The sequence below is a fragment of the Lepus europaeus genome, chromosome 3 (genome assembly GCF_033115175.1).
Source record: "Lepus europaeus isolate LE1 chromosome 3, mLepTim1.pri, whole genome shotgun sequence".
Taxonomy (NCBI): domain Eukaryota; kingdom Metazoa; phylum Chordata; class Mammalia; order Lagomorpha; family Leporidae; genus Lepus; species Lepus europaeus.
In genome coordinates, this window is record NC_084829.1 from 92,164,579 (window position 1) to 92,308,757 (window position 144,179).

General features: G+C 36.3%; 2 pseudogenes; one reads left to right on the plus strand and one right to left on the minus strand.

Moving 5' to 3' along the window:
* The first annotated feature begins 1,282 nt into the window (after positions 1 to 1,282).
* Positions 1,283 to 45,300, plus strand: LOC133756602 (ubiquilin-1-like; annotated as a pseudogene).
* A 333-nt stretch (positions 45,301 to 45,633) lies between these two features.
* On the minus strand, positions 45,634 to 59,843 carry LOC133756603 (probable ATP-dependent RNA helicase DDX43; annotated as a pseudogene).
* Positions 59,844 to 144,179: the final 84,336 nt, after the last annotated feature.

Sequence of the window (144,179 nt, forward strand, 5' to 3'; positions counted from 1 at the left end):
ACATAGTAGGGAGTATGCATATTAGTAATATCTAAATTTGTGACTCAGAATTATGCTTTGTAGAGAGGTAAGATTCAGTTTTTAATTTGAAACATAGTATAAAATTATCCTATTTTAAATCTGTTTCAGCACTTTATGTGTCATTCAATAATGACATTTTTTATTTAATTAGTGCCTAAATGCAGACAATGAAAAAAGGTTTGCATGCATTATTTATTAATCCTCAAAATGCCCATGAAATCAAGTATATTATCATTGCTTTTTAAATTGAGATGCTTGACAAAATTTAAAAGCTGATGCAAAGTTAAATAATGAGTCAATTACGGACTTTTGTAACTTGACTCAATAAAGTGTATAATTCAGCGTTTCTGAACTTCTTTTGTATGAAATTTACTTGATTCTTATGCTAGGTAAACATAAAAAGTTTATAATCAATATACAGTTTATTAATGCATCTATAATTCTGCAGCATAAATCTCTGACATATATTACTAATATAACAAAACTAATAAAATGTATTATTAATATGTATATATTTGATTATTTACATTACAATTAAATATTTTAACAGATATTCAACAAAGAATTATTATCCATGTACTCTGTGTGGTTTTAATGAAAAGGTCAGCAACATCTGACTTTATGTAAAGCTTATAGCTTTCAAGTTATTGGCTGAAAATATTCCTATGTTAATCAATATGAAGATGCTAAAGTGACATATTTGTGGATTTGCTCTTGAATTAAAGTTTACGGCCTCACTTATGATTTTAAGAAGCCAATCTGTTCAGCTTCATGGTTCCTAATCATAATAACAATTGTATAAAAATCAAATAGTTTGAATGCCTTGAATGTATTCTTGTGTGTACTTAAGGTGACTACAGAAAATTGAGATTAATTTTGATGTAACAATATTTTGTGAACTCAGCCAAGTAACTCCTGATAAAAATCTTGAGATGGAGTGGGGGAAAGGTGCTACCTAAGTAACTTCAGAAATGGGAGGAGTCTTTTAGACTAAAGCAAAAGGAACCATATATAAGCACTGAATCAGATATGTTAAAGTTGATTCTCAGAAATACAGGTTAACAATTCTTAAACCACTATACTCACATATTTGCTGAAAACAATTAAGGCATGAATGGTGAGTGGTTTGAACAAGCTCTCTTACTGTGAGAGTGGGAGATCGAGACACAAGCAGGGAAGGCAACTAGAATGATCCATGTAGTAACTGATTAATGTTGGAGACATAAGTACAAACTCATGTTCATCTGATTAAGATACATATATGCTCTCTGTGAAGATCCCAAAGCAGAAGGAGGAATTGGCTGTGCAAGAGAACAGCTCCCTACAGCAGTTCAAAGAAAGCACCAAACATTTCAAATATCTTGCTGACCAACTTATATTGGTATTTGCCAGAAAAATGTTAAAAGATCAAGGTGCTTCGAGGCAATGTGGAATTCATGATGGATTTACTCTTCACCTTGTCATCAGAACTCAAAACACATTTCAAGATTATTCAGCTCAGCAAACAGACACCATAATTGGCTTCTAATACTAACTGCACCTCTAGTTCTGTTGTTAGCAACACTTTTGGTTAAGGTAGCATCTGAGGCTGGCGCCGCGGCTCAATAGGCTACTCCTCCACCCTGCGGCATCAGCACACCGGGTTCTAGTCCCGGTCAGGGCACTGGATTCTGTCCCGGTTGCCCCTCTTCCAGGCCAGCTCTCTGCTGTGGCCAGGGAGTGCAGTGGAGGATGGCCCAAGTGCTTGGGCCCTGCACCCCATGGGAGACCAGGATAAGCACCTGGCTTCTGCCTTTGGATCAGCGCGGTGTGCTGTCCGCAGCGGCCATTGGAGGGTGAACCAAAGGCAAAGGAAGACCGTTATCTCTGTCTCTCTCACTGTCCACTCTGCCTGTCAAAAAGAAAAGAAAGAAAAAGGTAGCATCTGAAGATTTGCAAGTTTGAGTAGTTTAGGTCTGCATATTACCAGCTTCTCTGAACTACAGCATCAGATGCAAGGACAACTTTTGTGTAACCCAGAAATGATCATCTAGATCATGGAAAAATCCCTTCTTTCTGAGCATGCTTTCAAATCCTGACCTGAGTAGGCAATTAATTATGGCCAATCCACAAATGCAGCAACTGGTACAGAGAAATCCAGAAATTACTCATTTGCTGAGTAATCCAGATGCAGAGACAAAACTGCCAGGAATCCAGCAACAATGCAGAAAATGACGAGAAGCCAGGATCATGGCTTGAGTAACTTACAAAGCACCCCATAGGTGTATAGCTTTATATCACATGTACACAGATGTTCAAGAATTGATGCTGAGTACTGTATAAGAGCAGTTTGGTGGTAAATCCATTTGTGTTCTTACTGAGGAAACCATTCTCAGGTGAAGGCAGTAGCCTTCTTGCAAAATTACCCAATTCAGAGGCTCCACAAGCTTCCCAGATTTCATCACCTTCAAGTGGTACCACCAACACCATGGGCAACGCTGAGAGTAGTGCTGCAAGGGGCCCTGATGGGCACAGTGCTATTGTGTCAAAATTGGCACGAGGAACAGGAGGTATGTTTGTAACAACTCACTATTTTCTTTGTTATATGAATACAGAAATCATTTGTGATACTACTTGTTTGTGTCTGGTGAAGACTTTCTATGTAATTACCTTTTCATACTGAAAGTTTTGTTTTTCATTTTTTATTGCCTTGTCTCCATGAAATGATTTTTCAAAATTGTATATACAAATGGGGTACAGCGTTATAATCGGAACATGTGCATACTTGGAATGATTAAATCAAGCTCATTTACATATCCGTCACCTCACACACTTAATCATTTTTTTGTGTGATGAGAAAATTGAAATCTTCTCTTTTAGCGGTTTTCAAATATATAGCACATAATTATCCAGAACTTCTTCATGGAGGGTATTCTTCTGTTTAATTTGTGAGGTACAGGAACCAAGAGCTGTCGTGTGGTGGTTCAATCACCACATGCCTGCATTGGCTTGGGCTGGACTGGACGGAAGCCAGAATCTGGGGAATAAATCCAGGTCTCCCATGTGAGTGGCAGGGACATAGCTACTGGAAATTCTTCTGCTGCCTCCCAGAGTTCTGAGTTGGCAGCAAGCTGGAATTGGGAGCCAGAGCTGGAAACTGAACCCAGGCACTCCAGTATGGGATGAGAGCATCTTAACTGACAACTTAATGCCTAGGTCAAAGGTCTGCTTCCATGAAAGAATTTTAAGCAGAGGAATGATGCAAAAATTTTAAAGTAATAATGTGATTATTGTGTTTACTATTTGAAGGACATATTGGTGAAAGCAAAATGAATAAATGCAACATGATTATTAGGTCATTCAAATAACCTAAGACATATAAAATGATAGCTGAGGATATTACCAAAAAACAAGAAGTAGAAAAGATGCCAATCATCCATTTATGGACAAAGAAGTAAAACAGAAAAAGGATAATTGTCCTCACTGGATCCACTATATATTTATTTTTATATTAGATAAAATTTACGTGAAAATGAAGCTTTAAATGTAAAAAAAAAATACACCTATTCAGTAGGTGGGCATGCAGGTATATACACGTTAATATTATACTTATCTCTTCACATAGAGCTGTGCTTAGCAAACTTCAGTGAGCATCAGAGGACTAGTGAACACACAAATCATCCCAGCACAAGACCCAGAGTTTCTGATTCAGTAAATCTGGAATGAGGCCTAAGTATTTGCATTTATCAGAACTTCCCCAGAGATGCTGCTACTGTTACTACTTGGAATGCCATACTTTGAGAACCACTGACCCAGAGAATAAAAGATACAGTGGTTTCAACTCATTGCAAATTACAATGCAAACAGACCCTTAAGTTTACTGGATTTAGAAAATTATAAAATGCAAGGATCTCAACTAAATTTGAATCTTAAACAACACGGAATTTCTTAATGTGTTTATATTGTGTTCAATATATGAATGTAATTATGCTAAAATGCATTTCTGTTTTTGTTTATTCAACATTTGAATTTAACTGTGAGTACTGACTTATCTAGCAACCCTACAATCCTAATGGACCTATGATGGAATCTTCCGGAAAGTGTACTCAGAAGTGCATTTCACTAACAACTTCCAGACTGCTTTCCAGAATGGCTGAATGGGCTTATTCCCTTCAGATCAATATGCAAGAATTCTCTCTGAGTCACCTCACTGATTCCTGATATCGCCAAGCTAGTATTCCAACTGTTCTGAACTTTTGCCAGTCTTTTACCTTTTTCTATATCCAACATTTCCAACATTTAAATCTAAAACTTATAAGCAGACATCACTTCAATACTTTTTGGTAAAGCAAAGGCTCTTTAATTATTAATTTTTAGTGTGTTAAAAGTGTCATATTTTAGGGACCGGCACTGTGGTGCAGTGGGTTAACACCCTGGCCTGAAGTGCCAGCATCTTGGTGCCGGTTTGAGACCCGGCTCCTCCACTTCTGATCCAGCTCTCTGTTGTGGCCTGGGGAATCACTAGAAGATGGTCCAAGTCCTTGGGCCCCTGCACCAGTGTGCGAGACCTGAAAGAAGCTCCTGGCTCCTGGCTTTGGATCGGCATAGCTCCGGCCATTGCAGCCGTCTGGGGAGTGAACCATTGGATGGAAGTCCTCTCTCTCTCTCTCTACCTCTCCTTCTCTCTCTGTGTAACTCTGACTTTCAAATAAATAACTAAATCTTTTAAAAAGTGTCATATTTAATCCTATAATATATAGTAAGAATTGTAACAAGCCCTCAATTGCTCATGATAGAAATTAGAAAAGAAAGTTTTAAATATGATGACGTGCTTTGTGTATTTTTCTTACTGTTTTATTAGCTGATTCGCCCTTACACCAAGAGATAACCTCTGTTTTAAAATCACAATAGATTTCAATTTATGGGTATTTTTCCTTGTGTGACTAAGTCTGAAATGTAGTGCTCTATGTATCTATTCTTCTTCATCTTTTATTAATATTCTATTTGAGACAGATCTCTATTAATGTGTGTAGCTATCCATTATTCATTTTCAAAGCTATATTATATTCCCTTATATGTATTATTGGTTGTTTGGTCAACTCAGAGGCACTTAGATGTTACATATTGCTTATTGTGGTAAACAACATTATGAGAAAAGTTTGTGTAAAAGTCACCGTGTGAGTATATGGAAACTTTTTTCTAGAAGAATTGATATTGCTTGTTAATAGGGCATGTCATTTTAGTGTATCCAATTGCTCTCAGGTTGACACAGGATTGAAACAGGGCTCACTAAACCAAGCCCCTTCAAACCTAACGATTATTCATCAATCGGAAGCAAGGAGCATCCAGATTCTATAGTAAAAGACTGTCTACTGTCCTGCTAGGGACCTCCCCAACCTACAGACATGCCCAGAATAGCCCAATGTAATGTATATATGATCTTCCAAAGGTGAGGTTCCAAAGGTGCCACCATTTTGAGTGTGTCTTTCTCTGAAGGGAGGAGAGAACTTCCACTTTGACTATGACACAGTCGGAATAAGATCGAAGTCGGCAAACCCTAAAGGCTTCCAAAGCCTTGGCAACGCATGACTAGAGCCTAGGGAGATTACTGACACCATAAGCAAGAGTGTCAATTTGGTAAGTCAACAACAGAAGTCACTGTACACTTACTCCTCATGTAGGCTCTCTGTCCTTAATGTGCTATACATTGTGATTTAATGCTATAACTAGTACTCAAACAGTATTTTTCACTTTGTGTTTCTGTGTGGGTGCAAACCATTGAAAGCTTTACTTAATATATGCTAAATTGATCTTCTGTATATAAAGATAATTGAAAATGAATCTTGATGTGAATGGAAGGGGAGAGGGAGCGGGAGAGGTGAGGGTTGCAGGTGGGAGGGAGGTTATGAGGGAGAAAGCTATTGTAATCCATAAGCTGTACTTTGGAAATTTATATTCATTAAATAAAAGTTAAAAAAATATAAAAAAGAAAATAATAATAGTAGCTGCACAAGTGGGGCACCAGCCCAAGTGTCATATGCTGATGGTAAGGAGTGGGTGCAGACTGAAGTGTTGTGTGCCAAGGAGGACCCACTCCACCCCATTCGCAACCTGTAGAATTATATCTTCTGCTGTCTTTGAGGAGCCAGTCAACAGACCCTCTTCCTGCATGCTGTCTCCCTCTTGTTCTAGCATAAGCCAATAAACTATGCAAGTTACACATTGGACTCTATTCAATATTTGCATGTAAACCAAAGAATGTAGGTTTGGTACACAATGAAAAGTAAATATTCATTCTATTATTGATTTCTATTACATTCTATTATTACAGTAGCACTTGGGCCCCTGTAACCCACATTTGAGACCTGGAAGGAATTCCAGGCTCATGGCTTTGGCCTGGTCCAGCTTTGGCAGTTGCAGTCATTTGGGAATGACTAGTGGATGAAGGAACACTTTTCCCATCTCTCCCTCTTTCTCTGCTACTGTGACTTCAAATAAACAAAATAAATCTTTAGCAATGAAAAAAATAAATAAATGCTTAACAAATCAAAAGATATTGCCTAGTTTCTCAAATTTGTTGGCATATATAACTGCATTTCATTTAAACAGAATTCGTATCAGAAGTATAACATGATAAATAATTTAATTCTCATTTATTGTGTCCCCGGTCTATGAAACAGTCTAGGTTGTGGAGATGTAAAATTCCAATAAAATAAACCTAGTCCATCCTTTCAAAAAATTTCCATTTGATTTAGGTGTGACAGGTTATGATTAAAGTAGACCATCAAATATGTTGAGTGGTTTTGAAAGCAATAAATGGCAATGTAATTGATTTAAGACAAATCCATAGAAGGGCACCTGATGTTATTGTTATTTAATAAAGGATACTTAAAAAGTTACTTTTTTTAAAGATTTATTTTTATTTATTCGAAAGTCAGTGTTACACAAAGAGAGAAGGAGAGAGAGAGAGGTCTTTCATCTGCTTGTTCACTCCCCAACTGGACGCAACAGCCGGAGCTGCGCTGACCTGAAGCCAGGAGCCAGGAGCCAGGAGCTTCTTCCAGGTCTCCCATGTGGATGCAGGGGCCAAGGACTTGGGGCAACTTCTAGTGCTTTCCCAGGCCATAACAGAGAGCTGGATCGGAAGTGGAGCATCCAGGACTCAAACTGGTGCCCATATGGGATGCTGGCACTGCAGGCTTTATCTGCTACACCACAGTGCTGGCCCCTAAAAAGTTCCTTTTAACAAGATCTCACTCGACAGAAGGCTTCTAGAAGGGATAGAACGAGCCAGTCAATTATCTGGACAGGTCCATTTGGCCAAGCAGCCCTAAGTGGCCAGGAGTGAGGATGAGAAAAGTTTGGTGAATTCAAGGAGAAGCAGAGAGGACTATGCAGCTGAAGTAGTAGTGGAGCAAAGATGTCTTCAGGGACACAAGCTTGGATGAGATTCTGAGGGCTGCTAAAGGTATCAGATGGCCTTTACTCCAAAAAAAGTTCTGATTCAGATGCCAACATATACTCTGGCTGTATTAGTTTCTTGGGATTGCTGTTTTCTCACAATTCAGGAGGTCAGAATTCTGAATCAAAGTGTCAGCAGGTTGGTTCCTCTAGAGGCTCTGAAGGAGAGACCATCTCCTGGCTGCTAGAAATCCTTAATGTTCCTTGCTTCTTCCGATCTCTGGAAGCCCCAGGCATTCCTCACTTTGTAGCACACAGCTACGATCTCTGCTTCCATGTTCATATGGCCTTCTGTGTTTTAATGTCCTTTCTTATGAGAAGTTAACATTGGATTTGCAATGAACTGTAATCCAGTATGATTTCAGTATGAACTCTAACCTAGTATGATTTCATTGTAACCTAAATAATTACTATAGCAAAGACAGTATTCCTTGTTTGAAAGTAATTTCACATTTTGATATAAATTGGGGAAGGGGGTGGATATATTAAATCCACTATAATAGCCGAATATACATGCCAATTTCTTTTCCAGTGTCCACCTGGTCCACTCTGATCCTCAGGTAACATCCGTCCTTGTGCATTGTCATGGGTGCCTCAAACTATAACAGGCGCAATACTCTCTGCCTACCTGCCTTCAGGAAATTCAGTCATGCTCTTTCCTGGAATGTCAAACACAAATTCGGTCTCCACAAACTGCAGCAGACACTGGTCAGACTTGTCACTGTTTGATGGGGAGTCATTGACACTAAGAATTTTATGCATCTCAGCCAGTCTTCTTCCAGGCCAGCGAAGAAGAACTTTCTGTGGTAGAGGGAGGGGGCAGACTGTCATATTAATTAATTAATTATTTTAATTATTAATTATTTTAATGTTTGCCTTCAAAATGGTTTCAATTTAATAAAAATATTCATTATACAAATATTTTCCCTTTTCTTTACTTCCGCATCGCACTATAGTGCAAACTGATAATGATTTGAGCTATACTGTTCTGGAATGAAAAGATTGAAAAAGTGAAATAACGACTCCCAATCTAAGGAAAAAATTAAAATGTCAACAGTCCCTTGGTGACAGTTTTAAATGAATCTTTAAAAGAAGCTTATTCTGGAAAGCCTTCTGGTCACCCCCAATTACTATGGTTGCCTTGGTTGTGACAGCTGGTATATAATCTTTGATTACACTGTCATTAAAATGTCTTTTATACCTTTTTTAATGCCATCAACACACCATTTGCTTTTCAAATCACACCCTAAAGTGGGTGGATCACGGGCACTGAGGTAGCTATGAAGTTTCTAAGCCTTTTTCACACTTTTAGGAGCTGGTAAATGCAGACACAATATGGGAATCTGATGCTGCTCCAGCTCTGATATACTAAATTTATCCTAGATATTTTTTAACATTGAGTCACATTCTTGATCTTTTTTTTTTTTTCCACATTAGAGTTCATCAGTGTACCTCCTTGACAATCGTGATAATGAAGCAAGGACAGAGGTGCAGCCTCCAAGCACATCAACATAGCTTCACAAGAGGAAAAGAATGATAATTGTTTTATAACTTTAGACCACTTCTTTATCCCAGTCTGCCAGTCTGAAATTTGCACCACAAGGTAGAGCAGTATGCAGATTCATTTCTGTGGACAAGAAGCATAATGAGGAATCAGAAGTCTTTTTTTTCTTTTATTTTTTTTTTTTCTTTTACTGACCCTGTGATTTTGAAAAATAAATTCAGGGAATTTCACTGAGCCCCAGGTTTTCGAATATTAAATAAGAACAATCACCACTCTTTTGAAGTTGCTTAATGATTTTAAAATGTGGTGTTTGATAGCCATTGTTCCAACATAAAACAATCATATCATCTTTCTGGTGGTAGTAGTATTTCTACAGGTAAGTCAGAAAAAATACACAACCTGCTAGGGGACAGTGGTGTAAGTGCCACAAGAGAAGTGGCCAGATCAGTTGGAACCTATTCCTTCCTGTCTTTTCCTATACCTTAATCACACAGCAAATCAAGAATCAAAGTCTAAATATTTCATTAAAAATTAAAAAAGAAAAACAAGAGCTCTTAAAACACATTTTAGAAAGCAAAATCTGAATGAATGATGTTTGCTATCATTACTCATTTTTTACTAGATATATTTTTAAATATTTTGTTAGATTATAATAAAATTTAAAAACTTAAGTGTGCTAGCACATAGTTCTCAGTAAGAGATCCCTCTGATATATTAAAAGATCCTTACATGTTAATAACAGTGGAAAAGTGGTAATTCCTTCAAAAGTCAAGAAGCCTGAAAGAAATATATTTAATACAACACAGCGTAAAGTATATTTCAGTTTAATGTTTTAAATGATTTATGCTTTGTCTGATGCTGTGTAAACACTGGGTTTCTAATGCTGATTAAAATCTTTGATTGGCCATGTCGTAGAATAATGCAAATCAAACAATTGTAAAAGTAATTTAAAACATCCAATTAGGAGATACATAGATTTAAGTCATGTGGGTCACAGGATAAATACTATATGAATTTCTAAATCATGGGAAATCAACAAAAAATTCACTTTCAAGCCTTAAAACAATTATCCATTTCTATGAACTTTCTGTTTATTATATTATTTACTTCACTTTTCAAACCACTTAGCTGAATTTTTCGACTCCTTTTTGAGTACAGGAAACTTTCCAATTACAAGTGCTTATTGCTTCTAAAGTATATTCGTGTCAATATCTCTGCTATTTCACACTGTATTTCCTCCACGTCTCTTCATAGAGCACTCATCCAGTTCCAGTGATTTATTGCTGGTGAATTTCAAAGTTGTGGTATGAATTCCCTCACAGGGACCTCGCTCTCAGCTAAATCCACACTGATTTTCCATGAAAGGTTCATTTGGAATTGGAATTTTCCCACTATTATATGGAATAAAGTCTCCTATAAATCGCTGAAATTCTGTACTAGTTTTCTTCCTACACTTTGGGTATTTAGGGGACCTGTGATTATAATTAAAGCCTTTGCTTAGGAATAAAGTGGTTCTGAGACAAGTTCTCTTTTTTTCAACCATGTTCTGAATAATGAAACAGAAACAAATCATTCATAATAAAAACACATGGATATTACTGTGTTAAAAAAATCTAGAAAAATCAAGCTCTGGAAGTCTTGCCATCTATAATTAATTTAATCAAATTTGTAAGAGACTACAAAGAGATACCAGAAAGGAAGAGTTACAGACAGAGAGGAAAGCAGGGAGGGAGGGAGGGCAGCAGGGAGAGAGAGAGCATTTTCTATCTATGGACACTGCCACCAAATGCCTACAATATCTGGCTTGGATCAGTCTGAAGCCAGGAGCTAGGACCTCCATCCTGGTCTCCCACATGGGTAGCAGGAATGCAAATATTTTGGAGCATCATTTGCTGCCTCCAGGCTCGTTAGTTGGAAGCTGGATCAGAAGCAAACCAAAAACTAAATCCCCGGCGGGTATCTTTCTGTACCCCCATGCCCATTGTGACACCATAGTACTTTTCAGAAATGAAAAATGCAGGAGGGAGGGTAGGTGGGAAGTACTACTATGTTCTTAAATCTGTATACATGAAATGTCAGAAATTTGTATTCTTTTTTTTTTCTTTTGACAGGCAGAGTTAGAGAGAGAGAGAGAGAGAGAGAGAGAGAGAGAAAGGTCTTCCTTCCATTGGTTCACCCCCCAAATGGCCACAATGGCCGGCGAGCTATGCTGATCTGAAGCCTGGAGCCAGGTGCTTCCTCCTGGTCTCCCATGCGGGTGCAGGGCCCAAGTACTTGGGCCATCCTCCACTGCCCTCCCAGGCCACAGCAGAGAGCTGGACTGGAAGAAGAGCAACCGGGACAGAACCCGGCGCCACAAACGGGACTGGAACCCAGGGTGCCAGTGCCACAGGCGGAGGATTAGCCTAGTGAGCCACGACACAAGCTTTTTTTTTTTTTTTTTTTTTTGAAATTTGTATTCCTTAAATAAAATTTTTAAAATTCCAAACCATAAAAAAAATGAGAACTTACTTTCAAAGAGCTTGCTCTTTTTTTTTTTCTTTTTTTTTTTTAACTTTTATTTAATGAATATAAACTTCCAATGTACAGCTTATGGATTACAATGGCTTCCCCCTCCCATAACTTCCCTCCCACCCGCAACCCTCCCCTCTCCTGCTCCCTCTCCCCTTCCACTTGCATCAAGATTCATTTTCAATTCTCTTTATATACAGAAGATCAATTTAGTATAAAGATTTCAACAGTTTGCACCCACATAGAAACACAAAGTGAAACATACTGTTTGAGTATTAGTTATAGCATTAAATCACAATGGACAGTACATTAAGGACAGAGATCCCACATGAGGAGCAAGTGCACAGTGGCTCCTGTTGTTGACCCAACAAATTGACACTCTAGTTTATGGCGCCAGTAACCATCCTAGGCTGTCGTCATGAGTTGCCAAGGCTATGGAAGCATTCCAAGTTTGCCGACTCTGATCATATTTAGACAAGGTCATAAAAGACAGGGTGAGGATAGTAACCAATGATCCTAAGAGTGGCATTTACCAGGTCTGAACAATTATACAGCATTAAGTGGGGAAGAGGACCATCAGTACACACAGGTTGGGAGTAGAGCCATTGGTGGTAGAGTAGAGGTTATGATTACAAAGGAATGAGGCCCAAGTACACTAGACAGGGTCTAGAATGAAGGATATTTATTTATTTTGAAAGTCAGAGTTACACGGGGCAGCGTGGGAGAGAGGTCTTCCATCCCATGGTTCACTCCCCAATTGGCCGTGATGCCAGTGCTGTGCCGATCTGAAGCCAAGAGCCAGGAGCTTCTTCTGGTTCTCCTACCGAGTGCAGGGGCCCAAAGATGTAGGTCATCTTCTGCTGCTTTCCCAGGCCATAGCAGAGAGCTGGATCAGAAGTGGAGCATCTGGGTCTTGAACTGAAGCCCATATGGATGCCGGCGCTTCAGGTCAGGGCATTAACCCACTGTGCCACAGCTCCAGTCCTGGAGCTTGTTCTTGAGAGTGAATATATAATACTAATTGAAGTCAGAGAAAAGTCTCTGTAAGGCTAAACGGAACACAGTGAGCATCCCAGTATATATTTGGAACTTCAGCACACCACTGACACTTTCTAGGAGAACAATTTCCTTAATGTTTTGGTATTTATGCTAAGAAATATGTGTTGTTGACACGGCCAATTCTTAGCTCATTTTATTACTGCTTTGAACGGGACTCTCTTATATGACTCTGTAATTGACTGGGACTGAGCTTATTCTCACAAGCAGTGTATTAGTATAGCATTACAAAGGCATTTAAAAAAACACACACAAATTTTATTTTGTGGGAGTGTGATTAACTTCGAACTGATCGAAGCATTGTTTAGAAAATCCCAGGAGATTCTGAGGACCCATTTGCCATGTGTTTGTCTAAAGAGCTGAGGAAAATGATCATTCACGCAAGCCAAGTCACAATGACTCTTTTCTTTGAATAGGTGAAGCCTTGGCCATTGCAGCAATAAAAACATTAGCAGATTATCTGTATGGTGGCATGGATTGAATCAACACATGCTCAGAGTATTGTGAGAAATAATGAGATAATGACATAAATCATATTAAACTGTATGAGGAAGAATGAGGGGACATATGTGAAGCTGAATCTCCAGGAACAGCACAGTCTCCATCTCTTTCAAGTAATTATCCATCCAAGACCACAGGTGACGGATTGCCATAACTGAGTTATGAATGATCATCTCCAATAGTTGAATGTGTGTGTGCATTTTCTCTTGGAATCAACAGATATAAAATATTATCATTCTGCCATTCATTATTTCTTTTATTTCATTGCATTTATCTTAAAATTATCACAATCATTTAATCCAGAAGCTATATTGTTAAGTGTCTTTCTTATGTGTTACTAATACATATTCAAATACAACACTTAGCATTTTTATTGATTAATACTGATAGGCTTAATATTTCAGTGGTGAATGTGAACAAATATGTTTAACATAGCCGGCAGTTATATTTTTGCAAGCTCACTGGTTGCTTCCAAATGCCCTTTCCTGGGGCCAACATTGTAGCATAGTGGCAAAGCCACCACCTGAGACACCAGCATCCCATATAGGTGGCAGTTCATGTCCTGGCTACTCTGTTTCTGATCCAGTTCCCTAACAGTTATCTGGAAAAAGCAGCAGAATATGACCCAGATGTTTGGGTTTCTGTCACCACGTGGGAGACTCTGAAGAATCTCCTGGCTCCTCGCTTCGGCCATCTGCCTGATCACACCCAAAAGAGGTCTCAATAACCTGGTCTGGCCCAGGCAGAATTCAGGAACCAGAAACTCCATCCTGGTCTCCCACATAGGTAAAAGGGACCCAAGCACTTTAGTCATCATCTGCTCCCTTTCCAGGCACATTAGTTGCAACGCTGTGTCAAAAGCAGAGTAGCCCGTTCTTGAAGAAGCATGCTGATATGGGATGCTAGTCTCACAAGAGTTGGCTTAACCTATCGTGGAACAACACTGGCCACAGGATCTCCAAAATTTAAACTCCACCCCAGTTACAGGTTGAAATGTGAAAGAGCTGATGGATACATTGTAGGTTTTGATGCATCTCAGATAAAACTATGTCAATAAAAATATTTCTCATTTCCCCCACACATAATCTCTGCCATCCATAACTGGAATAGTTTGGTTTTGAAAACACATTTTCCCAGAACCATTTCAGCACTTCTCTTAACCATCACCTGTATTCCTGAAAGTATATCAAGTGACATGTAACCACAAAGATATCTATTTACAGTAACAATGACATATTTTGCTCAATAATTCCATTCATATTACCCAAAGCTGCTGAACCACTTTCTTGGTGTAAACCATCTAATGTATAGATAAGAAATCAAGGAATTGAGCTGAGCATATGGGAAATAATGAGGCTTAGGACTAACAATGGAGTTATTATTTTAGCATCTAAGTATATTCTATAAAGCCTTTGATTGATTATTATATAATTCTTTAAAAAGCTCCCAAGTCTTCAAATATCATAACAGCATCTCTCTGCTTTGGTCTCTGCATGTTTCACTTCCCTCTTATTTTTAACACATTCATATGTAGCATGTTTCAACATTACTTATTGAAATTATATTTATTTTATTTCACCAAGTTAAAAATCACTCTCTAGTTTTGTTTCAACATAATCTATAGCCTTGTGTTTTTTTCTGGATATCTTTAAGCTACCTTCTCCACTCTAAGTACTAGAAAGCTCTTCTCTCTGTTTCTGTGATAACTGATAGTGTCACAGTCACAGACACGCACATTTAGGATTTTCTGCAAGCTCCATTTCTCTATAATTCCTTTAAATGTCAATGTGCCTCCATTTTATTTCTCTGCCCTTTTATCATTTTAGGGACACTCTTTTAGTTATTTGGTTCCTGTGTGAGCCTGCCCTGTTTGTCTGTGACATCTACTGCAATACTTCCTGTGAAGTCAGACCCTTAGAGTTGACTGCACAAGTCACCACCCAGGTACACATGGACACCCCAAACCTAAAAGGACAAAATTAGAACTCATCAATTTTGCACTACTGCATTAGTCTCCCAGCCAACTAATTATCTTTTAAGTCATATATATTGTGGTGATTTAATGTTATTTCTTATATTAAGAACCATGTACAGAAAAAATACATTTCATGAAAGATACAGTGGGGCAGCACTGTGGCAGGGTGGGTTAAATTTCCAAATTTTCCAAGTGCAGGCATCCCATTTGGGCACTGGTACATGTCCCAGCTGCCACTCTTCCCACCCAGCTCTCTACTTGTGGCCTGGGAAAGCAGTAGAGGATGACCCAAGTTTTTGGGCCCCTGCACCCATATGGGAGACCAGCAAGAAGCTCCTGACTCTTGGCTTAAGATCTGCCCAGCTCCGGCTATTGTCATCATTTGGAGAATGAACCAGCTGACGGAAGACTGTTTTCTCTGTGTCTCCCTCTCTCTGTTTGTAACTATGCCTCTCAAATAAGTGAATTTAAAAAAGTGGGATACATCATCCATCAATATTTTTATATTAATTTCTATGTCTTCTGCCCCTTCCTTCAGGCCAAAGGTGACCTCTTGTGACATACATTTCATAATAAAGTACAAATGTGTGTGTGTTGACATATACATCAGTTATTGAATAATTTTGGGATTAGTTACTAAAATTTTTACTTTGTGTTCTAAGCTTAAAGAAGCCAAACAATTACATTCTTGACGTTACCTTCAGGAGATCTTCAGATAGAGAAAGTGACAGTTGAGAGAGCATCACTTGGGCATCTAAATATAAAGTTTTTTTTTTTTGAGAATGTTTTATGTCAACACTGGTCCATGTTGTACAAGAACCTATTCTTGATACTAGTCTGGAGATATTTAAAACTAGCATAGCCCATTGTTTTAAGGTTTAAATGGACCAAAGTTTAATGTGCTTAGGAATGAGAAGACAGCGTTTCCTGAAAATAGTCTCCAACAGTTTTAATTCCTCTGTATTGCATAACATGAAAATTAGTGGAGTGATTGGTGACACATTTGAGCTGAAGGAGCACATCAATCAAGCAATACCATGGACAATCCACATGGGAAGCTCATGTGGCTAAAGGGATGTGACATAGCCTAGAGAGGTCTTCCATCAGGAAGGACCCATCTGAAGCATCATGGGACCATGAGAATTACCTACATTCCATTTTGGTTCCATCTCAAAATCTACTCAATGTATTCATATTCTATGCTTTCATGAGTTAATTAGCTAATAAATAATTCAAAAGAAGATACTACAATATGATTCCCATAATTGAAAATCCCTGTTATCTAAGACATATACAATTTGAAACTAAATGAAAAGTATTTTTGTTTTTTCTTTATTGAGTTTTTAGCATTGATAACATGACACACAATTTGCTCAATACAAGTAATACATTGTTTACTCTTACCAGCATCTTATGAATTTATTACCATTATAATTTATTTATTTATTTATTTTTGACAGGCAGAGTGGATAGTGAGAGAGAGAGAGAGAGAGAGAGAGAAAGGTCTTCCTTTTTGCCGTTGGTTCACCCTCCAATGGCCGCTGCGGCTGGCGCATCTCGCTGATCTGAAGCCAGGAGCCAGGTGCTTCTCCTGGTCTCCCATGCGGGTGCAGGGCCCAAGGATTTGGGCCATCCTCCACTGCCTTCCTGGGCCACAGCAGAGAGCTGGCCTGGAAGAGGGGCAACCGGGATAGAATCCGGTGCCCCAACCGGGACTAGAACCCGGTGTGCCGGCACCGCAAGGCGGAGGATTAGCCTGTTAAGTCACGGCACCGGCCTACCATTATAATTTATTAAGTGAGTGAAGTGGATTTCAAATAGGTGAACTATTGACTACAATCTCATAAAGAGATACTTAGAGAATAGAAATGAACTCAGGTCTGACCTCCTTAGGGGTTGAAATGATTTGTTATGTAATGTTTCCACAAGGAGAATGTTCACATCTGTGGATTTTTGTATGTAAGAAATTCCACATGTTCACAATCCATATGTGAAATGACACTTCATTTTAATATCTATTGTCATTACATCTGAGTATCCTGAATTAGAAATGCATATTCAAATGCTCCCTGGAATTCAGGTTGTATATTACTTTAACAAGTTTTTGTTATATGCATCCCCAAATATGTGATACATTTACTTATAAATTATATGTTACAATGTTTTAGTAATAAACTTGCCATATGCTGTTCAACATATACATATTAACTCATTTATTTTTAACATCATCCATGAGATATCTACTATACTCATACCTACTTTAAAGATGAGTCACACAGAAATAATTTTGCCAAGATACCCTTTTCAGTATAGAATTAAAGGAGAGTTTGGGCCATGAGGTCATGATCCAGAGATACACCCTCTACTACCTATTTTTTTCTCTTTCACCTATGTTCTTCTATGATAATTTTGTATTAATGTTCAAAAATGTACACAAAATAGAAATTTAAACATGAAATATAAATACGAAACTATCTTTTGTGCATATTTCTAAACAACATTTTTCTAAACATTTTTCTTTAGTAACATTAGTGTTATCTTCTGATGTATTTTGAGAAAAGGGTTTTATTCCTTTAGGAAACAAGCAAGAGAAGAATAGGCTATAGGTGTTTAATTCCCTAAAAAGGTTTTGTTGAATAGACCTCAAAGAACAACTTTGGAATAAAAAAGAAAAGAACATATGGAAATTCACTGCAAACTATTAAATGAGAGATTCGTAGAAGCAGTAAGCAGAATTAAAAAACCATCTGTGTATTTATCAGACATCTCTATACAATAAACATGTTTTGCATGAGATCAGTTGGCTTTGCAAGAATGGTTTTATCTTCATTGCTTGACTGATTAGAAATAATATTCTCAACTCCTGAAGAAGTGCTTTACTGTAAGAGACAGAAACTTAAAAATGAAAAAGCACTACTTAAGTATTTTTCTGTGTTAAATGCTATAAGCTTTAGCATCATAGATTCAGAAAGTTTGATTCATGTTGTTTAATGAAATTCATACTCAAATAGGAAATTTTCTATAAAAAACGACTAGATCCCTGTTATTTGTCCAAATTTTTGCTTTTGGCAAAAAACATGAGTTAGTTTCATTACATATTTCCCTCTGAGCTTTACCAGTCATAAGAAGACAGGTAATTCATTTGTCTCAGTGGGAAGGTTTTGGGGCATTTCATGTGCTATTTCAGAGAGAGAGGTAAATGAGATAACCAGGAGAGATCTCAGGATCCAATTCTTTCTAGGCAGAAGCTCTATTCAAAAAGTATAAATTATAATAAAATTAGACATGCAATAAGTGTAGGAGACAACATTACAGTTATGGAAAAAGAAGCATAATTTAATCAAACTTTAGGTAAGAATTCTATTATTTATTGTAGACTGTCATGATAAGGATTCATTTTGTTGGTAGAATTTAGCTAGTAGGTAAATGTCAACATAGAATTGCCAATTTAATTCATCAATCTTAGTTTCAATATCCTTCATCCTGAAAATAGTTTCAGCTAAAGTAACTAGTAAACAAAAGGGAAATTATTCAATTCCAAGTACTTTGACTCAGTGTTTCAAAAATATCTAAAATCTGCGGCCGGCGTCGCGGCTCAATAGGCTAATCCTCTGCCTGCGGCGCCAGTCCCTGGGTTCTAGTCCCAGTTGGGGCACCGGTTTTGACCTGGTTGCTCCTCTTCCAGGCCAGCTCTCTGCTGTGGCCCAGGAAGGCAGTGGAGGATGGCCCAAGCACTTGGGCCCTGCACCCGCATGGGAGACCAGGAGGAAGCACCTGGCTCCTGGCTTCAGATCAGCATAGTGTCCGGCCGTGGTGGCCATTTGGGGGGTGAACCAACGGAAGGAAGACCTTTCTGTCTGTCCTTCTCTCTCACTGTCTAACTCTGCCTGTCAAAAAATAATATCTAAAATTCCAGCTCTAATATGTGAAAACACATCATATTTGTCTATGCTTAGCAAAATAACTTTAATGTAGCCAGGTTTATTTATAAGATAATCTCAAGTTCTTAAGGGAGGAGTGATTCTGAGGAAAGACTGTCCTGAATAATTTGTGTATTTTTCAGTTTTTATTTTTGAATGAACTTGGGATTTAAGTAAGGCCCTCAGAATACCGCAGGTCTTAAAACAAAGATTATATTTTTTTCTTAACAAGATTCAGAGGTTGTTATCTTCAATAAAAGAGATTAAAGTAAGGTAAAAGTAATTATTATTTTTTTATTTAGTAAATATAAATTTCCAAAGTACAGTTTATGGATTACAATGGCTTCCCCCCCCCCATAACTTCCCTCCCACTCACACCACCCCATGAACACTCCCTCTCCCATTCCATTTACATCAAGATTCATTTTCAATTACCTTTATATACAGAAGATCGATTTAGTATATATTCAGTAAAGATTTCATCAGTTTGCACCCACACAGAAACACAAAGTGAAAAATACTGTTTCAGTACTAGTTATAGCCTTAATTCACATTGGACAACACATCAAGGACAGATCCCACACGAAGAGTAAGTACACAGTGACTCCTGTTGTTGATTTAACAATTCGACACTCTTGTTTATGGCGTCAGTCATCTCCCTAGGCTCTAGTCATGAGTTGCCAAGGCTATGGAAGCCTTTTGAGTTCACCGACTTTGATCTTATTCCGAGAAGGTCATAGTCAAAGTGGAAGTTGTCTCCTCCCTTCAGAGAAAGGTACCTCCTTCTTTGATGGCCCTGTTCTTTCCAGTGGGATCTCACTCGCAGAGATCTTTCATTTAGTTGTTTTTTTTTTTCCAGAGTGTCTTGGCTTTCCATGCCTACAATACTCTCGTGGGCCCTTCAGCCAGATCCGAATGCCTTAAGGGCTGATTCTGAGGCCAGAGTGCTATTTAGGACATCTACCATTCTATGAGTCTGCTGTGTATCCTGCTTCCCATGATGGATCGTTCTCTCCCTTTTTGATTCTATCAGTCAGTATTAGCAGACACTAGTCTTGTTTGTGTGATCCCTTTGACTCTTAGACCTATCAGTGTGATCAATTGTGAACTGAAGTTGATCACTTGGACTAGTGAGATGGCATTGGTACCTGCCACCTTGGTGGGATTGTATTGGAATCCCCTGGCACGTTTCTAACTCCATCTTTTGGGGCAAGTCCAATTGAGCATATACCCAATTGTACATCTTCTCCCTCTCTTATTCCCACTCTATATTTAACAGGGATCACTCTTTAGCTAAAATTTAAACACCTATGAATAATTGTGTGTTAATTACAGAGTTCAACCAATAGTACTAGAATAAAAAAATACTAAAGTAGATAAAGTATTACATTGTACATCAACAGTCAGGACAAGAGGTGATCAAGTCACTGTCTCTCATAGTATCCATTTCACTTCAACAGGTTTCCCCTTTGGTGCTCAGTTAGTTGTCACTGATCAGGGAGAACATATGATATTTGTCCCTTTGGGACTGGCTTAATTCACTCAGCATAATGTTTTCCAGATTCCTCCCTCTTGTTGCAAATGACCGGGTTTCATTGTTTTTGACTGCTGTATAGAATTCTATAGAGTACATGTCCCATAATTTCTTTATATAGTCTTCTGTTGATGGGCATTAGGGTTGGTTCCAGGTCTTAGCTATTGTGAATTGAGCTGCAATAAACATTAAGGTGCAGAGACAGCTCTTTTATTTGCCAATTTAATTTCCTTTGGGTAAATTCCAAGGAGTGGGAATGCTGGTTGTATGGTAGGGTTATATTCAGGTTTCTGAGGAATCTCCAGACTGACTTCCTTAGTGGCTTAACCAGTTTGCATTCCGATCAACAGTGGATTAGTGTCCCTTTTTCACCACATCTTTTCCAGCATCTATTGTTGGTGAATTTCTGAGTGTGAGCCATTCTAACCGGGTGAGGTGAAGCCTCATTGTGGTTTTGATTTGCATTTCCCTGATTGCTAGTGAACTTGAACATTTTTTCATGTGTCTGTTTGCCATTTGGATTTCCTCTCTTGAAAAATGTAAATTGAGTTCCTTGGCCCATCTCTTTATTTTTTTATTTTTTATTTTTTATTTTTTATTTTTATTTTTTTTTTATTTTTTTTTGACAGGCAGAGTGGACAGTGAGAGACAGAGACAGAGAGAAAGGTCTTCCTTTTGCCGTTGGTTCACCCTCCAATGGCCGCCGCGGTAGCGCGCTGCGGCCGGCGCACCGCGCTGATCCGATGGCAGGAGCCAGGTGTTTATCCTGGTCTCCCATGGGGTGCAGGGCCCAAGGGCTTGGGCCATCCTCCACTGCACTCCCTGGCCACAGCAGAGAGCTGGCCTGGAAGAGGGGCAACCGGGACAGGATCGGTGCCCCGACCGGGACTAGAACCCGGTGTGCCGGCGCCGCTAGGCGGAGGATTAGCCTATTGAGCCGCGGCGCCGGCCTGTCCCCATCTCTTAAGTGGGTTGTTTGTTTTGATGTTGTGGAGTTTCTTGATTTCTTTGCAGATTCTGGTTATCAACCCTTTATATGATGCATAGTTTGCAAATATTTTTTCCCATTCTGTCGGTTGCCTCTTCACTTTCCTGACTGTTTCTTTTGAAGTACAGAAACTTCTCAATTTGATGCAATCCCAAATGTTAATTTTGGCTTTGACTGCCTGTGCTTCTGGGGTCTTTTCCAAGAAGTCTTTGCCGGTACCTATATCTTGCAGGGTTTCTCCAATGTTCCCTAATAATTTGATGGTGTTAGTTCATAAATTTAGATCTTTAATCCATGTTGAGTGAATTTTTGTGTAAGGTGAAAGGTAGGCGTCTTGCTTTATGCTTATGCATGTGGAAATCCAGTTTTCCCAGCACCATTTATTGAATAGACTCTCCTTACTCCAGGGATTGGTTTAGAAGCCTTGATCAAATATAAGTTGGCTGTAGATGTTTGGATTAATTCCTGGTGTTTCTGTTCTGTTCCATTGGTCTATCCATCTGTTTCTGTACCAGTACCATACTGTTTTGATTGTAATTGCCCTGTAGTATGTCCTGAAATCTGGTATTGTGATGCCTCCGGCTTTGTTTTGTTGTATAAGTTTGCTTATACAATACAATCCCACCAAGGTGGCATGTACCAATGCCATCTCACTAGTCCAAGTGATCAACTTCAGTTCATAATTGATCATAATACTAGGATTAAGAGCCAAGGGGATCACAGAAACAAGACTAGTGTCTGCTAATACTAACTGATAGAACCAAAAAGGGAGAGAACGATCCATCATGGGAAGCAGGATACACAGCAGACTCATAGAATGGCTGATGTCCTAAATAGCACTCTGGCCTCAGAATCAGCCCTTAAGGCATTCGGATCTGGCTGAAGGGCCCACGAGAGTACTGTAGGCATGGAAAGCCAAGACACTCTGGAAAAAAAAAAAAAAAGACCTAAATGAAAGATCTCTGCGAGTGAGATCCCAGTGGAAAGAACAGGGCCATCAAAGAAGGAGGTACCTTTCTCTGAATGGAGGAGAGAACTTCCACTTTGACTGTGACCTTGTCTAACTAAGATCAGAGTCAGGGAACTCAAAAGGCTTCCATAGCCTTGGCAACTCATGACAAGAACCTAGGGTGATTAATGACACCATAAATCAAAGTGTCAATTGTTAAATAAACAACAGGAGTCACTGTGTACTTACTCCTCATGTGGCATCTCTGTCCTTAATGTGTTGTATAATGTGAATTAATGCTATAACTAATACTCAAACAGCACTTTACACTTTGTGTTTCTGTGTGGGTGCAAACTGATGAAATCTTTACTTAATATATACTAAATTGATTTTCTATATACAAAGATAATTGAAAATGAATCTTGATGTGAATGGTATGAGAGAGGGAGTGGGAGATGGGAGGGTTGCAGTGGGAGGGAAGTTATGGGGGGGAAGCTACTGTAATCCAAAAAGCTGTACTTTTGAAATTTATATTTATTTAATAAAAGTTTAAAAATGTAGTTTTAGAGAAATGGTAATAATAATTTTTTTTCTTATATATTTGTAGAAATCACCAGTGAAATAACCTTGGGAATTCTGTTTTGAAAAATTATTGATTATTGATTCAACCTTTTTTCCTAGAAATTGAAATTTTCAGATTTTCCATTTGTTGTGTGAGTTTTGGCATATTTTTCAAGGAATTGATGCATGTAATTTATGCTTTAATTTTTGGACAGTTTTTGTGTTCATAGCAATTTATGCTTTTAATCTTTATAGGTGCTTTGGTGATAGTATTTTTTTCATTTCTCATATAAATTTGTTGAATTCTGTATCTTATTTAGTTATTCTTATTGCAGGTTTATTACTTATATTTATATAATGGATTTCTCATACAAAACATAAAATTATTCTGGCTTTTTTACTCAATTTGACAATCTATTTTTTTTAAACTTTTATTTAATGAATATGAATTTCCAATGTACAGCTTATGGATTACAATGGCTTCCCCCTCCCATAACTTCCCTCCCACCCACAACCCTCCCCTCTCCCACTCCCTCTCACCTTCCATTCACATCAAGATTCATTTTCAATTCTATTTATATACAGAAGATCAATTTAGTATAAAGATTTCAACAGTTTGCACCCACATAGACACACAAAGTGAAACATACTGTTTGAGTATTAGTTATAGCATTAAATCACAATGTACAGCACATTAAGGACAGCGATCTCACATGAGGAGCAAGTGCACAGTGACTCCTGTTATTGGCCCAACAAATTGACACTCTAGTTTATGGCGCCAGTAACCACCCTAGGCTGTCGTCATGAGTTGCCAAGGCTATGGAAGCATTCCAAGTTTGCCGACTCTGATCATATTTAGACAAGGTCATAAAAGACAGGGTGAGGATAGTAACCAATGATCCTAAGAGTGGCATTTACCAGGTTTGAAAAATTATACAGCATTAAGTGGGGAAGAGGACCATCAGTACACACAGGTTGGGAGTAGAGCCATTGGTGGTAGAGTAGAGGTGATGATTATGAAGGAATGAGGCCCAAGTGCGCTAGACAGGGTCTAGAACAAAGGACAGAGTCATTATTAGAGGAGCTAAGAAAGGTGCTGTCTAAGCTACAATTAAGTTTTCTGAGAGGAAAATAGAACCTGATAGAAGGGGCTTGATAATAACCTGGTGGGCTTTAGGCCTTGTAAGTTAAGAGGCCCAGACCTATCTATCTCTTCACATGGGGTACATCCTAAGGGAGGTGTGAACCTCCTAGGGGAAGGCACTCTGTGGACTTTCATTACTTGGCTGGCCTCGGGGGAGAGCTGGCCAGGTAAAGGCAGGTGGCATCTCTAACAAGAAATTTACAGTTCTGCCTGCAATGTTGCTGACCCAACTTGGCCATCCCCTCAGCTGCAGTGGTCACTTTGGAAGTTGGGCTGAGTGAAGGGCTTTTCAGCTTAGAGCCAATAAGATCTGTGGCTCTGACCTGGGCATCCTTCGACTCCAGGGCATGTCCATTTCCAGTGATCCAACTCTTGGCAGAGCTGCCAGGGCTCTTCACAAGCTGACTTCTGCTGAAGCCCAGGCTTACCACATTGAAAGCCACTGCAGTGGACTGGCTTGTTGGGTCTCCTTGAGGGCAGATCACTGTACAGATCAGCCATTAATAGGCCTGCTACCCATTGTTTCTGATAAATACTGAATTTGGTGACAAATTATTTCAATTTGTGTTGTTTTTGGAAGGTCCTTATTGAATTTTCATTTACAAATGAGAACTTTGCTGGGTACAGTGTTATGGGTTGACAATTTTTTTTTTCTTTTAGAACTTGAACTATCTCTCTCCATTCTCTCCTAAACTGTAGAACACTGTAGGATTTCTGATGAGAAATCAGCTGTCAGTCTAATTGGAAATAATCTGCTGATAATTTGATATAACTTTATGTGTTTTTTAAATTTTTTTTGTGTTTAACTGTTGAACATTTGATTATAATGTTTCAGGTCAATATCTTTTAGAGATGATGTTTATGGATGTGTAACAAACAGAAACAGAAGAAGATAATCATAATCATGAAATAATGTGAAGGCAGAAGATCTACTAGTAAAGTAGCCAAAATAAGAACTTAACTAATAATCTCATAGCTAGATTCACATCGCCATCAGCGAAGTATACAGTAAGTAGAAAAAAAAAACCTCCCTTTCATACCAAAGGGAAAGAAAGTTTTAAAGTGAGAATATAATTTTCCTCATGGGCATTGTCTACCTTAGAAAAACTACTACAGAACATGCCTGTGACTATAGACTTGTAGTTCAGGCCACCAAAGATTAGAGATGGGACACGGGCACTCCCTTGACTTGCATCGTCTGGTCTGCTTTAACACAAACCAGGAGGAAAAGAAAGCTAGGCATCAGAAGCAATGGGTGGCAGGCCTATTAATGGCTGATCTGTACAGTCATCTGCCCTCAAGGAGACCCAACAGGCCAGTCCACTGCAGTGGCTTTCAATGTGGTAAGCCTGGGCTTCAGCAGAAGTCAGCTTGTGAAGAGCCCTGGCAGCTCTGCCAAGAGTTGGATCACTGGAAATGGACCTGCCCTGGAATCGAAGGATGCCCAGGTCAGAGCCACAGATCTTATTGGCTCCAAGCTGAAAAGCCCTTCACTCAGCCCAACTTCCAAAGTGACCACTGCAGTTGAGGGGACAGCCAAGTAGGGTCAGCAACATTGCAGGCAGAACTGTAAATTTCTTGTTAGAGATGCCACCTGCCTTTACCTGGCCAGCTCTCCTCCCAGGCCAGCCAAGTAATGAAAGTCCACAGAGTGCCTTCCCCTAGGAGGTTCACACCTCCCTTAGGATATACCCCATGTGAAGAGATAGATAGGTCTGGGCCTCTTAACTTACAAGGCCTAAAGCCCACCAGGTTATTATCAAGCCCCTTCTATCAGGTTCTATTTTCCTCTCAATCAGAAAACTTAATTGTAGCTTAGACAGCACCTTTCTTAGCTCCTCTAATAATGACTCTGTCCTTTGTTCTAGACCCTGTCTAGTGCACTTGGGCCTCATTCCTTTGTAATCATAACCTCTACTCTACCACCAATGGCTCTACTCCCAACCTGTGTGTACTGATGGTCCTCTTCCCCACTTAATGCTGTATAATTGTTCAGACCTGGTTAAGGCCACTCTTAGGATCATTGGTTACTATCCTCACCCTGTCTTTTATGACCTTGTCTAAATATGATCAGAGTCGGGGAACTTGGAAGGCTTCCATAGCCTTGGCAACTCATGACGACAGCCTAGGGTGGTTACTGGCGCCATAAACTAGAGTGTCAATTTGTTGGGTCAACAACAGGAGCCACTGTGCGCTTGCTCCTGATGTGGGATCTCTGTCCTTAATGTACTGTACATTGTGATTTAATGCTATAACTAATACTCAAACAGTATGTTTCACTTTGTGTGTCTATGTGGATGCAAACTGTTGAAGTATTTATACTAAATTGATCTTCTGTATATAAATAGAATTGAAAATGAATCTTGATGTGAATGGAAAGGGAGAGGGGGGCGGGAGAGGGGAGGGTTGCGGGTGGGAGGGAAATTATGGGAAGGGGAAGCCATTGTAATCCATAAGCTGTACATTGGAAATTTATATTCATTAAATAAAAGTTTAAAAAAAATAAATTCAAAATAAACAATAGGAGTATTTATGGGAAAATGGCAGGGCCAAGCAGTTACTTATCAATAAAAACATTGGATGTAAGTTGCCTAATTCTCCAATTAAAATATACAGACTGGCTGAGTGGATTAAAAAAACAAGACCTAACTATTTGTTGCCTACGTGAAACACACTTTCCAACAAAGATACATAAAGCCTGAAAGTAAGAGAATGGATAAGGATATTCTGTGCTAACAGAAAGCAAATGTGAGAAGGAGCAGGTATTCTAATATCAGAGAAAATAAACTTTAACACAAAAAGTATTAAAAGAGAAAAAGAAGGGCGTTATGCAATGATTAAGGAAACAATTCAACAGGAAGACTTGACTATAGTAAATGTATGTGCACCCAATGCCAGGGTATCCTGATAGCTAAAACAGATGTTAAATAATCTAAAGGGAGACATAAGTCTCAATAAATTAATAGTGAGAGACTTCAGTTTCTCACTTTCATCAATGGATATAACAACTAGAAAAAAATCAACAACAACAACAAAGAAAACAGAGCTGATCTATACCATGGATCAAATGGACCTCAGTGATTACAGAATGTTTCTTCCCACAGTTGAAGACTACGCATTCATTCCATGAGTGCATGGACCTTTTGTCTATGATAGTCCTTACGGTAGGCCATAAATCGAACGTTAAAAATTAAAAAAATTAAAATCATGCCCTGTATCTTTTCTGACCATAATGGAATGAATCTGGTATTCACATATTAAGAAACTGTGGAAAATATGATGCAAACATGGGAAGACTGAACAACATGCTCAGGAAAGAACACTGAGGCATGGACAACATCAGAAGTGAAAAATTACTAAACAGATGAAGATGACAACATACCATATAAGCACTTATGGGATACAGCAAAATCAGCATTCCCAGTGAAGTTTATAGCAATTAGTGCCTATATAAAGAAATTGGAAAAGCATCAAATAAGTGGCCTGACAATACAACTCAAGGACATGAAAAAAACAAGAACAAAAATCCCAAAAAATTAGGAGGAAAGAAGTAATTAAATTAGAGAAAAAAATAGCGAAATTGAAAAAATATTAAAAAATTAGTGAAATTAACAGCTGGTTTTTAAAAAGATAAACAAAATTGACATACCATTCACAACTAAACAAAAAAAGGGAGAATACTCTCAATAAAATCAGACATGAAAATGAAAAATAACAACACATACAACAAAAAATAAAAATAATTATCAGGAATTACTACAAAGAGGTTTTTATCAACAAATTAGAATCTATAGATTCCTAGACACATGATCTACAAAAATTTAATCATGAAGACAGAGAAAAACTAAACAGACAAATAACCAAGACAGAAATTGTTTCAGCAGTAAAGATCCTTCCAATAAAGAAAAACCAAGATCCTGATGGCTTCATTGCAGAATTCTACCAGATATTTAAAGAACTAATTCCAATTCTTCTCAAGCTATTCAAAACAATTGAATGGGAGAGAATACTCCCATACTTCTGTGAAGCCTCCATCACTTAATTCCCAAGCCAGAAAAAAATACAACAGGCAAAGAGAACTATAGGTCATTATCCCTGATGTATTCTCAACAAAATACTAGCTAATTGAATCCAACCACACTTGAGAAACATTTCTCACAGGACCAAGTAGGATTTATCCCTGATATGAAAGGTTACTTCAAAATATGCAGATCAATAAATGTGATACATCACACTAACAAACTGCAGAAGACAAATATATGAATATTTCAATACATATAGAGAAAACATTTGATGAAATGCAGCATCTTTTATGATATAAATCTTTTTTTTTTTTTTTTTTGGACAGGCAGAGTGGAGAGAGAGAGAGAAGAGAGAAAGGTCTACCTTTTGCCCTTGGTTCACCCTCCAATGGCCACCATGGCTGGCGCACTGCGGCCGGCGCACCGCGCTGATCCGAAACCAGGAGCCAGGTGCTTCTCTTGGTATCCCATATCCCATGGAGTGCAGAGCCCAAGCACTTGGGCCATCCTCCACTGTACTCCCGGGCCACAGCAGAGAGCTGGCCTGGAAAAGGGGCAACCGGGACAGAATCCGGTGCCCCAACTGGGACTAGAACCCGGTGTGCCGGCGCTGCAGGTGGAGAATTAGCCTATGAGCCACGGCACTGGCCTATGATATAAATCTTAAAGTAATTCTATGTAGAAGGAACACACCTCAATACAATCAAGGCAATATACCTCAAAGCTACAACAAGCATCTTAATGAATGGGAAAAAGTTGGAAGCATTTCCACTAAGACCTGGAATCAGACAAGGATGCCACTCTCATCATTGCTCTTCAATGTAGTTTTGGCTAATTATTGTTTAAAGTGATATACCTGGATTAATATCTAACATATGTTTTACCATTTTCTATTAATTACAATTGTATTATTTCTTCTTTTGTTTTCCATTCTTTTCCTGCCATTTGTAATTTTGAGTCATAATTTATTTATTTATTAGAAACACATTTTTATTTTTTAAATTTATTTTTCTTATTTTATTTAAGGTGTGTAAATTTAATGTATATCATATATACAAAATTAGGAAGATAGTGATACTTCCCATCCACCCTACTCCACCTCACACCCATGCTCCCTCCCTTTCTTCCCCTTGCTATCTTATTCCCTCTTTTCATTTTTACAGTGATCTACTTTTAGTTTATTTTATGCTCATAAAAATAGCCTTGCACTAAGTAAAGTGTTCAACAAACAGTAAGAAGAAGGAAAAAAACAAAAAAAACAAAAAAAAACACTGGTCCTTAACAGTAGAAATAAAGCCTGTATACAGTCATTTAACCTAAAAATGTTAGTTTCACTCCTGTAAATTACATTTTTGGTACTCTATGCATTACCACAGATCATGGAAAATATATGGTATTTGTCTTTAGGTGACTGGCTTATTTTGCAAAATCTAATGGTTTCCAGGGGCATCCACTTTGTTGCAAAAGACAATATTTCATTGTTTTTATAGCTGAGTAGTATTCCATAATGCATACATACCATAATTTCTTTATCTAGTCATCAGTTGATGGACATATGGATTGATTCCATATCTTGGTTATTGTGAATTGAACTGCAATGAAAAGTGGAGGGTGGGGGGAGAGAGAAAGAGAGAGAGATACAATGTTTCACTCCCCAAATGAAATCAGGAGCCAGAAGCTTCATCCAGATCTCCTGTATGGATCCAGGGTCCCAAAGACTTGAGGCTCTTCTGCTGCTTTCCTAAGCACACTAGCAGATTGGAAATGAAGCACCCGGTACTTTGGAACTGGCGCCCATAAGGGATTCTGGCGATGTAGGTGGCATCTTAACTCATTACGCCACAATGCTGGCCCATATAACTGAGACTTTATTTGACTACCTTTTCTGTTCTGTGTTATCAGATGAACTATATTTTTACAGCATTTCTTAATTTTTCCTTAACACTTTTCTGTATATATTTACAAATAATTCAGGTCCACTTTCAAATAGTGCACGGCAGCTTCACATGTAGTATGAGTACCTTAAAGTAACAAAATATCCCTAATGCCTCCTTCCCTATTTCTATCATTGCTTTCATTCATCTAGTATATATATATATATATATATATATATATATATTTATTTATTTATTTATATCTATACTTATATATATATAAGTATATGAAAGCAGCACATTTTGTAGAAAAATGGGATGGAATAATTTTATTGTGGTGCAAAATTTTGAAATGCATGAATATGGGGAATCATGAGAGTTCATGAGCAATGCATATTATGAAAAAAATCACCCAAGCATTTGAAAAATATTTGCACAAAATATATTTTTAATTCTTTAATATTTTTTACATTTTGTCAAATTCTCTTCAATGTTCACATTACATATATATAAATATTTATACATACATACATATACAAATACGCTATTTTCTTGATCACAGGTGTTAATATCATGGAGTGATGGATTCACAATAATGATATTAAACAGCGAAAAGAGAGTATATCTTCACTTACATGGTAGGATTTAGTAAAAACATGTTTATAGCTAAATACCAAATATGACATCCCCCACACAATTTTTACAATCTCTCCATATGTTAACTTCCAAAAATAAGAGAGAACATGATATTTATGTTTTTGGGTTTGGCTTATTTCAGTTAGCATAATGATCTCCAGTTGCAATCTTTTTGTTCCAAATGTCAGTATTTCATTTTGTTTTATGGCTGAGTAATATTTCATTAGGCATATTTATATTTTTTATCCTATCATCATTTTATGGACACCTAAGTGTATTCTATACCTTTGATATTGTGAACTGAGCTGCTATATAAACACTATAGTATAGGTATCTCTTTCATATGTTTATTTAATTACCTTTTCATATATTTTTGGAAATGGATAGCTGGGTCATACAGTAGATCTATTTTTAGTTTTCCATTAAATCCTCATAGTTGTCACCAAAGGGTTGTACCAATTTGCTTACAACCAATAGTGTATTACGGTATCTTTTTCTGCTCCACAATGCCAGCTCTTGTTATTTTTTGATTTTTGGATAACAACCATCTGACTGGAATATGCTGGTAATCTCATTGTAGTTTTTATTGCATTTCCTGATATTTAGTTATCCTGATCACTTCATCTTGTGTCTGCTAGCCATTTGTACTTCATCCTTTAAAAAATGTCTGCTCATATCATTTCCCCATTTCTTAAAAGGTTATTTGTTTTTTAGTTATTGAGTTTCTTGAGCTCTTCATGTATTAATCTTTTATAGAATGTATACTTTGTAAATATTTTCTCACATTCTCTAGGTTGTCTCTTAATTTTATTGTTTCTTTTACTGTGCAGAAGCATCTTTGATGTAATCATATTTGTTTATTTTTGTTTTTGTAGCATGTCTTTCTGAGGTTTTATATAAGAAATCTTTCCTTATGCCAATGTCTTGGCATGGTGCCCCTATGTTTTCTTTTAGTCATTTGATGGTTTCAGTTCTTAGGATTAGAGCTATTCTTTTATAGCGTGTAAGTTAGGGGTTTTGATTCATACTTCTGTATGTGGAGATCCAATTTTACCAACATCATTTGTTGAAAGCACTGTCCACTCTCCATGGAGTTATTATTCCAGCTCATTTGTCAAAGATTAGATGATGATAGATGTGTAGAGTTTTATTTTGTTCCATTGGTCTGAATGACCATTTCTGTGCCAGTGTCAGTCTGCTTTGTACGTGATAGCCCTGTGATGCTGAAATCTGGTGGTGTGATACCTCTGGCTTTGTTTCTATTGTTTAAGATTGCTTTGGAAATTTGGAATCCTTCATGTTTTCATATAATTTTAGAATTGCATTTTCTAGTTTTGTGAAGAATGTCCTTGGAGTTTTAATTGGTATTATATTGATCATGCAAATTATTTAAATTAAATTAATATTTGATGATATTAATTCTTCCAACCCATGAACATGCAATACTTTCCATTTTTATAACTCATATTTCTTTCATTAATGTTGCAAATTTTATTATAGAGATCTTTCACTTCTTGGTTAAATCTATCCTAATGTATTTACATTTTTGTAGCTGTTGTGAATTGACTGATCTTACTAGATCTTGTTCAGCCAGAACATTGTTGGTGTATAGAAATACTAACAATTTTTAGTGTTGATTTTATATTCTGCAAATTTTCCAAATTCATTTATGAGTAGACTTTTACTGGAATCATTTGGTTATTCTATTTAAAGGATCATGTCATCAACAATTTGACTTTCTCTTCCTGAGATCAAATCAGAGTCCTTTTTGATTTCTTGTTCTTGCCTGATATCTTTTTTTTTTTTAAACTCGAAAACCTTTCATTTAAGGAATGCAAACATCATGAGTTTCAAAAATACAAATTTATGGACATAGTGATTCTTCCACCCTACCTTCCCTCTTACTCACACTCCACTCTTCTTCCTCCTTTATCTTCTATCCCCATTCTTATTTTTTACTGAGATCCATTTTCAATGAATTTATAAATGTAAGATTAACCCTATACTAAGTATTCAATAAATAGTATAAAAAATTTCCTCACCAGTCCAGACAATTGCTGTTTACAGTCATCACAACTCAAAGTGTCAATTTCATTTCTACAGATTACCTTTTAGGTACTCTATTAGTTACCACAGATCAGGGAGAATATATGGTACTTTTCCTTTTGGGACTGGTTTATTTTACTAAGTATAATGTTTTTCCAATTGAATCCATTTTGTAGTAAATGATAGAATTCCACTTTTTAAAAATGCTGTCTAGTGTTCCATGTTTTGCACACCCCATGATTTTTTTTATCCAATCTTCAGTTGATTGACACTTGAGTTAATTCCATGCCTTAGCTATTGTAAACTGAACTGCAATAAACATGGAGGTACAAATAACTTTTACATTTCCCATGGGAAAATTCCCAGGAATGGTCATATGCCTGGGTCATATGGTAAGATTATATTCAGATTTCTGAGATATCTCCATACTATCTTACAGAGTGGCTGTACAAGTTTACATTCCCACCAACAGTGGGTTAGGGTACCTTTTTCACCATGTCATTGACAGGCGTTTGTTGTTTGTTGATTTCTGTATGAAAGCCATTCAAATGGAGGACAGGTGAAACTTCATTATAGTTTTGATTTGCAGTTCCCTGGAGGCTAGGGATTCTGACCATCTTTTCATGTGTCTGTTGACCACTTACTTGGATTTCATTCTTTGAAAAATGCCTGTTGTTTCCCATTTCTTAAACAGGTTGTTTGTTTTGTTGTTGTTGGGTTTCTTGGTCTCTTTTTAGATTCTGGATATTAATCCTTTAGAATTGCACATTCTGTCTGTTGCCTCTTCACCTTGCTGAGTGCTTCTTTTGCAGTTCAGAAGCTTTTCAGCTTGATATAATCCAATTTGGTAAATTTGTCAATGATCGTGCATGCCTCTCGGGTCTTTTCCAAGAACTCTTTGACTATTCCAGTGTCTTATAGGGTTTCTACAATGTACTCTAATAATTTGATGGTATCAGGTCATCCATTTTAAGTGGATTTCAGTGTAAGAGATAAGGTTGGGGTCTTGCTTCATACTTCTGCATGAAGAGATCAAATTTTTCCATCACTATTTGTTGAATACACTGTCCTTTATCCAAGGATTGATTTTGGATCCTTTGCCAAAAATAACTTGGTTCTAGATGCTTGGATTGATTTTTGGCATTTCTATTCTGATCCATTGTTCTATCCATAAGTTATTGTGCCAGTATCAAGATGTTTTGATTATAACTGCCCTGTAGTATGTTTTGAAATATGGTATTGTGATGCCTTGGGTTTTGTCTTTGTTATATAAGATTGCTTTAGCTGTTTGGAATCTCCTGAATGGGATTGCATTGAATCTGTAAATTGCTTGCGGTAATATAAACATTTTGATGATATTGATTCTACCAATCCATGAACATGCAAGAATTTTTTTTTCATTTTTGTGTCTTTTTTATTTCTTTCTTTAATGATTTATAATTCTCATTATAGAGATCTTTAATGCCCTTGGTTAAATTTATTCCAAGTATTTAATTTTCTCTAAAAATTGTGAATGGGATTGATCTTAGAAGTTCTTTCTCAGTATGGTATTGTCTTTGTATACTAAGGCTACTGATTTTTGTGTGTTGATTTTATATCCTGCCACTTTACCAAACTCTTGTATGAGTTCTAATAGTCTATTAGTGGAGTCTTTTTGGTCCTCTATATACAAGATCATGTCATCTGCAAATAGGAATAGTTTGACTTCCATATTCCTAATTTGGTATCTGTTGTTATATTTCCTTTTTCTCTTCTAATTTTATTTTACTAGGTCCAAGAGCTCTTCAACTAAGCCAATGTCTCATAGGGTTTCTCCAATGTACTCTAATAATTTGATGGTGCCTTTAAATTTCTTCATGCAGGCACCAATTGCCATAAACTTTCCTCTTAACACTGCTTTTGCTATATTACACAACTTTTGATGTTGTATTGTCATCTACATTTATTTCCATATTTTTGATTTCACTTTTTACTTCTTCTGCGACCCAGTCTTCATTCAGCAGTATATTGTTCACTCTCGATCTGTTTGCATATATCCTAGAGATTATTTTTAAAGATCTATTTATCTGAAAGAGTTACACATAGAGAGAAAGAGGCAGAGAGAGAGAGAGAGAGAGAGAGAGAGAGAGAGAGAGAGAAAATCTTCCATCCACTGGTTCACTCCCAAATTGGCCACAATGGCTGGAGATCTGCCGATCTGAAGCCAGGAGCCAGGAGATTTTTCCATGTCTCCCATGAGGGTGTAGATGCCCAAGGAACTTGACCATTCCCCACTGCTTTCCCAGGCCACAGCAGAGAGCTAGATCAGAAGCAGAGCAGCTGGGACTTGAGCAGGCATCCATATGGGATGCTGGCACTACAGGCCATGGCTTTGCCTGCTACACCACAGCACAGGCCCCATGAGAATCCTGAATTGTTAATTCCCAGCCTAATTTCATTGTGGTCAGATAAGATGCATAGTATGATTTCATTTTTTTGAATTTGCTGAGCCTTGCTTTATAGTCTAGTATCTGGTCTATCCTAGAGAAAGTTCCATGCACTCGTGAGAATATATGAATTCTGCAACTGTATGATGAAAAGTTCTGTAGATATCTGTTAGATTCATTTAGTCTGTACTAACTCTGTTTCCTTGCTGATTTTCTGTTTGGTTGAACTGTTCATTGCTGAAAGTAAGGTATGAAGTCTCCCATCACTCTTGTATTGGAGTGTCTGCCTCCATTTAGCTCCATCAACATTTCTTTTAAATAAACAGGAACTCTGGCATTGAGTGCATATACATTTATTGTAGTCATGTATTCCTGTTGAATTGATCCCTTAATCATGACATAGTGCCCTCTTAGTCTCTTTTAACAGTTCTTGTGTTGAAATCTAATTTTTCTGATATTAGGGCGGCTACACCATCTCTTTTTTTGGTTTTTGTTCACATGAAATATTTTTTCCATTCTTTCACTTTCAGTTTGCCTGTATCTTTGTTGGTGAGGTGTGTTTTTTGCAGACAGCAAATAGATGGATCTTATTTCTATTCCATTATGCCAGTCTTTATCTTTTAACTGGAGAGCTGAGGTCATTTACATTCAAGGTTATTATTGGTGGATATTGACTTGACCATGCCATTTTCCATGAGTATTCCTATTGTTTTCTTTGGACATCCTTTGTAGTCTTACTGGGAGATTTCTGTCTTCAACTTCATTCATAATGATGACCATGTTTCTGTGTTTCTGCATGTAGCATATCCTTAAATATCTTTTATAAGGCTGGACAAGTGATGACAAATTCTTCAATTTTTGTTTGTTATAAAAGCCTTTATTTTACCTTCTTTCATAGATGAGAGCTTTGCAGGAATAGTATTCTGAGTTGACAGTTTTCTCTTAAATCTTGAAATATATCTCACCATTCTCTCCTATCCTATAGAGTCTCTGAGAATATGTCAGGTGTGAGTCTAATTAGAGATCCTCTGCAAGTAATATGACATTTCTCTTGTGCACATTTAAGAATCTTTTCTTTATGTTTCACAGTGGAAAGTTTAATTAAAATGTGTCATGGTGAATAATTTTTCTGGTCATGTCTAGTAGGAGTTCTATATGATTCCTGTTCTTGGACATCTCTTTCTCTCTTCAAATTGAGGAAGTTTTCTGTAATTATCTCACTAAATAGCCTTCTAATCCATTCTCTCTTTCCACACATTCAGGAACTCCTAAGACCCATATGTTGGATCATTTCATATTATCCCATAAATCTCCAACATGGTTTTTTAAGTTTTCTTATTTTTTCTTCTTCTTTTTTTTTTTTTGGTCTGACTGTAAAATTTCTAGAGATTTATCTTCCAATTTGGATATTCTTTCTTCTGCCTCACTGAGTCTGTCTTTAAAGCTAACCACCACATTTTTTATTTGACCTATTTAATTATTCATTTCTAATATTTGATTTTAAATTCTCTTTAAAATCTCAATTTCATAGGAAATAAATTCACTCATGTCATGTATGGATTTCTTTAATTTGTGGATTTCCTTCTGATTACTTCTAAGTAATACTAAAATATTTTTTTTTGAATTCTGTTTCCAACATTTCTTCAATCTCTTCATTTTCATATTCTAGTTTTGAAGTGTTGTGTTCCTTTGGGGGCATTATTTTTTGTTTGTTTGTTTCTTGAATTTCTGCATTTATTTTTAGGTATTTGATGAGATAATTGTCAGTTTTTTTTCTTCTGATGGCTTTTAACTTTTGATGATGTCTCTTTGTCTTAGTGGAGGGTCTACTCTTTCAGTGAATACCCAGAGGCATATGCTGGATGTGGCCAAGGAGCTCTGTTCAGTGCTCCAAGGTAAGGGGAGTGTCAAGGCTACATCCAATTTGGGCATGGATTTGGATTTGATTTGCTTGTATTTTGTTAAGAATTTTTGCATGGATGTTTACAAAGGATATTGGTCTATAATTGTTTTGTTGTTGTATTTTTGCTGGTTTTTGAAATAAACTAATGAAGGCCTCAAAGATAGAATTTGGAAGAGTCCACTCCCTATCATTTGTTCTGAATAGCTCAAGAATTGATAATAGCTTTCTCTCAACAATTTGGTATGGGAGCTAGCACTGTGGCGTAGCAGGCAAGCCGTTGCCTGAAGTGTCAGCATCCCATATGGATGCTGGTTCAAGTCCTGGCTGTTCCACTTCCACTCCATTTCTCTAGTGTGGCTTGATAAAACAATGGAAGATGGTCGTAGTCCTTGGGCCCCTGCACCTGCGTGGGAAACCCAGAAGAAGCTCCTGGCTCCTGACTTTGGATTGGCCCAGCTTTGGACATTGTGGCCATTTGGGGAGTGAATCAGTGGATGGAATGCCTCTTTCTCTCTACTTCTGCATCTCTGTGTCTCTGCCTTTCAAATGAATAAATAAATCTTTAAAAAAATTTGGTATGATTCAGCTGTGAAGTCATTTTGTTTCTGTTCTTTTTTGTGAGCGGGCAGTTTACTGATTTAATCTTAACCTTAGCTATTGATATATTCAGGTTTTGTATGTCTTTGTGCTTCAATTTTTGGTAAATACATATGTCCATAAATCTGTCCATTTCTTCTAGAATTTCCAATGTGCTGCAGTCTAGTTATTTGTGGTAATTCCTAATGATTCTTTATATATTTTTGGAATCAATACAAATATCTCCTTTTTCAGCTATGGTTTTATTAGAGTGAGTATTTTCCACTATTTCTTGTTTAGTTAGACCAATGAATTATCAATTTTGTTTATTTTTTTCTAAAACTTCCTCCTTATTTCACTTACTTTTTAAAGATTTTTATTTCTGTTTGCTTTTTTTCTTCTTTAATTCATTTTATTTTCCTTCTACTAACTTTGGTTTGGTTTATTCTTGTTTTTCTAGGTCATCGAGATGCATTGTTCTATCATTTATTTTATTATATTCCAAATTTTTGACATAAAACTTATGGCTATGAATTTTCCTCTTAACATGACTTTTGCTTCATCCCATAAGATTTTTTAAAATACTTATTTATTTTTATTTGAAAGTCACAGAGTTACAGAGAGGCAGAAGCAGTTGACCGCAACAGATGGATATATGCTGAGCCAAAGCCAGGGGCTTCTTCCAGGTCTCCATTGTGGGTGCAGGGGCCCTAGGACATGAGCCATCTTCTACTGCTTTCCCAGGCCATAGCTGAGAGCAGGATTAGAAGTGGAGCAGTCAAGACTTGAACTGGCACCCATAACTGTTGTGCCACAGCACCAGAGCTTCTATCTCATACATTTTTATGTTGTATTTCATTTTCATTCATTTCAAGAAATTTTATTGTTCTTCTTTTGATTTATTCAATGACTTAGTGTTCATTCATTACCATGTTGTTCAATCCCCATGTGTTTGCATATTTTCTAGTGTTTTTTGGTGGTGTTGCTTCCCAGCTTCATTCCATCACGATCAGAAAAGATATACGATATGACTTCAATTTTTTTAATTGGTTGAAACTTGTTTTATGGTCTAGCATATGATCTATCCTAGAGAAAGTTTCGTGCAATGATGAAAAATTTGTGTATTCCAAAACTATGGATTGGTGATTGTAGCTAACTATTTGGTCCATTTGTTTTACAGTGCAGATAAGCTACAGAGCTTATCTATATTTCTTTATTGATTTCTCATCTAGGAGATTTCCTCATTGATTAAGGTGTTATGTTGAAATGTCCATTATTATTTTATCTCTCTCCTTTGATACATTAACAATTGTTTTCTAAAATTAGATGCCCTAGAATTGCTGCAGATATATTCACTATGTGATACTCTCTTATTTAGTTGATCTCATAATCATTACTTAATGACCTCCTTTGTCTTTTTTTAAAGTTCTTGTACTAAAATCCGTGTTACATGACAAGAATGTAGTAACTCCTACTCACATTTGATATCCATTTGCATGGGATATCTTTTTCCATACATTCATTTTCAACCTGTATCTTTATTGGTAATGTGTGGTTTTTGTAGGCAGCATAAAGATAGTTCTAGTTTTTTTTTTTTATTTTAACATATTCATGCACTCTCCATCTTTTAATTGAGGAATTTAGTCCATTTAACAGTGAAGGTTATTATTCATAAGTAATGAGTTGGTCTGGCCATTTTTCCACAAATATTCTTGTTTGTTTTGAATCTCCTTTGTCCTTTTACTAGAAAGCTTTCTAACTTCACATTGTTTCAGTATTCTGATTGTCTTTCCCTGCTTCTGTATGTAGCACAACCTTAAGTATCATTTGTAAGACTGGTGTTGTGGCAACAAACTCAATTTTGATTGCCTTGGACAGTTTTTATTTCAACTTTATTTATGAATGAGAACCTCACTTAGTAAAGTATCCTGATTGAGAAGTTTGTTATTGGTATTTCTTGGAACTTCTAGTATATATTTCCATTATGTCCTGGTTTGTAGGCTTACTGTTGAGAAATCTATTGTCATTCTGATGGGACTTCTTTTAAAAGTGACCTGCTACTTCTCTCTTGTAATTTTAAGATATGATTTTTTTCTGTTTCACCTTTGAATTTTTGACTCTAATGATTGCTGCTGATCATACCAATTTGGACTCTATGCACTTCCTGAATTTGGATGTCCATATCTTTTTTTCAAATTGGGTAAATTTTCTACTAAAATTACATTAAATAGATTAGCTAGGTCATTCCTTTTTTCAATTTCCTTTGGAAATCCAGAGATTCACATATTTGACTGATGGCATCCCATAAATCCCAAACATTGTTTTCATTCTGTCTAGTTTTTATTACTTTTTGGTGTGACTGAGAATTTCAAAACCAATCTTCTTGATTGAATATTATTTATTCTTCTCATCAAGTCTGTTTTAAGACTTCCCACTGTTGGGGCCGGCACTGTGGTGTAGTGGTTAAAGCTGCAGGCTTCTGTACATGCACCCCACATGGGCACCTGTTCAAGAACCAGTTGGTCCACTTCCAATCCAGTTCTCTGCTATGGCCTGGGAAAGCAGTGGAAAATGGCCCAAGTATTTGGGCCCCTGCACCCACATGGGAAGACCCATAGGAGGCTTCTGACTCCTGGCTTCGGATTGGCACAGTTCCGGCCTTTGCAACCAACTGAGGAGTGAACCAGTGGAGGAAAGACCTCTCTCTCTGCCTCTCCTTCTCTCTGTGTGTAACACTGACTTCAAATAAATAAATAAATCTTCAAAAAAAAGACTTTTCATTTTATTTTTATTGAACTTATTGAATGCTTCATTTTTAATATTCCTGTTTGATACTTTTTCAATATCACTATCTCTTCTCTGCTTTTCTCATCCTTGTCATGTACTGATGCCCTAAATTCATTTCACTGTTTCTTGCTATTTTTGAGTAACCTTAGAACCATTCTTTTTGATGTAGGCAGGCAGCTAGGATAAATTGATTAGATTACTGAGCTGGAAGACAGGACTTCACCTCATCCCTGTGTGATCCTATCTCCCTACATGACCTCACCTATATGCCCACCTACAAATCGGGCTACGTGACCACTCACTTTTCAGGGTGGATAAAAGGCTTGGAACATGGTGAGTCCAGCCCTTCTTTTGCCACTATTACCTTGTTACTCCATGGCTTTTGGGTGTGTGGCCTTCAGGCCACCCATGTTCTCCACCTTTGCTTCGTTGGTTGTGCTAAGCTGCTTGTGGTTACCCATCACCAAACACTCAATGCACGTGGCTCTTAGCCTGCTCTCTGTTCTGTATGGGCCCCAACTTAATCTCTAGACTTTTCTTTCTCCCTTAGATTAAAGCCCTCACTCCCCTATGCATTTCTTTCACTAAATAAATAGCTTAAAAAAAACTTACCATGCTGCCTGATCTATTTGAGCCAGTATTCAGAATTCTTTGATTTCCTGTCAAGAACCCACATAGCTTATTAATTTTGGAAATTTTGATATGCACAATGATTTCATTTTGAGTTGTTTTTCAGCAATTTTTTCAGTCTCCTATCCTTCATAGTCCAATACTAATGCATTATTGTATTCCTTTTGGGGAGTCCTACAGCCTTCCTTGCTCAGATTTCTTTTGTTTCTATGTTGATTTATGTGCAACTGTGATCCTATGTCTTTAATTTCTGGAGAATATTTGTCATATTTTTTATCAATGGCTTTATTCTTGGACCTTCACATATGAAGTTCAGTTGGGTGTCTAAGTCTTAAGCATGAGTTCCAGGCATGTGTGTTGGTTGGGATGTGGATCTTGGCCACTGTTTCTGAGTGAGGCAAGGGAACATGGCCACTGTTTCTGGGATGGGCAAGGGTCCAGAGTGACATCTAAGATATTGTTGGTGGAGTGCCCCTGGCTATAGTCAGTTACAGGGAGGGGTTGTTGGAGTGAACTGCTGTTTTTAAATTTTCAGCTTTTCTGTGTCATGGTAAGCAAGCTGATGCACAACATAGAGTTCATGGTATCAGTGCACTGCACCTACCTAAGTACGTATACAATCCAAGGCCCCAATTTATTCTCTATTGTGCATTGCAAAATCTTTGTGAACCCAACTCCAGTGTGGGGTGAGCACTGAGTCCCCGAAGTCAGGCTGGGCAGGTACACTAAAACCCAACAACAAACTGTGATTTGTTTCAGGTGGTCAGCAGAAGGGAGACCATAGGAAAGATTTTTGGCTCTCATTTCTGATAGAACATGCCGTCTTTTTTTTTTTTTTTTTTGTGGGAGGTAAAATAGCAAGGTTTATTAGGGAAGGGACATCCGTAAGAACAGATGGGCACCTCTCCAGACAGGATCTGGGAGTGCAGTTGCCTGGACGGGGCGGGGGGAGAAGGAGCAAGGTTACATGTTGAGTGGAGAGAGTATACCTGGCCAGGCAGGCTGGCGGCTCAGTAGAGAGGCAGAGGGCTGAGTGCGCAGTCCAGTTGAGGCCAGGGTTTTTTTTTTTTTTTTTTTATTTTATTGACAGGCAGAGTGGACAGTGAGAGAGAGACAGAGAGAAAGGTCTTCCTTTTGCCGTTGGTTCACCCTCCAATGGCCGCCGCGGTAGCGCGCTGCGGCCGGCGCACCGCGCTGTTCCGATGGTAGGAGCCAGGTGCTTCTCCTGGTCTCCCATGGGGTGCAGAGCCCAAACACTTGGGCCATCCTCCACTGCACTCCCTGGCCACAGCAGAGAGCTGGCCTGGAAGAGGGGCAACCGGGACAGGATCGGTGCCCCGACCGGGACTAGAACCCGGTGTGCCGGCGCCGCAAGGCGGAGGATTAGCCTGTTGAGCCACGGCGCCGGCCAAGGCCAGGGGTTTTTAAGGAGATGGGTCTTAGTCTTCACACACTTCCTCCTGAAACAAAGGACTTTATGGCTGAAACAAAGGACTTTATGGATGCAAATGTTATCAGACAGGAGGAAGGGAGCAGGGTGTTTGAGATACAGATACTGGGCTGCACCTGGGAGATTGTGGAAGATTGTCAGGCAGAAGGGGTGGGGACCTCCACTTGGCAGGTTATCGGGTAGAAGGGGGCAAGGCAGGGCAGGATGTGAATACTGAGCTGCCCCTGAAACAGCATCAGGATGACCTTGAGATGCAGCATATGCTGGACATAGATGTCTTCTCTTTAGGCCTGTTACACACACATAAGCTCATAACTGACTTCCTACCTAACATTCCCCCCTCAAGAGGTAATACCCAAAATTTTTCTTTGGGATTATGGATGGAGTTTCGTTTTCTGTAACTTCTTCAAAGCTGAAAACATGCCTTCATTTTTTTACAGTACTATGGGCTACTCAATCTGCCCTGCCCCAGTTACCTTCACAGTAGCACCATGTGGGCTTGGGCCTCAGGGTTGCTGCTGTCATGCTGGGCCCAGCTAGATCCATGATACTGTGTCTGCCCTGATAATGTGCAGAAATATTTCTGGGGAACCTCGACAGAAGATAGGCAAGAGCCTCTTGAGAGCAGGTCCCCTCTCATGAGCATCCCTCACTGCTGCAGTCCCTATGCTAAACACTGGAGGAGGAATCCATTTAGATTCCTCTTTTGTAGCCTGGAAGCCTTCAGTCTCCAAGTGAACACTTGTCACTGAGGTGTTGCTAAGTGACAACAGGATTCCTCTCCTAGGAGGATGACCAGGTGAGAGATCTCTGCAGATGCATACCAATTACACTCTACTCTGCACCCTAACCCCTGAAACAGGGAATCCCCTGGCCCCGAGCCTCAGACATTGCCTTGTTCTCCTACTGCTCTCTCTAAGCCATGACACCTATTATGGATGTTACACTGTGTTCCCAATTTTTCCTCCTGCCTCTGGTACACTGAGAAAAGCACTGACCTGTAGAAATTGCTATCTTGGAGTACCTAAGTGGAGGGGGAGTCAGACACTAGACTTTTTTATATAGCCACCATGAGTCCTCCAAAATGAATTCATTTTAATATCATTTTTCATAATATTTTAAATATAATTTATTTTATTTTGAGAGGCAGAGAGACAAAGAAACAAATGAAAACAAAGAGAAAGACACTGATCCACTCCACCAATTCCCACAATGTTCTGAGCTGAGATGTTGTCAATGGTAGTATTTATTTTTTGCCACTATTATTTCAAGTATTTCATAATTTAACCACTATAGATTTTCCATCCTATGTGGAAACAAGCTATGTACTCATATGGTATTAATAAGTAAAAAGGAAGTTGCCAGCGCCGTGGCTTAACAGGCTAATCCTCCACCTTGCGGCGCCGGCACACCGGGTTCTAGTCCCGGTTGGGGTGCCGGATTCTATCCTGGTTGCCCCTCTTCCAGGCCAGCTCTCTGCTATGGCCCGGGAAGGCAGTGGAGGATGGCCCAAGTCCTTGGGCCCTGCACCCGCATGGGAGACCAGGAGAAGCACCTGGCTCCTGGCTTTGGATCAGCGAGATGCGCTGGCCGCAGCGGCCATTGGAGGGTGAACCAACGGCAAAAAGGAAGACCTTTCTCTCTGTCTCTCTCACTATCCACTCTGCCTGTCAAAAAATAAATAAATAAATAAGTAAAAAGGAAGAACAAAATGGAAGTTTATTGTTGTAACAAAACAAATAGGACTTGGCCATAGACTGTGTAAAAGTGTGTGACAAGCTTCAATACTTGATACAATGTAAATTACAAGTGTAAAATCAACACCCTAGAATTAGTACAAGAAAAATTGTAAAAAAGCTAGAGAGAGAGATTTAATAAGCTAATATTGGTAATACAATATAACACTGAATATTCTCAGTCAAAAAGAAATAGAGACTGGCATCATAGCAAGTTGTTGCCTGCAATTTCACTATCCCATTTCAGAGTGCTTGTCAGAAGTGAGTGAATAGAGGTGTTATGATCTGAATAATATTTGTCTCCTAGAATTCTGCAGATATTTAAAATTTAGTGTCATAAGCTAATGGTATGAAAAAAGTGGAGACTTAATCCACTATAGTGTTTAAGAGGTGTACTTAGTGGGAAGTCCTTAGGTCACCCTTGGAAGACAGTTTTCACAAGAGGGTTTGGCCTTGCCATGCTGTGATGCTCCCTGGTTCACCATGTGCTCCTTCTTCCACCTGTGTCACCTTGATAGTGACATACACAGACACTCACACTCCTTGTCTCTTGCCACATGCTGCCCTGGGACTTCGCCAGCAAGAATTCCATCACCTGGTGCAAAACCAACTGGCTGACCAATCTTGGACTATGAACCTTCAGAACTGTGAACCTAAATAAATCTCTTCCTCTCATGAGTAGTTTGTCTGAGGCCTTTTGCTATAGTCATGAAAAGTTGACTGATATCATCAAGAAATGATGATATCACCAAAAATTGGTCTGTGAAAATCTTTTTTTATGAAATTTGGTTTTATTATGAAAATGTTTCACAACATACAAAATTCAACCCTCATCCATCATCCAGCATTGGGAACATATCAAGAAAATATTACATCTAGCATTTCTAGTTTGAAGTAGACAAGTTTCTTATGTTAGCTCAATCCACCATTCTAGTGCATTTTGCTTTTCTGCTTTTAACAGATGTCCTTAGAGATGTTCCACATGATCTTCAGAGGAACAGCATACCCAATATACCTGCAGTTTGCTCTTCTAGCTCCCCTGCCAGACATGTTACGTTCTTCTGCCAGTGTAAACATTGCTTTAAATCTCCTAAACAAGCATATTTATAAAATACATTCCTAGAACTGCTGTATCAGAGGTATATGTATTTACCACTGATACATTCTATGTTTCTTAGAAGCTATTTTACCAATTTTTACCTCTACCAACTTTTGTGATATAATGACCTTTCTGTATAACTTAATACTTTCAACTTTGAAATTAGTACTTCTAATTCTGAATATACATTAGATTTTAGGCAACTTGTTAACACTTAATAATTAAAAACTTAGATAATACTGATTATAATAAACAAAAAGCCTAGTTTATATAGGCAGGCATTTGAAAGCCTAGTAGGTAAAATTTCACCTGTTAGGCTAATGCCACCTTTCAATAAGACATCATTAATAAAACTTTTTGGGTTTTGCTTGAGGTCATCCCATTTTTTTTCCATTTCTCTTTTCAACTTGCTTGCATTGTACCTCTCAGCCACTGCAACAAGCTCCTCTTGGATATTCTGATTTGCTCTTTCCAGGATATGGATCAGTTCACCGGCAATCCTCCAATCATTTCTCTTGATGAGGGTGATTGACATCCCTGTGTTTCCTGTTCTTCCAGTGCATCCTACTCTGTGTACATATTCTTCAATATTCCTCAGAATGTCGTAATTACAGACATGAGTGATATCATGGACATCCAATCCATGTGATGCTAAATCAGTAGCAATTAATATCCTCACTTTACCTGTTTTAAAGTTCTTTAATGCTTTCTCCCAATCACTTTGTTCTCTATTGCCATGCAGCGACTCTACTGATATGAGCTGGAAGACTAGGTCACTTGACAAATGATCAGCCACAACTTTTCTACTAACAAATACTATGACTTTGTCCTTCGGTGACATATTTTCCAGGAAGTTTTGTATATGTATTCGTTTCTCTTCTTCCGTGGTAATGATTATATTTTGTTTTACTGTACTTACAGCCACTAGATCCAAAGTTCCAACATACACAAGCATTGCTTCTTTCAAGTATGACTGTGCAAGTCTACGCACACCATAGGGCCAGGTTGCACTTGTCATAATCGTTTGGCTATCTAGTCAAACGTCTAATAAAATCTTCATTATCTGGGGTTCAAATCCCATATCCAACATTTTATCAGCTTCGTCTAAAACCAAGTAGGTGACACTCTTGAGTCTAATTAAGTATTCATCTGTACATCATTTAACCTTCCAGGGGTTGTGATTACAATATCGACACCTTTTGAAACATCTTGTATTTGTGCTTCTCGATCTCCACCACCATATACACAAACACTACTAAGATTTTAGTATGAATACTTAGAACATTTGGCCTGCACCTGTAGAGCCAACTCCCGAATGGGTGAAAATTTTTTCAATTGTGTCTCTCTGTATGGATGAGATTTTATTGATTGTTACTGTGTGAGAATAAAGGGAAATTCCTACTTATTTTAGGGCTATTTCATTATCATGGAAGGTCTACCTTTTCAGATTTATTCAGGAAATATCCACACAGGAAAATCTGAGTAAATGCATGGCATGACTTTTTTCTTTTCTGTCAAAGTCACAGCAGTGTGTTTCTTTTTCTTTTTTTTTTTTAAAAAAAAAACCTTTTATTTAATGAATATAAATTTCCAAAGTACAGCTTATGGATTACAATGGTTTTTCCCCCCCTAAACTTCCCTCCCACCCTCAACCCTCCCCTTTCCCACTCCCTCTCCCCTTCCATTCACATCAAGATTCATTTTCAATTCTCTTTATATCAGTTTACTATATATTAAGTAAATATTTCAACAGTTTGCACCCACATAGCAACACAAAGTGAAAAATACTGTCGGAGTACTAGTTATAGCATTAAATCACAATGTACAGCACATTAAGGACAGAGATCCTACATGATATTTTTTAAAAATTGATTAATGTTCTATGCAATGTCAAATTTAAAGCCAAGGTTTTTATTTTTTTTTTCATTTTCAATTATCTTTATATACCAAAGATCAATTTAGTATATACTAAGTAAAGATTTCATCAGTTTGTACCCACACAGAAACACAAGGTGTAAAAATACTGTTGCAGTACTAGTTATAGCCTTAATTCACATTGGACAACACATTAAGGACAGATCCTACATGAGACATAAGTACACAGTGACTCCTGTTGTTGACTTAACAATTTGACACTCTTGTTTATGGTGTCAGTAATCTCCCTAGGCTCTAGTCATGAGTTGCCAAGGCTATGGAAGCCTTTAGGGTTCGCACTTTGATCTTATTCTGACAGGGTCATAATCAAAGTGGAAGTTGTCTCCTCCCTTCAGAGAAATGTACCTCCATCTTTGATGGCCCTGTTCTTTCCACTGGGATCTCACTTGCAGAGATCTTTCATTTAGGTCTTTTTCTTTTTTTTTTCCCAGAGTGTCTTGGCTTTCCATGCCTACAATACTCTCATGGGCTCTTTAGCCAGATCGAATGCCTTAAGGGCTGATTCTGAGGCCAGAGTGCTATTTAGGATATCTGCCATTCTATGAGTCTGCTGTGTCTCCCACTTCCCATGTTGGATCTTTCTCTCCATTTTTGATTCTATCAATCAGTATTAGCAGACACTAGTCTTGTTTGTGTGATCCCTTTGACTCTTAGACCTATCAGTGTGATCAATTGTGAACTGAAGTTGATCACTTGGACTAGTGAGATGACATTGGAACATGCCACCTTGATGGAATTGTATTGGAATCCACTGGCACGTTTCTAACTCCATCATTTGGGGCAAGTCCAATTGAGGATGTCCCAAATTGTACATCTCCTCCCTCTCTTTTTCCACTCTGAAATTTAATAGGGATCACTTTTCAGTTAAAATTTAAACACCTAAGAATAATTGTGTGTTAATTACAGAGTTCAAACAATAGTACTAGAACAAAAAAATACTATAATGGATGAAGTATTGTATTGTACATCAACAGTCCGGACAAGAGGTGATCAAGTAACTGTTTCTCATAGTGTCCAATTCACTTCAACAAGTTTCCCCTTTGGTGCTCAGTTAGTTGTCACTGATCAGGGAGAACATATGATATTTGTTTCTTTGGGACTGGCTTAATTCACTCAGCATGATGTTTTCCAGATTCCTCCCTCTTGTTGCAAATGACCGTGTTTCATTGTTTTTGACTGCTGTATAGTATTCTTTAGAGTACATGTCCCATAATTTCTTTATCCAGTCTACTGTTGATGGGCATTTGGGTTGGTTCCAGGTCTTAGTATTGCGAATTGAGCTGCAATAAACATTAATGTGCAGACAGCTTTTTTGTTTGCTAATTTAATTTTTTTGGGTAAATTCCAAGGAGTGGTATGGCTGGGTTGTATGGTAGGGTTATATTCAGGTTTCTGAGGAATATCCAGACTGTCTTCCATAGTGGCTTAAGTTTATGGTAGGAGTGCGATAGTTTTCCTTTATGATAGGAGTTAGAAATTCCTTCTCTTTGTTCGTTTTTATGATGATGATGGTGATGGTGATGATGATGATATTAACTATTTTATGTCTATGATATGTCCTATTTGCAAGGTGGAATATTCATCTTTTTCCAAGGGAATAAATCTGCACTAATTAAAAAAAACTAGAGTCAGGAACCCAATTTTGAACTATATTTTATAGTAGTTCTTATTAAAAATATTTTATTCCATTATCAATAGATTTTATCTTCACACATTCACAAAAAAATTATACTTCCTTCAAAAGTATTTTGCTAAAATAGAGTTTCAAGACTGTCACCATATTGGGTGATAATATTCAGATATTTCCTTAGGAGTCAGAATGTGGTCACTTGCAAACAATTTGCAATGACCCATAAGAGGGTTTGTAACTTATCATTGATATTGCAAATTTACAGCTTTGCAGTACTGTGTAGAAAAAAGCTTTCATCTCTCCACTGCTACTTTAATATAATGTACTTCTCTACCCCAGAAAGCACCAGAGGTAATGACCTGAATTATACTTCTTCAGCACTATATCATAAAGAATAAAAAAAATGCTCTAGGGCCTGTATACATAGGACACACTTCACCCATTGCTAAAATGATAATTCCTTTGAATCGAAGTACCACAGACATTTTAAAACATGTAGTCATCCTGCAACACAATGCCCAAGAAGCTGATTTGAAAAGCAAATATAGACTCATTTATTGATGAAGTTCACCCAAGCACAATTCAACTGAAAAAAATGTTAATGGCAGAAACATAATAAATTATATATCTTTGATATATGAGATATACACTGTTTGAAGGAGAGGTTTAGAAAAAGTGGCATTTCAGACAATTTGGGAACCTTGGAACTTTTAGCTCTATGCTAGATACACATAAAATGCTCCAAAAAGTCATGGAACCAATTTTAGGGCTGTTACTAACTCATGATGGCATTTTTTTTCCCCTGAAATTGTTTTAAATGAATAGAATAATCCATACCCTTTTTAGAGGAAGATCAAAGATGAACTATGGTCCCTAAGCAGCTACAGTTTTGAATTTTTCAAGTTAGATAAGGCCGTTTCATTTTCTATAATCAATCATTCCTAATCTCCTGATTTTAATAACACAAGGCATACCCTGTTCTTGAAACATTATACTTTGTTTTTTACACACTACATTACACAAATTTCAGCATAAGTGAGTAGAAAATATGCAGAATAGTCTTACTTTTTTTTTTGCTTGCATATTATTGGGGTCAATAATAGTAGATTAAATTGGGAGAAAAGTGAGTGGAGGCATTCCCAGAATGCAAAGTGTTTCCCTCACTTGACAAACACCAAATCTTCATCTCTTTATTATTTGCCTTCTGGGTCTACAACTATAGTGCAACAGGTTAAATCACTCCCTGTGGCATCCCATATGAATGTTTGTTCATGTCCTATCTGCTTCACTTCTGATCCAGCTCCCCAAACATGTGCCTTGGAAAGAAGAAGATGTCCCAAGTACTTGTCCCCTGCACCCATGTGAAATCCAGATAGAGTTCCAGGATCCTGGCTTTGTCCTGGATTAGCACTGACTTTTTCAACTCTTTGAGTGGTGAACAAGTGTATAGAAGACTCTGTAACTCTGTCTTTCAAGTAAATGAATCTTTAAAAAAATTTGCCAGTCTATCTGTGCCTAGATTTTCACAAATTTGAGTTGAGAAATGGATTTTAACTTCAACTGGAAATATGAATAAAGCAACAAAATAGTTTGTAACACAGAAAGGGTAAAGAAAAGTTAAGCTGAAAATGATTTCTACATTTTTCTTAATTTCTTAAATTGGTTCAAAGCTACACTGAATGCCATCTTCTTTTATTATAGCAGATATTCAAGCTTTTTATGCAATTTGACAGTTTGCATATAAAAAGAAACCAGTGTTGACTTTCATTTTCTTTGACTTTTCACATTACAGTGGAGTACATTAATTCTGCATTTCACAAACTAAAGTAGACCCAATTGCTTCCCACGATTGATCTTCTATCTTGCTGGAAGACTATTGCATGAGTTTTGTAGATTAACTGATTTCAACATTATGGAAAAGGAATGGAAGGGGAAAGGGAGCGGGAAAGGGGAGGGTTGCGGGCGGGAGGGAAGTTATGGGAGGGGGGAAGCCATTGTAACCCATAAGCTATACTTTGGAAATTTATATTCATTAAATAAAAGTTTAATAAAAAAAAAAGGAAAAGGCAATTTATACTTACAGCTGATGTAACCAGAAGTGTATAGAAACACTAGACAAAGGAGCCTTTTATACCCTTACTATGTGCCTTGATAACATTCAGATGTTTACATCCATTTGCAGTTCTATTGCTGGAAAACCTAAGCTGAATGGTCTGCAAAATTCTGAATTCAGCTCATCAATAAGGCATTTGCTGTAATGTAATCCATTGAATCAAGTGGTCCTTCTTTTCTGATTCTTTCCACTTCATTTCAATCTTAAAAATAATGGTACTCCTGGAAAGAATACAATACTCACTAAAATTGAGTACTGTATAGAGGATAGGAATAGTAAGCCAAAGACAAGCTTTCATTTGTACCTACCCTTGCCATATGTACCCTCATGTTTCCCTTTGTATGTTGAAATGTGTTTGATATGTGCAATTGGGATTATCATAGGAAAAATCATACACCAATTAGAAAATAAATTTCTCTGTATCAGACTATTTTCCTTCTGCTTCTACATAAAAAAGGCTAATGATCCTTCCTCCTTTTTCTCATTTTTTTAAAAACAAACCTGAAAGCATCATTTAAAAATAATTTATATGACATTCATTCTCAACATGTTACTTTGAAAAAAAGGTGGAATCCACCTTATTGGTTATAATCAGTGAAAAGTTGATTGGGAACAAAGATTTGTATGTCTCCTGAATTGTATCAATTTACTTTAAACTTGAATTGGAGAATAAACTATTTTACTACCCAAAAGTATTCTACTTTGATTGCTTTTTAAAAAATATTCAGAACTTGTAGAGAACAATGTTTATATCCATTTTTACCTTCGTTCCTAAAGATCATAAGGATTCTGTCAAGTACCTCTTTAAGTATCATCTGTTTTTAAATGAATCTTTCAGTGATCTGTATTTTAAAATGTCCAAGTCACATCTTTCATATGTCAGCTTGATTTTGGGAAGAGTATTTGAAGGGTGAATGGTGTTTAAAAAAAAAAGACATATATATATATATATATATACAAATATATATATATATATATATATATATATGTGTGTGTGTGTGTGTATAACTACTTGAATTTTGTATATCTTGTATTTTCCACATACTTTTGGTTACTCACTGAAGGAACCCAAAATAATTTCAAAGAAATAATATCCATACACATATGTGAGTAAATAAAGGTAGGCCCAAAATAGTCCAGAAACACTACCCTACATATTATTCTCTGCCCGGCTTTGCAATGAGATTACTAAGGATTATCCTCCTTCCAAATACATATATTGATCTCATTCTGATTTCCATGCTTACTTTTACTACCAGAACAAGTTTATTGAAACCAATTTCTATTGTTATTCCTACAATATCATTTTCTACTTCTACATAGTAGGGAATAAATTGTTTTTAGTTAAAGAGAAAAATAGTAAATCAATTCCCTATTCTGCCATCCAGAGTTCTAGGTAGCCTCTGTGGCATTCTGGGATCATTGGATTCTAATATATGGCAGTAATAGATTAAAAGGAGGAATCTATGTTCTCGTCATCCCTCAAATCAGAGTTTCTCTCGTCTGGAGATGCATAAAGAGGATCTAGTGCTCTCTAGATCATGAAAAACTAAAGTTCCTATTAAAGCACCTAATTTGTATGTTATATTATCGATCTTCTGTATATAAAGATAATTGAAAATGAATCTTGATGTGAATGGAATGGGAGAGGGAGCGGGAGATGGGAGGGGTTGCGGGTGGGAGGGAAGTTATGGGGGGGGGGGAGCCATTGTAATCCATAAACTGTACTTTGGAAATTTATATTTACTAAATAAAAAAAGAATCCTCAGTAAAATAATCAATTTGACTTGATTTAAAGCTGTATTCTAGGTCTTCTATTTACTTAAAACCATCAAGGTGATTATCACCTGATATGATGAACGAAATAGAAGTCAAAATCTCAAAATAGCTCAGTAACTGTATACTCTGCTAGAATTTTTAAAGACATGTTTCAGAAAAAGTACTCCCATGTTCAATTAAGATTGGAAATACACATTTCCTACACTGACTCTCTACTGTTGTTGAGTCTTGGAAGTCATAAAAAAAACAAAGCAAGGAAATCTTTATGTCTGAATGATTAATTATTTCATTGTAATAGTATTATAGAACACTACTAAAAGGATAGTAAGTGTTGAATACAATTAGACCAAAAAAAAAAAAAAAAAGATTATGAATAGAAATACCTTGAGCATGGGTACACCCACAGAGGAGCAAATGGCAGCATGAGAGCTTGAGATAATATTGAAGAAAGCACTAGATGAAATGTGTTGTTGAAAAAAACTGAGTAGCTGTTTCTCAGGAACTCTGACACTGATCAACCCCTTTTTTCCACCTATGATTCCATTCATTCTCTTGCCTGCTCCTTTCACTGTGTAAATTCTCAACATCTGTACTCAGAATTATCTCATCCACTACATTATACATTCCTATGTACAGTGACCATGGCTTAGTCCCTTTGTGACTTCTGTGTGCTTGCAAGATATAGATTACATAGTAGTTGCACTATAAGTGCTAATTATGTAATTTTAAAAGATGGCACCTCTTTTAATGTTTAGACTTATTTAAGTAATTCCAAGAACAGGAAGACAAAACATATCTATCCCACTAAGACCTTTCTATCTGTGAAGGATTAGGGTTTTATGTGTCTTTACTTCTGCTTCTCGTGGTTACTGGCAACTTCTTGACTAATGATCACATCGTGTTCACACTGTTCTTAACTATATTTTTTTAAACTTTGATGATTCAGTCTTGAGAAACATTTTCATGGCATGTATGTACTATAAATTTGGCTACTTCCCCAATTTAAACAATGAAGTAGATGAAAGCATCTTGGATATAGTACTGGAAATATTGTACCATTGGAATGCAAATGCAGACACAGCCTAAGTCTGTTTGATTCTCACCAACATAATTATATTTAAACAATGGAAGGAAATCAATCCCTTTAGGGAAGATCTATTCCTGTTCAGAAATAAGTTGTGTCCTCCTGTGTAAAGCATGCTAATATGGCATCACTCTGAGAAGCCTGCACAGTTTCCAGGAAGGTTATTTGGCTAAAATACAAATAGACTTAAGTTTGTTTTCCACCTTAAAAGTAAGTTTTCAGATTCACTGTTCTTTCACAGCAATAATCAACTTTTTTTTTTTTTTTTGACAGGCAGAGTGGACAGTGAGAGAGAGACGGAAAGGTCTTCCTTTGCTGTTGGTTCACCCTCCAATGGCCGCCGCGGCTCTGCAGCCGGCACACCGTGCTGATCTGACAGCAGGAGCCAGATGCCTATCCTGGTCTCCTATGGGGTGCAGGGCCCAAGCACTTGGGCCATCCTCCACTGCACTCCCTGGCCACAGCAGAGAGCCGGCCTGGTTTACTTGGGGCTGGATTTCATTCTCTGGTAAGACTTCAAAGTAGCAGAAACTGTAGTCTAAAAGACAGTGGCCATAAAAAGTCACTTATTTCCATCAGTTAATGAGCTGAACCAAATCAATTGTTCAATGTTATCATCAATAACATTAAAAACAAACAAAAAAAATCCAATTCTGCAATTTTAATGAGGAATCTTGTTTGATAATAAAGATAATATGAATCAGCTTTTCTGTCACTTTGGTTGCATCAGGGTATTAAAGCAATGGTTTTTACAAGTCCAGGAAAATCTGAGTCTGCCTGGCCAGGATGCCTATAATGTTCAAGAAAATAAGTAGGTCTTACAATAGAGAAATCATCTGATGACTAATACAGAGGGGTTGCATAAATTAAAAAATGCAGAGTAATCATACATGTTAATATGCTCAGACTTATAAATATATTTACATGTAACTCCATGGATATGTGTTTTCTACCTATCAAATCTCACCAATTTCCACAGAGATCCAACAGAAATCACACTAAATTCAACCCAAGATAAATTAATAGTCATGAATAATTTTGTATACATTTGTGCATAAAAACATACCACATTAAAAATTAATATTTGAAAATTAGAATGAAGCTGAATTTTCTTATCATTTTCAAGAAATCACATATTTACTAAGTTACCATAACTTGGAATTTTTTAGAATTTAAAAAATAATTTAAAGTAATATGAAGTGTGATAATGTTAACTTAAGCATACACTTAGCTTATTAAGGTCTTCCTTATCATTAATTATTATTATTCCTTACTGTTTCAAAATCACCATTGTGAACAAAAACATAGCCTTTTTGTATGTTCTTATATAGAGAGAGGAAAAAATTACCTTTCTATATTGTGACATATCTTTTCATCAACAATGTTGACTTATTTGTCATTTGTTCCTGCTTGTAGAAATGAGATAATAGGGTCTCTTGTGTCCTTTAACTTTATAGATATGAACATGTCAAATTTAAATTTTATGTCTAGTTTATTACAAATGCATTGCTAATGTATGGAGTAAATCTGATGTCCTGATAGTTGTTCTCATATGCATCACTGTATAATAGTCTACTTCTGTAGATGCACCTGTTTTAGATAAACATGTTAATTAAAGCCATCTTTTAGACTCATTTTAAAAAATACTGTTAACTGTGCTTGGAGAATAAAATTCTTGAATAAGACAGCTATTTAAAAATTGTATGCATATGACCATATGAATAAAACCTCATCCATTTGTGAAGATCCAGTTTAAAGAGTCAACAAACTCTTGGGAACATATTATGGATAAAGCAACTTAGTAAATCTTCATGGGGTTTCAAAGCTGCAGCAGCTGCTTAACCCCATATACCCAGATCTGTGCACTCCAGGTGGAGAAACATGATGCAATCATCATCCTTTGGAAGTTTCCAGCCAAGGTATGAAAAGCAACGTGCACCAACAATTTGAGACTTATGAAAGAAAACACATATATGCAGGAGAATAGTGAACATGGGGAGTGTTCTAATGAAGTAGATTTTTTTCTTTTTTCTGTTTTATGCTGAAACAACATCATTGCCAATGCAAACGAAAGAAAGGAAAGCTGGCAATATAAGCACCCATTTACATGAGAAATTGCCCAAGTGCCCCCACACATACTGCTTTCTGTGCACAATACAAAGTGGTTCCGTTTTCAGTGGAACATATGCTAAATGTTTAAGCTCAAAGATGATTTAGACAAAATGGAAAAGATTTTTTAAACATTTATTTTACACTTTGCAGGATTCATTTAGATTGGCAGATGTTCCAAAATTCAAAGCAAAGTAAGTTAACTAGCTAGTGGAAATGACAGTGTTTGAAAAGGCAAGTGGGAGGAAAAAAATCACCTTGTGGTATTCAATATCAGAAAACATACAAATAAATTAATGAATAATAAATAAATAAAATTCTGCAGAAATCTCCTAGTTAAAATACTGAAGGACTTCCAAATTCTTTCAGGTACCTGCAGCAAATGATGTATCGATTTTGCTGTTAAACTGTACAGCTGTAACCAACACATTAGACATGGAAGATAAAAGCAAAGACTAAAAGCACCTTATTTCATCTGTCACACCTGAGGCTCTGCCTTCTTCAGACCTGCAGCATATTAGCTCAGAAAATCAATTAGGTAAAGAGCTAAACAAATGAAGGGAGAATAAAAAGGGCCTCATTCACAAAGTGCCAGGGAAGTCGACAAGCCCAGGAGACTTCAGTAAACTATATGATAGCAGCAAATAAACCATAGCAAGTTTGTCTGAACTTTTAAAAGTCAGCAATTAGGTGTCACAGATTCTACTAAGCCTATTTTAGAAGGTCCTCAGCTAATAAACAACACATGATGACATTAGATTACTCATGGCCTACAATCAGCCATCAATAAAATTCACATTAAAGAATTGTGTTATCGCTTAAATTTAGCACACATCCCTTAAGTCATAAATATTGTGTATCAAAAACAAACAGAAAAACCCAATATAGCTATTGTTCTAGTATATTCTTAAAGTGATTGCTCACATGAGTCATCAGATAAAAGCCATTACTACTTAAAATATGTAGTCCTGTCCGGTACATCTTCCAAATAATCACTGCAATTTAGCTGAATAATCTCTCCAGTCATTAAAATAGTCAATATCAATCACAACAGTTAAGTGGCTCCTTTCTAATTAGACAATGCACTGAGCATAAGCTAAAACTCTGGGACTTTGTTAGAGTTCTGTGATATTAATCTTTCTTTAAGTAAGAATATTTTCTACTGAGAAAACCAAACTGCTTGTTGAAGGAAGTCTCATCAATATCAGCAGAACACATGAAAGTTGCATTTGAAGACTGAGGTTAATGTTTATGGCCAATGCTTACTCTGTTTTCTTCAACTTTATCAAATTATAAAACAGTTTTTTCATAATATCTCTGTTACCTATACCAGTAAACACATCACCTACTGTCAAGTCACTGCCTCTTCATTTAATTTTCTCAAACTGATGATCTAAAACCTTATTATTGTCCTAACTTCTTTACTCATATCCACTTTTTCTCATAAAACACTTTAGAATTTAATATACAAAGCTGCACAAATTCCTACTCTAATCAAATCCTCATAAATCCTTAATAAATCCTTGCTTTGACTTCACCCTTTGTCTTCTCCTATTAAGCATTGATATCCAAATTTCTTTTTTTAAAGATTTATTTATTTACTTGAAAGAGTTACAAAGAGAGAAGGAGAGCCAAGCGAGAGAGAGAGAGAGAGAGAGAGAGAGAGAGGTCTTCCATCCACTGGATCTGCTGATTCATTCCCCAAATGGCTGCAATGGCTGGAGCTGCACCAATCCAAAGCCAGGAGTCAGGAGCTTCTTCGCGGTGTCCCACATATGTGCAGCTGTCCAAGGACTGGGGCAATATATGCTGCTTTCCCAGGAGATAGCAGAGAGCTGGTTCTGAAGTGGAACAGCCAGGTCTCTAGCAGTCACCCATATAGGATGCTGGCACTACAGGCAGCAACTTTACCTGCTATGCCACAGCGCCAGCCCCAATATCCAGATTTCAAGACCTCTCACATAAGGACCTGATTTACTTACTTTTTTTACTATTGGTGTGTTTCTTGAATCCCCGGGGTCAATACCATCTGCTAACTCTACACATCTTGCTTCCTCATCTGAAATTCAAATCAACAGAAACCCACTTATTGTCTACTATATTTCAGACACAGTGCTCCCACTTTTGTGTGTATAATAGCACACATAATTTGGTCATTGGCATCTCCTAACCACTTTGTCACTCATTGGTTTAATTTCATGGATGAGGAGAAAAACTTAGGGAAAATAAGGCACTTATAAAATTTAGTCACTCCACCTAGTCCTACTAATACCAACACATCCTGCTCTTTATTAACTCCTTCTAGTAAACAACTCTAGCTTACCTCTTTGTACATGATAGTCTATCAGATGAACTCTTTACTAAAATTTTACAAGCATTTGAAAATATTTAATTATTACATAAAATTGTATATACTTATGTGATATGGTGTGAATTTTGATGCATGTGTATAAAGTAATATGAGAAAATCAGAGTAATAATCATTTCCGTCTCCTTAATATCTTGGAGTTTTATAAAGCCCCAAGAGGAAATAGAATCTTCTTTACAAAATCCCCATAGCCATCAAAAAGAGTTAACAAATGGAGGGAATGTCAAAGGATTTTTCCTAACTTTTGGAGAACACGTGTCTGTGTGTTTGTGTGTTTGTGTGTCTGTGTGTGTGTGTATGTGTGTGTAGTGGGCATGGAGAGAGAGAGAGAATGGAAATAAGAGAAAAAAGCAGGAAAGGATGAAAGTATGTGGCATATTTTACCAGTCATCCTAGGTTGGTGTTTAGGAAACCAGTACAAAAGGCTAGGATAGTAACAGAACATATGGGTAAACAAAAAAGTCTCATTTACTTGACAATTTCTTCTGCACACAATGTATTTTATAACAAATTTTATACATGGAAATGCTGCTTTCAATTCAGAAAACCACTGTACCAGAGGTCAATCCTTTGTCAATGATTATGAAATGAATTTAAGTATATTGTATAAATTCAAGCTTTCTAAAATCAAAATAAACATTGGGAAATACCTGCTTTTAGTAATACTGATTAAGAAATTCTGAGGGTTATTTCAATAAAAATTTAATATAATTCATTTTTAATAAAAAATTACTTTTTAAAATGTAGCAAATGAATATTTTATTTGGTAGGTGCCCAATAAATACTCACTGACGTAATAAAGCAGTTTTTAAATATTTGTATAAATCATAAAATATTTCACATACATACCTACAAGCTTCTATGACTCAGTGTCTGTATTACATTACTATCAATTGTCTGATTCAAAAATATGTCATGTACTCAATGGTTTATTATATACAGTCAGAGGTTTTAAAAATTGTACAACTGGGAACCAGTCCAACCACCCTACTTCCAACTTAGTTCCCTTCTAATGCATCTAGGAAGGTAGTGGATGATGGCCCAACTGCTTGGCCCCTGACATCTACATGGGAGACCTGGTTGGAGTTCTGAGCTCTTAGTTCATCCCAGTCCAGCCAAGGTTGCTGTGGTCATTTAGAGAGTGAACCAGCAGATAAAGAATCTCTCTCTCTCGCTAGCTCTTTCTCTCTCTGGGAACCCCCTTCTCAAGTAAATAAATCTTTAAAAATTGTAAAATAAATTGTGTATTCCATATTATCAAAATAGGATATGAGGGCATTTTATTTGTAAATGGTAGTATGCGCATAGCTCTGAGCCTTAGCAACTCAAAACCTTCTAAGGCTTCTGAATATTTTGCAGGAAACTAAGTATTCTATACTTCTTTTGCAGTTTCTCATTCCAATGTTACTTAAGGTTGTATAGCTGAGTACATTCAAAAAATGTAATTGTGGTGTCACTTCTGCATTTGCTCATAGAAGAAAGATCCGTGTCAGTTTCAGATTTACCAGGTTTCCACTGATAAATACAGGCAAACATCTTGGTTTATCCTCTAAAGGTGAATATTTCTGTTGAAACTGACATGCTCAGATCTCTATGAGCAGCTTGTAGTTTGACAAGGCAATTTAGAACAGCGCTAGGGGGCCCAGATGTTTGAAATCCAGGTTTTACCGGGAGGACTTGAATGCCATGGCTAAGTCTTTCATAGGCAGAATACAACAGAATGACTTTGTGAGAGTGACTTCTGAGATTAAGAAAGAGGACTGCTTGATGCTTGAGAGTCTCAATAAACTTCAGGTATTTTCCATAGGTTAACATCACAAATCACTGTCTCCAAAATGACTCTTTTGAAATGCAGCTCTATGCTGAGGTGTAGCACACTATTCCATTAGCCTATGAGAGGAATTACTTAGCAAGGTCTTCAGGGAAGGAACACTAATAAATACATTTTGATAAAGGAGGAAAATGAATGTAAAAAAGTCTGAGCATGGATCTCTGCCCAGTTGAACAAGACTAGGTAGGTCAATGCAAAAAGTTCAAATAAATAAATAAGGAAGTTTTTGAGGATGCAGAGGCAAAGAAGTCATGACAAAGAGTTTTTCTCCAGCCTGTAATTCTAACGTAAGGACATTCTTTTTTTTTATTAAACTTTTATTTAATGACTATAAATTTCCAAAGTACAGCTTATGGATTACAATGGCTTCCCCCTCCCAAAACTTCCCTCCCACCCACAACCCTCCCCTTTCCCGCTCCCTCTCCCCTTCCAATCACATCATGTTTCATTTTCAATTCTCTTTATATACAGAAGATCAGTTTAGTATATATTAGGTAACGATTTCAACAGTTTGCCTCCATATAGCAACACAAAGTGAAAAAAATACTGTTGGAGTACTAGTTATAGCATTAAATAAGAGTGTACAGCACATTGAAGACAGAGATCCTACATAATATTTTTTTAAAAAATTAATTTTCTATGCCATTTCTAATTTAACACCAGTTTTTTTTTTCATTTCCAATTATCTTTATATACAGAAGATCAATTCAGTATATAATTAGTAAAGATCTCATCAGTTTATACCCACGCAGAAAAAGGGACACTAACCCACTGTTGGTGGGAATGCAAACTGGTTAAGCCACTATGGAAGTCAGTCTGGAGATTCCTCAGAAACCTGAACGTAACCCTACCATACAACCCAGCCATCCCAATCCTTGGAATTTACCCAAAGGAAATTAATTTGGCTAATAAAAAAGCCATCTGCACATTAATGTTTATTGCAGCTCAATTCACAAGAGCTAAGATCTGGAACCAACCCAAATGCCCATCAACAGTAGACTGGATAAAGAAGTTATGGGACATGTACTCCATAGAATACTATACAGCAGTAAGAAACAATGAAACCCAGTCATTTGCAACAAGATGGAGGAATCTGGAAAACATCATGCTGAGTGAATTAAGCCAGTCCCAAAGAGAAAAATATCATTTGTTTTCCCTGATCGGCGACAACTGAGCACCAAAGGGGAAACCTGTTGAAGTGAAATGGACACTATAAGAAACAATGACCTGATCAGCTCTTGTCCTGACTCTAGATGTACAATGTAATACTTTATCCTTTTTAGTATTTGTTGTTGTTGTTCTAGTACTAGTGGTTGAACTCTGTAATTAACACACAATTATTCTTAGGTTTTAACTGTAAGGACATTCTTTATGAATCCTCAATTGATGGAGACGTTCTCCTTTACCTAAACTAAACTTTTCCCATTTTAATATTGGGATGGTATGGGAAGCTACATCACAAGTATAATATCATTATTGAGATCATGCATGTGAAGCATTTAGAATGTTTTAAGTCTGGCACCATGGCTCACTAGGCTAATCCTCTGCCTGCTGCGCCAGCACACCAGGTTCTAGTCCTGGTCGGGGCGCCGGAATCTGTCCCGGTTGCCCCTGTTCCAGTCCAGCTCTCTCTGCTGTGGCCCAGGAGTGCAGTGGAGGATGGCCCAAGTCCTTGGGCCCTGCAGCCGCATGGGAGACGAGGAGAAGCACCTGGCTCCTGGCTTCGGATCCGCGCAGTATGTCGGCCACAGCAAGCTGGCCGCAGCGGCCCTTGGAGGGTGAACCAATGGTAAAGGAAGACCTTTCTCCCTGTCTCTTTCTCTCACTGTCCACTCTGCCTGTCAAGAAAAAAAAAAGGAATGTTTTAAATTTCATTTTTTGAAAGTGGAGATCCATTGTTACAATATAATGTCTTAGCACTTTCCCTATCATTTACTCAAACACACACACACACACACATGTACAATTCCTCATTGATGTCTTCATATTCAAAAATCCGACACTGCACAAAAGAGCAAGAATATTTATTTGGCACAGCTTGATTTTCTGCAGCATGATCAACAGGACTCAACTGTGTTTTCCTTGACCTACTGAAGTGTCTTGAAGCATTTCTTTCTTGTGCTAGAAATGAATCCCAAGCCAATTACTAGCAACTGCCCTCAATTTTTGTTCCTAGCAAATGAACATACCTTTAAGTGATATGACAAAGCATTTTCAAACTTCTCCTGAATGATAGATAAATTCTTAAGGCACTTCTTATTGCCAGAAATTGGGAGCTCTTGTTACAATTCCAATAAAATGAGCATGCATAAGGGTCTCTAGGAAACTGATAACCTCACACACAATTTCATTTGTCAGCTCCCTGTGGTCCAAGGGCTTGTCTTTGAGGAGATTTCATATGCATAAGGATTTCTGGTTTGGGTTTTTCACTGTAATTTCATTTTATAATAATGGGATTCTGTGGATTTTTTTTACACGTATTTGTGATTTCTCAGAGTCAGCCTACAGAGGTAAATGTAGAGATACACATACTTAATTTCCTGGGTATCAAGATGAAAATACCCACTTTTATTCTTACTTCCTATTTGTAATATTTTTGTACAGCTGGAGTTTTCTCCAATTTGAAGATAAATGTAATAGTTTAATTCTTTTTTTATATCTTTCTGTTATGCTCTCTCTCTCCTATCCTGCCTCTTTCACTCCTTTCTTCCTTTCCTTCTCTGCATTCCTTCTTTCTAGTATTCAGGAAACAGAATCAAAATTTCATATACTTTCCTTTTCCTTTTTTTGAAACACTCCTAGCTACTTATGTATTAAAGCTCCCTCAGTTTACATGGGTACACAGAAAATCAAAGAGTAACATAACCCTTTATAAAATAAAGTGACTATTTAATTAAGTCTGATAAAATTAGATCATTAAGCATCTTAATATAAGTTTTAATGATCATCTTAATACCATGCCACATTTATTTGCTCTCCAGTGCTTTGAATACTATCATCCCAATTCAACTTTCACTACACTCATCATCAAATTGGATACTTACATATTTGAAACCAATCATTCTGTAATCTATCACATGGTCTCCTAACAACATAATAAATTCTAACCTGTCATTAAAATTTCTATTATATCATTTTCTTTCCATTGCCTCACTCCCAAAGAAATGTGAAAACTTCTTATAATTAAATGGGCCTGCCATTTAGAGTTCTTCTAACTTTAAGTTGTATTATTGTGTATAATTATGTAAGTATTATTATGTGCAAAACACAACAATTCCAGTTATATCATAAATACTAAAGATATTATCTACAAAATATATAGCACAGTTCTTAGGATCTAATAAATCATTTTCAAGAAAATAGAAAATCAACAATCTTATTGTTGATTACATTAAGTTGATAATATTGCCGTGCGTATGTAACCAATTAAATATACGTAGTATGTGAGATAGACATTCACCACAGAGCTTAAGACTCCACTTGGAACACCAATACACCAAGTTGGAGTCCAAGATTTCAGCCTTGACTGCTCTTTTGATTCCAGCTTTTTGCTGTGCATATTCTGCAGGTAACAGATAATGATTCAAGTAATTGTATTGCTGCCACCTATTTGAGACACCCGAATTGATTCTGGGTTTCTCACATTATTCTGGTCTGGCCTTGGCTATTCTAAAGCATTTCAGGCCTTTAGGGAGTGAACCAGTGGTTGCATTACATTTTTTTTTTTTTTTAAGATTTAGTTTATTTGAAAGACAGAGTTACAGAGAGGGGTAGAGTCAGAGACAGAGAAAGAGGTCTTCCATCTGCTAGTTCTCTCCCCAAATGGTCACAATGGCCGGAACTGAGCTGATATGAAGCAAGGAACCAGTAGTTTCCTCTGGGTTTCCCAAATGGGTGCAGGGGCCTAGCACTTGGACCATCTTCCACTGCTTTCTCAGGCCATTACAGAGAGACGGATCAGAAGTGGAGCAGTCGGGACTTGAACCAGTGCACATATGGGTTGCTGGCACTGCAGGTTGGGGTGTACCATAGTGCTGGCCCCTGCAATATATCTTTTTATCTTTCTCTCTCTCTCTCTCTCTCTCTCTCTCACACACACACACACACACACAAATAAATGAATAAATAAATACCTAAATAAACATTTGTTCTAGAAAGCAAAAAACACACACACATATATAATATATACATGTATACATTAAGGTCATATATGAGTATTTCTGCAGTCTCACCTATCTGTATTTACTTTGTCAACAATTCCCCTTTGTAGTGATTACATTAATTTGTAATATAAACAATTGCAATCATGATGAGTCCATTGAATCTGTTCTATTCAAGAAAAAATTGTTCTGGTTATTTTAGTTAATTTACTCCCTATGTAAAAGTTCTTATTATTTTTTCAACATATTTTGTAGTCAAGAGAGAGAGAGACAGAGAGACAGAGACAGAGAGAGACAATCCATTTTACTGGTTTATTCCCCGAATGGATGGGGCTTCCAAAGCCAGGATAACAGAACTCAATCAAAGTCTCCCATGTACGTGACAGAAACCCAGTATGAACCATCACTGCTGCCTCCCAGGGTCTGCATTAGTTGGAAGCTGGAGTCAGGGACCAGAGTTTGGTATTGAAAGCATATTCTCCAGTATAAGATTCAGTTTTATCTTCTTTCATTGCTAGACTTACTGTCCACCTCATTGATATAAATATTAGAAAGAGTTTGTTGATATGCACAAAATTCATGCTGAGATTTGTTGGAGGAATATATTGACTATGTAGAACAATTTGAAAACTTGACATATTAAAGATATATTGTCTTCTAATCCAAATATATATACATGTATATATATGTATATATATATATATATATATATACATATATATACATATATATATATTTAGAAATATGCCATTAAGGAGATTGTTTGTTATTTCTTCCATTGATGTTTTGTAATTTTTAGGACAAAAATCTTGCATGCAAATTGTTTGATTTAAACTAATGTTCTTCATTTTTCACTGCTGTTATGTAAAACTTTTTATGAAATTTTAATTTCCAATTATACATTGTTAATAATGTAAAATAGAGATCATTTTAATATTCGTTTGCAAATGTTTTACCTTTAATTTTTTTTCTTACTTGGGTGGACTAGTATTTAATAAAATATTACATACATAACAGTGACGAATGCAAGCATATCTGTAAGTGGTTTATTTTTTGATAGATTGCCTTAACAAGCAGATTCTTCCATTTCTAGTGAGTCCCTCTCATACACATGCACATAAACACACATCCATACAACCTTTTGATATGATGATTCAGGTTGTTTTGATTTTCTAAATGCTGGTCCAATCTTGCATTACCAGGATGTGGCAATGATGTATTACCATTGTCAGTGATGGATTTCATTTTCTGATATATTGTTGAGGATTTTTGTTGTGTAATTCTGATAAATATTAAACTTTACTTTTTCTTTCAGTTTAACAAAATCTTGTAGGATTTTTTGAGAAATAAAGAGTCATCTTCAAATTTCTGGAAGAAATATTTGAGAATTGGTATAGTTCCTACCTTATTTGTTTGACAGAATTCACCATGAAGGTCTCTGCCAAAAGCTCTGTGTTAGAAAGGTTTTAAGTATGAATTCAATTTATTCAAAGATAATATGATTTAGGCTATCCATTTCATGATTAAACTTTGGTGGTTTAATAGTTAGACACTTGTCTGTTTGATCTACATAGTGAAACTATTAATATAACACTCATAATATTCCTTTAATAACTTTTAAATATCAACAGAATCAGTAAGGATGTCCTACAGAAAAGGATGCTCTACTGATAGTTAAAATTTGGCATTTTGTATTTTAAAGATTTATTTATTTATTTGAAAGGCAGAGTCACAGAACTACAGAAGCAGAGAGAGAGAGAAAGGTTCACTCCCTAGATGGCCTCAAGGGCTGGAGCTGCGCTGATCTGAAGCCAGGAGCCAGGGGATTCTCCTAGGTCTCCCATGTGGGTGCAGGGGCACAAGGACTTGGGCCACCTTCTACTGTTTTCCCAGGCCATAGCAGAGAGCTACATCAGAAGTGGAGCAGCTGGAACTTGAACCAGCACCTATATGGGATGCTGGCACTGCAAGCAGCAGCTTCAACCACTGTGCCACAGCACCAGGCCCTGCCCCTCAAATTTTGATGTTTTTATTTTCATTTAATCTAAAAAATTTCCTTTTCAATCCTTTAGATGTCCCATCAATGACCTAAAGTGTTTCATGTATTTTTTAATATATATTTTTTAAATTATTCTCTTTTATGGTCCTTTTTTATTTTCATTGTTGTTAAGAAACAATTCTTGTTTGGTTTTCCATCTTTAAACTTAGTAAGGTTTATCTGTGTGTCCACATATGGTTCTGTATTTGTGATAGTTTGTTTTCCCTTGGGAAAAATTTTGAAGCTCATCATTCTTTATTGTGTGTTCTGTAACTGTCAAGAAGATCAAGATGGTGGTAGGTGTGATTTAGTTCTAATTTTCTCTATCTTGTCAAACGATTATTTAAACGGTAAAGGAAGAGCTTTCCCTCTGTCTCTCTCACTGTCCACGCTGCTTGTCAAAAAAAAAAAGTTTAAGTTTCCAATTATAACCAACTCATCTCTTTTTGAAACAACTGTATTTAGAGGCACTACATTTTCTGATCTGGATTGTCTTATGTCTCCTAGCTGTTCTCTCCTATTTGCCTTTCTTACTAAAGTCTGATTTCAATACATCAGTCAAAATGTTTTTATTTTTTTAATACTCAGGTTAAGTCAAGTCATTTCTCTGCTGCGGATTTGCCATCATACACAAAGCAAAACTTATATCTTTGTCATTCAAGATAGGGTCAACCCTTGGTGTGACGTTTAGAATTTCATGCACTTACCCATGTTTTCACATGATGTCACATTGTTAGATAACCTCGAGGTTTCCCCTATTTTTTTATTCAATACAATACATGGTCCCTTCCTAGATTTCATTTACTTTGTAGGAAAATGGAGTTTCTGCGCTTATCACATTGGTTCTACATGGAATTTTCCCCTAGAAACTTTACCTGAGTAAATAACATCTCAAACACAGAATTATAATTTTCCCAATTTTAATTTCTTTCTTCTACATATGTTTTAAATATCTTCCACATTTGATGTTAGGTTAAAAAAATCAACAGTTGGGAAAAATAATTAGAATGCCTAGTGTATAATGGAAAATAAGCCAAATACAGCTTAAAATGCTCAGAAATAGATCTTTTATTTCAGACAAATGAGTCTCTTTCTTTACTATAATCTAACTATCAATTACCTCTTTCAGACACAACATGTTTTGAATCTTGGTTTAGAGGAATCATTCCAAGTGGTTAACCATCCTCAACTTAAGGTCGCCATTGAGCATTTTATGACTCTCTGCCTCTTGTGCATTCTGAAAAGTAAACAAAAGTTAGACAAAATAAATGGTAGAATCAGAGGTTAAAGCAATGTGGTTTGATCTGTTTTCAAATGTTCCCAGATAATTTATGACTTGTTTTGTTTTATTTAAATAAATACCTGTATGCCTTATCCTGAGAAACAGTTTGTGCCAAAATACAGTTTACGTTCAAGTAGCAAACAGTATGGTAAAAGAGTAAGGATTAATGAAGTCTTACTGAGCAGCGTATCTAATTATGAATTTGGTATTTAAAAGCTGTACTTGAATTTACATGCTGCATAATGCATGTTGGCTTCCTTTTAGGAGTAAAGTATATCATCCAGTAAATAGACAATTTTCAGATTTAAGTATCCACCAAAATAAAAAAAGCAGTATGATATTACAACTAAGTATATATTATGACATTTCAATGCAATACTAGTCTTAGTTTATTATCATCCCTATCATAAAACTGTCTCTACACTTATGAACACCAATCTACATATGAAAAATAATAATATGCATTTAGCTGTTCCACATACTAGCGTTTAAAAATAGTCTACATTATTCTATAATTAATATCAAATACCAAAACAAACAAAAGTCTATTGAATAAGTCTCAAATGTGCAACATTATTATCAGAAAAAAATAAAACAACTTCTTTTTCTTCAATTGTATGCCTAAAATTCAAAGCAAATTCCAATCCAGAGGACGGTATATAGGGAGACCCATGACTATCATTAATATTCCAAAATTTTTGTTAATATGGTTAATAAATTTCCATGAATAACTAAAAATTAATTCCCTGATCATTTGGGTCAACTGTCATTATCTTTAAATCTTTCTAAAATGCATTAATTTTTTTTTTAACTTTTATTTAATGAATATAAATTTCCAGTGTACAGCTTATGGATTACAATGGCTTCCCCCCCCCCAATAACTTCCCTCCCACCCACAACCCTCCCCCCTCCCGCTCCCTCTCCCCTTCCATTTGCATCAAGATTCATTTTCAATTCTCTTTATATACAGAAGATCAATTTAGTATAAAGATTTCAACAGTTTGCACCCACATAGAAACACAAAGTGAAACATACTGTTTGAGTACTAGTTATAGCATTAAATCACAATGTACAGCACATTAAGGACAGAGATCCCACATGAGGAGCAAGTGCACAGTGGCTCCTGTTGTTGACCCAACAAATTGACACTCTAGTTTATGGCGCCAGTAACCATCCTAGGCTGTCGTCATGAGTTGCCAAGGCTATGGAAGCCTTCCAAGTTCACCGACTCTGATCATATTTAGACAAGGTCATAAAAGACAGAGTGAGGATAGTAACCAATGATCCTAAGAGTGGCATTTACCAGGTTTGAACAATTCTACAGCATTAAGTGGGGAAGAGGACCATCAGTACACACATGTTGGGAGTAGAGCCATTGGTGGTAGAGTAGAGGTTATGATTACAAAGGAATGAGGCCCAAGTGCACTAGACAGGGCCTAGAACAAAGGACAGAGTCATTATTAGAGGAGCTAAGAAAGGTGCTGTCTAAGCTACAATTAAGTTTTCTGATTGAGAGGCAAATAGAACCTGATAGAAGGGGCTTGATAATAATCTGGTGGGCTTTAGGCCTTGTAAATTCAGAGGCCCAGACCTATCTATCTCTTCACATGGGGTATATCCTAAGGGAGGTGTGAACCTCCTAGGGGAAGGCACTCTGTTGACTTTCATTACTTGGCTGGCCTGGGAGGAGAGCTGGCCAGGTAAAGGCAGGTGGCATCTCTAACAAGAAATTTACAGTTCTGCCTGCAATGTTGCTGACCCTACTTGACCATCCCCTCAGTTGCAGTGGTCACTTTGGAAGTTGGGCTGAGTGAAGGGCTTTTCAGCTTAGAGCCAATAAGATCTGTGGCTCTGACCTGGGCATCCTTCGACTCCAGGGCAGGTCCATTTCCAGTGATCCAACTCTTGGCAGAGCTGCCAGGGCTCTTCACAAGCTGACTTCTGCTGAAGCCCAGGCTTACCACATTGAAAGCCACTGCAGTGGACTGGCCTGTTGGGTCTCCTTGAGGGCAGATCACTGTACAGATCAGCCATTAATAGGCCTGCCACCCATTGCTTCTGATGCCGAGCTTTCTTTTCCTCCTGGTTTGTGTTAAAGCAGACCAGAGGATGCAAGTCAAGGGAGTGCCCGTGTCCCATCTCTCATCTTCGGTGGCCTGAACTACAAGTCTATAGTCACAGGCATGTTCTGTAGTAGTTTTTCTAAGGTAGACAATGCCCATGAGGAAAATTATATTCTCACTTTAAAACTTTCTTTCCCTTTGGTCTGAAAGGGAGGTTTTTTCTACTTACTGTATACTTCGCTGATGGTGAAGTGAATCAAGCTATGAGATTTTTATTTGAGTTCTTATTTTGGCTATGCTATTGCAGAAAAATGTTAGCCATCTCTTTTATAAGGTCTAAAGATTAAATTGTGCATCCTACAGATTCCTTCATAATAGAATTAGTTTCCTACCTTGAAGAGAATAGAGAAATGAAAGAACAAGTTGGGCTTAGAATAGAGAAATGAGGGAGCAAGTCCTAGATCGCTTGCTGACAATAGCAATATCACATGAATACTTAGCAAACCGTTTCAACCATTAGATAACAACTTAAGAAAACATTTACCAGAAGGTCCAATGCCTTCTATAAATTTTAAGAATCATGTATTTGAAAACACCTCTTAAATATCTAACATGGTGTAGTTTGTTTAGCCAGTAAACTTAAGCACAACCATCTAAAATGTTTTTAGTTTCTTTCTACCAACAAGTCTAAAACATATGATACACAGATTCAGGTCCCACAAATTAAAATGTATCTTTGATTGATTTTAGCAGCTTAAATTTATGGACAATCTTATCTATAAGCCATTTAAAATAAAACTCTTAATAAAATTTCCCCATGTGGACATACAATATGTACACACATATAATATAGCATAATAGACCAATACATCAATTTTAATAATAGCTTTTAAAATCTTTAACTCTTTTTGTAGATTGCCAATTGATTTGAATTGCTTTTTCTTTTTAGTAACCTCAGTTAACCATACTTTCTCTCAGTTGGTACTGTTAATACATTATTGGCTTCATCTGTTTACAGAGCCATCCCAAAGTACTGAATACAATAAAAGTGGCTGGAAAAAGTCCATAGGAACCTATAGGAGGACAGCTAAACACAGAACCAACAACGCTTTAGTTTTATGAGCAGCAGATATTCAAATTTTTGAAAAAAGCACATATTTAAATAACCCATAGCTCTTAATAAAAATTCAGCTGTTTTTGAACAATTAGAATTTAACAGACATCAAGAGAACATAATAGATTACTTTAACACATTGCTTTAACAGAGCATCAGAGTTTAATTCTATGTCAAAGAGAAATTGAGCTTCCTGTGATCTTTTGCTGTGAGGTTTCCTTCCTTTACCTTCTTTCATATTGGTGACCATGTTTCTGTGTTTCTGTGTGTAACACATCTTTAAGCATCTTTTGCAGGGCAGGATGAGTGGCAACAAATTCTTTCAGTTTCTGTTTGCTGTGAAAAGTCTTAATTTCACCTTCATTCACAAATGAGAGCTTTGCAGGATATAGTATTCTGGGCTGGCAGTTTTTCTCTCTTAGTACCTGGGCTATGTCTCGCCATTCCCTTCTAGCTTGTAGGGTTTCTGATGAGAAGTCTGCTGTGAGTCTAATTGGAGATCCTCTAAGAGTGATCCGACGTTTCTCTCTTGCACCTTTTAGGATCTTTTCTTTATGTTTCACTGTGGTGAGTTTGATTACAACATGTCGTGGTGAGGATCTCTTTTGGTCATGTTTATTAGGGGTTCTATAAGCTCCCTGTACTAAGATGCCTCTGTCCTTCTCCAAACCTGGGAAATTTTCTGCTAGTATCTCACTGAAAATGCCTTCTAATCCTTTCTCCCTCTCCATGCCTTCAGGAACTCCTAGAACCCGAATGTTGGGTTTTTTAATAGTATCCTGTAAATTCCTGACAATATTTTTTAGATTTCTAATTTCTTCTTCTTTTCTTTGGTTTGCCTGTTTCCTTTCCTGTTCTCTGTCTTCTAAGTCTGATATTCTCTCTTCTGCTTCGCCCATTCTGTTTTTAAGGCTCTCTAATGTGTTTGTCATTTGATCTATTGAACTCTTCATTTCATTATGATTTCTAGTCACTATCAGAGTTTCTTGTTCCACTAGTTGTTTCATTTCATTTTGATTCCTCCTTAATATTTCACTTTCACGAGAGAGATTTTCTATCTTGTCCATGAAGGATTTCTGTAGTTCAAGAATTTGTTTTTGAGAACTTCTTAATGTTCTTATCAATTTTTTGAGATCCGCTTCTTGCATTTCTTTGATCTCATCATCTTCATAATCTTGAATTGGGGTGTCTTTTTCATTTGGGGGCGTCATAGTTTCTTCCTTGTTTTTGTTAGCTTGGTTTTTGCGTTTGTTGTTTGGCATGTTGGAGATATCTGGTTTCTTCACTGTGGTGTTTTTTCTTGTTACACTATGGCTCTATATTAAGTGGACTGTCTGCTTTCAGTGGAGCCTTAGAGGCTTGAGATGAGTGTGGACTGAGAGCTGTGTTTGGTTCCTCAGGGTTGAGGGTGTGTCAAGGATGACACTCCCAGGTTAGGTGTGGTAAATCTCTCTTTCTTTTTTTGATTCAAAAGGGAAGTAATTCCGCACAGCTGAACGTAATTGGAGGTAGTTAGCAGGCAAATGATATACCCACAGGAGCCAGAGATCGGAAGCTCTTTCCCAAGGACCACACAGGGAATCTCTGCTGCCCTCAGTGTGGGCTCCAATTCTCCTGCAGTCTCCCACTGGGTTGCCAAGTTAGATGCTAATCTCCTGTTATTTCACCCCTCCCCACAGAGTCAGGTTTTTCTGCTAGGCTCAGGGCTGGTGCAGACCTGAGGTCGCCCTGCTTATGACGTATGTCCAAAATGGCGCCTGCTCTGTCTTGCTCGCCTGTGAGAGGTGAGCGGAGAGAGAGAAACTTGTGTCTGTATCAGTCACTTTTTTTATTTTTTTTCTCTCTCTTCTAGTTAGCCTGGTGAACTTTTCCCCACGGAGTTTCAAGCCTCGTTCCCTCTAGCCTCCTCTTTCCACTTGCCTGCTGGTATCTCGGGCTATGGAGGTTCGGCTCACCTCGCGTTCCAGCGCTGGTGCGTTGAGTCTGCCGCTGGTGTCCCGAACTTGGGCTCCCACGCTCTCCACGCAGGTCCACTGTGAATCACTAGTTCCGGAAGAGTTTCCTCTGCTGTTTCATCCCCTACTCTTCCTTGACACTGCAGTATCTCCACTTATATTAAACTTTCTCTCCCCCCGGACTAAGTGTGCTTCCTGCCTATTCCGCCATCTTGCCGCCTCTCCTAATTTTTTTTTTTTTTTTGCTCACTTCAGTAAGCTCATAAATCTGAAGATAATTGAATCTGTGGTAATTCAGTATCTGCAATGCCTCAGGCTCGTCTTTCCAAGCATCAGTTCTCACTGTACATTGATGGAACTGAAATTATAGAGGGGGTACAAAAAATTACTGGCCTTAGTTCCTACTGACTTAAAGATAAGATGTGGAATGTTTTGTGTTGAATAGAGCTACAGACACAATTATTATATTTTCATCCAAATTCCAAGTGTATAAAAGGAGTCACACCTAATTGGAATATTTGAAATTTCTGGTTAACCATGTTTAAAGTTTCCTTTACTATATTTCCTATTTTCTTTGAAGATTTGGCACGACATCTATCCAAAACAATGTTTGTTATATATTAATCTTATACATAATCTTAGACATAAAATAAAGCAATCATTTTGTCTTCCGAATGTATAGTCAAAACATGAAACTATTATCAGGTGTTTCCCAAAGATAAATTTACTAATAAGTTATACATTAGTCAATGATAACAATATCGACTCGATAAGTGTTTTTAGTTAACTGCTTCAAAAATTTATTCCAATAGATTGTAAAAACGTATTCAAATAACAAGTACAACATCATTATCCAAGAAAAATCACAAAGAAGGAAACTATTTTGATATCAATTACATGTTAACCAGGAATTCTGTTCAAAAACTCTTCTCTCTCCCACTTAATGCAGCTATAAATACTGGGCAGAGTGAATAAAACAGCCTTCTGATATTTTGAAACATAAATGGTAGCAGGTTGATTGAAGGAGAGACTGAATTCAAAGAATCTATCAAATGGGTGCACAACTTATCACTTTTCCTCCACCATTGCTTGCCAAGACTGAGAAGCAGGTTCCAGGCATGGACAAAAATAGAGCTAAAATAAGTCCTCTATATTTATCAAGGAGAATGAAAGGCAAATTCTATGAGTCAAATAAGTGATGGGAATATCTTAATTTGTATTTTTCTTCTACCCTTCATTTTGACACAAGCTCCAGGCAGTACTGCAGCAATAGAGGCAATGAGGGAGACAGAAGCAGCTGCTGGCACATCTAAAACTCATGTATGTAACCAGCAGATCCATGCTCTCCAGTCAGTAAGGAAAATAACCAACCCCTGCCTTCTCTGTCATTTCACATCTTGGGAAATTACTACTAAAGGAACTGTGGGACACAGTGTAGAAAGCAACACCCTAAAATTCTAACTGGATATCAAGATATAGAGGGAACTAGAGAAATAGGAAGGGTTAGGGAAAATATGAATAGAAAATTTGAGGCCCACACACTGAACTTCTAAGCTCACATACAAAGTGTACATCCATGAATCGTACTCTGAAGGACTTATTTAGAGTCTTTAGTATGGGATAGGTCACTGCCTAAGTGTTGGACTTGTGGCTAAGAATATGTGTGTACTTAAGATATATATAAATAACATGTGAAAGTTTTGGGAATCAAACTGGCATTGGAATCACAACCCAGAAAAGTGGATTGAAATTTGTGAAAATAGAAAACCTGTTTTAATAAGTTTATCTTAGTGAATTCCCTTTTTGAACAAAATGAGATGAAAATCATCATTCTCATTAATATAGATTCAGAACACAAAATAAAAATGTCTAGGATGCCATTAGAATTACAACAAGAATCTGGAAATTCTCAACATCCAAAGAAAGATAAAAAAAACACAAACTTGAACCCTGAACTGATAAAGGTATTGGGATTAGAATGGAAGGGGAGAGGGAGCCGGAAAGGGGAGGGTTGCGGGTGGGAGGGAAGTTATGGCGGGGGGGGGGGGGAAGCCATTGTAATCCATAAGCTGTACTTTGGGAATTTATATTCATTAAATAAAAGTTTTAAAAAAATCTTGAACATATTTCTTATAATAAATTAAGTTATAGAAAATATTATCCAGTAAAAAGATGATAAAAATAAAATGGAAATGTCTTAATTTAAAAAGCAAAATATTCAAAATGAGCTGAATACAAAATGATTATGATGGAAAGAAGTATTTGAATTTAAATGTCAATCAATAAAAATGTCAAATATTAAAACAGGAAAAAAATAAACAAAGGCTTAGAGACTTTAGAGCTGCTTTAAAAGATCAAATGCAGATTTTTATGCAGATACAAGATTTCAACTCACTTGAGTAAGTACCAAGGAATATGATAGTTGGATTACATAGTAAGAACATGTTTAGTGTGTAATTAATTTTTTAAAAAATTTATATATGTATCTGAAAGAAGTTACACACAGAGAGAAGGAGAGGCAGAGAGAGAGAGGTCCTCCAACCGCTGTTTCATGTCTCAATTGGCCCCAGCAGCAGGAGCTGTGCAGATTCAGAGCAAGGAGCCAGGAGCTTCGTCCAGGCCCCCTTAACACGCAGGTGCAGGGGCCCAAAGACTTGGACCATCCTCCACTGCTTCCCCCGACCAGAGCAGAGAGCTGGTTCAGAAGTGTAGCAGACAGGACTAGAACCGGCACCCACATAGAATGCTGGGACTGCAGGTGGCGTCCTAACCCACTATACCACAGTACTGGCCCCATGAATTGTTAAACTCTTATAACATTTGCTATTCCATTTTACATTCCTATTAGCATAAGTAGGTGAGAACTCCTGTTTCTATACAACTTCATGACCATTGTGCATAGCCCATATCTGGATTTTGGGTGTTGTGATCATTGTAAAACAATATCCTCTTGTTTGGCTGTTCACCATCTGAAAACCCTTTTTTGGCGAAGTCCCTGTTCAGAACTTTTGCTTGTTTTGTACTTTCTTGGTGAATAAATAAATCGTGGTATATCCACAAGGTGGTATAATACTTGACACAATGAAGAAATTAGCTTTCAAGTCACAAAAATACATGAAAAAAATAATGCCTATTCTGAGTGAAAATAAGCCAACACGAAAAGTATACACACATCATCATTCCAACTATATGACATTTTGAAAAAAGTGAGACAATGGAGCATGTAAAAAAGATCGGTGGTTACTAGGGATTATAGAGGTGTAAGGAATAGTCAGAGCAGATGTTTAGGGCAGTGAAACTATTCTGCAGGTTGATATAATGGCAGATACATATATACATATATATACATATACATATATATACATATACATTCCTGCTAATACAGAGCATAGGAGACAGCAGTGACAGCTCAAGTGATTGTGTTCAGACCGCCCATGTGGGAGGCCTGGGTTGACTTCATAGCTACCAGTATGGGCCTTGTGCGCAGCCCCAGCCATTGCAGGCTTTGGGGAAGTATGTCAGTGGCTAAGAAGATGCTCGCTCTCTTTCGCTCACTCTCTCTTGCTCTCTCTCTCTTTTTCTTTCTCCCTTTCTTTCTCTCTCCCCCTCAACAATAAATAAAGAAATAATTTGATTTAAAAAATCCACAGAATATAAAGATACAATGGCCAAGGTGAACTTTAATATAAGCAAGGTGCTTCAGTGAGGAATTAACCAATTAACTTCAACTAGGTATCATTATGTTGCTGGACATTGAGAGTAGAGGAGGCTGTGCATTTGTTCAGTCAAAGTGTTGAGGGAACTCTACATCCTGCTCAAAGCTGGTATGAACCTAAATCTACTTTAAAATTATAAAGTCTGTTTAATAGTGAAACATAATATATGGGTATTAAGAACTCTTGGAACAGCACAAAATAAAAATTTCTGTGTTAAATATTAGTGGAGATAACAGTAATTAAATAAATGTAAGAGATTGACTACCTCAACTATTTTCATTAGATAAAACAAATTGCTTAATTTAACTTTAATATTTTTAATATTTCTATTTATTAGTTTATATTTATCCATATGTAGTTAAGAGAAAGAGAGTGCATTTCTGTGCACTGGTTCACTCCCCAAATCCCTTATACATCCAGGACTGGCCCAGGTGGAAACCAGGAGCCAGTAACTTCATCAGAGATTCCCAAGGGGGTGGCAGGGACTTGAGCACTTGAGCCATCATCTGCTGCTTTTCAGTATGTGCATTACAGGTGGTTGGATCAGAAGTTGAGTGGCCAGGACTCTGGTATGGAATGCGGGTATTCCAAGTGGGAATGCAACACTCATCCTCAACTTTAATCAGTAACATAAAGTCATTAAATAGGTAGGAAACAGACTATTCAGTTAATTGCAGATACATAAATACAAATATCAATCCAGTATGTATATAAATTATATTAATAATAATTACACATATTTATAGGCCACATTATCATTCAAATCATATAAATCATGTGTACTAATGAAATCAGGGTAATCACCATTTCTCGTTCCTTGACATTATTTGTCTTGCCGTGATGTGCTCCTTCTCTGTTTCCTCACAAAATACATAATAGGTTATTGTGATCCAGTCAGTCAACTAGGACAGATCCTTAGTGCTTCTAATTGTTTTGATATTCATTATCCAAGCCCTCCCTTACTCTTCCACCTCTCCCAACCTATAGTAACTAGGAATTGAATATTTTAACTTCCATGTATAAAGGAGAACATGCAGTGTTTGCCTTTCAGTGTCCATTTTTTTCATTTTTAAACATTTTAAATAATATTTTGATATCATATGAGCAAAAAGCTAGTGCATATGTATACATATATAGTTTGAAAACATTTCTGTTTTTTGGTTAAAATATTAATACTTCCTTAATTATTGGGTGAGTTAAGAACAGATTTTTATGTCTAGGAGACATTCAGTACACATTAATAATATGTTGTGATATATTTATGGAAATATAATGTTAATAAGATTAAAGTTAGAAAACTAGTCAACTTTAGTTTTAGGAAAATCTTATGATTACGGACTTTATATTCCCAGAAATTTCACCAAGTACATGAAAAGCTCAATAAGCTCAATACCTGTGCTGAATGAAAATGTGGAATAGCTAACTTAGATACTCAGTAAACAAAAAAAGTAAAATTTACTGTGCTAAAACAATTTCACTATATCTCTCACGAAGCAAAGAGCAATTAAAGAAGGTATAATGATCACCTTGTTTCAAAATGATTTCATAAACAGAATCAATGTCTAAATGCACTTGATCACAGGTACGTTTTGACCTTTGCGTAAGGTCAGTTTGAAAAGTTCATCCAAGGGAAAAAAAAAGTCTAAGGAGACATGTCAGGTATTTATTCACTCATTCACTCAGCATAGGTTCTTTTGGTGTCTCATGTCTCAGATGCTGTTTAGGGAACTTCAGAAAAAGAGATGGATACAGAAATTAGAATGTAACTGTTTTCTTGAAGTGTATATTGTATGACCAGGACAGATGAAGAGGAGTTAAAGGAAATGAAAAGTAATTGGTTGCTTTATGTACAGGGAAAAAAATTACAGAGAAAACGGGTGGAAAGACCAAAGGCAATGAGATGAGGGGTTGCTTGGCATTCTAAGCAGTGGTGAGACTAGGAAGACTTGAACTCACAGATGGAACAGAAGTGGGAATTAGGGCATAGTATAAAGAGAGTTTTAGGACAGGCTGGCTCATAGGAGTAAAGCATTGGTATAATTACATTTTTGATTGGAATTGTGCCTAAAATGTAAAATAGGTTTCCCATGGAATATTTGGTATCTCCATACTCAAAAAGATCATTTGAAAACAATGCTATCCTTTCTTTCCCAGATGCTTGCATATTGAAAGAATCTTCTGGATGGCAGGAGCTACCAGCTCTGGAATTCTTTATCTCATTACTTTCCTTCTGGAAAATATAGTGAAATATAAAATTAAGAAAAATAATCTTGGGGCCGGCACAGGAGGTTAATCCTCTACCTGCAGCGCCAGCATCCCATATGGATGCCAGTTCTAGCCCTGGCTTGCCCCTCTTCCAGTCCAGCTCTCTGCTGTGGCCTGGGACAGCAGTGGAGGATGGCCCGGGTCCTTGGGCCCCTGCACCCACATGGGAGACCTGAAAGAAGCTCCTGGCTCCTGGCCTTGGATCATCGCAGTTCCGACCCTTGAGGCCATTTGGGGAGTGACATTTCTCTCTGTCTCCCTCTCACTGTCTGTAACCTATCAAATAAATAAAATAAAATCTTTAAAAAAAATAAAAATAATCCATGAGACCCTTAACCCTTAAATGGAAGAAGAGAAGTTGATAACCTCCATGATTTGTTATAGCATATATTTTATTTATATGAAATTGTTTATATATTTATTTTATTTATAAATAAAATTCATTTTGTCATATATTTTAAATAAATACATTAATATTTATTTAATACAGGTATATAAATTTCAGATACATAATGTAAATGTTGATAATATAAATATTAATAAAGACACATACATATAAATATGAATAGATATGTAAAGATAGCTACATATATAAATGTGTAAATAGAAAATGTGAAATAAGTAACATATAACATGGTACAGTGTATGCTATACACTTGTAATTTCAATATAAGTAATTAAAGTTGGAAATTGAGCATTACTTGTGTTTGCTTTCCCTTTTAATCATCTTACTTCTGCAATGAGATCATCTTTTCCTTGACTAGTTTCTGTTCTGATGCTTTTCGGATTTCTTTATTTACTTGAATAGCAGTTATAAAGAGAAATGGGGAGAGATCTTATATCTTTTGGTTCACTCTCAAAATGGCTGCAATGGCCAGGAATGGGCCAGGCCAAAGCCAGGAGCCAGGAGTTTTATCTGGGTCTCCCATATGGGTGCAAGGGCCCAAGTATTTGGGCCATCTTCTGAAGCATTTCTATAGGCATTAGTAGTTGGATTGGGAGTGGAGCAGCCAGGACATAAATCAGTACACATATAGGGAATGCCAGCATTGCAGGCTGTGGTTCGACATGCTATGCCACAACACTGGGCCCTTGTACTGCTTTTTAAGCCTTTTACTTGGGATCTTTGTCTCCACTTCATTTTCTTCCTCCCTCTATTCCTCTTCTTGCCCATGTAACTTGCCTTTCATCAAGTTAACTATTTTCTATAAAACTTACTAAAGGATTTATTCTTTAATCTTCTACTTCTACCTTCTTGCTTGCAAATCTAAATCTCTGGTCTTGATGGTCATCCCATAAATGTTAGAAAACCCCACAAATCCATCCCTTATGCTTTTATTTTTTGTACCAGATTTCCCTGGCTTTCTTGTAATCTGATTTTGAGATAATTTTGATGGTATCAGATAATTTTGACCAATGGAAGGATCTTCTGGTAGGAGATTACGGCCTTGGGTTGGGAAGTATTTATAATGTAGTTCACTTAACATAAACCATGTTAAAAGTGTCTAAATGACCTGTTATATATTTATAAAAATTTCATTCTGTTTAAAACTAAATAAGCTTGAAGAGACTAAATAATCATACCAAGGGCAAGCAGTGAGTAGGTGAAAAAGCAGGAATTTAAAATATTCTATCTCATATTGTCTTTTACAACATATATATTTTGATATATGAGATATACCCTGTTTGAAGGAAAGGTTTATATCTGCCCAAAGAGAATTACTAAAAATAACGTAAATTATAGATGATACATAAATTCATTGTTGTCTATTTTATAAAATATGTTCTGTATGTTTTTTTTAAATATTTATTGAGGGAGTTTCTACTTTCATTTAATATCATTAGCTTTTCTTGACCAAAAGTACCCAGACATTAAACTAGGCAAAATTTCCAAAATTGAACTGTTGCATGAAATTCAAGATACTGATTAATATATAGGGAAGTTCAGGAAATCAAGAAGGAAGATATTTACTTTTTTTTTTTTTTTTTGACAGGCAGAGTGGACAGTGAGAGAGAGAGAGACAGAGAGAAAGGTCTTCCTTTTGCCGTTGGTTCACCCTCCAATGGCCGCCGCGGTAGCGCGCTGCGGCCGGCGCACCGCGCTGTTCCGATGGCAGGAGCCAGGTGCTTCTCCTGGTCTCCCATGGGGTGCAGGACCCAAGGACTTGGGCCATCCTCCACTGTACTCCCTAGCCACAGCAGAGAGCTGGCCTGGAAGAGGGGCAACCGGGACAGGATCGGTGCCCCGACCGGGACTAGAACCCGGTGTGCCAGCGCCGCAAGGCGGAGGATTAGCCTAGTGAGCCGCGGCGCCGGCGATATTTACTTTTTAACAATGAATTTAATTAATATCTCTGAAAGAGATTTTTATAAATATGTCTATGCATACATGCATATCAACATGAAGAAGTATAGAACATCAATTTAGAGTTAGGAAAGATGTTAATCTGCTCTACATGAAATAAAAATCATATCCTTTCCTTTGTCATTTAATGAAATTTCCTTGGTCATATACTTAATTTTTAACAAAATCAGATTTATAACCCAAGTGTAAGCACATATAGTTTATCATTGGGCAAGTCAGCTATGAGTAGGATAACAATGATACTTTTTACTTATGCAAGCCAAGTGTATGATTTGCCATCACAACTTACACAGTAAATGACCAAATTTTTCTCATCTCTAACATGAAGATGATAATAATAATACATGGCCTAGTTACTTTACAGTGTCACTGGTGTTGTTAAGAAGGTCAAATACTTAAGTGCCTTTAAAAGCATTTTGGAATAACTAAGCACAATTATTTTAATTAGTTTGGAAAGAACCATAATAAAAATCTGAGCATTAAGTGCACAAAAGTTTATATTTAGTAGGTTAAATGTAGATTCCCCCTTCCAAATACAATAGAAAGTGCCAGAAGATAACTGAGTGTTAAGAAAAATACTCTTTACGGTTTTTGCTTACTTGTTTTTAGGCCTCATTTATATTTGTATTAACAGAGTATTTGTGTAAGATCTTTGCACTTCGGATACAAGTTAAAAATAAAAATAGATTAAAATGCTTGGAGAACTTAAAGATTTAATCCTTTACAAAGTAGAAAAATGCATTGCCTTATGATAATATCTATTTGAAAATTCTCAGTAGGTATTTTTCCAGAATATTTTTAGTTACTTTAGTGACCAATTTAATTTGAGTATATGATATGTCCTGTCAATGGTGTTAAATTCAGTCCTCAAAAGATCCAGAAAGGGCATTTTCTTTGTAAAGTAGTCGTTTCTGGAGTTTCATATAGATGTGGCCTTGGTATATTAACTCTGTCATCAAGTGGAACCATTTTAGATATACCAATGGGATAACGTCATTTCATGATTCATTCAACTCTCAGTTACCCTTGGGAATAGAAAATAGAAAAGTCTGGATGAATGAAATTCTCAAATAACCCCTGATCTTACTGCTATCATTAATGTTCACATCCTTAACTAACTTCTGGTCAAAAGTTCCATGAGGTAAGCAAATGACAGATTTTAAATGCATCTCAGACATGTTTCCTTTTCTACTAGCCACGAGTTGGAGGTGATAATAAGCAGAAATAAATGATGAAAAATTTAAGAAGCCAAATGAAAAAGAAGATAAGGAATAGTAGGTGACCGTATTGTGTAAAATGTTGGGATGTTTCATTTTCCACATCAATTTTTACTTTTATTTCATGAAATATGATTTCACATTGTTTTTCATGAACACAGTATGTCTTAATCTTTCAAAGAATATTTTAGAAAATGCTGAGGTCAACAGCATAGAAAGCAACTCCAAATGCCCAAATCATCATTTAATGACAGAGATAAACTTTCAGATGTGTTGAAGATTGACCTATATGACTTCTGATTTTACTATGACAAAAATTCTATTATTTTAAGCTATGTACTAGGTATTTTACTGAACATTGTGGGGAAGTCAGGGTATTTGAGATACAATTTCTAGCCCCAGTAAATTTGCAATCTAGTTGAAATAGATGTATTGACAAGCAAAATAGTAAGAAAAGTCCTTTGAACAAATACATACGAACAAAAAAGATAATATTACTCATAAATGTCTACCACACAATAGACAGGAAAAGCTTGATAGATGTAAACATTTTATCTGCATTTATAAGTGTAATTTTCATAACAAAACATGCATGGTGAAGGGCAGTAAAAATAAGAGCGGGCAACATAGACAGTTATCAAGGGACAAGTCTATGTTAGTGATAAATAGCATCAAATGTCACTATCCAATCCACGGAGGCTAAGCTTAACATGTGATTTATATATATATTTCATGTTCTACTAAGTAAGTTTTCAATGTCCTCCCGATAAGTCTCTTAACTGTTTAAAAAATGAGGATTCATTAATACTAATTTATCCACTTACCAAAATGATTCTCCACATATGCTACCTTCTTGCCTTATACTATCCATGAACTATCTGGTTTCTCTCCACAAGCAATTTTCTACCTTTTGATTACTTTTATTGTCTATATTAGCTTCTAGCACTGTTGTATCAAAGTACTACAAACTGCTAGGTTCATGACAGCAGAATTCATTCTATCAAAATTCTGAAGAATAGAAATTTGCAATCAAGTTATTGGAAAAATGTTCTTAAAAAGATTTATTTATTTGAAAAAGTTAGGGGGAGAGGGGAGGGGTGGAGAGAGAGAGAGGAGTGAGAGAGAATCTTTCAAATTTTTATTCACTCCCAAAACGGATGCAAAAACTAGGGCTGAGCAGGCAGAAGCCAGGAGCCTGGAAATCCATCCAGATATGGTAACATTGCGGGCAGCAGCTTGACCTGCTGCACCACAATACTGGAAGTTAGCAAAGCATTCTTACACAAAGGCTCACTTTCTGTCTTTGCCATATCCTTGTGATTTTCAGAAATTCTCACAATTTTTGGCTTCTAGGTGCATCACTCAATTTTTTTTTTTTTTTTTGACAGGCAGAGTGGACAGTGAGAGAGAGAGACAGAGAGAAAGGTCCTCCTTTTCCGTTGGTTCACCCCCCAGTGGCCGCTGCAGCCAGCACACTGCGCTGATCTGACGGCAGGAGCCAGGTGCTTCTCCTGGTCTCCCATGGGGTGCAGGGCCCAAGCACTTGGGCCATCCTCCACTGCACTCCCGGGCCACAGCAGAGAGCTGGACTGCCCTGTTTGTGCCTGTGTCTTAATTTTGTTCTTCCTGTTAGGAGAAAGATCATTGGATTAGGGCACATGTTACCTGAATCTGATAAATTTCAAAGAATTCAAATCCAAATAATGTCCTTGCACAATTTCTAGATGGTCAGGTATCTCTGTAAACTGTAATACTTGCTTCTAGTTTTCCATATATACATATAATGATATGATATATATAGTATATTATATACACATATGCATACATATCCATCTATGTATATGCATAGTGTTTATCCAAAATGTTATGTGTTTTATTATGTTTATTGTCTGACATTTTTGTTTTCCCAATAGAGTATTAGCAAATCAGATATTCTTTTTATTTATTATTGAATCACAAATACCTTTAAGACTGACAAGTGAATATTTATATTGTGAGTAAATAAAATGATTTTAATGAGAAAATATAATATAACACCTCTGACTTTACTTTCTTATTTTATTATTCATTATATGTTCTAGATTGTATTCTTGTAGAGTGGTTCACACAACTAATAATTGTGTTTAATGCTTTATTATACATAAATATGGATTCAATGCTTTATTTTTATATTTTTGTATTTATTTATTTATTTTACAGGCAGAGTGGATAGTGAGAGAGAGAGACAGAGAGAAAGGTCTTCCTTTTTGACGTTGGTTCACCCTCCAGTGGCCGCTGCGGCCGGCGCATTGTGCTGATCCGAAGCCAGGAGCCAGGTGCCTCTCCTGGTCTCCCATGCAGGTGCAGGGCCCAAGCACTTGGGCCACCCTCCACTGCCTTCCCGGGCCATAGCAGAGATCTGGCCTGGAAGAGGGACAACCGGGATAGAATCCGGCGTCCCAATCAGGACTAGAACCCGGTGTGCCGGCGCCGCAAGGCGGAGGATTAGCCTGTTAAGCCACGGCGCCGGCCTCAATGCTTTCTTAGTACATTTTTCACTGACATAAAAATACTGAGGCTAGTTACTGTATAAAGAAAGAGGATTTATTTAGCTCATAATTTAGAGGCTGATAATCCAACATTGTGTGGTTTAATTTGCATGGCCACAGGTGTGGGCCTTGTGGTAGATAGCATCCCAGCAGATGTGCATCCAAGGAGGAAGTGCACAGGGTCAGACAGGAAACCAGAGTAGAGGCCAACACCTCGGCTCAATAGGCTAATCCTCCGCTTTGCGGCGCCGGCACACCGGGTTCTAGTCCCAGTCGGGGCACCGCATTCTGTCCCGGTTGCCCCTCTTCCAGGCCAGCTCTCTGCGATGGCCCGGGAGTACAGTGGAGGATGGCCCAAGTGCTTGGGCCCTGCACCCCATGGGAGACCAGGAGAAGCACCTGGCTCCTGGCTTCGGATCAACGAGGTGCACCAGCCGCAGCGGTCATTGGAGGGTGAACCAACGGCAAAAAGGAAGACCTTTCTCTCTGTCTCTCTCTCTCTGTCCACTCTGCCTGTCAAAAAAAAAAAAAAAAAAAAAAAAAAAAACAGAGTGGAGAGGATCAGTGTTGGTATTTATAATGACTTAATCTCTTTAGAATTTACTCATTCCATGAAAATTACAATAATTCTTTCTATGATTGATGCCACTGTTCATCAATCACCTCCACCTCTGCTCCATCACTTAAAGGTTTCACTAGCTCCCAACATCCTCATGCTCAATACCAAGCCTGCAGTACATGAACCTTGGGAGACAAAACGCAAACCAAACACACATTGTAGTATATGTGTATGTCTCTCTCTGCGTGTGTGTATGTGTGTATATATATATATATATGCATATATATGCAAATCTGCATGCATAGACATATGTATGCATACAATATGCATATACATTATATGTGCAATACAATGACATCGAAGACATTTTCCATTTAGAAACATTTGTTTAAATTAGCTCAAGTTTGTAGTAGAAGAAAGTCATCAAGAGATAAGTATGACACCCAATAGCACAAGCCCAGCAAGGAAAGTAGCTATGAGCTATTAAAGATCTAACCTGAATGTAGACTTCTATTATATATGGCCAAATTAAATAAATACACATAATTACCTGTTTCTAATGAAAATATATGTAATTTAGATTAGTAAAAACTGAAATTTCATTCTGTCTATCTTCTTTTTACATATCTTTTGTTCATTTCTTGTTATATGTAACTGGAGGATTTATTAAGAGATATGTATAAAATATCCCTACAGCCAATAATCATATAACAAACTTGAAAGAAAGCATCCAGTTCCTAATAAAACCATAATATGGCTAAATATAGTCATATACTTCATGACTATTGAAGCATCTTTATATTAAATATAAGAAAAATAAATCTGTAAATCTTGTATATGACAAATTTATTTATTTTTTTAAACTTTTATTTAATGAATATAAATTTCCAATTTACAGCTTATGGATTACAATGGATTCCCCCTCCCATAACTTCCATCCCACCCACAACCCTTCCCTCTCCCACTCCCTCTCCCCTTCCATTCACATCAAGATTCATTTGCAATTCTCTTTATATACAGAAGATCAATTTAGTATACAATAAGTAAAGATTTCAACAGTTTGCACCCACATAGAAACACAAAGTGAAACATACTGTTTGAGTACTAGTTATAGCATTAAATCAAAATGTACAGCACATCAAGGACAGAGATCCCACATGAGGAGCAAGTGCACAGTGGCTCCTGTTGTTGACCCAACAAATTGACACTCTAGTTTATGGTACCAGTAACCACCCTAGGCTCTCGTCATGAGTTGCCAAGGCTATGGAAGCCTTCCAAGTTCACCGACTCTGATCATATTTAGACAAGGTCATAAAAGACAGGGTGAGGATAGTAACCAATGATCCTAAGAGTGGCATTTACCAGGTCTGAACAATTATACAGCATTAAGTGGGGAAGAGGACCATCAGTACACACAGGTTGGGAGTAGAGCCATTGGAGGTAGAGTAGAGGTTATGATTACGAAGGAATGAGGCCCAAGTGCACTAGACAGGGTCTAGAACAAAGGACAGAGTTATATGACAAATTTATTGTAATATATACTCTAAGCAAATTTTCCAGTTTTTAATGTAATAGCAATGGTAATGCATAGATAGCCAACATTTTGCAATATGAAATTGATTAAATAATTACAGAATAAATGTTCTATTACTGACACAGATATTATAGTCCGAGTCTTTCAGTAAGAATACACTTTCAAACTTATTTCCTTTGAATGTGGAAAATATCATTTTTATAGATTCCAATTATTTGGAAGTTCAATGAAACTGGGCACTTGTGTTTTTCCTGGCTCTGCAAGCACATAGGTAGCCCACCCTTCCGCCATCTACTCTCCAGATATATTTTTATAAATAGAAAAATAAGAGGGTAATTTATTTATTTATTTGAAAGGCATAGTGACATGGACATAAAGAAACCTTTTCTGCTCTGGTTAACTCCCCAAATGTTTGCTATAGCCAGTGTTGAGCTAGACTGAAGTCTGAAGCCAGTAACTCCATGCAAGCAAATTCTGGCTCTGCTCCCTCGTCCAACTTCCTGCTAATGCAGACTTTAAGAGTCAGTGTGTTATGTGTCAAGTATTTGGATCACTTCTATTCACATGGTAGACTTGGTATGGATTCTCAGCATCTAGCTTGAGCCAATCTCAGGGCAATGTAGATATTTCAGGGATGAATCAGTGGATGGGAGTCATGACTCTGTGTCTGTCTCTTTCTTTGCCTCAACTAAATAAAATAAACCATTTCAAAAGAATTTCATGGGAATATGTGCTATGAAAAATATCAAGGATTGTAAACATTTTGTACCCAAATAAAAACTTTTATTTCCATTCTCCATAAAATCTTCTTTGCACCTTCACTGAGTGACTTAAACAGCATAAAGCTATGCCCAAGTATACGCTTTGTGTTAAATTCACTTCAGTTTTAGGAACACACATATTGGAAGTAAAGGAGTGGAAAAAGAAATTCCATGTAAATGTAAAATAGAACAGAGTGTGTTGATTTACAGTTATATCAGAAGAGATTGAATTCAAACTGTAAAAGAAATAAAAAGTCATCACATGATGACAAAGGGGTCAATTCATCATGAGGTTATGAGTATTATAAATACTTACCAACCTCAGTGTATATAAATATATAAATAAATATTAACAGTTCTGAAGGCAGAGGTACATAGCAAGAGAATAATAGTTGGAAAATATAATACTTCACTTCCAGCAATGGATTGTTTATTGAGACAGAATATAGATAAGTTTATAAGAATAAATGCACACATTTTAAAAATGAAATATCTCTAATAAGACATCTAACATTACACTTCAAACAACTAGAAACAAAGGAACTAAGCCAAAATTGAATAAATGGGAATATGAAGGAAGTAATAAATATCAGAGTGGAAATAAATAAACAGTTGAAAACAATAGAAAAGATCAACAAAATGAAGAGTTGTGTTTGTGGGAAAATCTATTTAAATTTACAAATCTTTAGGTAGACTACAAAAAAAGATGTAGGTAATGTCAGAAATAAAACAGCTGACACTACAATTGACACCACAGTAATACAAAGGATCATAAGAGACTGCTATGAATAATTACATGACATAGTGAATAAATTAACATAAACTTCTTATACATTCCCCAAAACGTACAACCACTAAGACTAAATTATGAGGAGTTAGAAAATAAGAACAGATTATAGTGAGCAAATCAGTTATAAAACAACTTACATCAAAGAAAGGCCAGGATCTGAGGACCTCACTGATGATTTCTATAAGGAAGCACTACTACTAGTCCTTAAACTCGTCCAAAAATTTTAAAAAAAATGTTTCTGAACTCAATTTATGAGACCAACACAAGCCTGTTAACAAAATCAGACAATGTTACTGCATTAAAAGAAAATTATAGGTGTGTGTCTCTAATGGATATAAAAGCAAAAATACACAAAAATAGTAGAAAACGAAATTCTGCAGCATATTAAAATTATCATTCACCTTAATAATTAAGATTTATCCATGAGATATATGTGTATTTAAACATATAAAATAATAAACTCAATTACACAAAATAATAATAAAAAAATCTTATGATCTTCCAAATAAATACAAAGAACAGAATTCAACATTTTTCTATGATGAGAATTTTCAATACTTTGGATATACAAGGAATATACCTCAATGCATTAAAGCCACATATCACAAACTTCAGTTAATATCATACTCAATATAAGTTGGAGGATTTTCATCTAACATCAGGAACAAGGCAAAGATGCCCACTCTCATCACTTATGTTCAAAAGTGTAGTAGAAATCATAGTTGAGCAATAAGATAAAAGGAAGAAATAAAGGGAAACTAACATGTAAGGAAGAACTTGTGTTGTCTTTGCCCACAGATGACATACTCTTATATGTAGGCTGTCCTTGGGATATTAATGAAAGTGCTGTCACAATAATAATTAAAAACAGTAAAGTTTCATAATACAAAATCAACATTCAAAATTAATGGTATTTATATAAAATGATAAATTATGTAGGAAAGACATCAAGACAACATTCTCATTTTTAATAACATGCAAAAGTGTATTTAGGAATAAGTTTAATTTAGGATGAGAAAAATCTGTCCACTGACAACAAAAGCATTAATTAAAAATGAAAGAAGACACAAATAAATGGACCAATAGCTGTTGTTAACGAGTTGGAAAAATTGATATTGCTCTGTAGTACCCATACTACCCAAAGAGAGTTGCAGACCCAATGCAATTACTATCAATCTTCCAATAACATAAAATGTATTAATAATAACTGTGTATAATTATGGGCTACAATGTGACATTTCAATATGTGCATGTAATGTATACTAACCAAATCAGGATAACTTTCTTTGACATTAGCTCATAATTGGAGACTTGTAACACCTCTCTTCTATTTATTCAAAAATAATATAATAGATTGTTGTGAACTATAGTCACCCTTCTATGATGTGTACCACTATCCACACTCCTTGCATCATACCCAACCCGCCATGCCTCTTGTAATTAATATCCTGTTTAGATTGAGTTTAATTTTTTCAAGACATAGGAAAAAAGATCTTTTTTGAGAAATGACTAAAAATTCATATAGCTAAAGCAATGCTGAGCAACAACCAATAAAACAAAACGAAACTGAAAAAAAACAAAGCTGAAGGCATCACATCACCTGATCTCTGAATAGAACAAAGCTGAAAGATATAATGCAATATCATACAAAAAACAGACATCTAGGCTGGCACCATGGCTCAACAGGCTAATCCTCTGCCTTGCGGTGCCGTCACACCGGGTTCTAGTCCCGGTTGGGGCACCGGAATCTGTCCCGGTTGCCCCTCTTCCAGGCCAGCTCTCTGCTATGGCCCGGGAAGGCAGTGGAGGATGGCCCGAAGTCCTTGGGCCCTGCACCCGCATGGGAGACCAGGAGAAGCACCTGGCTACTGTCTTCAGATCAGCACGATGCGCTGGCCACGGCGGCCATTGGAGGGTGAACCAACGGCAAAAAAGGAAGACCTTTCTCTCTGTCTCTCTCTCTCACTATCTACTCTGCCTGTCAAAAAAATAAATACATAAATACATAATTTAAAAACAAAACAAAACAAACAAACAAACAAACAAACAAAAAAACAGACATCTAGACCAACAAATCAGAACAGAGCCTGGAAATAAATCCACACATCGCCAGTGACCAATCTGCTACAAATGTGTCAAGCATACTCAATTGAGAAAGGCCAGGCTCTTCAGTCATTGATATTGGGAAATTTCATATTGCAATTTGCAAGAATGAATCTGACCCTTCTTTAGTACTATATACAAAGTCAATTAAAATGCATTAAACTTAAATAAATCCTGAAATTTTAAAATTAGTTGAAGAAAACCTTGAGAAAAGGCTCTTCGGTATTGGTCTGGGAAATGATTTTTATTATGAACACAAAGGCATACATATTATTGTATAATTAAATATCATCGAAATGCTGTTCAATCTTACAAAAGATGGAAATTTTGTCATTTGTAACTATGTGGATGAACATGGAAGAGGCTATGCTAAGTGAAAGAAACCAAGACAGAAGGACGGATTCAACATGTTTTCATTTATGTGTGGCATATAAAATAGTCTAACTCGTGAAACACTGAGAAAAATGGCAATCCCCAGGGGACTGCAGGGGTAGAGTGAATGTGGATATTTTGGTCGTATGGTACAACATCTCAGTTAGACAGGCTGCATAGATTTGGGATATTTATTTTGCAGCATACTGACAGAAGTAAATAACAAATTGTTTACTTAGAACTTGGAAAACATTTAGATAATAAATCTTCTTACTCTAAAAAATAGGTGATGGTGATGAATAGGTTAATTAGTGTAGTTTATCACTTCCACAATGTGCATATATACATAACATCATGCTTTTATAAATATGTATAGTTTTGCCAATTATAATTAATAAAAGTGAAAAATGTCTCTAAGTATCATTTAAGAATGTGAATTTTATATAGGTAAATAAGTCCAATATCTTAAGAGAAATCAATGAATACAATACCCAAAATGAATCCAAAATAAAAGTAAAGCAGAAAATTTCTCCAGATGGGAAGCAATTCCCTTTCTTTCTTGTTTTTAGCATTTCTTTTTAAATTCAGAGACAGGTGTGGAAAACAGCAGTGCTAATTTCTTGTCAAATGATTTCTAAAACTGTTCTAAATTTTCTCAAGGAAAATTCAGTAACTGGAGCCAGGATGACTATAATGCTAGTAATTATTTCATATTTAAGCATGTCATCAAATGTAATTTCCAGTTTTGTTAGTATATTCATTATTCCCAGTGACAGGAGTAAATGTAGAGAACTAAGATGATAATTCCCATTACTAAAATGAAGAAACACACAGGTGGAAAGATTTCTTCGCAAGTGTATTATAGGAACTAAGTTACATTGTAAATAGAAAATGTTTAGCAAACTCAACATAGAAAGTATCAACATAATATCTGGGGTGCAGAAAAATAACAGAATATTGCTTCCTAGGATCCAAAACTTCTTCTAAGCAGAATATATAGAGGAAGATGTCACACAGAAAAGTAATTTTCCAGTGCTCATTAAAATGTGCTGAGTGCCTTAAACATTTTCTATAGTTTTGATAACATTCTGCTTAAAATTCTAGTCATAAATATTGCTACTATAAAGAATTAAAGATGACAGTTGTTACACAATTATATTAAAGGCTTTGTCTTAAAATCTAGTAATGTACATGGGTGTTTTGGTGAATGAAAATGCATTCAAAATATTATGCAGAGAGAAATGTTGTGGTGTAACAGGTCAAGCATTCCGTATCAGAGTACTGGTTTGAGAGTCAGCACCTCCACATCTTTTTTAAAGATTTATTTATTTATTTACTTTGAAAGGCAAACTTACAGAGAATGGGGAGTGGGCAAAGGTCTTTCATTTTCTGGTTCACTTCGAAAATGGCCATAATGGTTGGTGCTGGGCCTAGCTGATGCCAGGATCCAGGAACTTCTTCCAGATTTCCCAAGTGGGTGCAAAAGCTCAAGCACTTGGGCCAATCTCTTCTGCTTTCCCAGGCATGTTAGCAAGGAGTTGGATTTAAAGTGTAGAATGGGATTTGAATCAGCACCCATATGGGATGCAGGCATCATAGGCAATGGCTTAACCCACTGTGGCACAATGCCAACCTCAGCACCTCCACTTTTGAACCAGCTTCCTACTAGTTAATTGGGGGAAGCAGTGATTACTCAATTACTTGAGCCCCTGCAACCCACATGGGAGACTCAGATGGGGTTCCTGGATCCTGACTTTGGCTTGGCCATTCGTGAGTTTTGCAGGCATTTTGGGAGAGAACTAACAGATAGAAGTCTCTCTCCCTCTCTTTCACTCTCACTCTCTGCCTTTAAAGTAGTTCAAAATCTAGACATTTAAAATAAAAAGAACACAACACTGCACAATAAAACATATCTGAGTTTGATTTTCAGAAGCAATTAAGCCATCTAGTAACATAATGGTAAGTAAAATATCTTATATATTGTCTATATATTCATCAAATTAATTCACACTAAGGTCATAATATTTCACTATGTTAAAGTGCTATACATTTCTTCATTTAATCCCACTCATGTGATTATTATAATTGCTGTTACTACATACTGAACACTCAATATGTACAGTCATTAGCATTATTATGTAGTGCTGAGTAGTTGATATATACCATTTAATTAAAATGATTCCAAAACTTATTAATGTATTATGATTACTATCCACCTGATTTTTAACAAAATGTGGAATGTAATTATTATAGTTTAAGTAGAGATTTTCACTTTTGATAATGGTGTAGTAACTCGGTTGTTTAGCCCTTTGGCACATTACAACCATAAATTACAAATAAAATCATAACCTTTAGCTATCCAAAGACACTAACATGTGCTCTAAAAACATAAGTACCCAGAAAATAATCAACATTTGGAAGAATTGGATGATGGTTAGGGGATTTCCTATTATTTTAAAAAATGTTTGATACAAGGAATAAATCTTCAGCTAATATCCACCTCAGGGAGCTGGAACTTTGACAGAATTGGCAATGTTAATGGCTTTAGGATAAGAGGGCAGATATCAGTGGTGCCACAACAGCTCTAATGTGAGGAGTTAAATTTTAGAAGGGAAAATCTCACAAAGAGGTGCCCCCAAATCTTCCCAGTTCTCTGGATAATCTTTGACTTTTGAATTTGTGAGGCAGACATTGAGCAAGTCACCTTTCTGGAATATTGAGCGGAACATTGGTTTCAATGCCAACAATTGCATGCAGGATAAGGTTTATTTCTTTTTTTCTTTTTTTTTCTTTAGTAAATATAAATTTCCAAAGTACAGTTTATGGATTACAATGGCTTCCCCACCATAATTTCCCTCCCACCCGTACCCCCCTATCTCCCACTCCCTCTCCCATTCCATTCACATCAAGATTCATTTTCAATTATCTTTATATACAGAAGATCAATTTAGTATATATTAAGTAAACAATCATAGAAAATATAAAATTGTAAGAGAGATTGTAATAACTTGAAGTGCCACAATTATCTTTTCTCATTTCTTTGTTTTATTTTATTTCATTTATTTTAATTCTATTTAAGGTATATAAATGTCATGTATTTCATATATAAAGACACCTTCCTTCTCTACCATACTCCCACACTTCCTCTTTTTTCCTCTCTTATTCCCATTCTTAATTTTTTACAGTGATCTACTTTCAGTCTACTTTGTACTCAAAAAATTAAACCTGCACAAAGAATAGAGTTCAATAAATAGTAAGAAGAAAAAAAAATGGCTATTCAAGTCCTTTGCCCATTTTCAACTGGATTGTTTGTTTTATTGTTGTTGATTTTCTTGAGATTTTTTACAGATTCTGGATATTAATCCTTTATCAGTTTCACAGTTTGCAAATATTTCCTACAATTCTCTTGGTTGCTTCTTCACTTTGCTGAGTGTTTCCTTTGCAGTGCAGATGCTTATCAGCTTGATGTAATCCTACTTGTCTATTTTGGTTTTGCAAAGTTAATAATGTGAATCAAAACATTACTAAAGTAGAATTTTCAAAGATACAGACATCTACTGTATTGATGGTGTATCTCTTCTTCAGTGTACATCTCAATATAAAAAAGCAAGCATATATCAGTGCATCACATGCTATAAACCAATGAATAATGAACATTATATTGAAGGAAAGAATATGTGTTTCGTAGCTCTTTAATATGACCATATTACATAACAGTTACTTTGCCTTCAAGAAATGGTAATGATTGATAATAATTAAAATAATTAAGTGCACTGATCTCTAACATTTCAGCCTATGCTGTATTTTGTGAGTTACTAAAATTTATTATAATTAGTTTCAAATATAGAAAAGGATGTTTTGTACCTTTTTTTCCCACAAAACTACAGTGAGGGCCAGCATTTTTGTGTAGCAGTTTAAACCACTACCTAAGATGGATGTTGGCATCCCAATTAGGCACAGATTAGAATACTGTCTACACCACTTCCAACCTAGCTCCCTGCTAATGTGGCTGGGAAAGCAGCAGAAAGATGGTTCGTGTAACTGAGCTCCTGCCAGCCATTTGGTAAACCTGGATAAAGTTCCTGGCTCCTGGAATGAACCAGCATATGAAATATTCTGTCTGTCTTCTCTCTCTCTCTCTCTCTCTCTCTCTCTCTCCCTCTCTCTCTCTCTCTCTTTCTGTTTCTCTCTTACCTCTCTCCTTCTGTGTGTGTTTGTGCCCTTTGCCATGTGACTCTGCTTTTCAAATAAAATAAATGCATCTTTAAAAAATAAACCAAAAATCTCCAGCATGACACTTAAATAAAAAATCCACTGTTTTTGAATCCTAACTTGTTATATAGTTGCACAAGAATAAGGATTTTTAAGGAACCTCATTCCACAATTACTTCCATGTTAGCTGATTCATGTTTCATCTTTTCCACATTTTAGTTTGCTAACCTACCCCTCCCCTAAACTTGTCCAAGTTTCTACTGAGTGTTGGAAATGGCCAAGAATTTATATTTCAGGCAAATAAACGTCTCTTCTCTATCAATCAGTTATTATGCTCTGTTTTATTATTTCTTCCAGGAAATTGAAACTTTCTTTCCAGTCTGCTCCCCACCAAACACTCCATATCATATAAAACATAAAAAGCAAAAGAAAAAAACTGAAAAATTTTCCCTTGTTATTGACATCTTTTCTGCTCACATCTCCTTTCTGCCTTTCTTCTGGGAGGTGTTACTTGCTTTCTTCTATGTGGCATAACTGTATTAAATTTATGTAATTTTGTTCAGCTAAGATCTTTTCCAAAGTTTTAGCTATTCATTACAAAAAACATAAATTTATGAAAAATTCCCTTGAATTTCAGCTAACAGAACCACATAATTCCTTATACCATAAGACATACAGTACTGAATAAAAAGCATTTCATAAAATGTGCATCAAACACTCATGTCTAATATGTTCCAGATTACAGTTCTCTAAAGATTTGTAACTATGAAGGCAATGAATCACACTATTGATAGTAAATGAAGTCAATTCTGAGTCATCACCTGCTACTCTATGGCATCTATAATAACATATTATTATTGCTATTATGCAATGCAATTAAAGGGAACATAATGCTTTTGACATTGCTTCCTTCCTTTTGGCTCCTTAAGCTTTTCTTTTACAATTATCCAGAAATATGAAAGTAAGAAGGACAAGTGCACTTTGTTCACAGTTTTCTTACAGAACCATCAATTACTTCAAAGGCTCCATTCTTGGCTTATTCTACTGATGACAATAATGCAAGACCTCCGGGTGATGCCAAAACAGATCAAAAGTGCCAACTCTGGTTTCACATTTTCTATTTCTAAAACTAGTGTGGTGAAAGTCTTGGACACCAGAAAAAAATCTGTCAACTCCCTCACCAGCAGCTGTCACCTATAGTTAATCTTTTTATTTCTATTTGTGTATTCCCCCTCACACCATCCTATCTCCCACACACCATGTCACCATCTGCCACCACATTTTTATGCATCCAATTGACCTCTCCAAACATGGTCCTGCCATCATTTTCAGTAAGTCAGGCATCACAAAGTAAGTGATGGCAATGTCCTTTGAAAATGGAACAAAGTATTTCGTAAGTGAAGAAATTTAACATTTGTACACTTTTTCTACACAATTAAATGCTTTTAAGTGAAGAAAAAACAGCTATGATGCTCATGTAATGCTTTAGCAACCAAAAATATATCTAAATTTTAGTGCGGTATATATAGAGAAATGAGGGCAACAGGGACTTAATGTTTTTCTTCAGAGATGCCCATGCCTAATGGGAAAAAATGCAGTAATGAAAGAAACAGCCAACTTATATGTAAATAATACAGTCAGTGCAGGGAACACTGTTTATGTCTATGCACAACTGGTTTGCCTCTTCCATGAAATTACACTTTTTCTTTAGATCTTGGTTTTATATTATATAATAAGATCAGTTCTCATTAATTCATTGGAAGAGGACATGGATGATTCTAGTCTTAGCATTTGCCTTTTTTGAGGACGTAGGGTATCAGAGTTAATTTGGTTACTATTGCACAACTAGCCTATCCTGATAATATCATAAGTCAAAAGTAACTGAACATTAATTGGTCTTCATTTTCTCTCTTGCCTGCCCACCCCCCCAACATGGTGAGGTTTTTAATAATGAACCATTCTAGATATCCAGTCTTGACAGATTATTCAATAAGTAATCGATTATTTTACCATGTCAGTTATGCCAAGGATCTGGCTGCCTTGATAGTTCATTAGCTCAAGGGACATATTGAAAGGAATTTTACATAAATTTCCTCTGGTCCTTTCCTTTCCGCCAAAGGCCCACAACCACAACTGCAGAAGTTTCCCTAGAGGAAACACTACAGACAGCAGCCACATGCCACCAGTTTCTACTATAATAAAACAGGTTGAAGAAACAGAAGACAAACACAGAAGCCTCAAGATTCATGTCACCCACATTGGGATTAGAGAATAAAATTTAACTACAGATTGAAGAGAACACTAGCAGAAACAGAATTTTTTTCTGAAGAAAATATTGAATACTTATTCTTTTTTTCTTAAAAATGAAATAAATAGAATTTGGATGTATTTCCAGGTTCACTTCTTCATGTCTAAATTATAACTGAGAAGGAGCAACCAAACAGACAAGGATTAGGGAATAGATTTCTTTTGGTTTTATGTGTCTATAATCACAATGGCTTGGACTTTTTACAACAAAGGATCTTCAGGCTGGAAGACAGTCTTGTAAATAAAGACTGCAAAAATTGTCTGTCAAAATTGTAGATACAGGTGCCTGGTCAGTTCCTTAGGTAAATAAAGTAAACTTTACTGAGTGAGTCAGATGCACTTCACGCTAGCTGTCACTGCCTCCACTAAGCCATATGATGTGGAACCCATAGTATTGTGTACACTCTCAATGTTAAATATACTGGTGTTGGATAGATTGGGGAGGGATGTTATTTGTGTTATCTCAATCAAATTGAATCGATGGAAACAAAGGAGGTATACTTGCAGGTAAAAGGTATGCCCTGTCTTTGTTTTTAGAATTTCTATTCCATTTAATAGATCTGATGAGTAAAATACATCAGTTTTTCAATAGCCACAATATTGTGTAACATTTGCAAATAAAACTGATATAATTATCATAGTAATTCTTCTAAACAGAATGACTAAAATTATAAAAACAAAAATCAAAATACAAAAATCTTTGAAATTTTGCAACAAAATGGATTCAGTGGAGAGAATTGTGCTTAGTGAAATAAGCCAATCCCCAAAATATAAATGTATGTTTTCTCTGATTTATGATAACTAATGTAGAGAGCACAAAAAAGTAATGTATGTAAGTGAATTGACGTCTTGAGATTTGATTACTGTTTATAGCCCTAGTCTATACTCCCGCAAAACAGTAGTCTTCAACTTATTACTTGTTCAATTCTTTATTTAATGGAGGATTAGCTTGTGATTATAAATTAAAGTATGTCTGCCCAAAGTTAAAAGAAAATTAAGGAAGGAGGAGGGAGGATGGATGCAGGGAAGGAGGACGGTAGATATTATTATGTTCATAAATCACATGCATAGACTACATAAAATCTGCCCCTTTATATAAATAAATTTAAAAGGAAATGTACTAAATATGAGATACATGAGACTGCTGCTGGGGTAACAGCATACTGTGTTGAAATAATCTATTTTTTGGAATATACTATAATAATTATATACCATTTAGTATAGTCAGTACACAAAACAGTAACAGTCTTTTATTACCATAATCAACTAATATGTTCCGTACATAATTGCATGTGCTATTATTTAACACAACTGGTATCATAGTAGGTTTATTTACAACAATATCACCACAAACTGGTGGGTAATGCACTGCCTATGACATTAGGATGCCTGCAACCACACTAGGCAATAGGAATTATCAAGCCCCATGATGATCTTTTGAGATCACTATTATATATATATATATATATATATATATATATATATATATGATATATCATTGATGAAACATTGTTCTTTGTGCCACATGACTACTCTGACCATTTTTTTTATTAATGAGACAAGATAACGAAATATCTAAAAGACAAAATAATTGATATTGAAGCAAAAGAGAAAACGCAGAAAAAAATACATCAAGGCAAATGGTTTGTTGTTTGTATGACTGTGTTTGTGTTTGTTTGGTTGTTTTTTTTACCTCAGAAATTCATTGTAGTCAGTTTTTCTTAATGCTGGCCTAGCCCATCCCTGGACTTTGAGGCCATCTGGGGAGAAAACGAGCAGATAGAAGTCTCTCTCTCTCTCTCTCTCTCTCTCTCTCTCTCTCTCTTTCAAGTAAATAAATAAACCTTTATAAAAAGAAGGGGATTATATAAAAACAGGAGAAATTTAATATGTGTTTGTGAAACTTTTACAAACTAAGAAATGTTTCATCACAGCAAAAAATCAGCTGAGCAAGATTAACAGGAGGTAAGGTTGACAGTGATTTAACATCAATGTGAAATCACCTGCTAGTTTTGAGTTGGGTTCCTGAGTATTGTTCCGCTTAATCAAATACTATGGTGTTTGTTAGCATTAATGGATCTCAAGCATTCAAGTTGTAAATTGAGATTCCTTTCCTTCCAATACAGAGGGCCAACAACAATTTTCACCAAGTATACTGGAAATGTAAAACACAATGGTATCTGACACGAGCAAACAAATAGTATTTTGATTAATTGTGACCATGAAACCTACCTTATAAACAGAGAAGTATGTTTCATGATTCTGTACAAATTATGAAATAGTGTACAATGATCACTTTAAATTAGATCTCACACATTACTTAATCACTTAAGATTTTGCTTCACTCTGACAAAACTTAAAATGTAAAACAAGTGTTTTATAATATGATATACTGTGGCCATTGTACTAACAGAAAATAAAATTCAATTCTCTAGCAACGATTAGATTTAGTTCGAAAATAGGAGGCTTTGATCAGCATGGTTACAGATAAATGATTTGACTTAATTTCTGACACGGCAAAGCTTGTTTCACTGTCATTTAGAGAAAATCTTTTTGAATCAGACAGGTCAAAGAAGCTTTTATTGCAATTTACCATAGCTCATTTAAATGTCAAGACTATGAGGAGAGGGCATGAAAGTACTAATATTATCACATTCACTCATCACAGATTTGCTAAATTTGATTGGATTAAATAAGATAAAGGCACAACAAATCATACTGACAAATTTCTTACAAATTCTAGTGCAAAGAGAAATACAGACAACATAAAACTTCACAGAACTTGCTGCAAATAGCTGAGTCACATGCACACACACAAATGTACCATTCATAAAATACATATAGGCATTAACACAAGCTGAAATGACCAACTCTCCTTGGTATTGAGTGCCATAGCTTTACACTAAAATATCTGCATCACAGGAAAACCTTTATTCTAGAAAAATTAAGATGATTACTTAACAAAAAATACATGCATACAAACATACAAAGACTTGTTGATTGATATCTCCATGAATATGTAACCATAAACTTTAAGAGGTCCCTATATTGAGGTCTGAATCCTGACAGAGTGGGTTAAGCAGCCGCTGTAACACTGTCATCCGACATTAGGAATGGTCATGTCCTGACTGCTCCTCTTCCAATCCAGCTCACCCCTGAAAAAGCATCAGATGTTCTTAAGCATGTGAACCCACATGGGAGACCCTGATGGAGTTCTCGGCTCTTGGTTTGTCCTAGCCCAGAGTCAGAGTCTCTCTCTCTCTCTCTATCTCTCTCCCTCTCTCTCTCTCTCTCTCTCTCTCTCCCCCTCCATCTCTTTCTACCTTTTATATGAATATATCAGTGTTTAAAAGGGGAGGGCACTCTACCACTTCTATCAATGCAGAAAAAAACAACTCAAGTAGACAAAAGGAGACATAATACAATAATTCAAAGTTTACATGCCATTGACTTTCTGTCATTGAAGGACATTGATTTCTTTTTTTTTTCTATTTTTTAAAATTTATTTGACATATAGAGTTAGACAGTGAGAGAGTGAGAGAAAGAGACAGAGAGAAAGGTCTTCCCTCCATTGGTTCACCCCCAGATGGCCACTACAGCCAGAGCTATGCTGATCGGAAGCCAGGAGCCAGGTGGTTCCTCCTGGTATCCCATGTGGGTGCAGGGGCCCAAGCATTTGGACCATCCTCCACTGCTTTCCCAGGCCACAGCAGATAGCTGGACTGGAAGAGAAGCAACCGGGACTAGAACCTGGCGCCCATATGGGATGCCGGCACCGCAGGTGGAGGATTAACCAAATGAGCCATGGCGCCGGCCCCCAGGATATTGATTTCTGAGACAGAAAAAAATCATTTGATCCCATAATTACCTAAGCTTATTGCCTTGATAAGAGTTTCCACAGAGAAAGAAGAAGAAACAGAAACAGAAATTCCTATAATAAATTAGGGTTCCTAGCTCGGTTTTCTCGATCCTGACACAAAAACATGTGTCCCGTGTCAAACTCATCTCTCTTCCACAATATGGATTTGGCTTTGGATGACATGGAAAATGCAGTTTTAGCTGCTTGCTCTCCCCTTAGAATCCAAGGCCCATGCCTCGGAAGGAAGAGTCTCTTAGCTCTTACTGCATGTGTGAGACTATGGCAGGCTGAATAGTTCATAAGCAAGGTAATATCTAAACGTTTACATTTCTTGATGTAAAACATAGAAAATAGAATTTTAAAAATTACAAAGCATCAAATTGTGTTCACTAAAATATTGAAACTATCATTGATAATAGGTAGACTTCTATATTGAAGTTCATCAAAATGAAGAAGTGTTGCTCATCAAATCACATTCTTAGGAGGCAGACATTTGTACTAAGGGTTAAGATACCAACTGGAACATTTGCATCCATGACAGAACGCTTAGGCTTGAGTCCTGGTCCCACTCCTGGCTCCAGCTTTCTGCTCATGCACATTCTGGAAAACAGAATTTAACAGATTTATTTCAAATAATTGTGTCATGGTGCCCACATGAGAAATCTGCAATGAGTTCCTGGCTTTCTGTTTTGGCTTTTAAATTTTTGGGATTTGAGGTAGTGAATGGGAACGTACTTTCCATTTGTCTCTTCATTTCTCTGTCTCAGGCTCTGCTTTTCTGACTCTCAAATAAATGAACCATTAATATAAAATTTTAAAACACTTTTAAGAGAAGGAAAAGACTAGGAGATAAATATTTGCACACTATACATATGACAAAATATTTGAGATCAGAATACATGAAAAATTTTAGAAACCCTAAAAGAAAAATAAACAATTCAATTTTAAAGTGTGTAAATATTTGAATAGAAATCTCAACAACAGACATACAGTGGTAAGTATTCACATGAAAAGGCAATGAACATTATTATGCATGATAGAAATACAAATTATTCCACAGTAAGATATAACCACAAACCTATCTACTTGGAAAGTTTTAAAAATGATTGATTCTACAAAGTGTTGGCAAGGATGTAAAGAAATGGGAACTCTCATATATTGGTCCTGAAAATGTAAAAATGTACAAGTTCAAAAAGAAATATTTACCATACGATCTACCCATTCCACTCCTAGGTATTTACTAGAAAAGAAAAATGGCAGATGCCCACATTCAGTCTTATGCAAGACATCCCTTACAGGTTTCTGGTAGAATAATACTAGAAATAATCCAAACAGGTTAAGGGGTAAATGAATTGCAGTGTATCAGTAAAATGGATAAATAAAATACAATAAAATATTAAAACGACAATAAAAAGTAATTAACCATTCGCAATGCTATTGCATGAATGAAGCTTAATATAATTATGTTGAGTGAAAGATACCAGGCTTAAAAATTAAAAGTATTTATTATATGATTCCATTTTTAAAATATCTAGAATTAGTGACAGAATGCAGATCAGCAGATGATATGGAGATATGTATAAAAAGGACTCAGAGGTGAACCCTGCTCAAGAAAGGAAACTTTCAACCAAATGTATCTGACCTACCATCAACAAATAGAATAAATGAACCTAGTAAAAGTCATTGAATTTTGGTAATTTAAAAACATGAGGAAAAAAGTTACCCAGTTATAATAAATACATCAAGTCTACAGTCTTCAAGATAAATTAGACCCATAGATTCTACTGTTTTTTCTTTATTTTTAAATTATTTTACCCAAAAACCTTTTATTTAAGACATAAAAACTTAATGGATTTCATAAATACAACTGTGCAAACATAGTGATTTTGTGGTTCCTGTGTTGTACCTCTTAGAAAAGATCTCTAAACTCATGGAATAATTTTAAATTGTTTTTCACATCAATAATGTAGATGAAGTTGAGAAATTTATCTTCCTGCATAAATATACAAAGTGACATTATTATAAATTTTTATTTTTCAATGGATTTATAACTCTTTATTAATATAAAGTGAACATATTTCACGTCTTCCATAGGTACAGTTCTAAGAAGATAACCATATTTTATTCTGTCCCCTAATTGCTCTCCTCCCTTTGTTTTTTTAAAAACAAAATTTCAATTCCCTCTATAATCACAGGTTTAATGCACAACTAACCATAATATTCAACATGTAAAAAGTAGAACAACCACAGTTCCAAGCAGTATAAACAAGAATAAAGAACAACAATCAAATGAAAGATGTCTGTTTAATTCTTATATATTTTTCTCTTCTATATTAACTACCATGTATCAGAAATGATACATTTGTCTTTTTGGGACTGGTTTATTTTACTACATAATCATTTCCAGTGGCACCCATTTTGTTTCAAAGGACAGGATTTCATTCTTCTTTAAGGCTGGATAGTATCCCATAGTCAATATTTACCACATTTTTTTTATCTACTCATCTGTTGTTAGGACATTGGGGTTGATCCCATATCTTGGCTACTTTGAATTGTGCTGCGATAAACCTGGTAGTACAAATAACTCTTTCATCTGCTGATTTCATTTTTTTGAAAGATTTATTTATTTTATTTGAAAGTCAGGATTATATACAGAAAGGAAGGAAAGGCAGAGAGACAGAAAGTCTTCCATCTTCTGGTTCACTCTCCATTTAGTGGCAATGGTTGGAGCTGTGCCAATCTGAAGCCAGGAGCCTGAAGCTTCCTCTAAGTCTCCCACATGGGTACAGGGGCCTAAGGGCTTGAGCCAACTCTACTGCTTTCCCAGGCCACAGCAGAGAGCTAGATAGGAAGAATAGTAGCCAAGACATGAACCAGCGCCTGTATGGGATGCCAGCACTGCTGGCAGCGACTTTACCCACTATGCCACAGTGCAGGCCCCAATGATTTCAATTTGTTTGCATTTCTGGGTCATATGGTAGATCTACTTTTAGATTTCTGAGAAATCCCCCATATTGTCTTCCGAAATGGTTGTAACTAGTTAACATCCCCATGAATAGTGCATCAGGATATCTTTTCCCTCATCTCCAAACCAGAATTTATAGTGTTATGACTTTATAATGATAATCATTCTAATTGTGGTGAGATGAAACTTCATTTTGATTTTTATTTGAATTTCCCTAATAACCATTTATCCTGAGCATTTTATCATGTGTGTGTTGGCCATTTGAATTCCATCCTTTGAAAAATGTCTTTTCCTTTCTTTTTCCTGTTTATAAAGTGGATGGTTTGTTTTGTTGTTGTTGAGTTTCTGGAGTTATTTATTGATCTTGATATTAATAATTGATCAGTTGCATAGTTTTCAAATATTTTCTCCCATTCTGTCAAGTGCCTCTGCGTTTGTTTAGTGTTTTGTTTTTGGTGCAGAAGCTTCTTAGCTTAAAAGAATCTCGTTCATATATTTTTGACTTTGACTGCCTGTGCTTCTAGGTTCTTTTCCATGAATTGTTTGCATATATGCTCAATGTCTTGCAGTATTTCCCCCAAATTCTCCTCTAGAAATTTCAAGGAATCAGGTCATAGATTTATATTCATGATTTGTTTTGAATTGATTTTTGTGTAGTGTAAAGCAGGGATCTTGTTTCATACTTCTGCATATGGAGATCAAATTTTCCCAGCACCATTTGTTGAAGAGACTGTCCTTTCTCCAGGAATAATTTTAGCTCATTTGTGGAAGATTAGTTTGTTGTAAATGCATGATTTGATTTCTCATATTTCTATTCTGTTCCATGGGCCTACATGTCTATTTTTGTGCCAGTATCAGGCTGTTTTGATTATAGCTGTAGTATGCCTTGAAATCTGTTATTGTGATGCTTCATGCTTCTGGCTTCATTTATGTTATTTAAGATTGCTTGTCTGTTAGGGATCTCTTGTTTCCATGTGAATTTCAACATTTTTTTTTCTGGATCTGTGAAAATTGTCATTGATATTTTTATTGGGATGGCATTGAATCTATATATTGCTTTGGTTAGTATGACATTTTGATTATATGAGTTCTCCCAACCCATGAACATGGAAGATGCATCCATCTTTTGTGTGTCTTCTATTGTATTATAATTTTAAGAGGTCTTTGGTATCCTTGGATAAAATTACTCCAACGTACTTAAAAATTTTGTAGTTATTGTAAATGCTACTGATATTATAAGTTCTTTCTAAATATCGTGTTGTTTGTGTATACAAAAGATATTGCTTTTTGAGTGTTAATTTTATATCCTGCAATTTTGACAAACTTTGTTCTGTGTTCAAATAGTCTCTTAGTGGAGAGTTTTGGTTCTCCTGTATATAGGATCATGTCATCTGAAAATTAGAATAATTTGACTTCCAATTAATACCATTTGATATCTGTTTCTTGACTAATGGCATTTGGCTAAGCTTCCAGAACTAGAATGAGGATAAGTGGATTTTGTTAACTCATGTATTTATTTGTTCTTCTGTATTTTTGAGTAATCTTATGGTAATTCTTTTGAATTCCCTTTCAGGAATTTTATCAATTTCTTTGTCTTCACATTGTAATATTAATGTGTTGTGTTCCTTTTAGGGCATCATGATGTCTTCCTTGCTCATATTTCTTGAATTATATTTTTTGTATTTCTATGTTTATTTATAGGCTATTGTGGAAAAACTTGTTGGTTTTCTTCTCTGACATTTTTACCTTTGAAATATGATTCTGAAGCTTAGTGGAACGACTATTCCTTCAGTGGATAACCAGAGTAGTATCCTGGGTGGGGCCAGAGAATTCTGATCTGTCTGTTTAAAACAAATATTAATAACTATAAGGAAAAACATAGGCTCTAATACAATTATAAGGGGGGACTTCAACACCCCAAGTTCATCAATGGACACATCAACTAGACAAAAAAAATCAGTGATGAGACAATGGATATAATCTCACTATGGACCAAGTGGACCTTATTGATATCTACAGAACATTTCATCCCATAGCTGCAGAATTCACAGTCTTTTAGGTTGCAGAATTTTGTCATTTCCCTGAGATAAATGCTCAGGAGCACAATTACTGGTTCTTATACTAGTAGTATGTTTAGTTTTGTAAGACAATGCCACACTATTTTCCAAAGTGGCTTGCAATGTTGTTTACACCAAGTATGTATGAGTGATCCCATTTCTACATCCTTATCAGAATTTTCTGTCATTACTTGCATTATCAATATTATTATTTTATTTTTAACTTATCTATTTTTAAAGTTATGTAATGATATATCACTGTAGTTTAAGGTTACATTTCTCTAATGGCTAATATTGTGGAATATCATTTTGTGTGTGTGTGTGTGTGTGCTTATTTTCCATTTTTATATCCTATGATGAAGTGTTTGCTTCTTCCTTTAGTATTTTATTTTATAGTCTTTAAAAAGTATGACTGTAATCACATGGGAACCTACACATTCAAGACTTGAAAAACTGTACATCTATTCAAATATAGTTTAATTGTGCATGATGTTTGTTATACCTTGGTGGAAAATGATTTCAAAGGGAGTTTATAATCTATACAAGAAATTAACCTTGATATTACATATTCACACCTTGTTATCACAATGTATATAGGGTGATTTTCAAATGTTTGTTTGTATTTAAAATACTTCTTCATTCTCAATGGAATGAATAATTTACTATTTCCTCATAAATCTACTCTCATGGAGGAAGATTTACAATTGAGGACTTTGCAAACTGACAAATGACAGATTATTAAGAGAATATACCAATTTTTTTAAATTTTAAAAATAAAATTTGAAAACAACAATAGCAACAACAAAACTTGCCAGGGCCATTGTTATAGTGCAGTGGATCAGTGCATCATATGCATTGTCAGCATCCCAAATCAGAATGCTTGTTCAAGTCCTGGCTCCTCCTCCTCCAATCCAGCTTCTAGCAAATGTACCTTGGGAAGGCAGCAGAGATGGCCCATGAACTTGGGAAGCACTACCCATGTCAAAGATCAGGATAGAGTTCCTTCACCTGGTTTCATACTGCCCCAAATCTGGCTGTTGCAGCCATTTGGAAAATAAACATGCAGGTGAAATACTCTCTCTCTCTCTCTCTCTCTCTCTCTCTCTTTTTCTCTCTCTCTCTCCTCTCTAGTCACTCCATCCTGTAAAAAAAATAAAAAGAGTCATGCCATTAAAAAACCAAAAACATGACACCTTTTGAATTGTAAATATCTCTGCATTATACCATTCATAATATAACATTTTAAATATTGTCTTTTAAAATTATTACTTAGCTATTATTTTTGAAAGACAGAGAAATGTATTCCAACCACTGAGTTCAGTCCCCAAATACATGCAATGAAAGGGCTGTACCAAGTTAAAGGCAGGGGCCTGGACTTAAGTTCCAAGTTCTTATATGTTTGACATGTACACAAGTTCTTGACTATTGCCTACTGCATCCCAGGGTGCACAACAGTAGAAGGCTATAACTGAAATTGTAGCTGAATTCAATTATAACACTTCAATGTGTGATGATAGTGTTCCCAATGGGCACCGGAACTGCTGCATGAAATGCCCAGGATATAGTTAAATATTTTAACTACATACATTTAGGACCCCATCAGACAGTATTATAATGTTTACTTCAGCATCAAATATAATTTTTAAATTTCATTTGTTATACAAGTTTCATATATTTCATATATACAGATATAGGAACATAGTGGCACTTCCCCAGTCCCCTCCCTCCTGCCCATGCCCCAGCCCTTCCTCCCTCTACCTCTTGGGTTCCCACTCTTAATATTTACAAGGGTCTCTTTTTGGGGTACTTAATTATCACATAGTTAACCTTACTCTAAGCAAAAGATTTCAACAAATAATACGAAGAGAAAAAAAAAAAAATGTTCCTCAACCGAAGAGACAAGTGCTATAAATGATCAAAATGTCTACTTCACTTCAAAACATTGCATTTCAGGTACTTTATCAGGGAAAACATATGATATCTGTCTTTTGGGGGTTGACTTATTTCACAAAGTATAATGGTTTCTAGTTGCAAGCATCTTGTTCCAAAAGACAGGATTTCTTTCTTTCTTTCTTTTTTTACTATCTTCCTTCCGTTTTCATTATAATCTTTTACTTTGTTTTTAGAGAATTGCTTCAGATGTACATTTGTTTAGAACTTTTAAAAGGATTCTATTCTTTATTTTATTTATCTGAGAGTATATTATATTCCTTCATTTAAACATCTTTTTTTTTTTTGAGAGAGAGGGAGGGACAGAGGACTCCCCCACAATGATTCACTCATCAGATGACTACAAAGGCCACCAACAGTTGCACACTACGGTCTGCTATAATAGGAAGCTGAAGTCAGGTGCTAGAGTTAATATTAAATTCTGGTATGAGAGGTGGGCTTCTGAACAGGTATCTTAACTATTAAGCTAAATGTTTAACCTTCTTTCATTCTAAAGAAATATTTTCTGGATATGAGATTCTGTGTTGCTGACATTTTTTTTTCTTGCAGTAACTGAAAAGATCTATCTTTCTTCCTCTGGATTTCTTGATTTCCATTGGGAAATTTGTCATTCCAATTTTTTCCCCTGTGAAAAGGTATAATTACTGTCTCACTGTGCTCAAGATTTTTTCTTTTGTCATTAGTTTTGAGAAGGTTAAGCATAATATATTTCATCTAGATTTCTTTTGAAATTCTCCCAGTCTCTTGTATTTGCAGTTAAAGTATGTAAAATGTTCATTATATGATTCCTCATGTGTTTTTTTTTTTTTTTTTTTTTTTTTAGTTCTACCCTATTTCCTCTACTCCTGGGATTCTAATGGCATGAATACTAGTTTTTTTGTTTTTTTTTTTTAATAATCTAACAGATCTGTGAAGCTCTTTTTAACATTTTTCATATCTTCTTTCAGATTGAGTAATGTCTAGCATTCTGTTTTCCCATGCACCGATTCCTACGTCTTCTCCATTTGCTTTTGATCCCATCCACTGGGCTCTATGTTTGTTTTTGTATTTTTCAGTGATAAAAGCGTCTTCCTTGATTTTCTACTTATTTGCTTAAACACTCTATTTTTTTGAAGAAACTATTCCCTTTTTTCAAACATATTCTTTTTTTAAGTTTTATTTTATTTATTTCAAAGATAGAGTTACAGAGAGAAATAGAGACAGAGAGGTCTACCATCCACTGGTTTACTCCCCAAGTGGCTGCAAGGGCCAAAGCTGAGCCAATCCGAAGCCAGAAGCCAGGAGCTTCTCTCAATGGGTGCAGGGGTCCAAGGACTTGGACCATCCTCCAGTGCTTTCCAAGGCACATTAGCAGGGAGCTGGATCAGAAGTGGATTTTCTGGGACTCTAACTGGCATCCATATGGGATGCTGGCACTATAGGCTGGGGCTTTAACTTGTTGTGCCATAGCACCTGCCCCTCAAGTATATACTTAATGACTAATTGAGGGACTTTATTGTCGCTGTTTGAAAATTTTCATTTTATTATTCTAGTGCATCTACTGATTTTTGAAAATTCAGTATGAGAGTTTATTATTGGAATAATGTTTGATTTTCTTTTGACAGCTGGACATTTTAAATGTTATGTTATGAGAAATGTAGATCATATTTAACTCATAATTTATGGCTCTTTTTTTTTTTTTTTGACAGGCAGCGTTAGTGAGAGAGAGAGAGAGAGACAGAGAGAAAGGTCTTCCTTTTTCCGGTGTTTCACCCTCCAAGTAGCCACTACGGCTGGCGCATTGTGGCCGATACACTGTTGGTTCACCCCCCAGATGGCTGCTACGGCTAGCGCGCTGCAATGATCTGAAGCCAGGAGCCAGGTGCTTCCTCATGGTCTCCCATGTGGGTGCAAGGCCCAAGGACGTGGGCCATCCTCCACTGCACTCCCAGGCCACAGCAGAGAGCTGGACTGGAAGAGGGGCAACCAGGACAGAATTTGGTATCCCAACCGGGACTAGAACCCGGGGTGCTGGCACGGCAGGGAGAGGATTAGCCAAGTGAGCCACGGCGCTGGCCTCATGGCTCTTCTTGACACAATAATGGCAGAGATGAATGAGCACCACCTCATCACTCCCAGGTGGTGGTGGAAGTTCAGGACCCTCCTCTAAGAAGAAAATCTCTGGTTATTACTGGGTAGGAACAGCAGGTCTGGTTTCCCATTACACCTACACTAATGGCTTCCTGACTAGGAGGGATTGGTGTGCCAAGTTATTGAATCCCATGTGACCTGAACTAATTTCATGCTAAGATGTAGCCTCATTACTGCTACACACAGTAACAACCCTACCTACAGTACTAGTGCTCTGAGACTACCTCAGCAGAGATGGGAAGAAGAGCCTCATTACTACTGGGAGCGATTAGGCCCAGGCCAAGGATTACTTCTCCAAGACTAAGCCTAGAAGATTCTAGAAGAAAACTAGATATCCATTCTGAGAATATGTCAATCATTTTTCTTCAGAGAGTAAAATAACTTTCTACATTTAATAATAAAATAGTTATTAATATGCAAATAATTATTTCATGTGTATGACTGAAAACAATTAAGTAAAATATAATCACTTTGCTTATTTTCTTAGCCTAATAGATGCAATTATCAGGAATTTTAACTTTTTTATTTTTTTAAATATTTGTAATAATTTATTTGAAAGGCAAAGCAACAGAGAAAAAGAGACAGGCACAGGCACAGAGAAATCCCCATCCCATAGTTCACTCCCCAAAAGGCTGTAAGAGCCAGGGCCACACTGAAGCCAGGAGACAGGAACTTTGTTACAGTCTCCCAGATGGTTAGCAGGGGCCCAGCATTTGTGCCCTCTTCTGTTGGCTTCCCTGCTTATGAGCAGGAAGTCGGATCAAAAGCAGAGCAAATGAGAGTTAAATAAGTGTGCTAATATGGAATTCTGCTGTTGTCAGCCACGGTTCAACACACTAAGCCACTATTCTGGCCCCAGGAATTTTAACTTTAGTAATTTTTTTTCAATATTTCTGATTTTTAAATAAAGTAATGAGTGTATGTCCAATTTATGTTGAGAAAAAAAGTTAATATCAACTTTTTAAAGATATATTTATTTATTTGAAAGTCAGAGTTACACAGAGAGAGGAAAGGCAGAGAGATAAAGTGAGGTCTTCCATCCTCTGGTTCACTCCCTAATTGGCTGCAATGGCCAGAGCTGCGCCCATCCAAAGCCAGGAGACATGAGACCCTTCCAGGTCTCCCACGTGGGTGCAGTGGCCCAAGGACTTGGGCCATCCTCTACTGCTTTCCCAGGCCACAGCAGATAGCGAGATTGGAAATGGAGCAGCTGAGACTAGAACTGGCATCCATATGGGATGCCGGCACTGCAGGCTGGGGCTTTAACCCGCCACAGCGCCAGCCCCAATGCCAATTTTTAAAAGTACTTATATATGGTACTTCAAAAAGTCATGGAAATGGATGAAATTAAAAGTATATTTGTTTAAATGTGAAAAAAAAAATACTCCCCTCTGTTTTATGCCTGCCTTTACTCAGGTAAAAATATAGACGTACCCAAAGTTGGAAATTATCATTTCTTGTTATGTTTTCTGTTTTTATCTATTTTAATTGTGGATTTTTCTACTTACCATTTGCAAATCTGGGATTCTAACAGCATTTTCAAGTGTGAATGAAATACTTTGAGTGAACAAGATGCAATAAATAATATCCGATTCTAGGCAGGATACTTGAATGTTATGCATATGTGGTAATAAGAAACAATAAGAAATTCGATATGTTGCATGCTCTTTGATATTTTTCTATCAGATATTTCAATTTGCTATGGTTCCAAAATACTGTATGTAATAATTAGGCTTGTGTAGCACGTATTCTTTTATGACTATCCTGATTTTGTTGTAGGTTAAAGAGCAAATCTAGAAACTCTCTTCTAATAAAAAATAATATGAAATATGATATTAATGGCACAAAGTTGTATACTTCCCTTGAGAACTCCACTTTTAATAACCTCTACGATCATAGATAAAATTGAGGCAGTAATCATTACTGAAATGGATTTTCTGGCAGAATTAGACATCACCTCCAAGAATCAATAATCATTTGACAGGGTGATTAAATGACCTCCTTTTTATTTTACTTCATGTTGAGTTGCTTTTTAATCTTGATTTAGAGTCACACTGCTAGAAAAAAAGATAAACTGAGGTCTTGGAACATTAGAACAGCATCTCAAGACCTATTCATTATCAAAGTTAAAGGCTGCCTTCCTTCAATCAAGGCATTTCTAATTAATCAATGTATTCTGAAGAAAAAAAGCAGAACATGCTTGGTGCAGACTGTATAAATACAACCACATAAGGCTGCTGCTTCTTTGTAAAGATCTGCACCATTAGGTTTGCTATGGCAGGTGCAATATATTTCTTTATTTAATAATTTACCATGCCACTGATGCTTGAGGGTATCTTTTTATTGACTGATAATGTTGTCATTAATTCTTTTCATCCATTTAGTGTATTCCTCCCATCCCTTTACTATCCAGAAAAGAAATGATTCAAGTAGACAGCAAGTTAATTCTACTAGCCAACTGTTTTCCAAATGTAGAAAATGCAGTCAGTTATCCAATTCCCAGGTAGTTGGGTTCCACAGTCTGAATAGTTATTAACTGGGTAAAGAACTGTATTGATCACAGGATTAGGGTATGTGTCCGTGTTTATGTGTGTGCATATATATGTGCATATGACAATATGGAAATTAAATTAGCTAATGTGTTCACATGCAAAAAATGAGCAAAATGTTTAAAATATCAATTATAGAATTCAATAAAATTCAAAATCAAAACTAACTTATGTTTTAACCCAAGACAATTAGATCAGGTGCAGGAAAGAATGAACACATTCTCACACAAAGGAGAATGAAAGACAGACAAATGGGTAGACTTTTGGTCTAGTGGTTAGATGTGGATTGGAATGCCCTCATCCTGTTTCAGAGAGATTGGATTCAAGTCCCAGCTTGGCTCACAATTTCCTGCTTTTTGCTAACACACACACTGAGAGGCCCCAGGTGATTGCTCCAATAGTCATGTCCCTGCAACCCACATGAAGATCTCAGTTGATTTCTGGGCTCCTGTCTCTGCCCTGGACCCACTGTAGCTATTGCAGACATTTGAGTGTGAACCAGAGGATGGTGCCTTCTGTCTCTAAGACATAAAAGTAATTGACTGATTAATACATTCTTAGGGTATAAGGTGGTATTCTAGACAGATACAAGAAATATATTGTGGCATAGTGTGTTAAATCACTGCCTGTGAAGCCAGCATCCCATATAGGCGCTGGTTCAAGTCCCAGCTGTTCTGCTTCTGTTCCAACTGCCTGCTAATGACCTAGGAAAACAGCACAAAATTGCCTAAGGGTTTGGGCCCCTGCCACCCATATGGGAGACTCCGAAAATGTTCCTGTCTCCTGACTTCAACCTGGCACATGTAGATGGAAGATCTGTGTCTCTGTCTGTGTGTGTCTCTGTCTCTTTCTCTCCTCTCTGTGTGACTCTGATTTTTAAATAATTAAATACATTTTTAAAGGAGTATGTAGAGAATAATAATTGGTTCCTAACCAAGTAAAAAAATGTGACATTTTTTTATTGTTATTATACTTATAAAATCAAGAATGTTAGCATATTTGCAATGTTTCAATCTGTTGAAGTTTTTACTTTTTTAAGATTTACTTACTGAGATCGTTGTTGTGGCACAGTGGGTGAAGCAACTACCTACCATGTCTTCATGCCATTTGGTATGGTTTATGTCCCAAATGCTCCACCTTTGATCCAGCTCTCTTCCAGAGAAAGCAGCAGAAGATGGCCCAGGTGCTTGGGCCCCTGCACCCATCTGGGAGACTAGATGGAGTTCCAAGATCTTGACTTCAGCCTGCCCCACCCCAGCTGTGTGGCCATCTCTCTTTCTTTCTCTCTCTCTTTGTCTCTCTCTTTCTCTCTTTTTCAGGCTCTCTCTCCCTAAACTTTCTTCACCTTTCTCTTTTTCTTTCTCCCTGTCTCTCTGTGAAAGTCTACCTTTCAAATAAAAAAAAAAAAGATTTATTTACTTATTTCAGTGGCAGAGGGACAGATTGGGGAAGGGTGGAGATTGAGAGATCTTCCATCCACTAGATCATTTCCCCAATGGCTACAACAGCTGAATTTGGATGAAGCAGAAGCCAGTAGCCAGCAACTCCATTCTGGTCTCTTATGTGAGTGGTAGGGCCCCAAGTACTTGGGTCAGGTTCCATTGCCTTCTCAAACCCGTTAGCAGGCAACTGGTTCATGGAGTGGAATAGCTGTGAAGTATTCTCTCTTTGTGCAGCTTTAGGACCTGTCATCACCAACTGTAGAGTTCAGAAAAGGTGCACTACTGCACAATTGTATATAATAGTCTCATCACATATGTACAATAGTTATAAATAACCCCATAACTGTTGGACTAATGTAGTAAATTAATGAGCCATGATTATTTCAGAGTATTTACTATTTTCATTCATTTGTAAGATTACATTTATTTAAATAATGCAAATATAGTTTTGTGAAGATTTATTTAATAACTGTCAAACCAATGTTTAAGAATGTTGCACTACTATAATTTTAATGATCTGTGATTATTTAAAGTTTACTGTTTATGGGTTTAAATGGCCATTTTTCTATTCAATTACTGTTTACAGAAGTTGTCTATATTCCGACTAAATTAGGGTCTTTTGACTTTTCACTTGTTAAACTTCTTGTTTAGTGAAGTATTAAGTCTTTTTAACTTTAAAATATGTTATCTCAAAAAATTAAAAAGAGGAAAGAAGGGAGATATGGTATGGCAGGGAGGGAGAAAGAGAATATCATTATATTCTTAAAGTTATATCTATAAATCACATTGAATCTGTTAAAAAAACTAATTAAAATCAAAATAAATTATAAAATTATAATTTAAAAATATTAAAAAAGCAAAAACAAAACAACAAAAAATAATGCCTGCACTTAATATTGGGCTCACAAAATTAGTCAAAATTCAGTAATAAGCCGTCACAGGGTAGATTAAGTGGACCAAGTCTACCCCCTTATGTGTTCATACAATGTATGTGTGTGTGTATATATATATATATATATATATATATAGCATACTTTTCAACAACACCAATATAATTTCTGAAGATCAGCCTAAAAGATCTTTACAGATCTCTCACTGTGTAAGGATGTATCTCCCTATGTAAGCACAATCAAATTACTCTTTTGAAATCATTTGAAAAAATTTTTTGTGTAGTTAAGTGACAAACTCATACAAAATTCAGCTTAATTATTTTCATTTTGAATTTTAGAGATTTATCTTACATTCTGGTATAATTTTGTTTAAAATTATCTAAAACTTTTTTATATATTTTAAAAAAGAACTCAAGATGCCATCAGAAAAGCTATATTTATTTTTCCCTTTCATCGTATTTTCTCCCTCTGCTATGGTATCACGTTTTCATTTAACAACATTTAAAGGAAAACATAAAATCTACCTTAATGCTAACAATGAATTTATAGGATGTATACAATTTAGATAGTAATGTAAAGTGGCATCAAAAAATGATCAAATAAATTCAAAAAGTAGAAATTCCTGTGGGACAAATAACTCAACTTTTTATTCAACCATGTGAGAAAAACGTAATGTGGATATTATAGTCATGGAGAGACTTAAGATATATGTCAGCTAAATGACCTATGTGGATTTATTGGTATCCTCCTTCAAATAAAGCATAAAAAATCATGAAACACTTGAGGACATTTGACCACTAATGTAATAATTCCTGGTATGTAAAATTGCTTTAATACCTAAATTTATATATTAGCAGTGAAAATGATTTCCAGTGGTGAAGATTAAAAAGGTTTTGTCTTGTAGAGATACATGCTAAAGTTTTATGCATGTTTATATGTGTCGCTGATTATTGAACCTGATTTATGTGTATACTTTTAACAATATCTTTGTCACTGATTCTATTTACCAAAAATGCTTCCAAAAAATGTAAAGACATAATGTAATATTGATTTTCAAAACCCCAGAGATATAAATAAACACAAAATGAGGTCACTATCCCCAAGCGTCTTATTATACGGGTATAGGTTTCAGGCTTATAAACAATTATTGTCCTTTTGAGATATAAAAAATTTAAAATGGGCTGTGATTATGAAGAATGAGGAAAAAAATTAAGTCCATCTGCGGGACTGAGAATAACTTAAATGGCAAAAGAAATCTTAATTTATATAAAATAATTGGACAAAGATTTTTGAAGATGAAAATATTTCAACCAACACAGAAAATTTAAAAAAAGAAACCTTATTTCAGAACCTGGAAATTTGAAAATTCACAACATTATGGAAAGTAGTAAGAGCACAGAATGAATGTGTTATTTCTTCTGAGTTATACTTTTATTGCAAACTAAAAGCACTTTATAATCTGGTGCTATTTTTCCGTTTAACTTTTATTAGTATTAGTCAAGTAAGCATTTTAGTCTACAACTATTTTTACTTAAAACATTGCTATTTTTAAAGTGTATAGATAAAGATGCCATATTATAGTTCCAAAAAAAGATAGCTACTGAAATAGCTTAATTTAAACTAAATTATTCAAGCCCCAGTTGATATGTAAGTGGTAGGTTGCAATGATAGACAAGAACCTAGATTTCATTTTTGGGTCACTGAGTGAGGAACATGTTCATCCTTGTTTTCCAAAGGATTCTGAATTGTGTTGCTGAGAGAGTTTGATAATTTTGATGTAATTTATCTAAGAATGAACCCTAAAAATATGTTGAAACATCTAAAACTTAATAGTATCTTACATAGTTCTTTTCAAATATAAAGTTATAGACAATTTTTTCTCTACATATGAGTTGAAAATGTCCCCCAAAAATCTAAATGATCTTTCCTCCATGAAGCCATGAAGGACAACTGACTCAACCTAGATGAAAAAACACATACACAGGATGAAAACAAAGGATGACTCAAGTACTTGGGCCCATGTCATCCACATAACAGACCCGGATGGAGTTCCAGGCTCCTAGCTTGGCCTGGTCCAGCCCTAGCCATTGCAGCCATTTAAGGAGCAAAACAGGAGATTGAAGAGCTCTTCTCTCTATCTCAACAGCACTGCCTTTCAAATAAACAGTTGTGTCTTTTAAAAACCTTAAATTTTCTTCCTATCTAAATGATAAACTATGTAACACAGATTTTTAGTTAGAACATTATTTTTCTTCAGAATTTTCAAGATATTTCTCAACTGTCTTCTACATGCCCATATGTAATATTGCTAAAAATCCAGTGCCATGGGCATTCTTAACCTTTTTAGATTAACACTTTGTATTCTTTTTTTTTTTTTTTTTTGACAGGCAGAGTGGACAGTGAGAGAGAGACAGAGAGAAAGGTCTTCCTTTTTGCCGTTGGTTCACCCTCCAATGGCCGCCGTGGCAGTACGCTGCGGCCGGTGCACCGCGCTGATCCGAAGGCAGGAGCCAGGTGCTTCTCCTGGTCTCCCTTGCGGGTGCAGAGCCCAAGGACTTGGGCCATCCTCCACTGCACTCCCTGGCCACAGCAGAGAGCTGGCCTGGAAGAGGGGCAACCGGGACTAGAACCCGGTGTGCCGGCGCCGCAAGGCGGAGGATTAGCCTAGTGAGCCGCGGCGCCGGCCAACACTTTGTATTCTTTCTGATGGTTAATGAGGAGTTAATATGTGCCAGGTATTGTTCTTAGTGCTTTTGTTCTGAGTAATTTGTATATATTAACTTATTTAAACTTCACAAAAATAACCAGGTTCTATCATCCACAGTTGACAAGTGAAGAAACTGAAGCACAAGACATTTGTGTGTTTACGAAATTTTCCTTGCTCGAGATGAAATTTCTAGTAGTCAAATATCAAATGAATAATAAAAACAATATATTAAAATATCACGCTGGGTTTCACATTATGCACAGAAAGTTAAGCAACCACTCGTGACCAATATCAGAGTGTGTTTGAGTGCCATCCACTCTGCTTCTGATCCAGGTTCCTTCCTATATGCCTGGGAAGGCAGTGGAAGATTGCTCAAGTATTTGGGCCCTGGCCATCCTTGCAGTCTTTTGGGAAATGAACTAGTAAATAGAAGAGCTCCCCTCCCCTCCTGTCCTCTCCTCTCCTCTCTTCTCCTCTCCTCTCCTCTCCTCCCCTCTCCTCTCCTCTCCTCCCCTCTCCTCTCCTCTCCTCCCCTCCCCCTTCCTCTCCTCCCCTCCACTCCCTCCTCTCTCTCTCTCTCTCTTGAATCAATGAATCAATTTTAAAATACAAAGTATAATGCTTCAGCCAATAGGATTTAATAACCCAGTTCATAACAATGTTATTTTTCTCTTTCTAGACAGGCTAAGAGAGTGAAAATACGTATTTGCTGAATTTTATGCCACTTTAATATACTGCTTTTGTTTATAGATTCTTGGAAATGTTTTCATTTTATAGTAATATTAAAAGTTCCTTGTTCCAAGCAACCATTAAGAATATTCAGTCCAAACTTCCAAAATTTCCTATTCTAATATCATTTCTTGACCAATTTCCATAAGGAAAGATATTTGGTTGTTTATGTAGTCCTATTACTCAGAAGACTGGCTGCTTGATCATCAATTTTTTTTTTATGATTGTTTTCTCTTTGTCATTTTTCTTCTTTATAATGTTTCTTATACCTTATCTTCAGATTTTTAGACTTAATTTCTAATGTCTATAGATCCAGAAATATCCATATCTTTATCTGTATATTTATATCTCCCTATCCTCTATTTTTATCTATGAAGTGCAGGTAGCGATCTTAGGCTATAGCATACGATACTGGGATTTCTCTCTTCTTTATGCCAACTTTTTTGTGTTTTGTACTATGCCTAATGTAATTTTAATTGAATTTCAAGGAAGAGTGAATGCAACGAAACACATTCAATCTACAAAAGTGAAAAAGTAACCACTCCCATATTTAATATATACTAATTCACTTGCTATTATATACTAATATATACACTAATATAATGAACTAATATAATAATATACACTTGCTAATATATACTAATTCACTACTATATCTGTGGTTTTTTTCCTTCCTGCCTTAATGTCTTTTTATCACCTTTTAACCAATTAATTCACGTATTAAACTTTCTTTCATTAAGAAACCAAACAACAAAATATAAAATATTTTGTGACATTCTGAAAAGAATTTTGCATACTCCTCCTCATACATTTTAATCAGATTTTTTCCAGTCTTATGTGTTACTTTACTACCTTTTCCTTTTCATTGTGATATTTATTAGCTATACAAATGTTAAAAGTGAATATGTATAATTTAAAGATATATAGTCAAATATGTACAAATACTACCCACAAGAATAAATTTAAAAATTTGGAAGTCCCTTAATAGCCCACTTTGCTGCTCCTTAAGTAGCCTTTTCTCTCAGTAAGAAGCTACCAATTCCTAATTTATTGACTTCTCACTCATTTACAAAACATAAGATGTTTGATTGTATCTGCTTTCTTATATAAATGATATCACAATAGATTAATCCTTTGAGACTTGATCAATCTACTCAATAAAATAACTTGCTGATTTAATCCTGCCATTTCATTTAGTTAAATTTTATTGATTATTTATGTTGGAAACATTTCATTGCATTTACATTTTTAATTTATCAGGTCATTCTTTTATTGATAAATATTCATACTTCAAATTTTTGTTTTATGCAAAATACAGCTTGAAATATTTTATTTTTGTGTCTTCTTGAATAAATTCAAGAATTTGATACAGCATAAACAAAATAGTTGAATAGAAAGACCATGTGGCCAGCACCGCGGCTCACTTGGCTAATCCTCCGCATGCAGCGCCGGCACCCTGGGTTCTAGTCCCAGTTGGGGTGCCGGTTCTGTCCCGGTTGCTCCTCTTCCAGTCTAGCTCTCTGCTGTGGCCCGGGAGGGTAGTGGAGGATGGCCCAGGTCCTTGGGCCCTGCACCCGCATGGGAGATCAGGAGGAAGCACCTGGCTCCTGGCTTTGGATCGGTGCAGCGCGCCAGCCATGGTGGCCATTTGGGGGGTGAACCAACGGAAGGAAGACCTTTCTCTCTCTCTCTCTCTCTCTCTCTCTCAATATCTAACTCTACCTTTAAAACGAAAGAAAGAAAGAAAGAAAGAAAGAAAGAAAGAAAGAAAGAAAGAAAGAAAGAAAGAAAGAAAGAAAGAAAGAAAGAACCATGTGAGGAGCCTGTGCTGTGGTGTAGTGGGTAAAGCCACCTACTGCAGTGCCGGCATACCATTTGAGCATTGGTAGTCCCAGCTGCTCCACTTTCAATCCAGCTATGTCTGGGAAAGCAGTAAATGATGGACCAAGTCCCTGGGCCCCTACACCTGTGTAAGAGACCTGGAGGAAGGTCCTGGCTCCTGTCTTAGGATCAGTGCAGCTCTAGACATTGTGGCCATCTGGCAAGTGAAGCAGCAGAGGGAAGACTCTCTCTCTCTCTCTCTCTCTCTCTCTGTCTCTAACTCTCTCTGTCTCTCTCTACCTCTGTCTCTGCCACTCTGTAACTCTGACTTTCAAATAAGATCAATTCTTAAAAAAAGAGTATGTGAATTCTCTTACATCCAGAGAACAGACTAAATATCAAAAATATGTGGATTTTCAACCTGATATATAATTACAATATTTCCCTGAGGTGGTTGTAACAACTTGCCTTCACATCAGCTGTGTGAGGCATCACATTGAACAACCTTTCCTAGAAATTTGATTTCAACAAAATTATGTTGATAGCATTGACAATTGGGAGGCAATCTTGTTGTTAAACTCATTAGTTTGGAGAGGAAAGGAGGAGTATCTAAACATTACTCGCAATCCCCAGGCTTGATGTTGTTAAGTTTAGCAGAACCAGCCTAGGGAAAGACAGTCCTTCATATGTTCACTTGCCAGGCTTTGTGATTTTCCATCTATTTTTGAATGTTGCAGACATTCAACAAACTTTCTTAGTTATTATTTAAGTATGCAATCATCTACTCTAGAGACCTTCAGGGTAGTCAGTGTGCTATATTACTTGAAACAGAAGTTTCCTACTTTGTGTTTTTTAAATTTTTTAAAAAAATTGTCTGATATAAATATTTTTGTTTATTAAATAGGCAAAGAAACAAAATAAGTAATTCTGATAGAAGAAACTACAGGAATGAAATAATTCTAAACTTATTTTACCTTTTTTATTGTTTTTTGCAAAACAAAAACCAGAGATTTAACAAATTTTAAATATTCACACTCCTAATGTCTGTGCCCCTTCTTCCTTTATATATCTATATATATCTATATATATATGTATATATATGAAAATAACAATAACATAAAATTTAAGAATTTCTAGAAATGTGCCTGTTGCTTGTTTTTAGCTATAATTGATTCTATGCAAATTGAAATATAGAATGCCATAAATTTTTAAAGCGATTACTGAAAAATCTCTCTTTCTCACTCTTCTCATTCTCTCAGTCTCACACTCTGTTATAATAATGCATGCACATGCACACATACACATACGCATATCCAATAGAAATGCTTTGGAATTTAGGGAAAACGACATTGAATTTCATAAATAAAACTTGAAAATAATTTAAAACAAGAAAAATATTTGCTAGTGCTAGAATATATTTTAAAAATTGAGCAAAAATATTTCAGAGTCTGAAGGGACATATCCCTCAGAATCACAAAGGGACTGCATTTGAAGCATAAAAGCTGAGGTATAGGTAAGCATTGGACTAGGAGGAAAATGTTAAAATAGTTAGAAGATCTTCACAACAAAAATCTTTAATGCTAAAGCTTAAAATTCTTTCTTAATTCTAAGCTTTCTCTTTGAAATGCTTAACCTTATATAGCCAGGCCAATCCATCATTCAAAAGACTATTGAGTGCCTACTATGTGCTCAGCATGAGAACAACATAATCAGACAACTGTGACACTTTGATACGTTGATCTGATTTTCTGTCACTTGTCTTTTCGGATCCCCCAGAGAGAGACAACCTGGAAGTAGCAGATTCTTTCACTTCAGGGAAATCTTAATGAGAACTAACAGTTCAGACTGACAACCTACAATCAGACCTGATTTTATTGTTTTTATTTTAGAAATTTTACATAATTTCTTTTAGGAAGAGCACTAGTATATTTTTAATTTTCTTTATTAGTCTTTTATCTTCAACCATTTCATTTTCACATATTTTACATGAAAAAAATTAATGAAAGCTTTGATTTTCTCAGATGAATTATTATAGTAAGCTTGAACCTCAATTAATAGCACAAACTTGTTCCTTTCAAATTGAAATCTAACCTTAAAATATTCATTTTTCAAATACTAGTAAGTAAAGTCTAAAATAATTTGCAAAGTTTGAATTACAATACTCATTTAATTTTTGTTGTTTGATTTTTTAAAATTTAATTTTAAAATTTTAAACTAATTTTGTAATGTTTTGTCCTAGTTTATCATATGGTGTATTAAATCTTCCATTTTTGTCAAACAGTGTTACTGCAATGCTAGACTATTGTCTTTATTTGATATTATTAATGCTTATTTAACATTCTATTCCCCTGAATTTATAGTTTTGAGAATGAAACTAGGATTCAGATCAAGGATTGACACTAGAAAACCCAATGTAGAAGTCTGTTCTCTTGTAGTTTAGTTCAAACATATCTCCAGATATAAGGCCTGAACTTTTAAGACTTGTGTTCAAGAATGTATGGACAGATTATTAGATTGGACTATATTAGAAAGTAGGAGTGGGAAGCTACATTATTTGAAACACTACAGAGATACAGTCCTCAATTATCCTTTGATAGTGGGAACAGATATAAGTTGTATGGTAATTGAATCCTATAAATTTGAGGACCTCTATTTTTTTAAAGAAAAATGTATTACCAGTGAAATTTATTTTTGTTTTAACTACAAAAGAGTTTGGAAAGGCATTATGCTAACTTGAGATCATAAGGTTTAAGCTTTATTTCATTCACTCATTTGCCTTCATCCTGGAGAAATCTGAAGAAAATTTTAGATAAATACAATTTCCATGTAGTAAGCATTGCCTAATACATCTAATTGATAAGAAAGCTATCTCAATATTAAAAAATACATGATTTGCTGAAACTTCTTAACAGTGCTCTAGCAATTCTTGTGAGCACAGACATTGTATTAAATTTACAGGTGAAGATATTGCAAAATTTTATTGTGAGATACCTGGGAAAACTGAGGGAGAAGAAATGCAACAAGAAATGGAAAACAAGATTACAATGGAAAGACGAGAAAATACGATATGGCGCATAAAGTGACAAGACAATTTACACAAATTATATTTTTGTATAACTTTGCCAATAATTTCAGCCTGTATTTAACTAACCATCAAGCATAGCATTTAAGTAAGGCGGGCAAGAATTCCAAAGAACAAAACTAGTTGCCAAGATACTATCATTTTCACATAAAGTAAAAACAACATGTGAAATGGTTTAGATTAAATGAGAAATCATTCAACTTGTTATCAGATGAATGTCTTAAGAAAAAGATGAAGAATATTTTTCTTTGGGGCTTTTCCTTGGCCTGTATTTGACCTACTGCCTTCTTATTTTTAAATTCAAATGTCACACTTTTTTCACTCTTAGAAATGACAGATTCATCTTTTAATGACTTAATCCGTGGGTTAGTAATTCTTCATAGGAGCATAAGTCCATGACGATAGAATAAATCAAAAAAAGCGGTTTGTAATAAAATGATTGGTATTAGAAAAGTTATTCAGGAAAGAGTGAGTATATCTACAGGAAAAATAATTCTGCACCATGTCATGCAGTGAAGTGAAGTAACAGCATTATAAATGTGATTAAGCTCCTTCAGATAACAGTTACTTGATTGTAAACTGACTTGAATATTAAATTATCATTAGAAAGGCACTTTGATTAAAATATATAAGGACAGGTTTGGGAATAAAATGGTTGTGAATTTTTAAGTATCAAGCTTAAGTACAAAATTAGTATGTATTGTATGAACATTTTCAATAATCATAACAAAATAACAGATGATTTGGGTAACAGACAGACAGTTTATTTCACAGCCATGGACCATGGGCATCCACATAGGAAATCAGAGGACACCGACTGGGTGAAAAACTTCAATTACTTGTTTCAATTATGGATAGATGTACCTTTTATATATGTAAAAATTAATAAGAAAATTTGATAAAAATATTGTAGTGAAGCAATTAAAATTGATTCATAAAACCAAATTATTGGACACAGGTTACTAGATATTTAGCAATTTCTACTAAGAAATAGGTATTAATTTTATTTACACACCATAAAGTCCTTTGCATATAGAATGTAGTTTGTTTACTTAGCATAACTATCATGAAAGTATACATTAGACATAAATTAAATTTTACATAAAATATAATTATACAAGTGTTAAAGTAGTAGTTTATAACTAGCCTGATTATTTCCTAAAATAGTGTATAAATATATATACATATATTTATATGCACACATAAAAATTAATATGGATGCTGTGGGAGTGTTTTGCCTGTGTTAACTGTTGTTCTGTTGTTGTCTCAGTAAATAGAAATTTATTCTGCTTATAATTTTTGAAAATCACATTAAATCAACAAATTGAAATGTAATACAATTATTTTATTAAATATTTAAAAATATTATACTATATAAAACACAAGTATCATATCAGAATCTTTCAAAAATGTTCTTTTAGATGTCCAATTGGTTCCAATTATCAAATATTTCTTTAAAGAATATTTTTATGATATCATCACCTCTCAAAAATTTTTGAAAACATTTTTTTCTTATGAATTTTTTATGTGACTCGTCTTTGGAGCAATACTTGATTAGCAGATACTTAGGCTGGAAGAAGTATTGAATAGTAGTCTAATATCGAACTGGATCAAAATTCCAATCTCAATTCCATTCCAAGTGATCTCAGATATTTTTCCAGTACTAAAATTTTGTAATTTTACATAATGAGAATATAATAGTAATTAAGAAAAATGACAAATATGACACTCAGAAAAATATAGAAATAATAGAATATCATAGGAGAAAATGCTCTCAAATATAGATAATATTTCATATCTGCTATAGGAAATCAGAAACACTTATGAAATAGTTGTTGTAACCTCTAACTTTACTCTCTGACTTAAGACTCCGTAAAAGAATCAACAGTAATATTTTAATATTTCCAATGACGCATAAAACAAAAGATCAGAAAAAATGTATATAAGAAAATAATTTGAGTAAGAATTTATTTTTAAATGTCATTTCCCCTGAATGTATGTTAAAGACCATCATTCGGCTAGGACCCTTCCTTCTCCCTCACATACTCACCCACACATTCAAGCACACGCTCACACACGCATACACACAGCCATTGCTAAAATTACCTGCATTCCTCCTAGTGACAGCTTATTCTCAATTGAATTTATTTCCATTATGACATGTGCCAATCAGCTCTCATATGCAAACGAAAAAGTGACAGGTTATTCCCCTTGTGAAAATTCAGGTATAGATATGATTTGATTCTTCATATAAGCTATGATGATAATCTACAATAATGGAAATCCATGCAGTTCATAAAGATTATGCAAGTAACAACAGCAAGCAACTTCACAAAGTAAACCATATAGATAAATAGATACATACACACATACTTAGAGTTTGTTTTTAATTTAAATATATATATATATATATATATATACACACACACACACACAAAAGTTACTTCAAAAAGTTCATGGAAATTGAAATAAAATATAAGTTCATTTCAATGCAAAATATTTTCAAATCCTTGCACAGATTTTTCATTATACATTTTCCAAGAACTTTTAGAAAACTTCTCAATGGCATGAATTTCACGATTTTAGTATCTGCTATTGAAAAACTTATTATAAAATCCTTTCTGTGGTTAAAATACTGGAAGAGAGATCTAAATTGATAGTTTCTAAAATATATTTTTATCCTAATCTGTGTAAAATAAAAATTAAGATAATGCACTGAAAAAAAGTTACTGAAAAAATATTTCTGACAAGAATGGTTATATATAGCAACAAATGGCAAAACCTCAGAGCTACTGAACTATAGGGAGCAGAACTATCTGGAGCAGAACTATATGGTCTCCATTGCCATAGTGGAGGTGCAAAGGGTCAAGAAAGTTCAAAGGAAGTATATACCAATCTTTTTAATTAATTGATTTATGTCAGAAGTAGAGCCACAGACTGAGAGAGGGAGAGGAGAGAGAAGGGTCTTGTTTACTCCCCAAATGTTTACAACAGCCAGAGCTGGGCCTATCCAAAGCCAGGGACCAGGAGCTTTTTCCAAGTCTCCCACATGGGAGCAGGGACCCTGACACTTCGGCCATCTTCTACTGCTCTCCCAGGCGTTTAGCAAGGAGCTGGATCTGCAGTAGAGCAGCTGGGACTTGAACCAGCACCCATATGTGATGCTGCCCCCACAGGTGGAGGCTGAATCCATTGCATCATGGTGCAGGCTGCCGAACAATTTTCATTTGAAAAGAATTCTGATGCATTTAAAGTGGAGATTCACAGACCTATGCTTAGGGAAAGTAAAAAAGAAATTATAGTTCAGGTAGTTTTTAAATCTAATAGGAGACTGAAAATCTGTGGAGATATGAGTGATACAAACTGCTACTAATACTGAATTTTGAACAACTGAGAAATTTTCACAAATGATAAAGTCATCTCAGGATAAAGAAATATCTATATGCATAAACAGAAAACATATCAGATGGGATAACAGAGGGAAGAAAACTTAGAATGAATCCAAACACACACCACTGTTTTGTCACCCTTTTAATTGACTTTTGTACTATTTAGCATGTAGGAAAATTGGAAACCTAGTGCTAAGGTGTCTTTGGGTGGAGGGCATTGACACCTATTACTTTACACATCACTTTCAATGAGTTTTATAGTAAAATATATGGTGTTTCTTTTCTAAGTGGTTTGACCACTCTTATCAACTTTTTCTATTGTCTCAGGAAAAACAAAATGAGGCTGCCATAGCTGGAATCTGGTTTAGAGCTATCAGCTCCAGGGCTTCATTTTGTTGACTCTGTCCTGGCACTTAGCTAAAATGTAGCATGCTCCTGTTGAATATAAAATGTTTTGCAAGATGTCAACATCATTTAAGGCCACTCACTATCCTAGCTGCTTCTTGAACATTGTTTGTTGAGTTCCAATCTTCTTTTATTTATTTATTTTTTTGACAGGCAGAGTTAGACAGAGAGAGAGACAGAGAGAAAGGTCTTCCTTTTTCCATTGATTCACCCCCCCAAATGGCCCCCACGGCCGGCGCGCTACGCCGATCCAAAGCCAGGAGCCAGGTGCTTTCTTCTGGTCTCCCATGTGGGTGCAGGGCCCAAGCACTTAGGCCATCCTCCACTGCCTTCCAGGGCCACAACAGAGAGCTGGACTTAAAGAGGAGCAACTGAATAAAAATTATGTAGACTCCTATTATGGACTTACTACTACTTCATGAACAAATCCAAACAATAGCAAAGTCTGTCGTTCTTGACTTCACTCCTAAATTCCTAAACACAAAACTGTGTTCTCTAAGTCTTTTCTAACACTCTTATTTCCGATGGTGTGAGGTCTCCATTATTATAGCATTTAAAACTATTTTTGACTACCGGGTCTTGCCTAGCTGTCTTTGGTAGGAGGGCACTTCCAAGCAGCATAAGTCATTAAAACATACTCATACTTTCCCCAAAGTTATAATTTCTAGACTGGGAATATTTTGCCAATCCATCATAGTCACGAATCTTATTTGATTGATTTTATTTTATTATTTATTAGAAAGGCAGAGTTACAGAGAGAGAGGGAGAGACAGTGAGAGAGAGAGTTTTTCCATTGTTGATTCACTCCCCAAATGACCAAAATGGCCAGGGTTGGCCAAGCTGAAGCCAGAAGCTTGGAACTCCTTCTGGAGCTGTCATATTTTGTGTTGATGAGTTTAGAGGTTTGTATATTTCATAGATTTTAATTGCACTTATGTTATTTAACTGGCTTGCAAGAATTGGTTGCAACCATTTGGTATCTATGAACTCAGTAATAACTTTTTTAAAAAATTAATTTATTTATTTGAAAGGCAGAGGTAGAGTGAAGTTGGGGTAGGGCATGGGCAGAGACAGAGATTTTCCATCCCCTGGTTTACTCCCCAGGTGGCTGCATTCGATAGCCAGGACTAGGCCAGGCTGAATCCATGAGCCTGAAACTCCATCTGCGTCTTCCTTGTCATTAGCAGGGGCCAAATCACTTGGTCATCATCTACTGCTTTGCCAGATGCATTAGCGAGGAGCTAGATCAAAAATGGAGCAGTAGGGACTTGAACCAGTGCCCTTACGGTATGTCAGCACCATGGGTGGAGGCTTCACCGGCTATACCCCAGCCCCAACTCCCAGTAATAACTTTTATTTGTAATGTTGATAATATTTATGTTCTTTTTTCATTAATTGCATAGAATATTATTAAACTCTATTGACCTTTAAAATAGATTTTAGGGTTTTTTATTTCCCAATTATGTGTTTTCAGTTTATTCATTTCTACTTCTATTTTCTTACTTTCATCATTCTGCTTAATTCGAATTATTTTGACTTGCTTATACTAGTACTTTTTATTTATTTTTTATTTTATTTATTTATTTTTTGACAGGCAGAGTGGACAGTGAGAGAGAGACAGAGAGAAAGGTCTTCCTTTTCCGTTGGTTCACCCTCCAATGGCCGCCGTGGCCGGCACGCTGCGACCGGCGCACCGCACTGATCCTAAAGCAGGAGCCAGGTGCTTCTCCTGGTCTCCCAAGGGGTGCAGGGCCCAAGCACTTGGGCCATCCTCCACTGCACTCCCGGGCCATAGCAGAGAGCTGGTCTGGAAGAGGGGCAACCGGGACAGGATCCGTGCCCCGACCAGGACTAGAACCCGGTGTGCCGGCTCCGCAAGGCGGAGGATTAGCCTAGTGAGCCGCGGCGCCGGCTAATACTAGTACTTTTTAAATATTTAGTTATTTAATTGAAAGAGTTACACAGAGAGGGAGAGAAACACAGATAGAGTCATTTGCTACTTCACTCTCCAGTTGATTGCAAGACCAGGACTGGGCTAAACCAAAACTACAAGCCACGGATTTCATCGTGTCTCCAACATGTAGGGATCCAGAAACTTGAGCCGTCTTCTGCTGCTATGACTGGCCATTAGCAGGGAGCTGGATCAGAAGTAGAGCATCCTGGACATAAACTCACATAGATAAGGAATTCTGTTTTCACAGGCAGTGGCTTTACATACTACATCACAACACCAGCCCAATATAAGTGTTATTTTTTTAAACAGAGAAACATGTATGACAGGTTTGAGACTTCTCTGTTTAAAAATTTTAATGCTGATCCGAAGCCAGGAGCCAGGTGCTTCTCCTGGTTTCCCATGCGGGTGCAGGGCCCAAGCACTTGGGCCATCCTCCACTGCCTTCCCGAGCCATAGCAAAGAGCTGGCCTGGAAGAGGGGCAACCTGGACAGAATCTGGCTCCCTGACCAGGACTAGAACCCAGTGTGCCAGCGCCGCAAGGCGGAGGATTAGCCTATTGAGCTGCGGCGCCGGCCCAGTTAATTTTGTTATGTCTTTCTACTTTTGTCTAAAGGCAGATTATTTGTCATTGTGCATAACATGTTTTTAAATGTTAAACTCTATCTGTATTTCTGAAAAAATTCAGTGTGGTCAAGTTTATGTTTTTATTTAATGTACTTTTTTAACTTTTATTTAATAAATATAAATTTCCAAAGTACAGCTGATGGATTACAATGGCTTTTTCCTCCCATAACCTCCCTTCCACCCGCAATCATCCCATCTCCCGCTCCCTCTCCCACCCCATTCACATCAAGATTCATTTTCAATTACCTTTATATATAGAAAATCAATTTAGTACATACTAAGTAAAGATTTCAACAGTTTGCACCCACACAGAAACACAAAGTATAAAGTACTGTTTGAGTACTAGTTATACCGTTAATTCAAAATGTACAATTTTTTATATTCCTTCTGCCTCATTGTTTACATATACAATTGATTTAATGCTTGCTATTCTTTGTCTTTGTTATGAGAGCTTAGCTTTATAGAATGAATTCAATGCAAAAGATCAATCAATTTAAAGAAGCAGTCTTGATTTTCATTGAACATAATTTAAAATCACTCCATAATAACAGTATTTAGAGCTACATCATTTTAATAGTTGTATAGTGTTTTTCGTGTGAATGTAAAATTATTGACTCAGTCTGCTATTTGATGATTTATTTAAAAAGGTGTTTACTGCATAACTACCACATACTTAACAGTATTCTTCTTTCCCACTGTGCAACAGTCTACCCAACGAATACCTGACCTTATTGAGCAAATAATAGCAAAATAAATGAATAAATATTGAACTGCAGCTATTTCTAGTATGAAACTTAATTTTAAAGAGCAAGGTGATGCAATACAATGTGACAAAATGTGTTGTTTTATAAAGAATGATAACAGAGAGGTGAAATTTGCAGGGAAAATTGAGTAAAAATTAAATGATGGACCATAATGCATACTCCAAAATTCCCCTGATATCCGTTCCCTAATACATTTTGGTTGATTTGATGACATACCATTAGTATTTTCTTTAATAAATATTTAATTAAGATTTATTTACATTTCACAAAGTATCTTAACTTTTCTTTTGCTATACAAGTGAACTTCTTATAATTTTTCTTTAGAAATACTTGCTCACATTAGTAGGTGAATTCTCTAAAAATTCTGTCAGAAACCTGAGATGAAATGGCTAGTTCTTTCTACTGTGTTTAAAGTATATTTATTTTGTCAGTATTTTCTAAGACAGTATTGAGTATAGAATCACACATAACATTGACGCCCAAAGAAATTTTAAAATATTTTTATATTGATTGTTGCCATTGTTAATAGTAGCTGTTATAGTAGAATTAATGGTACTAGTAGTAGTAGTTTATTTTGCTATAGAGAAGTCTTGGATTAAGCTGTTCCTTATTGTTTAGTACATTATTTTTATTCCTCTTCCTTTATTTAACATTTATAGTGACTTTGGATGTTATTATTTTACTTTTTATTACAATTGATTTAATTTATCTTACTCAATGGATGAATCCTCACTGAGTTCTTTGAATTTGATCATTTTTAAAATGTTTTAAAAAACCTTATATGAATTTTTGAATTTTGTTTTTCATCTACAGTGATTTCTTCTAGAACTCTTGTTTTGTTCTAAGGATAAGAGAACCAGATCTCTATTTTGCTAAAACTAACAATTATTTCTTGTTTTCATATCTCATTTTAAAATTTCTTATTTCACAATATTATTTTCAGCAATGTCTACTATTTTCCTTAATAGTTCACATTTGCATTAACAAAAACTTGATATCCATGATATCTTTTGGAATTTATTTATAAATTCTATGCCTAAATGCCTCTTTGTATGAATATTAACTGTATCAACTATATATTTCTGCTCTCTTTGCTGTTATCTGTGTAACTTTTATTGTAAGTTATTTCTGTTAATTAGCAAATCATTGTTGTTTTGTAGATTCCCCTCAATATCTGGTGACAGAGTCACAGAACTAGAGTAGAGATACATACCTTATACATAACTAAACACATGCAAAGTGTGTGTATTTATGTGTGTTTTGTGTCACACACTTCAGTAAGTATGCTTGGATAACTTTCATATAAATATTGGATTGGACAGGACTTGCTTCATAAGCTAGCACTGTAGTTTCTATGAACAGACTTAGACAACGGAAGGCATCAATTTTTCCAGGTAGAGTGTTTCTCTAACAGGTATTATTAACACAAGTGCCACAATTTCTCCTCTTCCACTGGAATTAACTTGTCCCTAGCACTAGAAGACATCACACTTGCTGCTACTGGCTAAAGCAAATTTGCAGATGAAGGCTCTTGCTCAAGTTCCTAGGGCCATAGCAACTCTTGACACACTCTTTCCTTTATGACCACTTTCACCATGGATGGGCCACTCTTAGGAATCCCCCCTTCCCAAGCAGCCCTTTCTGCACACGTGGTGTCATGCATGATTCCTCATCTACTCTACCATGCCTGCTTGCCAGTTTGCCAAAGTCGCTTCATAGTTTCTGTTAAATAACAGACTACTTTTATTTTCCAAATTTTGTAGCATATTTCTTTAGTTGAATTAGTCACTTCAATCATGTCTCATATTTTTCCTAGAAAAAGAAACTACAATATATATTTAGATCTCAGTTTTCTTCTGAAATAATCTCATATGGTCTTTAAAAAAAGATTTATTTTTTTATCTGAAAGTCAATGTGACACCGAGAGGGAGGGAGGGAAGGAGAGAGAGAGAGAGAGAGAGAGAGAGAGAGAGATCTCATTTAAACTAGTTCACTTCCTAGATGACTTCAATGACCAAGGATGGGCCAGGCTAAAGCTGGGAGGCAGGAGCTTCATCTGGGGTTTCCACAGAGGTGACAAGTGACCAAGCACTGGGGCCATCTTCTGCTCCATTGGAAGTGGAGGAGATGGGACACAATCAATGCCCGTACTAGATGCAGGAATCACAGAGAATGTCTACCAGTTATCTCACAATGCAGTCCCCTCAAATGGACGTTATGATACCTCAGGATTCATTGGATATATTGTTTTATGGAAATATTTAATTTTATTAATATTAAATCATAAAATTCTAGAATTTTCCTTAAATTTTTTTTAACGTTAAAAGCTAAATGTATTATACTTCTCCAGTTATGGACCTAATATTATGGGCTTTAGAATGCAGCAGATTTTTAGTTACATCAATTAGTTAATTTCCTGTGATATTGATACTAAATTTTTTGTTGTTCTGCAGCTCATCAATTTGTTTTTGATTACATTCAATTCAACAAATACTCATGGAGTGTCTATTACATGCTGTCTTAGTCTGGTTTTATAAGTTCTTGCATTTTCTAGAGGGGTTTCTGTATTAGTATATTTCATCTAATGATAAAAGGATTAAAAGTACACAATTGAACTTCTATACCATTAGTGTTACACCAGAATGTGTTAATCAAACATGCATTACTTTCTTAATATCATTGGAAGATACCATTATACACCAGAGGTAGACAAACATTTTTTGCATCAACTAGTAATATTTTAGGTCTTATGTGCTACAAGATCTTTCTTGCAACAATTCAACTCTGTTGTTTTACTGTGAACAATGCCAGGGCTAATATATAAGTGAGTAAATTATTTAATTAAATAGTGTTTGTGAAAATAAATAATGAGTTGGTAGAACTTAGCCTATAATTCAGTTTACTGAATTCTAATAAATAATAAAAAATAAAAGTAATAAAAAGTTTTCAAGCTACTGTTTTTAAAATTTAACTTGTAAAAACAAAAGCATTTCTTTTGTCTCTTTTCAATTTAGAATATTGTTACAAATTTTTCAAGAGAATCTAAAAGTGACAGGATATCTTTGATCATCATACGTTTAACAAAAATATTTTCATACTAAAAAAGCACTGTTTGTTGACAAATACAACACCAGGGTAGAAACTAATTCAGGATATTTTAAAGGCATATGTGTTACTTGTTTCCTCTTATTGCTTCAAAATTTCCTTAGATGGATAAAGAAGCTTCAATCTCAAAATCCTGAACAAGTTGAAAAGTGATTCATAACTACATACTGAGCTATAAATATGAAAATAAAATCTGTGGTATGTAAAGTAACTGGTTATGTAAAATATCTCAATATAATCTGTTTAAATTAGAGGAATGAAAATGAATACTTATTGTTCATATGCAAACTATATTTAGTATTCTTCCTAAATGCTTGAGAGAAGGCTCATGATAAAACAATTAAATTATATTAATGTATGAAACACTAGGTAAGATTGAAAAATCAATAAATATTATTTTTTAGAAAGCACAGTGAGTACATTAACAAAAACATTAGTGGAGCCAACTACAGAATTTCTTAAAATTTAGGTAGATTTAATTTTATAGCTTTTAGGATAATTATGCTCAAGAGATACAGCATAATTATCCTAAAAGCTATAAAATTACTTCCACCTAATAATAATCCCAGAATGATACACATGCTGTTTTTAACAGAGTCAATACTTGCACTTTCTTTGCTTTACACATTGTTTCTGCATGCTGGGCATTGTCAATTGATTTCTGTGCAGGTAAGCTCACTGGACTTTCATCACTGGACTTGTGCTCATTATTATCTCTGTACTCTGGTCATCAGTCTTGCAAAGGAAGGTGTAAGCTTCATGTCTCCCCTCCAGAAGCATTTTTCATCCTCCTCTGCCATGCTTGTGCAGGGGACTCTGATCTCTATGCGCTACACCATCCATTCTTGTGGGGAGCTTTCAGTTAGGGTTAGTTATTGGAAAGGACCTGCAGGAGAACGGAGACTGCGATATAAGACAGGTCAGAAGTATTTTCACACCCCTTTGGTCTTTCAGCAGTGTTTTTATTTTAGTACGTGTCAGTCTTCAGGACGACATCTCGCTGGGCAGGTCTTGTCTGCATGCATCCACCTGTGTCTGTGTTCCACTGCCTTCTCTCGGCATTTCCAGTGTTAGCAGCCACAAAACTTGCTGATCTTGCTAACCTCCAGTTCCCTCACCTTTCTGCTGGCCCCACACCTTTAAGTCTTTTCTTTAAAACAACTTCATATAAGATAGCAGTGAATTTTCTTACTTTCTTGAATATACTTTTAAAAGAATACATTAATATCCAAATGGATTTTATTAATAATTTGAATTGTTTCTGCTGTTTTTAAGCCTTCTAGCTCTTATGCTGAATCTCTGGGAAAATTGCGTAAGTTGTTTGATATAATGGTCTCTTAAACTCACTGCTAGGAACTAGTAATAAAGATGTAAACATAAATACTGTAAGTCCTTGGAAAATGAGAAATCTAAAGGTCTACATAGTTTAGATAATGATGACATGATGATGATGATAATTTCCATTTACAATCTCTTCAAAATATTTTTGACTGGTTACTCACTGGTGTTTTAACATTTAGGCCTATGTAATTAGATTTTTTTTTTTTTTTCAAATTGAATTCCTTGGCTATACTGCACTCCACAAAAGGTTATGATGTGGTCTGTTATTCAACATTGAAATCTTCTGCAGTTTTATGTAAAGAAAAATGTCAGCTTATGATGAAATTGGGTCCTGAAAGGGGGGGGGGGGGGATAAAGAAGAAAAATATCATTTTAAAAAAAATCGCTTCAGAACTAATCTATGAAACAATTAACACAAGAGAAATATTTTAAGATACTTCCTAATAGATTATAGGCTTCCCCACAATTCCTCAACTGGAGATCCACTTTTTTGTATGTAATCAGCAATTATGACATCATCACCAAGCAATAAATACGATTTTCACAATTCACAGCATTCAACATGTTAACGTTGATCAACATATCAATAAAATTATAAAACTTTCCCCGCATACAATGGTTTTGAGTTCACTTTTATACATCATTTAATTTTTTTAAAGACTTATTTTATTAATTTGAAAGACAAAGTTATAGAGAGAGGTAGAGACAGAAAGAGATGCCTTCCATCCGTTGGTTCACTCCCCAGATGGCCACAACAGCCGGAGCTGTGCTGATTCGAAGACAGGAACCAGGAGCTTCTTCCAGGTCTCCCACATGGGTGCAGAGGCCCAAGGACTCCAGCTATCTTCTACTGTAAACCCAGGCCATAGCAAAGAGCTGGTCAGAAGAGGAGCAACTGGAACTAGAACTGGCACTCATATGGAATGCTGGTGCTTTGGGCTAGGGCTTTAACCTGCTGCGCCACTGTGCTGACCCCCAACATCATTTAAATTCTAGTCAGTTATGGCTGGTAGCTCAGGAGGTAATCATAGCTCTCTTTAGCATTTAAAAAAATTTTTAGTCTATTTGAAAGAGAAAGCAGAGGACAGAGAGACACACATAGCTCCATTCCTTGGTTCATTATCCAAATCTTGCAATGGCTGAGTCTAGGACAAAGCAAGACTCAGAAATTCAATTCAAGCCTCCAGGGTGGCAGAGATGCAACCACATGGACCATAACCTGCTGTCTACCATGGAGTACATTAGCAGGAACCTAAAATCGGAAAGTGGAGCCAGATCTCAACCCAGGCACTCTCCTGTGGGATGTGGGCACCACAATGGGTGACTTAACCACTAGGCCAAATGCCTACCCCAGGATTTTTCATTAAGGAACACTATTGCTTTTATTACAAATCAAAGCTGTCATAGTAAAATTCCATGAAACTATTTCTTCTAGGATTGAAAATTGCAGTAGGCAACTCTGTGAGTTAGATGAAGTTAGAAAATCATTTCTTCATTGAATAACTTGCTTTTGACAACTTGGAGACAAACTAAAAATAGTATATATATTTTCATAGTTCTTTTGTCACTTTCTATTTTTATTAAGGTCTACTTCAGGTGCAGCATGCATTCCTACTCCACTGGTAAACAGAATATTAGAAGTAGCTTTAATATCTTTGCAGTATTTTCCTTATCTGCGTGTGTTCCTGCCATTCACCATGAGAACAGCCTGCCCTGTGTAGCTCTTTCTCCCAGAATAAAAAACTGCAAAACAAAACACGGAACTTTTCTGAAGCACATCTGCTTCCTTATGCATAGCCACACTCCATAATAACTCTTGGATTCGTGTACTAGAAGAAATAAGGGCTAGCTGTTGTTCGCCATTGTACTATTGAGATTATTACACAGAATAGGCACAGCCATATCTGAATAATATAAACCTAGTAGCAGAGAAAAAAATCAAGAAATTTTATGAATATAGACTGGCAAATATCTGAATTAATTCCTAACAAAAACATTAATTTCTAACATCTCCCCTACCACTTCATTGAGAGGGAAAAAGAAAGGGGGAGAGGATGGGGAAGAGGAGGCGAGAGGAGAAGAGAGGACAGCAGAGACAAATCAGGTCGCTGCTGTCTTGGTTGAAATGTCCTTTGTGGTGGTAAAGAAATCTCTGTTGCTTACATTACAGTTCGTTGAAAGGGTTTCAAACACTGCTGCTGTGTCCAAGATTGGTTTAGTGAAGTAGCACTTTCAAAATGTGTTTCATTTGGCTTGGTGTTTTTCTGCAACACTCTCTGTCATTCTTGAGTAAAGATTTGGATCTGTGTTGGAATTCCAGCAGTAGCTACTATGCTACACCACGATCATCCCTACTTAAGCCTTCCCAGTTTGCTTCTTTTCCAAAAATAATAAGGTACAGAGAAGCAAGACAGTATCTGCAAAGGGAACTGGTGATAGTATTTGGTTTTGGGATACCAGAACCAATTGGTGTGAGGAAGGTACCCAGGAAGGGTGTGAGGTGGCAGCAGGTTGTGAAAAGTGTTGGGGCCTAGCCAGATAAAAATTATCATGATTAAAAGCTATCTATACATCTGAATAGATTTTTTTTTTTTCCGGCAGAGTGGACAGTGAGAGAGAGAGACAGAGAAAGGTCTTCCTTTTCTGTTGGTTCACCCTCCAATGGCCGCTGCAGCCAGCGCACTGCGCTGATCCGAAGCCAGGAGCCAGGTGCTTTTCCTGATCTCCCATGCAGGTGCAGGGCTCAAGGACTTGGGCCATCCTCCACTGCACTCCCGGGCCACAACAGAGAGCTGGAAGAGGAGCAACGAGGACACAGTCCGGTGCCCTGATGGGGACTAGAACCCAGTATGCCAGAGCCACAGGCGGAGGATTAGCCTATTGAGCCATGGTGCCGGCTGAATAGATCTTTTAAACCCTCTGTAGAGGAACAGGAAAATGTGATTAGACCAACATGAAACTTTATTTTTTGGTATGCCATAAGCAAGTTGTTATAATTGTTGTTTATTCTTAAATAAAATCTGCCATAGTTTATGGGTTTTGGGTATTTGGCAAGAGTAATCTTATTTTTAAAGAGATCACCAACTGAAATGTGATATGCAATTGATTCATGTAATCTCTGTATGACTACAAAAATTTCCAAAACTTGGCATACATAAAGACTCCATAATGATAAAATGAAATAATTTTCCCTATTTTGGTATTAAAATAATATAAAAATAAGCTTGATAAGAGAGGTAGGACAATTATACCAAGCAGTTTATAAGCAGTACAAAAAAATTGAGATTTAAAATAAAAACAAAAGGAGGTACTTATTTTATCATCAAATTAAATTCTAGAAAATAGTTTATAAGCTTTAATTTTAATTCTGCAGTAACAAATCCAATACTTCCTTGAAGGTGATTATACTCTGAGACAGTCATCAGCATATGCGGCTCAAAATATCACTTCATTATATCACAACTTGTTGACCCTGGAAACAGTAATGCTTGTTGGCAAAAAGCAGTCAGGTAAGAAGCAGTGCTTCATCTCCCCTTCCCACAGGGTTTCATTGCCAGCAAGTAGTGCCGATCAGGGGGAATATATTCATCCACAGGTCCCTCTCTCTCACTGTCTTGAGCAAATACATTTGTGATCTCTGCTGTAGGAAAGATCAGACAGTCCCCACATAGACCTTGGAGCACTAGACTACCAAGACTCTACTTGCCCTTGCCTTTTCCCAATGGCTGCCAGAAAAGCGGAACAAACTATGTCCGAAGAGTGATTAACCCCCATTAGAGACAAAATCAAAGATTTAGATTATTTCATTGGCAAGCTTGCTACTTCCTTCAATCTCACCTACTAATAATACAAGATAAGCTGAAAACAAAGGTGTCTTTCACACTGTAACTAAATACTTGTTATTATTCCCTTTAGAATTATTTACAGACTGTTTTTAAATTCACTTTTGCTTCTTCATTTTCTAATTTGACCTGACTGCCCAGTTAGGTTTTGATTATTTTCCACATTTGAAATTTTTTTTTATTTATTTAGAAAGATAGCTGTTTTCTTCTTACCTGTGATTGTATCTTCCCTCTATCAATTTGAAATAGAGTAATTTTACTCAAATGACTGACATTTATTTCCCTGTTACAAGTATCAGTAACATTTTTGTAACTAAATTCTTACCCTTTTATTTCTCTTTCTGCCTATAACTGGCAAAACTCCTTTTGAAACTGAGGAATTATAATTACCACTAAATTTATTGAGTGTTCTTTATATTCAAGACATTGTGCTAACATTCTACATCCAGGACCTCATTAAATCTTCACAACACTCCATGTGGTAGGAATCATTAATAATGTTATTATTCAGTCCGAAAACTGGGAGTCTTCGAAATTGCTGTCTTGCCCAAGAGCCTGTATAATTGGCAGGACCGGAACAGGGACACAGGCTGTCGGATTCTAGAGCGTGAGCTTGGCACCATGTCACAAGAATTTGTTAATAATTTTCTTCTGCTTTCACACTTTTATCAGAAATCTGAATTTACTTGCCCTGTGATTACAGTCTTATTGTAAACTGCTCGCGCATATCCAAGCACTTTTTTTTTTTCAGGATTAATACTGAAAAAAGCAAGGTTCCAAAAAATAACTACCTGTAACAAGTTTCTCCAGAAAACAAGACAAATAGATACACATGTAAAAGTTACTTGTAGCTGTATCTATATGTGCAGGTATACGAATTTGTTTTAAATAATTGGATTCCATGAACATCGGGGCTTCCAAGTTCAGAACCTGTAGAGAAAACTGACAGGCTGGAAACTCAGACAGGTGTTTCTGCTGCTAGACTTGAGCCAGAAGTTCTTCTCTAGGAAACTCTGTTTTTGCTGCTAAGATCTTCAATTGATTAAATGAGTCCCAGTCATATCATTGGAGGTAATTTGCTTAAATAACCTAACTATAAACAGATCTAAATTACCTTTACATAAAAACCAATATTATTTCTAAAGTTAAAAAAACTGGGTACTACAGCCAATCCAAATTCACATATAAAATTAATCATCACACTACTTATAGTAAGAACTCATCATTTGTTTTTTTAAAAAAAATAATAACTCAAATTATTATGGTAACTTACTAATCTACATGTGGGAAAAAGATAACTATAACACATTGTTGTTTTAGAAATTTGTAAATTTCCTAATTTAACTTTAAAATACCAGATCTGCTGCACATTCCTGATCAGAATTACAAAATGTTATTTTTATGAGTTTTAAAAATTTAAGTAAAACTGTTGGGTCATACTGATTCTGAAGATTTTTTCATCTCAAGAAATTGAATCATGACATTCTCTTTAGCCTTCAAACATGTTCTCTCTCTCTCTCTCTCTCTCTCCCTCTCTCTCTCTCTCTCCAAAAACATACACACACAGGTCACTTGCTTCTGCCATTACACTACCCCATGAGACAAAAGGTTTATAAAAACATTCTGAAATTAAATTATACTTAAACTCGAGCTACCAAATACTGTAATTTTATCTGACCAATATTTCCTTTATGCCATCATCATAGACAATGTAATTTTGCATGTTTCCATATCTGTTTATTTGGTTACTTTGATGAAGCAACTCATCAATTTACACATTTCTTAGAAGATAATTGAACACTTTATGTGTGAGGAATATCTTGGTGAGGAAAAGAAAAATTGTTTTTTAGCACAGAGAATTTATTTGCTTTGGGAGAAAGAGATTGAATAACCGTCTTCATAATATTCTCTTTTTTTACATCAAAGCAAATTCATCGTGAAATTTTGTTGACAAACTCTTCCAAAAGTTTTTTCAGAACCTAAAAGCTGCTGTCCCCTGGTCCCAGCTAATATCATCACTGGTTGTTACTGATTGTGGTAATAGCCCCCTAAATGTTCTTGCTTTTACTGTCTTACACACTGGCTTCTTCTTGCTCCAAAAGGAGCCTGAAACATTATTGTCAGCTATCACATGAGGAGATCAATATGACAGGGAACTGAACATAATTACCGTCTTTTTCTTAAATGTTTCTTAAATTAGAAGTATAGTAGGGAGTGGATGTGACATTGTAATGCAGTGGATTGTCACTTCTTTGAACACAAGCATCCCATATTTGAGTGCTAGTTCAAGTCTCCTCAGAGTTTCTGACCCAACTTCCTGTTATGCACCTGGGAGTCAGTACATAGTGCTACAAGTAGTTACATCCCTGAAACCCACGTTGTAGATTGAAATGAAGAGCATTGCTACTGGCTTCAGCCCCGCCTAACGTTGGCTTTTGTGAACACTTGGGGCTTTGGCATAGGCCCGGAAGGCTAAGACAGGCCATTGGGTTTTAGTTCCCATTGTGAAAAGGAGCAAACCAAAAAGTCATAGATACCTGAAAAAAACTGTACCCAGGAACATCCCCATTAAATGCCCGTGGCCACTAGAGCTGTGATGAGGTGGTGAGTGTCCCATGAAAAGTGGAAAACAGTCTTTATCAGACCTTTGCCCCAATTGAATGGGTATAAATACACCTTCACCTGTGTGGACACTGGTACAAGACTGCTTTGTGCCAGTAATGGTCCTGCACATCTTGGAAGGATTGTCTGCCATGTGTGGAAGATGATGGGCAGGTCGTTGAGTATGGATCTACAGAACCTGAAGCTCTGTGTGTAGAGGAAGAGGAAACCCTGTGTGCGTGCTTGCTTGCCATCATTTTAATAAGAAGGTTTGAAGCCGGCACCGCGGCTCAATAGGCTAATCCTCCGCCTAGCGGCGCTGGCACACTGGGTTCTAGTCCCAGTCTGGGCATCGGATTCTGTCCCAGTTGCCCCTCTTCCAGGCCAGCTCTCTGCTGTGGCCCGGGAGTGCAGTGGAGGATTGCCCAAGTCCTTGGGCCCTGCACCCCATCGGAGACCAGGAGAAGTACCTGGCTTCTGCCTTAGGATCAGCGCGGTGCGCCGGCCGTAGCGCGTCAGCCACGGTGGCCATTGGAGGGTGAACCGACGACCTTTCTCTCTCTGTCTCTCTCTCACTGTCCACTCTGCCTGTCAAAAAAAAAAAAAAAAAAAAAGAAGGTTTGAGGCTGTAGTCTGCTCCACAGTTGTCTTTGGCTTGTCCAAACCCAATCCTTACCTTCACGAAGCTGAGATTCAGCATTACATACTGTATATGGAAAAGAAGATTCTTGCAGATGTTACTAAGTTATGAATCTGGACATGAGGTGATCAGCCTGGATTATGCAGATTTCACCTAAACCCAATGGCAAGTGTGTTTAGAAAAGTGAGGTAGAGGGAGATTAGATGAACAGAACAGGAAAGGACAATGTAAACACAGAAGCGGAGATTGGTGCAACATTATTGTAAACTCAATAAGTTTGGGGTCAATAAGCCAAAGAAAGAAGCAAATAACAGGATCTCCCTAAGAGACACCGTATGGAAGCCTAGACCACATTTTAGACTTCTGGCTACCAAAACTGAAACAGTAAATTTCTCTTATTTTAAGTAATTCAATTGGTGTCCATTGAAACTAATGCAAGCATTGCATTAGTCAGGATTCTCCTAAGAAGCAGAACCAATAGGATAGAAAGACTAATGAAAAAGGATTTATTAGGGTATCTGGCTCATACCATTATGAAGACAGAAATATCAAAGTATCCCATCTGCAGGCTGGAGAACCAGGGCAGCTAACACAATAACCCTCGGTCTCAGGCCAGAGACACAAGAACCTGGGAGAACTGCTGACATAAAGTCTGCAAAGCAGATTATTTAGCACGCTGATGTCCAAGGACTTGAGAAGATGGGTGTCCCAGCTCCAGAAGCACAAAGCAAGTTTTCCTTTTCTCTGTCCTTATTCTATTAGGGCATTGAGCTGATTGGATGGGGCCCCATCCACAATAGACAAGGAGAAATCATTACTCATTCCCCTGGTTCAAACGCAAATGCTGCCTGGAAATATCGTTCATAGATACTGACTTCAAAGTTCAAAATCAGGTGCCAACACTTACGAGAATGTCTTGTGACAGCTGTTTTTCTAGTATGTCCATCCTATGTTCTTACTGTGTCCTCAGATGATAAGAGAGGCTAGCTAGCAATCTGGAATTTCTTTTATAAGAGCAGGAATCCCATTCATAAGAGCTTGTACTCATGGTCCACTCACCTTGCAAAAGCTCCACCTACTCACACCAGCACATTCTCTTTAGAGGGGACACAAATATTCAGAACTAAACCTTTTCAAAGGCCAGGGGATGATTGGTACCTAACCCTACCAGGATTTGAGACAAAACTAAATGTAGAACTGCGTAAGCATCTGAAGAAGAAGACCTTTATATTTCTGTGACTCAGAGAAATTGGTAATTGCTTATCTTTCATCCCGTTAGAACCTGGAGTAGAAAATATCAGTATTTTCTTGAGACACATTATGTGATTGAAACCAAGCTTGGGGGCCTACCACTGTGGCACAATGGGTTAAGCTGCTGGCTGCAATGCTGGCATCCTGTATGAGTGCTGGTTCAAGCGCTTCTGATCCAGCTACCTGCTAATATACCTGGGAAAATAGCAGAAGATAGCTCAAGTACTGGGGTCTTTGCCAGCTGTGTGAGACCTGTTGAAGCTACTGGCTCCTGGCTTCATCATGGCACAGCACATTTGGGGAGTGAATCAGTGAATCGAAGATCTCTCTCCCTCTCTTCTTTTTCTCTTTCTCTTTTCCTCCCTCTTTCTGATAACTCTGCTTTCAAATAAATAAATATTGAAAAAATAAAACAAGCCAAACTTTATAAAGACAAATTCTGAATCTAAAACACAGCTCCCTTCCATGTTAGTTGTCAGAAAGCAAGCTCTGCAGCAGATATTTTCTGGGTAGGACCTTGGAAGAAATTCTCATCAAACTGGTATCTTAGCCAAGTAGTCTCTTAACTTCTTCTTTGGATCCATTTCACATGGAATCATGCT